Source organism: Cetorhinus maximus, chromosome 19 (genome assembly GCF_964194155.1).
Source record: "Cetorhinus maximus chromosome 19, sCetMax3.hap1.1, whole genome shotgun sequence".
In the NCBI taxonomy this organism is placed as follows: domain Eukaryota; kingdom Metazoa; phylum Chordata; class Chondrichthyes; order Lamniformes; family Cetorhinidae; genus Cetorhinus; species Cetorhinus maximus.
The window spans coordinates 57,819,057-57,940,952 of record NC_135897.1 but is presented as its reverse complement, the minus strand read 5'-3'; the positions used below and the strand labels follow the sequence as shown (position 1 = coordinate 57,940,952).

The window sequence follows — 121,896 nt, the reverse complement described above, 5'->3', positions numbered from 1 at the left end:
TAGTGCCTTACAGGTCGTGGTCTTATTTTGTTTGTCTGTAACCAAATCAATTAGTTCCTGTCTCTCTTTCTATCCTTTTGCATAAGTCTGCCTGTATAACTTCCAGTTTTTGTCTTTTTCGGAGCATGGAGAAAATAATGCCACAAGGCAACCTCCTTTCCATACAGCTCTACTTATAAACAAGTACATTTGACATCTAGATGCTGCATATCAGCATGGCTTGCTAACTATACATAGGCCAGGAATTTTCCCTCGTTGGGCGGTCTCGGCGGGAGTGGTCGGGAAGCCGACAACCGCTCACGATCGGGGCCGGACCGGAATTTCACAATGGCTGGCCAATTAAGGCCCGCCCAGCGTGAAATGCATGCTTCAGCGTTCAGCGCTGTCTGCGTGTGTCGGGGTGGGGGGGGGGAGAGCGCAAGTTCGCACATGCGTGCGAGTTCACACTGGAAAAGCTCCCTGAAGCATAGACCTGTCTTAGGGAGATGAAGAGTTTTGTCAATTAAAAATAAAGATTTTTGAAATGTTAAAAAACATGTCCCCTTATGTGACTCTGTCACATGAGCATGGACATGTTAGAAATTAGGATGAAATTAAAATTTTTTTTTTTTTTAAGGATGGATCAAAACCTCATCCCGGCCGTGGATGACGTTTCGCAAAAGATGCAAAGGCTGCTTGGCCTTTTCACCTGCCCACCAACCATAAGGTTGGTTTGGCAGTGAAACATTTAAATCAATTACATTGTTAAGGGCCTTAAAAGACCTTCTAATTGTCGGCGGGTGCGCTGCCGATTCCTGCGCACCCCCGCCGACCGAAATATCGTGCAAGTGCGCAATGATGTTGGGACGCTCACCCGACATCATCACATGTCATTTTGTGCTCAAGCAAGTCAGGCACATGCCTGCCCGCTCAGCAAAAAATCCTGCCCATAAATTTTGTACTTCACCTTGTAATTGATTATAAGCAAGCTATTGACTTGCATTGTACAATTATTCCACAAGTAACATTTATTATATGTATGAAAATATTAGCTAAAATATGTACAATTAAATACATTATTGAGAAATATTTAGGATAATATATTAATTTAATATAACATAGACAATATTCAACGTTTTCTGAATTTAAGGTCACTTAAAATTACCTAAATCATTTTTTCAGAAAAAGAAATGAACAATTTGGCTAGAGATGGTTAAACATAAAATTTTAAAACTGATTAAATTATAATAACAAAAGACATCAAACCATATTTTTGTTCATTTATTTTTAATTTGTCTCAGTTTTCATATACAATATACTTTCCTCTTTTCGAACATCCTTCAATAATTTCTTTGCCTTGATCTATTTTGAAATAGTCCAATAATTGAAAAGGCACCAGCGGCCGCAGTTACAAAGGAAATGGCAGTGATCGCTCTGCTTGCCTGAGGAAACAAAAGTGTATTTAACAAAACTGGTCAGCAGTTTTGGGAACCTATTGATTAGATCATATGTTGGTTGATGTGAAAAATTGGTAAGTCACAAAGTGTTTGTACTGGCAGTTGATCATGTTTGAATCCCTTTGAAAGATTTCTTAAAATGATGGGTTATTAATAAGTTTTGTAAATCTTTTAAAAATTGAGTTTGTCAAATAAAATACTGGCCCAGTATTTTTGCCATGATGGAAAGCCCCTCCGTCGTAGCGAAAATGGCGGAAGTGGCTGAAAATCATAAGTCCTACTCCTGAACACGGCACTTCCTGTTTTTGTGTGGGCAGAAATGGGGGCAGGGTATGTTTCATGCGTACGTGTTTTATAGAGGCAGCTGGCCATTTAAATTATCAACTCCACTGAAGTGGGATTTTGGCAGGCCAGGAGTGTAAAACCCGAAGGGTGCCAGTTGGACCAGGTCAGAACATGTCTGAATTTTGACGATTCATTTGGAAAGCCAGGCTACCCCTTTGGAGAGGTAAGGTACCCCTTCGGATTTGGTCCCTGGACACCTTTGGGGGAGGTAAGGTGACCTTTGCAATTGTTAAAAGTAGGCATAAATGTGCATTAGAAGTTTATAAATTCGTTACTGTCAAGTTCAATGGAACTAATAACAGACCTGTCAAAACTGTCAGAAGCACCTGCCAAAGGGAGCTATCAAGCTGCTGAGGCATTTAAAAATCCTGCCCTTTAGATCCCTGAAAAATGTCTGGAATGTTAAAATAATAATTATTTGCTATTTACCTCTGTCTGTTGACATATGCCTGAGGGTTTCTATCACTGGATTAGTGCTGCATGACTGATTTTACAACCATCCATTAAGTAGGGTGCCTGCTATTTCACAGTTTGATTGAGAGCTACAAGTGGTTACATAGACTCTTTGGTATGGGACTATGAATTCCAATGCTTGTTGTTATATGGGATTGTGCACTTGAATGGAATGTTTGTTGTTATAAGGCTTTATTTAGTTGAAGGAATATAAATGTAGTAAATGGGTTTTTATGAATTAGAGTGTTTTTTTCAAGATAGTGAAGTCTGCAAAAGACACTTAAAACTTTATTTTATAGAATTTTATTTTATCTCATCTCAGCATGGATCCTGAGGTCTGCCAATGGTGGATACTATGTGGGCTGGCATGGTGGATGTAAGGGCAAAGGGTGGTGGGTACAGGATGGTATGATTTGGCACCTAAATTGGCACAGGGACTATAAAGGGCCATGGGAGTGGGTGGAAGTGCATACGTTGACATAGAGGCTATAAAGGGCCATGGGTGGTGGGTGGGGCATAGGTTGGCATGAGGGGTTATGAGGGTTGGGTGGGGGGGCATGAGGTGGAATGGGTTGGCATGGATGGGGCATGGGGAATGTATGGGGAACGTGGGGTGAGAGATGAGAGCTGGAGGGATGTTTCATGTTTTAATCTTTATTTTTTAACTTTGGAAACAGTGCCAGAGCCCTGAGGAAGGCCTTTTGCCCAGTCCACCTCCGCCTCCGGCATCCTCCTCAGTTCTTCCCATGTCACCCACCCCGACTTCTCATCTAGCCCTCCCCTCTGCACCAAAAATCTGCGTCTGGGCAACCATTTTTAAAGGTGGGGGTTCACGGGGCCGTGAATTCTCTCATCTCTATGCACCTGACCCAGGGACGCAAATCTGGGCCTTAATGTCTCTTTGTGATATATAGTTTTATGGGGATGACTGTAGCCAACTCATGACTTCATTGATGATATGTTATTCACTAAGTGTCATCCTTGGAAACGAAAAAGTAATCATCTTGAATGGCACCTGTCAAAACCTATACATAACTCTGATTAAAAAGTAGATATTAAAGAAATGTTTCAAAATATGGTGATTCTAAAAAAGGTCTATTGATATAAACATATACTTCAAAGCTACTTAGAAATTGATAGGTACCATTTTGCAAAGTGCTTGCTGGTATTTCTCTGCAAATTGAGAAGTATTTTGTTCATACACTTTTCACTGTGATACTCATTCAACAATACTACTATATTGATGTAGTTATCTAAGGCTGTTAACCATTCAGTAATACTATTGCATTGATGTAGTTATCTAAGGATGTGCTTCGATGTCTGAAGAAATCTGAAGGTAGGAGAGTAAGGAACTGTTGTCATACATCACTGAGGAAATCCAAATCTGCAGTGATACTTGCATCAGTCTGAGATCTGCAGCTTACATGTGTCTTCTTACCTGAAATAAATATGTTACGTTGGCCTTGTGCAAAATAATCATGCATGAGACACACTTTTGGGGCAAGCCACGTACCTGATCAGACACACCCTCACCATAACGAAGTAAAGTGACAAAATGTTCACAGTTATTTCCAAGCAAATCATAGGACACTTCCTGACCAATCAGAAACTCCGCTCGCTTAACAATTTCATCCACTGGCAAAGGCGTGTGGTTGTCATCATATTTGTTGTTTATTTTGAAAGTGTCTTGCCCAACAATGTCTTTAAGTAGCTGCATTTTTGCCATTGCTTTCCTGCTGAAAACTGACTTTGCGCTCGTGAATGAAGCAGGTGGCCCTTCCTCTGCTGAATTGAAAAAAAAACCAGATTTAGTGAGAGAGTAAGAATTTTTTTTGGTTCAGGAAGTCTGCCATCTTCTAAGGTTAGCAGTAATCAATTCATTTCTAATAAATTTCAAATATTTAACCATGTCTGTTAAAAGAATAGCCACACTATAAATACGATTTACCAAAACAATGTAAATTCTTCCAATGTCAATGCAGCTATCGGTCTGCTTTAAATACTTGCTTTTTGTCTGTACAAATATCAACTTCTTAAAAATAAGCAGGATTGCTTCAGCTGCACTTAACTCTTTGCTATCATTTTGTGCCCTTTTTATATCAATAAGCTGGTGAGACACAGACGGTGGGATTTTCCACACCCGCCCACCGCCGTGATCTTCTGGTCCCGCCGCAAGTCAATGGACTTCTGGCTGGGGCACCGCCTCACCCACGGCGGGGTTGGAAAATCCTGGCCAGAGTCTTCTTTCGCCTGTTCTGCCATTGAGGACTTCTTGTCTTTCAATTCAGTCGTCTTTGTATCAAAACTAAACTGACCACCATAGACATAGATGACTGCAGTGCTGTTGCCCAGATTTTAAAGCTGTTCTCGAACTCTTCAATTCCACATACAAGAAACTTGGCCTGTCCTTCAATACTGGCAAAGCAAAACCCATATATCAATCCACACCTTGTCCGCCAAATAATTCACCTCCCATATGTGTTGAAGGAGAGACTCTGGAATATGTTGTGCACTTCCCATACCTTGGCAGTCACCTATCTGAAAAAGCTGTGTTTGCTGCCAACGCAATGCATGTACAGTTGTATGGCTTCACTCTGTGACGTCATTGTAAGAGATGGAGATCAGAACTTTACTCATTCTCCCAACCCCAGTGTGATACTTATCCTTTCCATTTAGTTTCTCATTTTGTTTATGATTTTGGAACCAGACGGGGCTATTTTATTCAGAACAAAATACAATACGCATTTTCACCTAGGTAATTTCCTTTAGCATTATCTTTTTCTATGGCATGCACCCATTTCAAACAAGCAAGCATGTACATAGAGCCTGGAGACTTCAAACTCCATATAAAATGCAATAGAGCAAATTTTCATGTTCCTGCTTCTGAAGCTATACCTGGACACAGCCACAAATTGGGAAATGGCTGGCCCCCTTATGGGTATGTGATCCTCCTCACCCGAATTTTCTCGATGCTCTATACCGGGATGCTCCAATATACCCAAGTTAGGAACACAAAAAATCGGTACCAATTTTTTAAAATTTCAATGAGAATACTAAATATCTAGACAATGTTTTATATAACCTCAAATTCTGAGTGGCAATTTAAATTTGTGCATCTGTTTTACATTGTCAGTAAGATTCATCTTTAGGTTTTCTGCACCGGCATGGACAAGTGCGCAGATGGGTGTCGGCGGCCATCTTCCATCTTGCAATGGTGGGAGAAACAGTGGGCAGAATTTTCCCCCCGTCCGGGGTGGGGGGAGTTGATGAGCTGGCGCATGCGGGCGCGCTTCCGATTGGTGCCCCCGATCGGAGGCACGGCGCCATTTTATGCAGGCGGGGGGGGGGGAAATCCCTGTGCGGGCGGGGGGGAATCCCTAAAATCGAGAGTGCGCTCTTTCGCGCATGCGCACGAAAGAGCGCACTCATCTCCCTGAGGCTAAGTGCTGCCTCAGGGTTTTCAGCTCTACTTTCAACAATATTAAAAATAGAAAAAACAAATTCCCTTACATGTCCCCTCATCTGACAATGTCATATGAGTTGGGACATGTTCATAATTTCCATAACAATTTTATTAAAATTCTTAAAACCCAACATGAAACCTCATCCCGCCGGTGGATGAGGTTTCATGTTTTTTCTAGTTGCCGCTGGAGCTCCTGGCCTGCCCACCAACCTTAAGGTTGGACGGGCAGGTCCTTTAATTGTTTAATTGATCCTGTCATTGGCCTTTATTGGCCATTGACAGGTCGGCAGGCCCGCAGTTGATTTTGCTGCGCCCCCGCCTTCCTGAAAATTTAAATGGGGCGGGCTGACGTTGGGAGTTCCACCCAACGTCATCCCGCGTCATCTTACGCGTCGGCGAGCAGGCCCCGTCCCCACTCGCCGACGGTAAAATCCTGCCCAGTGATTTCAAAATGCCATCATTGACGAGTAGATCCATCACTGGATTAGCTGCACCAGCTCAGCCTTCTACAAACTATGCCAGCGCGCACTTGACAACAAAAACCTCTGCAAGCCAACAAAAGTCCTCATGTACAGAGCAGTTGTCATCACCATATTCCTGTACTTACTGCAGTGAGAGCTGGACTGTGTATCAGCAACACTTAAGAGCATGTTATGTACAGGGGAGGAGAAATAAACTGAAACTCCCAATTCCCTTCTCTTACTGTCTCCAATCAGTGGTTTTTGGAAAGGTAGATGTGTGTGTTTCTTAGGCCCCTGGGGGTGTGGTCATTTCAAAAACAGCAGTTGGTTAAAAAAAAAGGACCATTCATTCAAACCCTCACTACGAAAATCTAAATGCTACGTCAGTCACACACCACACACTCAAAAAAGATACAGTTAAAGAAGATGGTCCACTTTTACAAGGGTTAAATCAAAAGAGTATTTAAGACTACAAGCAGTCCCCAGAGCCTAAGTCTTGGGAGTCCAGACCAAGTAGGTTTTGGGGGTCTCAGAGCGGGGTGTGGAGGTGAGCCCCAGGAGATGGGGGTGGGGGGGGTGCAGTGTGGGCAGAGGGGGTTGGGGATCTTGTTGGAGTGGCCGGTGTTCAGTGGGGGGGTTGGTCCTTTTGGGTGTGGGTTGCCCGATGCTGAAAGGAGGCTGCTGATGGAGAAGCCCTGCTGCCGAGACCTGAACAAGGTTACTTGTCAGGCTTCCCCTCCACCCCTGATCTCCTCCTGCCAGCCTGAAAATTGAGACTGGGAGGGAAATGGCCGTTAAGTGATAAAAATTGGCTGCTTAATGGCCTCAAATGGGGCAAGGGCAGGCAAACCGGCCTTGGCCTCACCTGCCCCAGCGTAAAGTTGCAGAGGGGTCAGGGCGGACGGGAGCCCGGTGGAACGGCCATCTGAGAAATTTTACGGCCACTCCTCGCCTCCAAACCTGTCGGTGGGGGGATGCAAAATTCTGCCCATAAATTCTAGGTGTCTATTGATTCATTGTTTTGAGAAAACTTCGAATAATGGCAGGTGTGAAGTGCACAGAAAACATTCATTTTGGCATGTCCATTCCAGGGCGAGGTCTCCCACCCATGGTGATTCAATTAGAAATTTCTGGAAGCTTGACAGTTTGTGTTGAATAAGCGAAAGTGACCTGACCTCTTGGCAGCAATCTTAACAGTTCATCAGCATCCATTTTAAACAAAGAAAAGAAATTCCAGAAGCTTCCCCATAAAATCATGAATATGATGTGCCCTTACTGGGCATGACAGGCGCGAGGGAAATTTCATCAGCGATGCTTCCACCACATCCTATATAGTCAATAAACACATTGAATAAACACTGGTGTCCTTCGTGAAACCAAATCTAGAAGCATTCAGGCAAAACTCTGCAAAGTCAACTTCGATGGACTTTACAATGTGTCCAGATGGTTGAAAGGCATCTCCCTGCCAGGTCTTTCTTTCTCAACTCTCAAATGGCCAGCGTTCCAGAGGAGGACAAAGCGCTTCAAAAATACTCTGAATCTCTCCGTGAAGCATGGCAGTATTGACAGTAATGACTGGGGGCAGCTTGCTACCAATCGTTCAAAATGGCAACAACTTGTCCATCAAGCTGCATCACACTTTGAATCACAGCGTCTTAGTGATGAGGCAGAGCGGTGGCAGAAAAGGAAGCAAAGCCTGTACTCCGAATCCCACTACCTTGTGGCACATCTTGCCCCATGTACTCAAAGGTTTGTGGATAGAGAATTGGCCTGTTCATTCATATGGAAACCCATGGCAGAAACTTGGGTCCCCGACTAGATGTCATCCTTGAACCAAGGGGCAGCTGTTGCCGATGATATCAATGAGCTTGGTACAAGAGAGCATGTGTGCGGTATGTGTGAATGAAATCTAGGTCTTTGACACTTTGAGCACAAATCTATTGAGCTAACTGGCCCTGTGTTTTGGAGGTGCCACAGGCATGAAACTGATACAAAGGCTTAAATGGAGGTTATAGTACAAGCATGGGTGGAAATGGGATATGATGTTGGTCTTTAGATTGAGTGTCTTTATTTATTAGGATTAACACAGAAGATTTAGGATTCAACACAGTAGAGGTTTAAGGGCCATTTTTAACTCAAAATTGGTTGTAAATTTTGAAAATTTAGAGAAAAGACAAAGTTTGTGCAGTGCTACTTTTTTTTTCTTGTTGATTTATCTTACCTAAAGGTGCCACATTTATAACATAGCCATCTCCCAGGTAAAGAGCCCAATGCTGATATGCAGGTCTAAATATTTCAATTAAGTCCCCAGGGTGGGGATCCCCAGAGTATTCCACACTAAAGTGGTCATTAGAAGCCATCTGAAATGGAAAACAAACATTAAAGCATTAAAAAAATATATACTTTTTTAAATACTCTGCATAATTGATCAGAATATTCAAATTTAATGTAATTCCCAATGAGAAGGTATTGGATCACTTTGTATAAACATACAAATCTGACTGAATAACAAAAAAAAAATGCTGAAATTCTGGAACAATGGAAAATCAAACACTTAGCAGATCATTCCCATCTGTTAAGAGAACAAACAAAGTTAGTTCATGGTTCAGGGGTGGACTTGTGGTCAGAACAACTATCTGAACCACCCCTCCATCATTTTCACATGGTTCATCTCTGACACTTCCCTTCCCTTCCTTGACCTCTCTGTCTCAATTTCTGGTGATAGACTGTCCACCAATATCCATTACAAGCCTACCGACTCCCACAGCTACTTCGACTACAGCTCCTCACACTCCGCTTCCTGTAAGGACTCCATCCCATTCTCTCAGTTCCTTCACCTCCATCGCATCTGTTCTGATGATGCCACTTTCAAAAACAGTTCGTCTGACATGTCCTCCTCCTTCCTTAACCGAGGTTTTCCACCCACGGTGGTTGACAGGGCCCTCAAACGTGTCCGGCCCATCTCCCGTGCATCCACCCTCACACCTTCCTCTCCCTCCCAGAACCATGATAGGGTTCCCCTTGTCCTCACTTATCACCCCACCAGCCTCCGCATTCAAATGATCATCCTCCGCCATTTCTGCCAACTCCAGCATGATGCCACCACCAAACACATCTTCCTACACCCCCCCCCTGACGGCATTCCACAGGGTTCATTCCCTCCGGGACACCCTGGTTCACTCCTCCATCACCTCCTACACCTCAACCGCTTCCCACGGCACCTTCCCATGCAACTGCAGAAGGTGCAACACCTGCCCCTTTTCTTCCCCCCTCCTCACCGTCCAAGGGCCCAAATATTCCTTTCAAGTGAAGCAGCATTTCACTTGCACTTCCCTCAATTTAGTCTACTGCATTCGCTGCTCCCAATGCGGTTTCCTCTACATTGGAGAGACCAAACGTAGACTGGGTGACTGCTTTGCGGAACACCTTCGGTCTGTCCGCAAGCATGACCCAGACCTCCCTGTCGCTTGCCATTTCAACACTCCACCCTGCTCTCATGCCCACATGTCCATCCTTGGCCTGCTGCATTGTTCCAGTGAAGCTCAACGCAAACTGGTGGAACAGCACCTCATCTTCGGACTAGGCACTTTACAGCCTTCCAGACTGAATATTGAGTTCAACAACTTTAGATCATGAACTCTCTCCTCCATCCTCACCCCCTTTCCGATCCCCCTTTTTTCCAATAATTTATATAGATTTTTCTTTCCCCACCTATTTCCATTATTTTTAAATGTATTTCCATCCATTGTTTTATCTCTACCTTTTAGCCTATTTCAATCCCTTCCCCTGACCCCCACTAGGGCTATCTGTACCTTGCTCGTCCTGCTTTCTATCCTTAATGTCACCTATTAGCACATTTCTTAGCTAATATCACCACTGTCAACACCTCTTTGTCCTTTTGTCTATGACATCTTTTGGCAATCTCCACCTATCACTGGCCCTCTATCCAGCTCTACCTGTCCCACCCCCCTTAAACCAGCTTATATTTCAACTCTCTTCTATTTTTCCTTAGTTCTGTTGAAGAGTCATACGGACTCGAAACATTAACTGTATTCTTCTCCGCAGATGCTGTCAGACCTGCTGAGTTTTTCCAGGTATTTTTATTTTTGTTTTTGTTTTGTATCTGAACCATTAATTACTCTATTCTGTGCACAGATACTAGCTCATTGGCTGAGTATTTTCATCATTTTCTGACTAAATAGCAGAGAAACAGAGAAAGCTAAATGCTGATGGAGATAGGAAGCTTTATGTTGGTAGTTCTAAAAATATAAACCGATAGAGGGCTAGACACTGACTAACCTGGAGAGCTATACATTGAGAGCTAAACAGTGAGGTGCCTTTACCTAATAAATCTTCAGGGAATCAGAACAGGCCAGGAATGCCTTTTCCTCAGCAAGGGAGACTCACTCAAAAAGGACATCTTCTGCTGTGTTTGTGAACTTTACTTTGAATTTTAATGCCTGATGTGGTTGTTGATCCAGTTAAGTGTTGCACTTGTTAGCTGATAATTGGTTAATTAAATAGTACAAATTTTATTGTAACATTCAGGTACCAATTTTACCCACTGTTACAAGCCACCTGCAGTATTTTTAAAAATTCATTCATGGGATTTGGGTATCACTGGCAAAGCCAGTATTTATTGCCCATCCCTACTTGCCCTTGAGAAGATAAGCCACCTTCTTGACAATGGAATGTCCTGCTGTGGTTTTGATGTCACATGTAGGCCAGGCATGGAAAGGACAAGTGGATCAGATTTTTTAAATGACAATCTGGTAGTCACATGGCCATCATTACTGATACCAGCATTTTATCTGACATTTATGTAATTAACAGAGGGCAGAGATCCTCTGTTTACAACCATGACATCTCTCCCCTTTTCTCCTCATTTCCACCATGTAAATTATTGTTGGTTGAAATATGACATAACATTATTCAATCTTTTGATAATCAGAAATACAAATTTTCTTAACATAAGACAACTTGTAACATGATTTAGCTATAAGAAATCACAAACTCAAATATGTACAAAACATACCAAGTTATCCATGACCAGCACCAGTCTATTTGTATGTCTGTAATAACATTACTCAAGCTGGGCTGTTATCCACAACTATCCATGTTACACTACTGTATTTGTCTACTCAATCACTTAATCTGTCTACATCTTCCTGAAGTCCGCCACATTCTTCCTTACATATTCCTGTGTTCCTTAATTCGATGTAATTAGCAAATTTTGATATTGACCCCTCCATGTCTCCAAATCATTTACAATGAATTATCACATTTAATTAGGCATATTTTACAGAGTGAGTTTCTAAACTTAAGAGTTAAAAGCATCCTAATGTGTTGCCATGCATTGCATTATCTAAATACGTAAGGCAGTCTAACTTTATTTAAGCAACGGAACACAATAATAAACTTGGAACAATGAAAATCTCAAACGTAAGAGCTGCAAATCTCGATGATTTTGGCACTTCTGTTTAAATTGTTTAATAACAAATACTGGTGAGGATTTTTACGCTGCTTTTATAATTCATACTAAGTATTGCCGATGTCAGTACCAACTCTTTCTAATTCCAGATTCCTGTGATAGCTTCTCTCTCTCCAACCGAGCGTGGTATCAAGCCTTTCTCATCTCAGCCTTTCAGCCTGAGAGGTGACATTTAATTTTTTAAAAATCGAAGGATTCCTCAAAATTAAACTCGGAATCATAATCGTTAATATTCCGAATGAATCGACTGAGCTGCTGGCTCACGGACGATACTTGCATCAAAACAAGTTATAAATACTCAGCCGAATGATCCAGGCGTCATTCATTCCGTAGTCGGCTGTCATAAAGTTTAAAAATAGCACCAGATTTAGTCCCACGTGGTCAAATGCTGGTTACATTCGCCGATTTTACTGCCGCAAAGACACATAACTGAGTAAACCGACTTACTGTTGTGATCTGAACATCCCACACAACTATTTAGTGTTCGTCCTGTTAAAGGCTGGTGTTACCGTACAAGCGCAACACTATTCCTGAAGTTTTAAAGCTGCCTGAAACTTGTATGCAGATCGAGCCAAGGGTCACACCAGTCACAATGCTTTGTGCACTGAGGCTCGTCACTCTCAATATTGTCATGGTAATTTTAAATGAACGCGTGAGAAATCGTCAGTTCCACCGAACTGTGTTATTTTCTGGAATTCAATTCATTCACCAACATAACAAACGCTGAGTCTGGGGATTTTCTAGTTCTGTTCACATGTAGGTTAAAATGAGTCAGTTGTGTCACTATAGCCTTCAGCAAAAGTGAGAAACTATTTTTAGCTTTCTTTTCCAAATAAATATGTGGTTCTGTTGTTGGAGCAGCAGGGACTCTCGGTGTTGCTGTACATGGCGCAGGTTTGGCCCATTCCTCACTCCTGCGTGATGGCGATCACCCGAGCCATCTTTCGCTTTATCTGGAGGTCAAAAGTGGATCATGTCCACAGGGACGCGATGTACAAGCTTCTGGATAAGGGGGGGGGGGGGGAAATGTGCCCAACATCGCCCTCATCCTGATGGCCACCTTTGTGTGCGGCTGCATCAAGCTGTGCGTAGACCCTCGGTACGCAAACTCCAAGTGTCACTACGTGCTGAGGTTCTACCTGTCCCCAGTGTTGTGAAGGATGGGTCTGGCCACGCTGCCGCGGAACGCTCCAAGTAGTTGGACCGTGCCGTACCACCTGTCCCTCGTGGAAAAATTTATACAGAGAAACACCTTTGACCACAAGTCTATCAGGCAGTGGTTGGCATGTAACGTCTAAGAGGCCCTGCGGGAACAGGGGAGGGTGGATCCTGTGGGATGATTCCCTGAGCAGACTGTCAAAGTCATTTGGCAGAGTGCCTCATTGCCAGAACTTTCCAACAAGCACGAAGTTGTAGCTTGTCTGGTGGTGAGAAAGGCCCTCCCTGTCAGATCCTTCCAACACCACAGGAGTCTCACCCCCTCTGCACGTTGCCCTCGAGATGGCTGTGGTTGGGACAAGACCGTTGTTCACCGCCTTGTGGATTGTGCCTTTGCAAAGAAGGTCTGGAGAGAGATGCAGTGGTTTTTGTCGAGGTTCATCCCGAGCAGTTCTGTGACACAGGACTCTGTGCTCTATGGGCTGTTCCCAGGGACACACACCGAGACAAACATCAACTGCAGCTGGAGGATCATCAACTCGGTGAAAGACGCTCTTTGGTCTGCCCGAATCTTGGTGGTCTTCCAGTGCAAAGAGTTGTCACCGACCCAGTGTTGCAGACTGGCACATTCCAAGGTCCAGGACTACGTGTTGAGGGATGCACTAAAGCTTCGGGCAGCCGCCGCAAAGGCGCAATGGGGAAAGGTCGCTGTCTAAGACCTTTTTGCCATAGTGCACCGAGGGGCTGGGAAAGGTATAGACCCCTCGGGCTGTACGGCTCACAATGAATATATGCAGTGAATATTAATTGTATTATAATTGTATTGAAGCACCTCAGAGTGCAACATGATGTATGTTGATAACTCCAATACCATTGCACTGTTTGACTGTCTGTAATGACTATATTGAAATGATTGTAATATTCATTGTTTGTATTGAAGCACCTCCTGATCCATGTGTAAAAGTTGAATGTGATTGCACTTTTTGTGATGGCAATTTAGAAATGCTTTGTAGTTCGTCCAGATATTTTATGTATAAGTATTTTCTCAAAAAAAAAGCAGGAACGAGTTTAGATGAATTTATTGGCTAATTTAAACCAATCCTTACATGCCAAACAGATTTACTGGCTTTTTGGGCTTTCCTTCAGCTTTTCATTTTTCACCTCACACATTTTGAAGCTGAAGTAAACTAACTTTAGGGTTGATGCAAATATCAGGGTCAGCAATAACTGTAAACAACTAAAACAGACACAAAGAATTCAAAATGTCCACACACCTTACTTCCCTTTCCTCCTATTCTCCATCCTCTCTTTTTAATCATTTTAACTTTACTTTTCTCTAACACAAAACATTCAATGTGTATAGAGTTTTTTTATCCAAGCATGTTCGTGCTTCCATGAGATGGGTAACAAATGCTGGCCTTGACAGCAACACCTACATCCCATGAAAGAGTAAAAAATATGTATCAACAAAATTACACCAACAACTATAAACTCAAGATATTCTTTTGTGTGCCTGACAGGGCATATTCTATATTTCTTTCACAGTTGATGAAAGTCATTTGTGCGATAGACAATGTAATCCCTTTTCTCTCAGCTGTAACTATTGTTATAAAAAATTAGCTTTTGTACAATATTAGGGCAGGAACCTCGTGGTTTCTGGAATGTGCATCTGTCAGTTAGAACACTGGCTTTCATGAATCTACAATAGAACCATCAGCAGTTATTAACAATACTGTCCTAACCCGGAGAAGAATTACTGAACTGATAGCCCACCATAGTCATATTAATCATGTTGAACTCTTCCTTGGATAAATACTTGCATATAAAAATCAGATTGCTGTTAATGGAATATCTCCTTTACAAAATAAATTGGTTTATTTGATCTTCACTTTTAATCATGCACCCAATGTTGCTCCTCTAGTAGGGGCCTTAAGAATGTTGGCTGCAGCTGAGACCCACAGGTAAGTGTGAGTGTTGAGGGGGAAGGGAAGGTGGTTAGGAGGTAAAAGCAAAAAACTGCGGATGCTGGAAATCCAAAACAAAAATAAAAATACCTGGAAAAACACAGCAGGTCTGACAGCATCTGCGGAGAGGAACACAATTAACGTTTCGAGTCCGTATGACTCTTCAACAGAACTAAGGAACAATAGAAAAGAGGTGAAATATAAGCTGGTTTAAGGGGGCTGGGACCAGTAGAGCTGGATAGAGGGCCAGTGATAGGTGGAGATAGCCAAAAAATGTCATAGACAAAAGGACAAAGAGGTGGTGATATTATCTAAGGAATGTGCTAATAGTTGACATTAAGGGTAGAAAGCAGGAGGAGCAAGGTACAGATAGCCCTAGTGGGGGTGGGGTGGGGGGAAGGGATTGAAATAGGCTAAAAGGTAGAGATAAAACAATGGATGGAAATACATTTAAAAATAATGGAAATAGGTGGGAAAAGAAAAATCTATATAAATTACTGGAAAAAAGGGGGATCGGAAAGGGGGTCGGGATGATTAGGAGGTGAGCTGGTAGTAGCTGCAGTTTTCTTTGGAGATGGAGGAAACAGGCTGCTACTTCTAACTTGGCAATAAACCAAACTACACAAATTTTTGAACCCCTTTCAAGACAACCTCTCACAATTTCTTCATGCATCACTGATGAGGCCGTTCAAGGTGCGCAAACTGACTGGAGCAAAAGAAAAATTGACAGTCTTGATATGAAATGAGCACAGAAGCCTCATTTCAATATTGAAATGGGCCCTATAATTATGATCACCTAAATAAAGGTTTCAACCAATTTAGCATTGGCCTGAACATTGGCTATTGACCTCTGCACTGCTAAGTTGGTTATTGCACTTATTTTATATCCATAAAACAGGCACAATCATGATAAATTTAGACCCAATGTTACCAATTTTATTTGTGTGCAATGAAACAGATGAAGAACATATCAATAATTTACTGATTTATACAAATTCTCAATGACAGTAATTCAATTTATATGTAAGACTGCTTCTCTTCTCTTTTTTTCCCTAACCTTTTGAGCAAATGAGAACTCTGGACACATGATACTCAGCATGATTGCTTTGACTAGCACTTTAAAGGCAATTGATGCTGTAGTTTCCACTTGACAGTTAATAAATTATACAAGAGATGATACAGTGAGCAGATAGTTCCTCAATCAGGTACTACATTAACAATGGAAGGAGCAAATTTTCAAACTGTTTTGTGGAACTGCATACTGCTTCTTGTCTTTTCAGTTCCAAGGCCAATTTCTTTAAATTAAAATATGTGAAATATTTGATGATAGATGATTATTTAACTAAAAAACTAACCATAGTCAAACAAGGCTATTTTAGTCAGTTTAAGAAAAACATATTAGCCCAGATATCGTTTTGTCGAATCGCAGTCTCTCCACTATGACAGGCTAGGTAAAGGTTTGCCTCAGAAAGGGTTTGCCAGCAGCACTCAAGTTGCCGATAATAGTTGAGACTTCTTTATTTCTTTAGCATGTGAGCAATTGTTTGCACACTCTCATGCTTTTAAAAGTTAAATTCCACTCCGCAACCTGCTACCAAAGCAATACTGGGTGCTGGAGATGAACAAGTATTCCCGGCATGCATAGAAATATGTCATTGGATATATTTTCTATCATTTGAATATCCTTTCCAATATGCCTACCCTAAATGGACAGATATGTTGAACGTTATCCATTATTATTGGAAGGAAATTCAATGGGTAGGAGGTGACCATTGGCAGTAGCCACATCCCTATTCCATTTCCCATCTGTGTCTCCCCCAGTTGTACCCTGATACCAATGAGGCAATGGCAGATAAGCCATGTCAATGCTTTCAAATGTACAATTTGGAAACATTATTAACAGCTTTTCAATAGATACCAAAGCTTCAAGACCTAATGAAATGCATTTCCTTCTAACTAATACATCAATGATCTGCCAAATTATGGTACAGGGAGCCAGATTCCAGGGGAGATTTCTAACTGGAGAGCACATTAGGCAATTGTCAGACAGGGTGTATGTTACACCTGCCTGATGGCTCCTTGGTTGGTCATTAAATATTTGGATAAGCTGCTAGTTCTGAGCAAGCCAATTTTGGATCCAACATGTCATTTGCCATTAGATCCCATGACCCCTTACTTTTCTGACCAGCCTGCCATGTGGGACCTCATCAAAAGCCTTGATAAAATCCATGTAAACTAATCAAACAGCGTGTAATCCTCCTTGTTATAACCTCATCATAAAATTCAATCAAGTTAGTCAGACACCACCTTCTTTTAACAAATCCATCCTGATGGTCCTTAATCAATCCATGCCTTTCTAAATGACAATTTATACAGACCTTGAGATTTTTTTACAATAATTTGCCCGTTGCTGGGATTAGGCTGACAGCCTGTAATTACTCAATCTATCCCTTTCCCCTTTTTAAACAACCCTACAATGTTACAGTTCTCTAGTCCTCTTGCAGCACATCTGTAGTTAGAGAGGATTGGAAAATGATGGTCAGAGCCTTCGCCATTTGCTCCCTTACTCCTCTTAGCAGCCATCTGGGCCTGGTGACTAATCCATTTTCAAAGACACTAAACCGTTAATATTTTCACTCCCACTTGTGTATACCATCCAATATTTCACATTTCACCTTTGCTACAACTGTCTGCGTCATACCCCTCTTATGTGAAGACTTACGCAAAGTATTCATTAAGAACCTTGCCAATATCTTCAACTCCTTGCGCATTAACCTTTTGGTCTCTGACAGGCCCTACTGTTTCCATAATTATTCTCTTGCTTTTTATAAAATATCTTTGGGTTTTCCTTGATTTTATTTGCCAATATTTTTCATGCCCTCTCTTTGTTTTCCTGATGTTCCTTTTAATTTCAGTCCTGCACTTTTTATACTCCTCTAGGCATTCTGCAGTAGTGTTGTGGGATCTTGAGTCTCCTTACAAACAGGTTGACAGTGCCTCATTTTAACATCTCATCCATAGGACAACACCTCTGGCAATGCTACACCCTCTCAGTATTGCATTAGAAGGTCAGTCTAATTTTGCATTCTGGGTTTGAACCTGCAACCTTGTGAGTCAGAGGTAAGAGGGCTAGGAATTGAGCCAGCTGACTGTACAATTGTCTCTAGCAGCCACTGTGCTATAATTTATTCTAGTTCATCAGGATTCTCAATCAGGGCTCTCAGTTCAATTGTATGGTTCAGTGAGATCTCAAAGCAACTCACCAATTGCCTGATCTCTTTACAAGCCCACTTAACATAATCCTACAATTGCAACCTTTTTCTCTTTTTAAAATGTTCTTCCTTACCTTTGTCATATATGTAATTTGTATCCCAACATGCCAACCAGGAATTATCTACTTCACAGTTCTGGAAGGCCCCTCCTCCACTCCTGTATACATGTGATGGTTGGGAAATTAGCAGCTTTCTGGGCAGAAACAGGGGAGGGAAATCATGGTGGCCTCACCACCTGCAATGATCCTGCCAGATTTCAGGCAGGAAAGCAGAGTGGCTTCCTGGCCATTCTCTGACAAACTGATTATTAATGTTGAGTGCCATTGTGTAACCAAGTTAACTTAAGAAATACAGTGGGTTTAATGGCAAAGGAAAGAGAAATTTGACAAAAATATTCCATTGTACAATTTACTACATACCTTTATGATTCACCTAAATGAGTTGAGAGAAAAGAACTGTGGGTTTTCAATTTTAAAAAGAAGCATCTGGTATATGGTAGGAGGTTCTTCAGATAAAGTATAATCAACACATGGAATGGACTCCTGGATAGAGCAATGGAGATGAAAACTCTGGAATCATTTAAAAGCTGATTCTGCAACAGAGGCGCATTCAGGATGAATCATGAAGGGCCAAATGACCTTTTTCATCAGTAATTAATCTGACATCCTCATTCTCTCTACTATGCATCTGGAGGGTTATTCCACATATTAACCACTCTTGGTGTGCCGAGTCTGATAGCAGATACTGTTATGATCCCCATAGAGACCAATAACTTGTAAAACGATATTTGAATTTCCAGTGACTGACTGGAAGGATCACACGACAAGATTTCAAGTTGTAAAACTTATACTGTCACAACCAAACCAAAAGACAATTCTAAACACCATTCAGTAGTCAACGTATACGCTAAACTACAGAAAAGTTTCCACCATTTAACTTATAAAACAGCCAAAAATCCACCACGGCTATACTTTACTCCATCCCTTAAGTAGACACCTCATTCTCCAGAACTAGATCAAAGCTATTCTCCACTCCCAATGGCCTATTTCCTTTTCTTTCCCCCAAATGGGTAACTTCCTATCCCCGAGCTAACTTTCATGTTGTGGGTTACCCTGGAGATTCCTCCCTCTAGCCAAAGCTAGGCGGATCTTCCAGTCTCGTTAAATCATCATAAACTTGGTCTCTTCAATCTGAGCACAAACTCCCACCTGCATTCTGTGTAGTGGATAATAGAGTGAGCATTTTCTCTGCTTCAGGTGCAAGACTGGCTGTCTTTATATTTCTGCTCTCTCTCTCCCACTCTCTCTGACTCTCTGTCTCTCAGATTCTTGCAGATTTACCTGTCTGTGAGTTTCAGGGATATCGTAAGAAACCTGCAACCCAATATCACAATGTCCATATATTGACCCTTAATTCCTAAAGCCCATCCCCATGGCAATGTGAATCACATGGGCCTTGTATCCAGGTAGAAATGCTAATCAGTTATCCTGTAGACACCCAACTCCATTGTATCTTGGAATTAAATAGGCAGCTGAAAGTATAACCATTTATAAAGCCTAGCATTTCTAATACCTCCCTATGAGACCTGGAGACTAACAGTTTAGTCCACAAGCAACACAGATGCGCTTGCCATTGTATACAGGTATGAACACCTTCTTCACACCCCCTTAACCTTTAACAACCAAGCCACCGAGCTTGTCGTCGGGCAGAAATCAGAGCAGTTCACAGGACCCACTTAAGTCCTCCGTTTTAACCTAAATTAAAGAGAAAGTCCCAAAACATATAAACTTTGCATTTTTAACAGGATGTAAAATTTACATTTATTAGTTTAAATCTTTGTCTCCAGTTCTAATGCTGCATTTTAATTTAGTGTAACATTCCAGAGTCACTTTTTCTATACCCTTAACATCACACAATCGCGGCCCTTTTAGGGTGAACTGCTCAAGTTTCTCCAGTTTTTTTCATAACTCAGATCCCTGACACTGGAACATCATATATTAACACTTCACTGAATTGATTCCAGTAATTCAATTCCTCTCTTATTGCTTGGTGAACATAACTGGATACAGTATTCAAGGTAAAGTCTGATCAAACAAAGATAAAGGTTGATCATTACTTTTTCTATACTCTTAATACTTTGGCCATGTAGCTCAATATTTTATTGGTTTTGTTGATTGCTGTTCTGCAGAAATTTACATGTTTTATGTCAAATGTACTAAGATTCCTACGTCTTTCCACAACATCCTTGACTATTTGGCAACTTAAGTTTTCTCTGCACTAAACTTCATCTGCCATTGTTCTATCATTTACAGATTTTATCTAGTTCATTCTGCGATTTGTGAGCTGTTTCTTCCAATTCCACTTCACCTCCTACATTGGAAACTAAATTGCAAACTTGACCACTTTCCATTGGGCAGAATTTTGCCCTTGGCGGGGGTGCTTGGCAGGGTGTGGTCGGTAAGGCAACCGCCGCCCGCGATTGGCACCATGCTACGATTTTATGCAGGCAGGCTAATTAAGGCCCGCCCAGCATGATACGCGAGCGGCACGCTCAGGTCTGCCTATGCAGGTGGAGGGAGGAGGGTGAGCGGTCCGAGCATGCGCGTGAAAGATGCTTCAATCTCCCTGAGGCATGGAGCGGCCTCAGGGAGATGAATCGCTGTTTAAAAAAAATAATGAAGAGAATAAAAATGTCATAAAACATGTCCCCTCGTGTAAGTCTGTCACATGAGCAGGGACATGTTTTTAATTCAAGTGTGAAATTTTTATTTTATTTTTATTTGCCCAAAGGCCGCTTGGCGTTATCGCCTGCCGCAAACCATAAGGTTGGATGGGCAGTGTAAATTTGAATGTAATTACCTTTTTAATGGCCTTAACAGGCCTTTAAATTGTTGGCGGGCACGCGCAGGAGTCGGCAGCGCACCCGCCGACAAGTAAACAAAATATTGCAGGACTACGCGCTGACGTCGGGACACTTGCCCGATGTCATTGCGCGTCATTTTACTCTCGGCCGGGTCGGGGGCATGCCCCGCCCACCGAGCTCAATATTCTGCCCATTGAGTTTCTGGAGGCAGGTCATTTATATAAATTAGAAACAGCAGTGGTCACAGCACCGAGTCTTGGGGCACTCCATACAGTATTTCTTCCCACTCCTCATACATATATTCATTTTTACTTACTTGTTACCCAATTGTTTTAATCCAGTCTCAGGGTTTACCCTGAATCCCCAGGGTTTTGAACTTAATGAATTATCTTTTTATTGAAAGCTTTTTGGAAGGTGAGATAAACCATATTAGATAATAAGAGGAAGTTGTTCAGGTAGGATCTTCCCTTTCTGAAGCCGTTCGACTGTGGTTATTGTCACATGGTTAATCCTACAGTCGATTCCATTATTTTATAAGGGATTCTCTTTCACTTTAGTTTCTCTCTATTAAACAGTACCTCTCTAACCTTAACTTTTCAAGTTTTCCTTTTTAATCTAATCCTGCCTGTGTTATTCTATAACAAAATAGTTAGAAAGCAGCAGTGTAACTGGGAGGGGAGAGATTTAATGTTCAAACACCAGCTGAAATATCTTTTTTTCCATTCAACCAGTTTCCTTCAAAATAACATCAGATCTTGATAGAACTTGATAGAACTGAGAAATGGTTTCACAATGTAAATCAAGTATTTGGATTTGTGCTTTCAAATCTTCACTTAGCCTTTACAGGGGACATTGGCAACATTATTTATCGACTGGTATTGCTGAAAAAAGACATTTTGTCAAAGCTTTTCTTCATCTTGCACTCATCAGGACAATCACAAGAATACCAATGTCAGGGGAAGCACAACTTTATACTGTATGAGAAGAGAGTGTTGATTGATTGGCAAGTTCAGTACTACCAAACAACTTTTTAATAATGTTTCTATTTGAAACTTATTGTGAAATTTCTATTTGAAAAATTGACCTTTGTAAGTAGTTTTGTTTGATCAGGCAAACTCATAGCCAAACAGTCCTCACAAAAATAAAGCCTTTGCCACTGTTAATGAGTTACTGGCCTAGAAGTTCCCGTGCATTTGTACCCAGAGGCACACTCAGGGGTTTCCAACCAAATATGTGGCAGAAGGCATTGCAGAAATTTGGGCATAAGTATTTTGCATCCAGGTTTCCTTGCCTGGGGGAAGCATCCACCTCAGGTACATCAGGTCCCAGCTGGTTCTCACCTCATTCCTCCTCACCCATGTAGGCTTTCGTCAAAGTGGAAGTGCCGACAGTTCCCTCACTGTTTACCGCAGTGCAACAGTCACCTGCTGCATTGATTCTCACAGTTCTAATATCACCTGTGTGATGTTGGTGCTAAGCATTATAGCAGAGTTGGAAGCCACAAGAATCTGTGGTAAAGCCCTTTCCATATCCAAAAACATACACTTCTTCAGGCCTGCTGCCATCAGCCCCCATCACCTCAACTGTCCATGACACCTTTTATGGGTCTGTCGGAGAGGTGGCATATTTTCCACCTCCTCAGAATCTCCCCATTTCTCAAACATGAATTGCAGCACTGGAAAGTTAATTTGGCATTGCGGTGATCACTTATCCCAGTCGAATGTGTCTGCACTGGTGCCCAAGAGGCAGATGCGTGGGGAAAGCCTGAAGGTCGAGGTGAAGGTTGGAGTCCAGGCAAGAATTGAGGCGGACACTGTGGCTTTCCACTAACCTTCAATCTAGCAGCTAAATGTAAACAAGCTGATGAAAAAGCCAGAGACTCTAGTCTCCAATTTTTTTTTATTCTTTCATGGGATGAGTGTCTCTGACAAGGTCAGCATTTATTGCCCATCCAATTGCCCTTAAGAATGTGGTGATGAGCTGCCTTCTTGAACCACTGCAGTCTGTGTGCTGTCGGTATACCCACAGTGCTGTAAGGAGTTCCAGGAATTTGACCAAGCAACAGCAAAGGAATGGCGATATAGTTCCAAACCATTGTGGTATGTGACTTGGAGGGGAACTTGCAGGTGGTGGTAATTCCCATGTGTCTGCTTCCCTTGTTCTTCTAGTTGAGTTTGCGGATTTGGAAGATGCTGTTGAAGGAGACTTAGAGAGATGCCGCAGTTCATCTCACACTGCTGCCACTGTTTGCTGGTGGTGGAGGGAGTGAATGTTTAAACCGATGAATCTCCATGAAGGTTGCTGAGCCTGTCTCGCTGCTAGCAATTGTGTGGGCGCGGGGGATACCCATTTGGTCCCAATGTTGGTGTAAAGAAAGCCCGCAGGAAAATCCAGCCCATGAACTCTTGTTTCTTTCTCCACACATGCTGCAGACCTGCCGAGTATTCCCAGCATTTTGTTTTATTTCCGATTTCCAGCACCTTCAGTACTTTGCTTTATATTTGTGTTATTGTAAGTTTGTTTTCTTGCGACTTTCCATTGATGTTTAAGAAACATCGAAAAATAGGCAGACCTAAGAAAAAACTACCAGGCTGTGTTTATATACAGTAAAAAAAAATGCCCTTTCGGAAAGTCTTCTCAAGAGCCAAAGCAATGCCTTGATTAAAGATGGCGGGGCAGCGGCCACATGCTCACACTGCGCTGCTGCCAGTCTGCTGGGAGACACGGCTGGTCTGCCAGTATCCCGGCACGCCTTGCGAAACTGGTCGCTCCTGAACAGGGTGCCTGTTTGGTAGCGGTTGAAATTTGCCTTGTTTCGCGTTTGCTCGAAGTTAACTTCAGTTTTTCTTGCACAAGGATGGCGGGGATTTTATTTGAGGATATTTTTGATGTGAAAGATATTGACCCGGAAGGTATAAAGTTTGATAGAGGTAAGGAAAGAAGGTGAGCGGCCCCCTGCTTGAGCTTCCCCCTGGTACATGGGGCATTTTAGCGAATAGGATCAGGCAGCTCAGCCCCAAACACAGGGAAGCGAACAGCATCTTCATTTTCAGCTTGTCACTAGTATCCCTTACAATCTTCCAGTGCTTCTTTTAATGCTGTGTCTAGTTCAATAATTTTCTCTCATATCCAGCTCCTGTGATATTGCACGTGTTTTCATCTAGTTATGGAAGGTTTTAAAAGTCCCAGTTCGGACCAACTATTCATCCTCTATTCCAGAAAATAATACTGATCATATTTACCATTTACCAGTTCCCGAATTCCTTCCTTCGCATTTTCTACATTCACCCATCCGATCTAATCCTGAATGTTGCTCTCTCCCCAGCCATGAATCCTGGAAGTGAATTCCACAGCCTCACAACTAAAGATTCTCCTGCCCTCAGTTCTAAATGTTTTACATTTAGGTCCCGATTTTATGCGAGGCAGGTAGCGGCCTCAATGCATAATTCACCTTCTGCCACAGAAAACAGACACAGGTACATTGGCCACTAAATTACTGAAAACTGCTTTTATTTACCCTGCCCCACTCTTACATAATTTTAAATTAATATCCTGTTGCCCCATAATCTGTCTTCTATCAAAACAGTGTTCATTTTTAAATACTAAGAAAAAGCAAAATACTGTGGATGTTGGAAATCTGGAATAAAAACAGAAAATGCTGGAAAAGCTCAGCAGGTCTGACATTATCTATGGAGAGTGAAACAGAGTTAACGTTTCAAGATTGTATGAGTCACGTGGACTCAAATCGTTAACTCTGCTTCTCTCTCCACAGATTTTTTAAAAATTCATTCATGGGATATGGGCTTCGCTGACTGGGCCAGCATTTATTCCCCATCCCTAGTTGCCCTTGAGAAAGGGTAGTGAGCTGCCTTCTTGGACTGTTGCAGTCCTTGTGGGGTAGGTACACCCACAGTGCTGTTAGGGAGGGAGTTCCAGAATTTTGACCCAGCGACAGTGAAGGAACAGCGATATATTTCCAAGTCGGGATGGTGAGTGAGGGGGGGAGGGGGGTGAAATTCCAGGTGGTGGTGTTCCCACCTATGTGCTGCCCTTGTCCTTCTAGATGGTAGTGGTTGTGGGTTTGGAAGGTGCTGTCGAAGGAGCCTTGATGAATTCCTGCAGTGCAGATGCTGTCAGACCTGCTGAGTTTTTCCAGCATTTTCTGTTTTTATTTCATTTTTAAATTTTTTTGTACTGTATGCCCTCCTACCAGGCAGTAATGTCTTATTATGCTTTATATAGTTATCATTACCTCTTGCCTTTTATATTCTATACCTTTGTGACAGAACCTGGATTTCCATTAACTTTTTTTTACAGGCATACCAAGCTGTCGTGCTGCTTTTAATGCACTTTAAACTCACACTCCTAAATCTCTCTGCTCTTCCTCAGCAATCAACCTACTTCTATTCTGAATATGGTTACTTTTTTGACCAAAATACATCACCTCACACTTATTCAACACCTCCCTCTGCTCATCTGCTGTTGAAACCCTCATTCAAACCTTTACCTCTAGACTTGACTTTTTAAATGTATTTCTGGCTGGCATCCCATTTCCTATCTTCTGTAAACTTGAGGTCAGTTCTGCTGCTCATGTCCTAAAGTGCACCAAGTCCTTTTTACCCATCATCTTTGTCCTTGCTGACCTACTTTGGCACCCAGTTCAGCAATGCTTCAATTTTAAAATTCTCATTCTTGTTTTCAAATCCCTCCATGGCCCTGCCCCTCCTGATCTCTATAATTCCAACCCTACAGCCCTCTGCAATATTTGCACTCCTGGCCCTGTGAACTTCCCTGATTTTAATCACTCCACCATAGATGTTTGTGCCTTCAGCCACAAAGGCCCTGAGTTCTGGAATTCTCTCACTAAACCACCCCTCCTTCTACCTTCCTTTCATCTTTTAAGACACCCCTTTAAACCTATCTCTTTGACCAAGCTTTTGACCATCCTCCCGAATATTTCCTTATAGGCTCAGCTTCAAATTTTGCTACTTTTCCTGTGAAGAACCTTGGAATATTTTACTACATTAAAAGTTCTATATAAATACAAGTTGTGTTGAATTCCACCTGCTATTTTTTAGTAAATTCCTCAACTTGTCAACATTGCTTAATAGCTTCCTTTGGTCTATTAAAGAATTCATTATACCTCCTATTTTGATAACATCTGCAAATATTCACACTGTTCTCTCTCGGCCTATATTCAATTAATTGTTACATAGAGTGAAGATAAGTGACGCCAGAGTTGTACCCTGAGGGACTCCACTATGCTTTCAACAATTGTACAAAACTGCTCTAACTCCGATTGTTTTCTCCCTTTTAACCAATTTGCTATCTGCCTCCCTCATTCCATGCTCCTTAATGTTCTTTAGCAATCTTCCATTTGGTATTTTATAAAATATTATCTTAAAGTCTATGTACACTACATCCATTTCATTTCCCCCAATTATCATGTCTATTGCTTTTCAAAGAGCCCTATGAGGTACAGTTACATAGAATCAACAGCACAGGAACAAGTCATTTGGCCCTACTGGTCTATGTCGCTATTCTCCTCTGTATAAGCCTCCTTCCACTCTAATTGTAACAATGTTTAAGGATTTTAAAATATAATGATGGAAGTGTGCTCTTGCCTACTGTCATTTTTTAATTTAATTAATTTGGTCTGCTTTGGATTGTTGTATTTTGTGCAATGGAGCAATAAATGGCCAGTTTTTAATGAGGGAGAATATACTATGGTATATTAACAGTTTTAACTGTTAATAAATGTGCTTTCTAATAAGATGTTACTCCTATGAATATTTACCAACATACAAACATATGAATTAGGAGCGGGAGTGGGCCATTTGGCCCTTCAAGCCTGTTCTGCCATTTAATAAGGTCATGGCTGATCTGATTGTGGCCTCAAATCCACATACCCGCCTATCCCCAATACCCTTTGACTCCCTTGTTAGTCAAGAATTTATCTACCTCTGCCTTAATAATATTCAATGGCCCTGCCTCCACTGTTCTCTGGGGAAGAGAGTTCGAAAGACACTCAACCCTCTATGAGAAAAAAAAAAATTCTCCTCATTTCTGTCTTAAATGGGCGACCTCTTATTTTTGAACTGTGTCCCCTAGTTCTAGTCTCTCCCAAGGGGAAACATCCTTTCAGCATTCACCTTGTCAATCCCCCTCAGGATCTTATATGTTTCAATAAGATCACCTCTCATTCTTCTAAACTCCAATGGATAGAGGCCCAGCCTGTCCAACCTTTCTTCATAAGTTAAGCCACCCATCCCAGGTATCAAGTGAACATTCTCTCGAACTGCCTTGAATGCATTTATATCCTTTCTTAAATAAGGAGGCCAAAACTGTACACAGTACTCAGATGTGGCCTCACCAACATCTTATACAACTGTAACAAGCTGATAATACTTTTTGATTGTGCATTAGATATCTGTATTTTAGTGTTAAATGGCAGTACTGGAATCCAGACAAAATGACTAATGAATGCAATATTTAGGTACCTTTGGGGAGATAACAGGACTTTTATGTTGTCTTTACAGTTTCACGCCTACACTGTGAGAGTGAATCCTTTAAAATGGACCTGATACTTGATGTGAACATTCAGATTTACCCTGTTGAACTTGGTAAGAATTTCAATTAACATATATTTCTGAATAATTGTATTTTAGATCTCAAGTTCAATTGCAGTTAAGCTGGATCAATACTGCTACAATGGAATAGTTGAAAAGTCTTTCAGTTTGAAGGCTGTAATACTGTGAAAGTGGTGAGTGTGGGCAACATACAGATACACTGTGTGGTTTTATTCCTTTCTGCAAATGGACACTTACAGTTGTTCACCAGGCTCTCATTACCAGTGAAATTTTTAATGTTAGAAACGATTAAAAGATGGCTTCATTAGCAATTATAGTTATTGCAAAGTCAAAGTTATTTCAGACTACATTGATGTTCATACATCCAATACAAAATGCTGAACTGATATTCAATTTGGTAAAACCCAAATTGATTGCTGCAAAATTACTTTCAATAATTATCTTCTTTGATCTTATGAATTGGGTTCAGTGGCATAATTTGATTTGATCATTAGGTGTGCCAGAATGTAGATATAGGAGGTTTAGAGTATGAAATCCCACTTTCATTACATTGGACTTGTGGAAATGATTAGTTTCTCAGGAGTCAAAAGTCTCCAGTGTAATAATATAAGGACATGTAAAGATGCTTTGTTTGGCTGTGTGTTTTTTTAATTACATCTGAAGGATACTATAATTGTTATGTGACAATTTGTACTTTTTTGTTTTACATAACTAGTGCTGTGTAGATTTGGAGTGGGTTTGAAGTGGAATATCAGTAAACTCATTGATGCAATTACATCATAAAATAATTATAGACACTAGGCAAGGAAAATGTGTTTTGAATTTATTCAAGTTTTGGATGGTGGCACAGAATAGACCAGGGAAGGAGTTGTAAGACCCAACAGTTTTTTTTTCTTTTTCTTACTACCTTTCTTCAGGTGATAAGTTTCGTCTTGTAATAGCGAGTACTTTGTATGAAGATGGAACGCCGGATGATGGAGAATACAACCCCACAGATGACCGGCCATCAAGGTAGCTATACAATCGTAGAACCTTACAGCACAGAAAGAGGCTGCTCCACCGTCTACAAGTCAAGGGCATGATGGAATACTTAACATTCACCTGAATGGGTACAGCCAGACTGCCACTTATATACTAAAAAAGACGTTCAACACCATCCAGGATTGCAATTCATTTGATCGTTGCCACTGGGCACAACATCCACTCCTCCATTACTAACTCCTTGTTGTCGCAGCAGGTACAATTTACAGAATTGCAAGAGCTCATTAAGGTTACTTTCACAGTACCACCTACCCTGTGACATCTACCATGGAGAAGGACAATGTTGTAAGAACATCACCACTTACAAACTCCCTTCTAAGTTACACACCCTTCTGACTTGCATATTTATCGCAATTCTATCATCATCACTGGGCCAATAACCTAGAATTCTCTACCTAACCTCATTAGAATATTTTGCTAAGACAGTCCATTACAAAACAAAAACGCTCTACTGTCTTGTATAAAGACCTTTGTTAAGCCTCACCTAGAATACTTTGATTAGCTTTGGTTTCCTCATTTGATGGGTGATATAAAGGACCCAGAACAAATTCAAAAAACAGCTACTAGTTTAAAGATCTTTTGTTATCATGATAGGCTTAGAGAGCTGGGTATTTTTACTCCAAAAAAGCAGAGAGTTTGAAGACATTTGAACTAATGAAAGAATTAGAATTGTGGATAGGCTGTTCTGTTCTAGATCGCTTGGCATTGAAGGATGGAACTGGAGCATAATCTTTACACTCAAGCTTTTATTTACAGAGAGACACATTCCAAATATGCATCTCCTATTTTCCAATTTCAGTCTGCTCCTATATATATATATATATATATATATGTATGAGCCCAAGTAAATCCTCAGTTAATGCCCACTGCCTGAATACAATTAAGTACTCCATTACTATACAATTAACATAGGCTGTTTGAGTTAGAAATTGTTAGAGAAGATTTGGGCAACTTGTGTAGAAGGTATATAAGCATAGACGCCAGGAGATTTTCTTTTCACTGAGGCTTGTCCACTTGTTGCAGGCTATTACAATGAGCGGACTCTGCAAGTATTCAAAAGCGAACAGTTAGGACGAGTTCATAGTTAACATGACAGCATATTAAAGTAGGTAGGGTATTCAGCAAGGTGTCTCTTGTTACCTGGAATTTGGTTGATTACTTTGGGATAGAGTGGAATTTTCCAGATTTTATTGTATTGGCCTGGGGGTTTTCCTTTCCCAGGAGATTCTGTGTTTGCTGCAGGTGTGGGCTGATAAGGGTCATGGCGTTAAGATATATCATGACAGGACAGGATTAATGAATCAGCCGGCCTTTTCCTACTTGTCATATTGATGTATCAAACCTATGTCATTTTTAAGCTGGGCTGATAAAATACATTATATCTATATTCAACAGGACTTGAAGGAAGAATATTTTTATTTCATGTTCCTGAACAGCTTGTTAGGGTACAATGTTCACTTTGCAAATTGCCGTTCAAATAGTCGTTTGGTAGTACAGAGCTTGAATATTGCTGAAAGAAGAGACATATCGAAGCTTTTCATCTTGTACTCATCAGGATACTTATCAAGATTACTGATATAAGGGGAAAATGACAATTTATACTGTGTGGCTACACTGAGCAGATCATTTCGCTCTGTATATCATGCGAACTCCTGAATGAGCCTCAGGCCATCACTTTCGGCCCTGAAAAGTGTCCAATCTACCTCAGATCACCCTAGAAGGCCAAGGTATCTCAAAAATTTGAGCAACAGGTGAAGCTAGCTGTTTCACGCTGCTACTATGCAGTAGCAATACCAGTGGCATTTGCTGCTAACAGGATGCTGCCATCAAACCAAAAAGACGTTCTGCCTATCACACAAATGAGTAATGTTTAGCACACTGAGGATTATTTAGCAAATGTTGTCAATCGGGGAATCACGTCTAATGTTGGACACTATGTTTTGAGTTTTGCAAGCAGGGACTGGTTGGGGACAGTCTGTACCTTGCCCATATATGAATTTCAGTGCCAGTGTGATAGGTATGTAGGCTGTACATCCCAAAGACTGCCAGATCGTATCAAACAGCATGCCCGAACCACTGTTTGCAATGAGCAGTCCACTTGCCAACCAATCAGCACTCTCCTCTCATACAGTATAAAGTTGTTGCTTCCACTGACATTGGTATTCTTGCGACTGTTCTGATGAGCGCAAGACGAAAAGCTTCGACGTATCTCTTTTTTTCAGCAATACTCAAGTTCCGTTCTTTCTAAGAAAAGCATTTTTATACTTTTATTGTGCATTGTGATGTTGGTAAGCTTTGTGCAAGTGTGGCTGAGTAGGATTTTATTTCTGAGCTGGTCTTCAAAAGGCCTATATGTGGATTAGCACGAGCAACTAGTAAAAAGGTAACTTTACCTTTCCTAAACCTCAATCATCATAGTAGTCTTCTGGCAAAGTTGCACAGCCAATGTTACAACTGGTCCCGGGCAAGGTCCCCCAATTTGCTCACTTCCCAAACGGGACTCCAATTTTTTTATGCTCCCAGTTGACTCCCCTTCTTTATTCAACGCCTTTGGTTGGTCACAGCATGGTTAATTTAAAAGGAATACCTCTCCCCCCCACCCCCTGCTCTGTGGATACTGTTTCCCAGTCCAAATGTGTTTACTTTTTATAAGGAGTCAATTTAACCAGGCTTTCTTGAGTCAAAGAAAGTAAGTTTATTAGTTACTAAAACTCGAGAAAAATAATAAAAATGCATAATAAAACATTCTCACAGATCAGAACTGAGAAGTTAAGAGTCCAAATTAAAGTTTTTTAAAAAAATATACGAATCAGTCTTTGGCTTGTCTGTGAGGTGTAGATGGCAGTATGTTGTGGTATTTAAGTTGGATGATTCAGGTAGGGTTGACGGTAGCTTCGCCGTTAGTTTGGAGACACTGGGTTCTGCAGGGTGGCTAAAAGGCTCTCCTATTTCCTTTAGATTGTAGCTTCTGCTGAGCTTTGCCTCCAGCAACAGAGAGTGTGATCTTTTTGCCTGCAAGCTGCAGGGGGGTGACTAACTTGTTCTTCTGCTTATTGTCACACACGCAGCACACCAGCTTTTTAACCCATTTTTTCCCTGTGTATTCCAGGCAAGGAAATAGTCGTCTTACATTGATATAAAAATTATTTACACATTCTGAGATCTAAATCAACTAGAGATGGATTTTTGGGTGACACTGAGATGTGCAAATCAGTCTTTTGTCTCCGCAAGCATAGGACACTAAAGTTCAGCCTTTTGCATCTTTCCTATCTTCCTTTCATGCTTGTGCTTGAAGAAGGCCATGACACCTTTTCAGGTGCGACATTCCATGTTCTCTCAGGACAAGTCTGTCAGTATAACCTACATAGGAATTTTCCAAAAAGTGGTCACTTTACACTATCAACCATCTTTTGCTCAGTATCCTTGCTTGTATTTCTTTAAAAACACAAGTCTTCCTTAAAAAATTCAATATGTCCGCAAGTAATCTGTGGCTGTTATCGGCTTTTCATGACGCCAATAAAATGAAAGGTAGCAGTAAAGGTTGAACTCATTTGATTTTTTAACTGCTACCTCACTGATTCCTTACTCTTAGTTGGATTTAATGTAAAAGGAGTTGTAGGAAAAACCATATGTGGGCTTGAGTGTTAATTATGCACTTGAAAATCTGCCTTATGCTCTATATATAATGTTTATAGGTTCCAGAATTTCCCCTAAAATGGCTGATTTTGAGGTTTAATATGCTATATAATTACACCATTTAAGACTGGGTTTTGAAGGACACTGGATCACTGTGTTTTGTATTATCCTATGCTCCTTATTGCTTTTTATGAAGCTGTATGGAACTGTTATGGAACTGAAAGGCTGGTGCTGACAGGCTCAGCACCACAACAATTTGGGGACAAGTTTTGAAAAGATAAAATTACAATACTGATTGAAAATTGAGCTGTTAGTATGTTTTTTAACAACGGTATTTTAGCTTGAATAATACTTGAGGATTTTATAGGTTATTGTAGGATCTTATTCTTGAGTATGTGTCTGATTGTTCAACATTTAAACCTCAGTTATTATTTGAATTACCCACTATTCTCTTGCTTGCTTTTCCAAGCAAATCAATGCCAATCTTTTATTTTATGTACACATTGTCTTTTTTCCTTTGCCATTTTCTTTCGTTCTCTCCTAAAGGCTGTGACGTGGTTGCCCAACAGCAAATTACATCCCGGTATCTTGTCAGAATATTCGTTACTCATATGTGAGCTATGGTGGTGAATTTTGACATGTGATTTGACTGCAAAGATTGGCACAGCTCAATCTTGCCCTTGCCCAATATTCACACATATGCACATGTGTTCTCATAAGCTTCTACTCCCAACAGAGGCTGCTGGATTATCATCTAGGGCATGAGCTCTGGCTGATTTTCACTTCCTTAAATCAAGGTTACTGCATTCCAAGGCATGGTTTGTAACAAAATGCAGCTAAAATAGATCAGATGACAGTGTCAAAGTACTTTTGACTTGGCTGCTCAATGTCTTATGTGAAATGAAATTATGCAGTTCAGATATCACAGTAAAAAAAATAATTGGAACACTTGCTTTCTGTAGTAAAGGACTAATCATTGCTGAGTCTAGTAATTAGTAAACATTGTTCTCCGCGGTATTTAGTCTAAGATCATCTGGGTCCAAAAACGTGAGTGTTGTTCAGTTTCCAGGAATTTATTTTCTTTCTTGACTGAAATGTTACTTCTTTTCTGTTTTGCAATAGGGCTGACCAATTTGAGTATGTCATGTATGGAAAAGTTTATAGAATAGAAGGTGATGAGAGCTCGACAGAGGCAGCCACAAGACTGTGAGTATATAAAGATGTGAATGACTGTACTGTTAAAGTTAATTGGTTTCACATTTATTAAATGTTGATTTGTATTACTTAAAAATAGATGCTGCAAATGTTCATGGAGATACTTTGGTAACCCACAATTTTTTTATTGGCTCATGGGATGTAGGCATCACTGGCTAGGCCAGCATTTATTGCCCATCCCTTGAGAAAGTGGTGGTGAGCTGCCTACTTGAACTATTACAGTGCATGTGGTGTAAGTATACCTACAGTGCTGTTAGGGAGGGAGTTCCAGGATTTTGACCCAATGACAGTGAAGAAATGTGATGTAGTTCCAAGTCAGGATGGTGTGTGACTCGGAGGGGAACCTGCAGGTAGTAGTGTTTCAATGCATTTGCTGCCCTTGTTCTTCTAGCTGGTCGAGGCCGTGGGTTTGGAAGGTGCTATCTAAGGAGCGTTGGTGAGTTGCTGCCATGTATCTTGTAGATGGTACACACTGCTGCCACTGTGCTTCAGTGTTGGGGGGAGTGAATGTTGAAGATGGTGGATGGGGTGCCAATCAAGCAGGCTGCTTTGTCCGGGATGGTGTTGAGCTTTTTGAGTGTTGATGGAGCTGCACTCATCCAGGCAATTGGAGAGTATTCTATCACACTCCTGACTTGTACCTTGTTGATGGTGGACAGGCTTTGGGGAGAAAGGAAATGAGTTACCCTCTGCAGAATTCCCAGCCTCTGACCTGCTCTTGTAGCCACAGTAGTTATATGGCCATCCAGTTCAGTTTCTGGTCAATGGTAACCTCCAGGATGTTGATAGTGGGGAATTCAGCCATGGTAATGCCATTGGATGTCAACGGGAGATGGCTAGATTGTATCTTGTTGGAGATGGACATTGCCTGGCACTTGTGTGGCGTGAATGTTACTTGCCACTTGTCAGTCCAGGCCTTGCTGCATATGGACATGGACTGCTTCAATATCTGAGGAGTCACAAATGCTGCTGAACATTGTGCAATCATCAGCAAACATCCCCACATCTGCCCTTATAATGGAGAGAAGCTCAATGATGAAACAGCTAAAATTGGTTGGGCCTAGGACACTACCCTGAGGAACTCCTGCAACAAAGTTCAGGGACTGATATGACTGACCTCCAACATCTACAACCATCTTCTTTTGTGCTAGGTTTGACCAGCCAGTGGAGAGTTTTCCCCCGATTCCCAGTGACATCAGTTTTGCCAGGGCGCCTTGATACCGCACTCGGCCTTGATGTCAAGAGCTGTCACTCTTACTTCACCTCCGGAGTTCTGCTCTTTGTCCATATTTGGACCAAGGCTGTTAGGAGATCAGGAACTGACTGGCCCTGGCAGAACCCAAACTGAGTGCCTGTAAGCAGGTTATTGCTGAGTAAATGCCGCTTAAAAGCACTTTCGATGACACTTTCCATCACTTTGCTGGGGTGGTAATTGACTGGTTGGATTTGTCCGGCTTTTTGTCTACAGGACACACCTGGGCAGTGTTGTAACTGTGCTGGAACAACTTGACTAGGGCTTGGCAAGTTCTGGAGCACGTGCACAGTACCACTACTGGTATGTTGTCAGGGCCCATAGCCTTTGCAGTATCCAGTGCCTTCAGCCATTTCTTGATATCACGTGGATGGAATCGAATTGGCTGAAGTCTGGTATCTGTGATGGTAGGGACCTCAGGCGGAGGCCGAGATGGATCATCCACCTGGCATTTCTGGCTGAAGATGGCTCTAAGTCCTTCAGCCTTGTCTTTTGCACTGATTGCTGGCTTCCCCCACAATTGAGGGCAAGGATATTTGTGGAGCCTTCTCCTCCAGTTAGTTGTTCAATTGTCCCCCACCATTCATGACTGGATGTGGCAAGACTGCAGAGCTCAGATCTGATCCATTGGTTATGGGATCACTTAGCTCTGTCTATCACATGCTGCTTATGCTGTTTGGCACGCGAGTAATCCTGTGTTATAGCTTTGCCAGGTTAACACCTCATTTTTAGGTATGCCTGGTGCTGCTCCTTGCATGCACTCCTGCACTATTCATTGAACCAGCGTTGATCCCCTGGCTTGATGGTAATGGTAGAGTGGGGGATATGCCAGGCCATGAGGTTACAGATTGTGTTCAAGTACAATTCTGCTGCTGCTAATGGCCTGCAGCACCTCATGGTTCCCCAGTCTTGAGTTGCTAGATCTGTTCGAAATCTATCCCATTTAGCATGGTGGTAGTGCCATGCAACACAATGAAGGTTACCCTCAGTATGAAGACGGGATTTCATCTCCACAAGGACTGTGCAGTGGTCACTCCTATCAATGCTGTCATGGACAAATGCGTCTGTGGCAGGTAGATTGGTGAGAATGAGGTCAATTAGGATTTTCCCTTTTGTTGGTTCACTCACCACCTGCCACAGACCCAGTCTAGCAGCTATGTCATTTATGACTCAGCAAGCTCGATCAGTAGTGATGCAACCGAGCCATGCTTGGTGATGGCCTTTGAGGTCCCCCACCCAGAGATCATTCTGTGCCCTTGCCACTCTCAGTGCTTCCTCCAAGTGATGTTTGACTTGGAGGATTACTGATTCATCAGCTGAGGGAGATGGTAGGTGGTAACCAGGACAATTCCTTCCTGACTGTATACCACTGTGCTGCCACCTTTGGTGGGCCTGTCCAGGTAGTGGGACAGGACATACCCAGAGATGGTGATGGTGGTGTCTGGGACATTGTCTATAAGATATGATTCTGTGAGTATGACTATATCAGGGTGTTCACAACTCGTCTGTGGGACAGTTCTCCCAATTGTGGCACAAGCCCCCGGATATTGCAGGGTTGACAGGGTTGTGCTGTTGTCATTTCCAGTACCTAGGTCCATGCCGGGTGGTCCGTCTGGATTGAATTCTTTTAGACTCCATAGTGGTTTGATACAACTGAGTATTTCACAGAGCAGTTAAGAGTCAGCCACATTGCTGCAAGTCTGGAGTCACTTGTAGGCCAGACCAGGGCATTTGTGAACCAGATAGGGTTTTACGACAATTGCACAGTTGGCCACCATTAGACTAGCTTTTAATTCCAGGTTTTATTAATTCAATTTAAATTCCACCAGCTGATATGGTGGGATTTGAACCTGTGTGCCCAGAGCATTTGCCTGGGCCTCTGGATTTCTAGTCCAGTGACATTACTACGATGCCACTGCTTCCACCCAAATCTGGGTTAGTACCAGGACAAAGTAAGTTCTAAAACTAAACATTGTACATTGCTGTTCTGGAGCAAATCTTTATTGATTAATCTTTGATTAATATCAAATTATGTGCTGATTCTGTCAGAATTCTAGAAAAATGGGAATTTTAAAGAGAAATATATTCTAATTAAACCACCATAATGCAAGAGCAGTTGATTTATGATGAAAAGGAAGAATCTGGACAGAAGACGACTTTGGAAATGGACATCTCGGCTTTTGTATTTTATGTGAAGAAATAATTTTTCTAATAGTTGTACATTTAATTATTTCTCATGATGTGGACATCACTGCAACCTGGTGTTTATTGTCCATCGCTTGTTGCCCTTGAGAAGATGGTGATCTTCTTGAACCGCTACAGTCCATGTGCACTGCATTACTGTTGGGGATGGAGTTCCAGGACTTTAGACCCTGTGATGTGATGTGCCCAAGCAAGGATAGTGGGGAACTTGCTGGCTTTGTCCTTCTAGGTCCTAGGTGTTGCATGTTTTGGGGTTGTTGCTGATGAAGCCTTGATGAGTTGCTGCAATGCACCCTGTGGACCATACACACTCCTGGTGATGAAGATGGTGGACATTTTAGGCCTGTGGATAATGTACTGATCAACAGACTGTAGAGAATATCTTGAATTCAAACTATTTCTGATACTAGTACCTCAGCTTGTTAATACATCCTGTATGCTTAGAGATAGTGATGGTAGAGACAAAGTTTTAAATTTAAATTTTCTTGAAAATGCTGCCGAAATACTCATTGTGAATTTTCACTCCTTTCAGATCAGCCTACGTATCCTATGGTGGTCTACTTATGAGGCTTCAAGGGGATGCAAATAATTTACATGGCTTTGAGGTGGATTCCAGAGTGTACCTGCTAATGAAGAAGCTTGCTTTCTAAGATACATGGACAAAGATTATGGCAATCCTAAAGTTTCTTGGCTTATAATGAGATCAAGTTTGTTTGTTGGTATATAGCCAACAAATCATTTATCACACTGAATGTGTAAATGCCCTACATTTCCAATTTCCCTGTTTTAAAGGAGATTATGTAGGAAAGTAACCAGTTAAGGAAAATTATTCGCCTCACTATGTGAACTAAAGAAAGTTTTTTTAAGTTGCTATTAAGTGAAAAGAAAGTGTACTTTCTGTAATAACGAGTGTACAAAATGAACGCATCGGCTATTGAATTCTACAGTGTCCAAATAAAAATATGCTTCTTGATCAATAGTGAAAGGCTGTTTTAATGAATCAGTATGCCATATACAATATATGTACAGTTTTATTTTTAAATAAATTTGATCTGAGAAAAGGGATCAGTTGCATTCATCAACTGTGGGTAGACAATGGACAAACCAGAATTTCTTAGGACCATGAGAGGCGAACTGAAGAACTTGGTATTTGGCAACATGGGCAGCAGAGATATAGAGTAGGATTTTCGTTGTGGGCTTCAGGACCATGCAGTCAGGCTGAAACGGGGTCAGAAGCCTGCACTGCCTAGGAAACACGCACTCATCTGTAATTTTCTTCGAATTGGTCTTTTGGGGCCAGAGGGCAGCTTCGCCACTGAGATAGGGATGGCGGGTGGACTCTCAAAGTTGAAGGGCCATTAGGAGGCTCTCCAGCTTGGAAGCAGCAGCAGGATGCCTTTGCAGGTAAATGAGGGAGAGGACGCCCCAATATGGAATTTCCCTCTCCAACTTTTATAAATTTAAAACAATAAAAAAAGCCCTCAGCAGCTAGGCCACCATTGTAGGAGCAAGCCCTTTCACACGTCAGTTACAGCTGAAGCCAGGCAAGCAGGGAGGAGCTCAGCCAAAGTGCACACCACCCAGTCTGCTGCTGGAAGGTCGCCTCCAGGCACATGCGCTGTTCCTCAACACCTCTGGGGACCTGAAGGCTTGTGGGCAGGTAGACCTGCTGCCCCTCCATCCCACCTCTGTGACAATGGCTTCAGGACGTGATGGAGCCAGGGAACCGGCACGTCATCCAGTGGCGCAAAATTCTGCACCCACCCGTCTTCGTACCTGCTTCCATCAGTGCCTAAAAATTCAGCCCATCATTTAAAAAAAAATTCTTTAATGGGATGTGAGTGTTGATGGCTGTTTATCCCTAATTGCCCTTGAGAAGGTAGTAGTGAGCTGCCCCTAGAACTGCTGCAGTCCATCTGGTGTCAGTACACCCACAGTCCCAGGATTTTGATCCCATGACAGTGAAGGAAAGGTGATTTAGTTCCAAGTCAGAATGGTGTGTGGCTTGGAGAAGAACTTGCAGGTGGTGCTGTTCCCATGCATCTGCTGCCCTTGTCCTTCTAGGTGGTAGAGGTTACGGGTTTGGAAAGTGTTGTTGAAGGAACCTTGGTGAGTTGCTGTCACTACGTCAGTGATGGAAGGAGTGAATGTTTAAGGTGATGGATAGTGCCAGTCAAGTGGGCTGCCTTGCCCTGGATTGTGTCAAGCTTGTTGAGTGTTGTTGGAGCTGCAGTCATCCAGGCAAGTGGAGAGTATCCCATCACACTCCTTGTGCATTATAGATGGTGGACACAATTTGGGGAGTCAGGAGGTCAGTTAGTCACCACAGAATTCCTTGCCTCTGACCTGTCTTATAGCCACAATATTTATATGGCTGGTCCAGTTCAGTTTCTGGTCAATGGTAACCTTTAGGATGTTGACAGTGGAGCTTTCAATGATGGTAATGCTATTGAATGTCAAAGGAAGGTGGTCAGATTCTCTCATTGGGAGATAGTGGTATTTGCACATTGTCTTACTACTTTGAGATGTGGGTTGACTGACTTGATGGAACTCTGCTCTTTGTAACATGTCCATGTACAAATAACTAAAAACTAGTGCACAGAGACAAAAAATAATCAAAATCAATAATTTTATAATGTTACCCTTCATCTCGAGGCTGGAATTCAGAAGTGAGGATGTGATGCATACGTTTTCTTCATTATTACAACACAGAAACAGGCCATTAGGCTCAATTAGTTAATTGCGGTGTTTATTCTTCACTTGAGCTACATCCCCGCTTTCCTCATCTAACTCTCTAAGCATAACCTTTTATTCCTTCTATGGGTCACCATGAAATTTTGGGGTCGCAAGCTCCAAGGTGGCAATGGGTACCTTGGAGCTCAGACTGGTTTCTGACAGCTGCGAGGCTCTTTAAATGCTTGAATTTTTTTGTTGGTGCGTGTGGCCTAATGGACTGCTTCCCAGCTCCTGATCACTATTGAAAAAAAACTGTGAACAAGTGGGTGTTTGTTTTCTTTTGGCGATACCCTGCCTTTTCATCAACTCCCCGCATGCTCAACTCCTGTTCCCCTACTCCCAGCCCCCAGTCATGAACTAAAGCCCCCTTCTTGCTCAACAAGTGAAGCATTCTCCCCCGCACCCCCCCTTCCTGCTCAACAGCCCTCATATCCCCCCAGATTTTCACTCTGGGTTGACATGAAGTCTGAGGCATTAAAATGGGGTCACACTGGGGAAAAATTTGGGAAGAGCTATTCCCTTCTCCCCCATAATATGGGAATGCTGGTATAAGAGTTTTCTTCCATTCTGTTGACATTCTTTACCTTGATGGATACAAAACATAGAGTAAAAAGTTGAAATGATTACTTCTGCATTTGAAAAAAAATAGGCATTGCAGATTGAGCTACTTTCTGATGTCCACGTGCAACTGAAAGAGTACATAGATCCAAATTATGCAATTATGCAAATAGTAAAAATAAAATGAGCAATTCAAACTGAAAGATAATGGAAAGATATTTATTCTCCACATTATCTCCAGTGATCAGCTAAAAACATCAGACAAATACTTTGAGTTCATTGTGGAGCATTCCTTTAACTTGATTTTCAAAAAGTATTCACAAAAGTTATAGTTTACTTTCTGCAAAGCTTGACTCATTTTCCATGGATTTAGCTAGAAATTGTAAAGCCATGGACTGTGTTTTTAATTTTTTTTAACATAAATCATTTAAATATAATCTCACGATCTATTTTTTTCTGAATAAGCATCATCAGAAATTTAAACAAAATCTTTCTTTACTGTATTGACCTGTAAATGTTTTTTTAATGTGTGAATACAATGATTAAAATATATTCCAGTACTTTCACAATATTAAAACAAAGTAGCTAGTTTGATATTTATCATGTCATGACCGTGGATCATGGCCCTGAGTTACTTACATATTGAACTTTTAAGTAAGACATGTTTTTTTTAAAAAAAGGACATCCAAGCAAAAGCTGGCTTGACCATAAAGCAACGACTTCTGGAAAATTCTTATATGGATTACACTTGACCAACCAGTCCAGAGAATGGAATGTTGCACCTAAAAAGGTATCAAGGCCTGCTTTAGACAGAGACAACAATTGTCTCCGAGTTTACGTAGCCTGTGCGAATGTTCACCTGGGCAAAGACGGCAGGTGGGCAGGCCGTAATTTGCAAAAGCTCATTTATGGGCAGGATAAGAAGGGTCAGCAGCATTGTCAATATGAGTTGTGAAGAGTTTTGGACATCATATGCTGCTGGTTGACTTTGTGAACTGGAGAGCTTCATCCCGCCTCAGAGCTTCTTTCTGCGCATTTCTAGGTTTCATTTCAGGGCTCATTGGTGTTTTCCAGGCCCTCGGAGTATTCAGACCATGTGGGCCCTTCCAGGTATCAGACAGCCTTCCATAACCCTGGTAATGGGGATTGTGGTCTCTGCTGGTGGCACCTCCTCTGGGGAGAAAGAGAGGGGCAGAAGGGAGAGGAGGCCAGGTGACCCAAAGCAGATTCCTGGGGACTGACCTGTGGGAGGAGAGACACAGGCACAAAGGGCGCAGGGCCAGCGGGTTGTCCAAGGCAGAAGGGGCTGCAGAAGATGGCACTATCCCGCTGACAGGGTTTACAGGCAGCGACACAGCTACCTCAATGTGTCCGAGGTGCAATGCCGAAGGAGGCTCCGTCTCTCAAGGGAGGCATTGACCTCCATTTGTCAGAGGATTGGGACTGAGATCAGCTTCAACTGTATGGGTAGACACCCCATGCCAGTGGCTCTGAAGGCCACAGTGCCCCTCAACTTCTATGCCTCCGGCTCTTTCCAGGGCTCAGTGGGGGATCCGTGTTGAGTCTCCCAATCAGCTGTCCATATTTGTGTCGAACTAGTGAGAGAAGATCTGTTCAGGCGTGTATTGACCTTCATTCATTACCGTACGGACGAGGCCTGCCAGACCGAGCGAGCCAGAGGATTTGCAGCGCTTGCTGGGTTCCCCCACGTCCAGGGTGCCATCAACTGCAGTCATGTTGCTATCAAGGCACCAGTGGGAGAATCGTGTGCCTTTGTCAACAGGAAGGGATTCCACTCCATGAACGTGCAGAGAAAGTGTGATCACAAAATGCAGATTCTGCAAGTCTGTGCAAGGTACCCTGGCAGATCCCATGACACTTAAATCCTGAGATACTCCCAGGTCCTGAGGCTCTTCCGTGCTCCAGCCCGACTGGATGGATGGCTGCTGGGTGACAAGGGCTATCCCCTCAGAAGGTGGCTCATGACGCCTCTCCACCATCCAAGAATAGAGGCTGATCAGCGTTACAATAGGAGCCACGCCTCCACAAGGGCTGTGGTAGAGAGAACCATCGGTCTTCTCAAGATGCGCTTCCGATGCCTGGACTGTTCAGGGGGCACACCGCACCAGAGCGCGTGTCACTGATAATGGTTACATGCTGCATTCTCTACAATCTACACTGACAAGGGGGGACCCAGTGGAGGAAGAGGATGTTGATGCAGCTGCGCAGGCCACAGATGATGAGTCCAGTAGTGAGTCCAAGGGCGAGCACGGTGAGAACACTGAGGGCATGGATGCAGACCTGGGTAACCTCCAGGGAGGCAGGGACAGCCGGGACGCTTTGATCCAACGCTCCTTCAGCTAGCCTACCAAATAAAAACCACTACCACATGCGAGGACTGCAGGCTGCGTACTTGAATCCAAAGAGGACCATTTCCTTGGCCATCAGCATACACTCTGTGCCTGTGCAATGAAGTTTCAGGAGACACATGTCCATCAGTACATAATGGCTTACCCTGCATCTACAAAACAAATGAAGCATACAGAGGCCAATAGCACAAAATAAAATCTCATTTAATTCTGCATATGAAACATAGCTGAAATGAACATAAATCGGTATTGCTAATCACACCATTAAAAAAGTTAAAGCAAAATGAGGGAACAAAATATCACCCATGATAAGCCCGTCTCGTGCTTAAGGCGCTTTACATTTACATTTGCGGGTGCTACGTCTAGGTGCTCCCCCCTAGCTGGCACCACTTTGGAGACAGCCTGCCGACTCTGCTGTCTTGTTGGCCTTGATGACCTTAGCAGTCGTGCTCTGGCCCGTGGAGCCTGTGCTGACCCCGCCTGGGAGGGAATGGCCAATGCAACGGCTGGCATCTCCCAGCCGCCACAGCCTCATCAGATGCCATGGTCACTGGCAGAGGGGCAGAGGAGCTGCTGCCCTGATATGGAGCGCCCTGAGAGGAGCCCGCAGAGATGACAGGCAGCTCGTGTGCCAACCTGAGGTCGCTTCGGACCTCCTTGCTCACCATTAATGGATAGGCATCTAGTTGGAATACTGGGTGCCCAATCCATCTCCCACACTGACACTGACCGGCTGAGGTCATTGCCGGTGTGTGGGCTTACAGGTTTGAGTGCATCCTGGTACTCACCGCACAACACAGTACTCACCCTTCCTGATCGCAGCAGATCGTTGAAGCACTTCCAGCTCTGCACCCATGTGCGCCTCAAAACATTGTGGCTGCTCACCCTGGATGCTGCCTCCTCCAGGCCTTTTTGATGAGGTGCGGGGGCCTCCTCCTTCCGTCTTTGGGTACAAGGGTTTCCCTCCTGGCTGCCACCTCCTCCGGAAGGGCAGCGAGGCACTCATCGGAGAAGCACGGGACCGACTGCCTCACCAACCTGCCTTCCCACCTGCTGTGTCCAACCGCACTGGAATCCATGGAGACTTCAGCATCCTTCCATGGGCCGCTTTTGAATCGGCCGCCGGGTCGCTATTGGACCAGGTGGACATCATGCCCCTGCTCCCGCCCACCCTTTCTCAGAGCTTCCACAGCCGCCTTTCACGTTGGGCAGGCCTTAATTGGCCCGCCAGCGTGAAATCACGGTGCCGTGTTGATCGCGGGCAGCGCTTAGCTTTCCAACCACCCCCGCCTGCCCCAGCAGAGCCCGCCCGCCAAGGGCAATATTCTGCCCCTAATCATTGACTCCATTATGTTACATGGAATTGAAGTAATTCCAGTGAGATCTACTTTGTTGCCTTTTTTGAAAATAGGTACTGTGTTGGTTTGTTTTCAAACTGCTGACAGCTCCCTAGAGTCTGACGACTTCTTCACAAGTATTATCAGTGCCACACCCCACCTCCTTCCCATCCACTGTTTTGTTTTGGATTTGGAAAAAAGTAAGGACAACCCCTTTAATACGTGGCAATCTAAAGTTCTGGTTCAACGTGCACAGAAATGGAAAAGAACTGTTACAGCAAGGTTTTACTTTTGGGAGAAAAAATTGCATCTGCAGTTAATTAATATTGCCAGAACAACAACAACTTTTATTTATATAATGCCTTTATTGCAATAAAATGCCCTAAGGCGCTTCACAGGAGCATATACAAAATATAGCACTGAGCCACATAAGGTGATGTCAGGACAAAAGCTCAGTCAGGGAGGTAGGTTTTAAGGAGTGTCTTAAAAGAGGAAAGTGAGGTAGAGAGGTAGAGAAATGCAGCGAGGGAATTCCAGAGCTTGGGGCTCAGCAAATGAAGGCATGGCCACCAATGACATAGTGAGGATGCTCTAGAGGGTCAGAATTAGAGGAGCGCAGATATCTTGGAAGATTGTGGGCCTGGAGGAGATTACAAAGATAGGGAGGGGCGAGGCCATGGAGGGATTTGAAACAAGGATGCGAATTTTAAGATCAAGACATTGATTGACATGAAGCCAATGTAGGTCAGTGAGCATAGGGGTGATAGGTGAATGGGACTTAGACCATAAGACCATAAGACATAGGAGCAGAAATTAGGCCATTCGGATCCATTGAGTCTGCTCCGCCATTCAATCATGGCTGATAAGTTTCTCAACCCCATTCTCACGCCTTCTCCCCGTAACCTTTGAACTTGGTGCAAGTGAGGACTCCGCAGCAGCGTTTTGAATGTCCTCTGTTTTATGGAGGGCAGAATTCGGGAGACCTGCCAGAAATGTTTTGGAATAGTCAAGAATAAAGATAACAAAGATACAAATGATGGTTTCAACAGCAGATGAACTGTGGCAGGGAAAAGTCAGGCGATGTTATGGAGATGGGAATAGGTGGTCTTAGTGAATATGTGGTTGGAGGCTCATCTTGGGGTCAAATGTGACACTCAAGTTTAGTCCCAAATACAAAAGCAAAATACTGTAGATGCTGAAAGTCTGAAATAACATGCTGAAAATACTCAGCAGGTGGGTGGCATCTGTGAAAAGAGAGAGTGCTCCTCTTCACAGATACTGTCTGACTTGCTGCATTTTTCTGGCATTTTTCTGTTTTTATTTCTGGTTTACCACAAATACTCAAGTAATGGTTGATCTCAATTTATAAGTTGACTCCCAACTTTCGGCCAAAAATCCAATCTGTTTGAATTTACCATCCTCTCGCTGCTGAAGTCAAACTCATCCTGGTACAGAACTACTCATTGATAGAATCTAAGAATAGCACACCATTGAAGGCAACTGTTCAGCTCCCCATTTCAAGTGCTGTCAAGGCTACCACCTCACTGGTGCGAGGTGCATTCCTGCCAATCCCACCCTCCAAAATGACAACATGGTACCAAGAAGAAACAGCAGATACACAGCCCAGTTCAAACTTAAAGTCATTGAGATTGCAGAGTAGTAATTGTGCAGTAGCTGGAGAATTCAAGATATCAAAGAAGAACATTAGAGATTGGCGGAATCTCTTTACACAGCTTAGCAGATGCCTAAGAATAAATGTGCAAACAGAGAAAAGCCTAGAATGTGGCCACAATTGGAAAATGAAGTTGCAAAATCGCCTGAGTGGACTCTCCATTTCTTGCTAATCTATCTGAATCTTTGCCCTGAAACAAGCAAGAAAATTAGTCATTGCAGTTTTCAAAACCAGGACTGGATAGTGTACCAGGTTTATGAAGAGAAACAATTTTGCACTGCAACGGGAGATCAAAGGATTTCACAGCATCTCCCAGCAGAACATGATGACAGGCTGATAGCATTTCAGCAGTTTATAATCAAACATCAACAAAAGAATGGATCCAGAATGGCCTGTATTGGCAACATGGAGACTCTGATGAATTTTGACATGCCAGCCAGTCAAACAGTGAGCAAAGCTGTTGAGAAAACAGTTAGTGAAGACAATTGGCCATGAAAAAAAACTGAATGAAATCGCATAAGTTTGTATATATGGCTTTTTTTTGATGAATTTAATAAAGTTGATGAATTTAGCGTACACAAATTAATGTTTGTCTGCATGGAGGTTATTATTTATTTATAAATAAAATTTTAATAATAAAATAAAAATATTTGTTCGCTTCTTTCGCGCTACTTTTGGGGCAGGGTTGGCAGGAACAGTCTCTGACCTGGCAATTCTGTGCTAGTCAAACAGTGTGAGCGGGTGGATTACAACCCCTCAAAAATATTACTTGAGTAAAAGTCAACCCCCTACTTTTTGGCTAAAAATTTTATCTTAGAAACTCAACTTTTACAAAAGTAGTCTCAGACTGTTGGAGGGAAGAAGGTTGGAGTCGGTAGCTAGGGAATGGAATTTGACATGGGGACAGAAACAATGGCTCTAATGTTCACAATATTTATTTAGAGGAAATTTCTGCTCATCCAGTACTGAATGTTGGACAAGTAGTCTGATAATTGAACAACAGTAGAGGAGTTGAGGTGGAGGTGAAGTAGAGTTGGGTGTTTATGTCCTAAGGTTAGCATATAGATGAGAAATAGAATGGAGTCAGATAGATCGTCGGGGATACCAGAGGTGATGGTGTGGGAACAGGAGGAGAAGCCATTGCAAGTGATTCTCTGGCACAGGTAAGAATGGATCCAGGTGATAGCAGTCCTACCTAGCTGGATGACAATGGGAATGGATCTCATGGATAAGATGATCTTGGAGAGGGCAGAAGTGAAATAACAAAGTAAGGTTGCAGGGTGGGTCCCAGTGTGTGAACGAGAAAAGTTCCTGGTGTAGATTTAAAGCCAAACAAAAGACTGCTCCACATGGAGAGGTGAGGGACCAGGAGGATGGAGTCAGCATGTGTGGAGCCTACAGGCGGCCAGGGTCAGGATGGGTAGGGTCTGTGGGGGTGTGGTAAGGATGGCTGGGTTTGCAGTGAGTGGTGTCAGGATGGGTGGGTTTGTGGGGGTGGGGTCAAGATGGGTGGGGATTCCTGGGACAGGGTCAGAATGAGGGAGTTAAGGCAGAGAGGGGCTGGCCTACAGGTGGTGGAGTATTGTTTATTCATTCATGGAATGTGAGCATCGCTGGCTAGGCCAACATTCCTAATTGCCCTTGAGAAGGTGGTGGCGAACTATCTTCTTGAACCATTGCAGTCCATGTGGTTCAGGTACACCCACATTCCTGTTAGGGAGGGAGTTCTAGGATTTTGACCCAGCAACAATAAAGGAACGGTGATATGGTTCCAAGTCAGGATGGTAAGTAGCTTGGAAGGGAACTTGCAGGTGGTGGTGTTCCCATCTGTCTGCTGCCCTTGTCCTTCTAGATGATAGCAGTCGCAGGTTTGGACAGTGCTGTCTAAGGCGCCTTGGTTAGTTCCTGCAGTGCATCTTGTAGATAGTACACACTGTTGCCACTGTGTGTTGGCGGTGGAGAGTGAGTGTTTAAGGTGGTGGATGGTGTGCCAAACAAATGGGTTCCTTTGTCCTGGAAGGTGTCAAGCTTCTTGAGTGTTGTGGGAGCTGCACTCATCCAGGCAAGTGGAGGATATTCCATTACATCCCTCTGACATGTGCCTTGTAGATGGTGGACAGGCTTTGGGGAGAGGTGAGTTCTCGCTGTAGGATTCCTAGCCTCTGACCTGCTCTTATAGCCACAGTATTTATATGGCTAGCCCAGTTCAATTTCTGGTCAATGGTAACCCCCCAAGATGTTGATAGTGGGGAATTCAGCAATAGTAATGTCATTGAATGTCAACGGCCGATGGTTTGATTGTCCCTTGTTGAAGATGGTCATTGCCTGGTACTTGTGTGGCACGAATATTACACACCACTTGTCAACCCAAGCCTGGATATTGTCCAGGTCCTGCTGCATTCGATCATGGACTGCTTCAGGACCGGACCGTGTGCGCGCGGAGAGAGGGGAGGGGTGGGGGTGGTGAGGAAACGGGGTGTCAGGACGGGCGGGGCATACAGGGGCGGGGTCAGGCACTGAGGGGCGGAGTCTGAAGGATGGAGTCAGGATGGGCGGGGCATGAAGGAGGCGGGGTCCAGACGGGCGGGGGGAGTCAGGTGGCAAGGGGCGGGGCGGGGGGTCAGGTGGGAAGGGGCGGGGCGGGGCGGGGGGGTCAAGTGGGAAGGGGCGGGGCAGGGGGTCAAGTGGGAAGGGGCGGGGCGGGGCTAAAGCCGGTGGCGCAATCTGATCCCGGATTAACAGGCGAATGGGGCGAGCGGTGCTGGCAGGTGACTCATCGCCGCTTGAGGGACATCGAATAAGCGGCCCGAGCAGGCCGCGGCTGGCAGCTCAAGGTCGCCTCAGCTCAGTCCGGCACCTGGTGGGCTGGGCTGGGCTGAGCGGAGAGCCGGAGCCGGAGCCGCTATCTGTTCGCGGGAGTCGTTGGCTCTTCCAGTCTGCAACAGGCAAGGCGGCATTGCGATGGAGCAGCACACCAAGCGCAGGCTCACCAACATCACCATCGGTCTCCTCTTCCTCTTCAGCGGCATCGAGTACGGTAAGCAAGGAGCAGATCATCTCACCCGCTCCATCCCAGCCGGGCGGACACTGTCCACATTCTGACATGGCGGAGAGTGGTGCTGAGTGAGCACCGAATGGCTGAAGAGGCTGTGAGCAGCCCACATCTGGTTTTTACAAGCCTGCCCAGCGGCTGTTTACTGGGTTTGCAGCCCCAGCGGGGTGAGGGGAGAAAGTAAAATCCCGCTCTGCAGGAAACCAAGTCATGTTTCATTAGTTCGAGATTTCAGTTCCAATAATGTCAACAACCTGTGGGTTCAACGGTCGCTGTGTAACCATCGAGGACTACTTCAGATTTTGCTTTTAGTCATTTAACAAACCTATAGGATCACCTGTAAGATCACAGTTCGCAGGGACTCCGTGCAAAGGTGAGGTTTGAGGCTCCTACATTTTACTGAACAATGATATTAAACGCCACTTGCTTCATCTGGTGTCAGATCAGCTTGCCATCTATTTGCCAATTTATGAAGGCATTTGGATGAGTGAAAGACATGAATACACAGGCAAAAAGCTAATGGCAGATCGGTCTGTAATTCCACACACTGCTATATTTAATCCTTGCATTCTGTTGTTAAACTTTAGGGTCTCTTATTCAGCAGCTAGGTAGTGGAACTGTCACTTGGACATTTTATGTGGTAATGTCATTAACAGCAAGTACAGTTGTGCAACTGATTACACTTGCAGCAAGAAATAAAAATTAAAATAATACTGGGAGAAATGTTTGTTCTTCAGAGTTGCCCTTGGGGAAAGAATGTCACCAGGGAACAAAGTTTTACTATCTCATAAATTGGTGAGGCCACAGCTGGAGTACTGTGTGCAGTTCTGGTCGCCACATTATAGGAAGGATGTGATTGCACCGGAAGTGGTGCAGAGGAGATTCACCAGGATGTTGCCTGGGATGAAACATTTAAGTTATGAAGAGAGGTTGGATAGACTTGGGTTGTTTTTATTGGAGCAGAGAAGACTGAGGGGCAACCTGATCGAGGTGTACAAGATTATGAGGGGCATGGACAGGGTGGAAAGAGAGCAGCTGTTCCCCTTAGTTGAAGGGTCAGTCACGAGGGGACATAAGTTCAAGGTGAGGGGCAGGAGGTTTAGGGGGGGTGTGAGGAAAAATGTTTTTATCCAGAGGGTGGTGACAGTCTGGAACGCGCTGCCTGGGAGGGTGATGGAGGTGGGTTGCCTCACATCCTTTAAAAAGTACCTGGATGAGCACTTGGCATGTCATAACATTCAAGGCTATGGGCCAAGTGTTGGTAAATGGGATTAGGTAGGTCAGGTGTTTCTCACGTGTCGGTGCAGACTCGATGGGCCGAAGGGCCTCTTCTGCACTGTGTGATTTTGTGAAATGAGCTAGACAACAGAATTAAATACAAGAACCTGAGCATGCAGACAGATCATGCATCATTCATGATTGAGAGTCAGGCAGAGGCAACGGGGGGGGGAGATGAACACAATTGTTGAAACTTGCTGCAGAACTTTGAGCATAATTAAGAGAGGGGTTGTGGTCAGGAGCAGTCACTGACCTATGAAATACATTGAAGGGAATTAGTTTGCTGAGTTAAAGATGTGAACATTATTGTTTCGATTTACAAAATTGCGTAGAATTAGGGAAAATGACATGATTTGGACATAGATTTGAAGTCTAGAGACTATTGCAAATTGTAAACCTGTTAGGGAATATCTTACTAAATGAAAATAAAATATTTAATATTTGATATGTATTTATAAAATGTTAAGGAATGTATTGAGATCTGTATATATTTTAGTTTGTATTTATAAATGCAGTGGATCGATTTGGACTAACAGTTACAAGTGTCTCCCGTATAAGGTAAACTCTTGGTACTGGTATATACAGCTTCCTATGAGGGAAGGTAACCTAGGGCCAAAGTGACCAGAGATGAAGAAATGTTTCTTAGCAGCAAACTAATAAAAATATAGAAAATGTACAGCACAGAAGGCCATTTGGCCTATTGTGTCTATGCCAATTGGAAAAAAAAATGTTTTCCACTTAATCTCACTTTTCAGCTTTTGGTCTGTAGTCCTGCAGGTTAGGACACTTCAAGTGTATATCCAAGTATTTTTAAATGAGTTTAGGATTTTTGCCTCTACAAACCTTTCAGTCAGTGAGTTTCAGACCCCACCACCCTCTGAAAAAAAATTCTCCTCAACTCCCCCTAATGCTTCTACCAATTACTTAAAATCTATGCCTCCTGGTTATTGACCTCACTACTAAGGGAAATAGAACCTTCCTATCCAATCTACTGAAGCCCCTCATTATTTTATACACTTCAATTAAACCTCCCTTCAGCCTCCTCTATTCCAAAGGAAATAACACCAGCCTATCCAATGTTTCTTCATAGCTAAAATTCTCCATTCATGGCAACACCCTTGTAAATCTCCTCTGTACCCTCTCCAGTGCAATCACACCCTGTAATGCAGTGACTAGAACTGCATGCAGTACCCTAACTGTGGTCTAACTAGTGTTTTATGCAGCTCTGTCCTAACCTCCCTGCTATATACTCTATTCCTTGGCCAATAAAAGAAAATATCCCATATGCTTTCTCAACCACCACATCTAACTGCCTTGCTACCTTCAAGGATCTGTGGACATGCACTTCAAGGTCCCTCTGTTCCTCTAGACTTCTCAGTATTCTACCATTTACTGACTATTCCCTTGCCTTTTTTTGTCCTCCCAAAATGCATTATCTCACCTATCTCTGGATTGAATTCCATTTGTCATTTTTCTGCCTGCCTGACAGTCTATTTCTATCTTCCTGTAGTGTACAGCTTCCTTCCTCACTTCATTGCGTTCCCTCTATGGCAATAATATCCTTCTTAAGGTAAAGGGACCAAAACTGCACACAATACTCCGTGTGTGGTCTAACCAAGGCTTTGTACAATTGAAGCAAGACGTCGCTACTCCTGTACTCAAATCCTCTTGTGACAAAGGCTAACGTTCCATTATTGCACCTGCATATTAGCTTTCAGACTTATTGACGAGGACACCCAGGTCCCATTGTACGTCTACACTTTCTAATCTCTTGCCATTTAAGACATACTCTGCACATCCGTTTCTCCTACCAAAGTGGATAACCTCACGTTTTTCCACATTTATATTCCATCTGCCATGTCCTTGCCCACTTCTAAGTCTGTCCAAATCTTCTTGAAGCGGCTTTGCACCTTCCTCACAACACACATTCCCGCCTAGCTTTGTGTCATCCATGAACTTGGAACTTGTACTTTTGGTCCCCACATCCAAATCATTGATATATATTGTGAATAGCTGGGGCCCAAGTACTGATCCTTGCGGTATCCCAGTAGTCTCAGCCTGCCAACATGAGAATGACCCGTTTATTCCCACACCCTGTTTTCTGCCTGTTAGCCAATCCTTAACCTATGCCAGTATATTACCTCCTATCCCATGTGTTTTAATTTTGCTAACCAACTTCCTGTGGGGGACTTTATCAAAAGCCTCCTGAAAACCCAAATATACTACATCCATCAACTCTCCTTTGTCAATTCTGTTAGTAACATCCTCATGTTCTTAAACATGCTGCATCTAATGCATATGAGTATTAGTCAAATGGCTTGAAACTTTAATTTTCATACTTAAAGGAAGGAATATATGAGTTTGGTACTTTCTTTAGCCCCAATTGTTAATGCTAAATTACGCTTGTTTACACCTAGTTTTACTTTGCTGCTATGTTAATGAAATTCGCAGGAAATTTAGGTATAAATGGATTTAATTTTGGGTGTAACATCCCATTTACATCCTCACAGAAAATTCCACTGGATGGCAACAGGAAATAAAGTTATGCAAGTGTAGTTATTTGAAACGTAGTGTTTTATGAAAATATTTGAGAAGTGATGTGAAGAAATGTGTGAACTAATGTTTTTGTTCTGTAATTTCATATGCTTCCTAAGATATTTAGAAATCTATATGAGGCAAGTCTGGTAGAGGATTGGTTGGTAATTTCACCCCTTCTGTTGCAAGTTTCCTTATTTGAGCAGATGAACCATGCTGGATTGTAGTTCTGGATTATAGGCAACCTTGCCTGAGTGACCATTCGTCAGATGAGCCTCAACTGTTGTGCTGGTAGGTTACTTCACCGCTGAAAAGGAACCTGTGCTCTACTGGGATCTACATTCATGGAGTTTATCAGATAGGTCACTGGGTCGCCATCATGAATGGAACTTACTTTATTTCGTTTTCCTGTTGATGACAAATACTTCAGCTCAGATCAGGAATTAGATAGACTGGGTATGTATCACTGTACCAGAGTATGAAGCATATTCTGCAACTGAAACATTGATGGAATCTCTGAAAGGTATAATTCTGGTCCACTTTTCTAAGAGAGGAACTGAGTCTGTTGATTAAGGTCAGTGTAATCATATTGGCCCAGATCTTCAGGTCTCCGTATTGTCAGAGACTGGACATATGACCCAAGATGCACATTGGGACCTTGTGGAAGTCCTGACACGCTGACATCTATAGGAATTGCCTGGGACATTTCAACTTCCGAGAGGCAATCCTGCTGCTCTCTGGGACCCTCAGTGAATATCTACAGCTCTGAGCTAGAGCCTGAGACTTTTTTACAGTTTTGACATAACTATTTTTGAAAAAATATATATACTTTATAAAATATCTGGAAGAACATTACAAAACATTTCAAAATCGCCATCACAAAAAGTACAATCAGATTCAACTTTTACACGGATCACGCGGTGCATCAATACAATCAATGAATATTACAATCATTTCAATATGGTCATTACAGACAATCAGACAATGGTATTGGAGTTATCAACATACATCATGTTGCACTCTGAGGTGCTTCAATACAATTATAATACAATTAGTATTCAATGCAGACATTTATTGTGAGCCGTACAGCCCGCGGGATCTATACCTTTCCCTGCCCCTTGGTGTGCTATGGCAGAAAGGCCTTAGACAGCGACCTTTCCCCATTGCGCCTTTGCTGCGGCTGCCCCAAGCTTTAGTGCGTCCCTCAACATGTAGTCCTGGACCTTGGAATGTGCCAGTCTGCAACACTCGGTCGGTGACAACTCTTTGCACTGGAAGACCAACAAGTTTCGGGCAGACCAAAGAGCGTCTTTCACCGAGTTGATGATCCTCCAGCTGCAGTTGATGTTTGTCTCGGTGTGTCCCCCTGGGAACAGCCCGTAGAGCACAGAGTCCTGTGTCACAGAACTGCTCGGGATGAACCTTGACAGAAACCACTGCATCCCTCTCCAGACCTTCTTTGCAAAGGCACAATCCACAAGGAGGTGAACAGCAGTCTCGCCCCCACCACAGCCACCTCGAGGGCAATGTGCCGAGGGGGTGAAACTCCTGGCGTGTTGGAAGGATCTGACGGGGAGGGCCTTTCTCGCCACCAGCCAAGCTACGTCTTGGTGCTTGTTGGAAAGTTCTGGCGATAAGGCATTCTGCCAAATGACTTACACAGTCTGCTCGGGGAATCATCCCACAGGATCCACCCTCCCCTGTTCCTGCAGGGCCTCTAAGACGTTACGTGCCGACCACTGCCTGATGGACTTGTGGTCAAAGGTGTTTCTCTGTATAAATTTTTCCACGAGGGACAGGTGGTATGGCATAGTCCAACTACTTGGAGCATTCCGCGGCAGCGTGGCCAGACCCATCCTTCGCAACACTGGGGACAGGTAGAACCTCAGCACATAGTGACACTTGGTGTTTGCGTACCGAGGGTCTACACACAGCTTGATGCAGCCGCACACAAAGGTGGTCATCAGTATGAGGGCGATGTTGGGCACGTTTTTTCCCCCCTTATCTAGAGGCTTGTATATCGTGTCCCTGCGGACACAATCCATTTCCGACCTCTGGATAAAGCGAAAGATGGCTTGGGTGATCGCCATCGCGCAGGAGTGAGGAATGGGCCAGACCTGCGCCACGTACAGCAACAGCGAGAGTGCCCCACACCTGATGAACAGGTTCTTACCCGCAATGGAGAGGGAGCGTTGCTCCCACATGCCTAGTTTTCTCTCCACCATAGACACTCGCTCCGTCCAGTTTCTAACGCATGACGCGGTCCCTCCGAATAATATCCCCAGCACCTTCAGGCCGTCAGCCCTGACGGTGAAGGGGACACAGTATCGGTCAGCCCAGTTCCCAAAGAACATGGCCTCGCTCTTCCCACGATTTACCTTGGCTCCCGAGGCCAGTTCAAACTGGTCGCAGATGTGGATCAGTCTGCGCACTGACAGCGGATCCGAGCAGAAGACGGCGATATCGTCCATGTACAGGGAGGCTTTGACCTGAGTGCCTCCACTGCCTGGGATCGTCACTCCTCTTATGCCTGGATCCTTCCTGATGGACTCAGCAAAGGGTTCTATGCAACACACAAGCAGGACAGGGGAGAGAGGGCAGCCCTGCCTGACTCCAGATTTAATAGGAAAGCTCTCTGATTCCCACCCATTGATTGAGAGTGTGCTACTGATGTTAGTGTAGAGCAGTTGGATCCAATTGCGAATTCCGTCCCCAAACCCCATTTTGGAGAGCACATCCACCATGTAGGTGTGCGATATTCTGTCAAAGGCCTTCTCCTGATCCAGGCTGCTGAGGCAGGTGTCCACACCCCTGTCCTGCATATAGGCAATCGTATCCCTGAGTAGCACGAGGACATACTCATCTAAATAGTTACCCAAAAAATGTTAGACAGATTAAAACATAGTCTAACTCCTGGGTTATTCCAGAACTGACCTCCTAATCACTCACACTGAATACACCCTGACCCCCTCCAACTTCCGACCATACTACCCCTCCCGACCTTCTGACTACCTCCCCCAACCTCGCGACCACTCCCTCGACCAGACCTGACCATCCTCCACCACCCAATAACCCCGCCTGACTCAATCTGACTAGCTCCTGTCCAGACTGCCCCTGACAGACCAACCCACTCCCTCACCTCACCAACCTGCAACCTCGTCCACCTGCCACCCTGTCCTCGCCTAACCCACACTCTCCACCCACCCACTTACCTCACCCACCGACCCACCCTATCACCCCACCTATTCACTCATTTATCCACTCACTTATTCACCCATTCACCAACATTCATCCATTCACCCATTCATTAACATTCACACTGGACCTTTAACCTTATCATACGGCAGCTGGTGCCATAAAAAGTGTGTGTACCCTGTCTCCCCCTGACTCTGCTGCGATCCAACAGAGCTCTCCAAGGGACACTGCGTCCTGCATTTCTGGGAAAGCTAGGTCCAGAAGACCTGGCAAGAAATGCAGAGCAGCATCTAAGCGGGGCAAAGTTGAGTGGAGTGGTAATCCATTGCTGATTGTTGCTCCTCGGAAGATCCGAGCTGTTAATTCACTAGATCCAAATGGAAACCAACGCCACCAGTGTAAGTGCTGCTGAAAGAAATCATCTGTCGAATGCCAAGTGAAGAAGCTGCTGAGGTTAGAAGCCCTTTTTAGTCGGTGTTTTTTTGAGAACAGATATGGCTTAGAAGTTGCTTCAAGCACCTGATCAACATAAAATAGACCCTCCTTCAAGAGAATGTATCTGGGTGTTTCTCCAACTAGAAACACAAATTACACTTGCACGTTTCAAGTGGTGTTTCATTATCATTTTGAGCTTAATTTTCAATTCTGGGTCAGGAACTCAACGCCCAGATAATTCCTGGGTGCCGACCCTGAAACACGTCTGTGTCACTGACGAATGCAGTTGTCAAATATAAATGCCCTAATTGGGCTGGAGTTGAGCTCAGCACCCAATTAGTAGCACCGAGCGTTATCAGGAGGTGGGAGCTGTCAGCAGTGGACAAGAGGCAGAGGCAGAGGCAGACAGCAGCCATGTTGGGGCCTGTTACTGTCTTGTTGAAGGGCTTATTGCAGGGCTAGCAGCTACACATATTAGAGAGCTAACAGCTAGAGGAACGGTGACCTGAAAGGTACTGCACCCGATCCTGGAGCAAGATCCCCCAGTCAAAAATTTTTAGCTTGGGGGGGAAAAAACCCTCAATTTCTGCCTGCATTGAACTCCACAGTTGTGGACTAACATACATCAGACTGTTTGGTTTGGCAATTTACAAATTGAAAACCGCCTTCTTGTCCTCCCGTATCCATTACGAAGGTCCTCAAGGACCTTAACAGGCTATTAATTGAAGACGAGCAGATTACTGACCCTTCCCTTGCCCTCACTTTGAAAATTTCATCACATCCCGAAGATGTTGGGACACTGACATGCCAAACGGGAATGCTGTTTTCAAAGTATGCCAGTTCCTGTCCCAGTCCTCTCGGGCAATTGAAATCCTGGCTTTTATTTTAAGCTTATTGATTTGAGGGGAAGGAAAATGATAATGTTGAGGTTAAAGTACAATAAGTAATATTACTGTGTACATGTTGAAAAAGGCAGAAGGCCTTTGTAAGATAGTCAGACTGAGGGCATCTTCAATCTAAAAGTTTATTTGGTTGCCCAGTGTTATTGTAAAACTGTTGTAGAAATTTAAGTCAGAAAACAATATTTTGGGTACAGTACTGTACAAATGCACCCACATTACAGCATTCTTGTAATTTTCTCTGGCTAGAGGACAGCACAAGAAACTCCTTTGAAAATAAGGACAAACCAGTGGAATACAAAACAGAGGATGTTGGTTTTGGTTTGCAAAAGTCTAGGTCAGTGCCTGACCTGACTCCAAAGTGGAGTGAGATTCCCCAAAGAAGGGAGTCTCATTCTGCCTTATTCTGTTTGGGCCCTGAGTCCAGATTAGTACTACTTTAATAATTCTGATTGTTTAGCTCACCTCATCATTTTATTTGTTAAAGAAAAGCTCCAAGCTCTAAACATCCACAATATTAAATAAACATTTCTCCAGTATTTAATTCTGAGCAAATACTGCATTCAGCATACCTAGTGCGAATGCATCATTGGCTGTACTTCTGTGTTATAAGATCATGATGTTCCTGATATTCCAGCGTTGAGTAAAGTTACATGGAAAAATAGGAGTTGTGTTACAGCAGAAAGTGTTAAATTCCCAATGAGTTTTAATGGTTTCTGTTTTCTCTCCAGTGTTATTAATTGGAATTGAAGTGTTGAATTTAAAAATATATAATTGTTTCTCTGATTATGATGGTGGCTAATTGCCAGATAAATCAATATGAAGTGCATGCTGGGAATCACACCCATGTTGTTTTGTTCAAATGTTGAAACATCTCTAAGAAGCTTTGAAGGCTCCTGTTTCTTTCATTCATTCACGGGATGTGGACTTCGCTGGCTGGGCCAGCATTTATTACTCATCCCAGTTGCCCTTGAGAAGGTGGTGGTGAGCTGCTTTCTTGAACTGCTGCAGTCCATGTGGTGTAGGTACACCCACAGTGCTGTTAGGAAGGGAGATCCAGGATTTTGACTCAGCGACACTGAAGGAACGGCAATATATTTCCAAGTCAGGTTGGTGAGTGACTTGGAGGGGAACTTCCAGGTGGTGGTGTTCCCATCTATCTGCTGCCCTTGCCCTTCTAGATGGTAGCGGTCATGGGTTTGGAAGGTGCTGTTTAAGGAGCTTTGGTGAATTCCTGCAGTGCATCTTGTAGGTGGTACACACTGCTGCTACTGTGTGTTGTTGGTGGAGGGAGTGAATGTTTGTGGGTGTGGTGCCAATCAAGCGGGCTGCTTTGTCCTGGATGGTGTCAAGTTTCTTGAGTGTTGTGGGAGCTGTACTCATCCAGGCAAGTGGGGAGTATTCCATCACACTCCTGTAACACATAATGGTGTTACAGGCCAATGTTAACTGATTGCACCTTTGAAGCAATTTGAGACAGTTTTCTGTTAAAGGTGGTATACAATGCACACCGGTGTGTCAAATGTGCAAGTGATTTTGCACAACTGGGACTCAAGCCAGTCTAAAAACATCACATAGTGTAATGAACAGTTCTGAATTCTGGTACCTTTAGCTGCATCACCCCATAGATTTTATTTATTAGGCACAATTGTTTTGCACTGTATATGGCACCCTTGAGTTTAGGAGGAAGATGGAAGATGAGTCTTGTGTGGTGGAGTGGCTTATGGTACCCAAAATTACTGTTCTCTTGTTTAAACTTTTGTCACAATGTTAAAATGTGACCACATAACTTAAATAATAGTTATTGTACTTTTTACTCATGCAGTGTTCTTGGAAGCCACATCCAAGTATGTATATTATGGGCCCTAAGGAGAGTTTGGAATATGAGCACTGAAGCTGGAAGTCAATTATTAGCGATAATAGGAACATTAACTTAATTGTTGGTTAAGCCTGTTAAGTAAACCATTTGCTCTAGACCTGGTAATATGGGAAAATACTTGATTTGGTTAGTAAAGCTGAAGGAGTAAATTAGCAGATGAAATCCAGTCATGCTATGGATTAATATTTTATGATGTGGTGCTTTAAATTGAGATTTTTTTTTGCTGTTCTGTTAATCCGTTCTTTACAAACCTAATCGAAAACAGCAAATCCATCAACTCTGATAAAGGATGCATCAGGTTAAGGGCCAATATAAAAACAACCATATCCTCAGACACGCTTCAATGTATAAGATATTGCAGTAATGAAAGAAAAAAATCACTCTCTAAATGAGGAATACTATTGCATGGAGTTGTTTCTGAGCCTTTATATTCTTCATGGTGCCCATACTTCATTTCAGAAAAGTGGGAGAATAGTGTACATATTGTGACTTCCTGACCTGAGATATTCAAGTTGGATTTTTGGAGATAAACCTGTAACTTCCACAAATACTGTATTTCCCCTTCCTCACTCCCTCATTGCTTTCCAGGTTAGTTGCTGGTGTGGATAGTAGCAAATAGTAATCACATAATTGGCTTATTAATTCCTCCAATTACATCACTGTTTATCTTTGACTTGGTACTGATTAAGATGTTATAAACTGGAGAGGTGATGGCATAGTGGTATTTTCACTGGACTAGTATTCCAGAGACCCAGGGTAATGCTCTGGGGACCAGGGTTCGAATTCTGCCAAGGCAGAAGGTGAAATTTGAATTCAGTAAAAAATCTGTTACTAAAAGTCTAATGATGATCATAAAGCCATTGCTGATTGTCACAATGCCCACTTGACAATGGAATTACAAATGGTTTTTTCCCAACTTCAGTTTTGTTATATAGCAGACTTATGCACAAATGCTGGAGGCCTAATTAAGGCTATTTCACACACACCTATTAGATCTTACGTGTCCTTCTGACATACAGCCTTTTATTCTCCTTTATATATGTTTCTCTCTTTTTAATACGTAAACTCTATTTTTGTATATGTCTTTGAAACTGTATCTTTATCATAATAAAACTTTAATGTTGCCACTATATATTGTCAGTAACCTTTGGGAAAAATAAACACATTCCTTAGCCTTGCTTGCATGGCTAGTTGTAAACAGACAATGATCCTTTTGAAATCCAAATGTCCCTTAATTTATCTAAAGATGCAAATTCCATTCACACCTTACGTGCTAAGCGAGCATCCAAGTTTACTTATTAGCATGTCAAGCACCTAGCTTCATTTGATTATTTCAAACTTGCAGTCTACTTGACTCCAAATGTGATTAAATCACACACAGACAGACCCAACTATACTTACCCCCATAAACCTACTTCACAATAAACCAGAAAAATATTATGAAAAGTATTTTACTTTCGTCACATCATAAATTGGTTTTATTTAGCAAAATCTGATGTAAATAGCATTCTGTAACTTGATTTGGAACCAACTAAATTTCTGAATAACTGACACTGCTGGAGTTATTGAGGAAAAGCATTACTTTGGGATAAAACTTTAAGATTAATGGTGTTTCTACCTCGAAGGAATCCTTGAGGGTAGATTTTTTACTAACTTGTTCTAGGAACCTCATTGAAATCTTAAACATTAATTAAGTAATAAAATGTGTTTTGGTAACCAGGCATGTTCTGATGTTTCCTCACTGATATTTTTATATGAATACTTATTGAGCATGTGTAGTAAGCGTGAATTGCCAGCAGTAATGACAATATTTTCTTTTCAAAAGATCAAATTGATTCATGTTGTCATTTCGTGAGCAAAGCTTAATGTTAGGGTCTTATTAGTCTACATTACAATGGACTAATTGATGATGTTGTAGGCATATGTGACACATCAGCTTTTTGTGATTTTGAAATTTAAATAAGTATTTTGCACTGTTTTAAAATTTCAATGTGTAAGTAATTTTTTGCTGCATTCAATCTTTTTAAACATGTTTTGAATGTGAATTGGCGTTGTAATACCTTGTACAAAATGGAGTCAAAACCAGCAAAGTACATTACAAGGCTAAGCAAACCTAATATTCTGCAGTCACTCTGGTGTTTAGTAAGAGTGGTGTAGCAGCAGGCTGCTCTGTAAATATTCACTAAAATGGATAGAAAACGTTAACTGAACTATTGAACCTTAGGGAGGAAGAATAACTACCACGTGACATTGAGCTTAAACTGGGCCTTTGCCGAGAGTACACTCGACAAATGCCGTAATTTTTCCAGAGCAACAGCTGGATTTTCCAGCTCATGCCATTTGTATATTTGAAATCCATCCCAATGAGCTTGCAGAAGCCACATTACTAATATGTGATAAAAATGATCCAACAAGCAGCATTTTAACCAGCAAAATAGCTGCAATCATTTTAAAGCTTCTGAAGGCGAAAAACTGATTCCGAGGGTATTGCAATAATCATTAACTACTACTTTGCTACTTTGACATAATAAAGTAACACTTTTGTAACTGTTGTTGAATGGTTTACTCCAGTTAGTGTAAATATCTATAGCTGATCTCAAAATCGATTGTTAATTTTTAAATGCAGATATTTTTGGGGCCTACAAGGTGGAATTTAATTCTCTAATTTTTCACAGCCCAACGTTTGTGTACTTGATACAATTTCTGGTCTATGAATTTTGGAGAAATGCAATCAAATAATTAACTTAAGTTCACTGCCTCACATTTGTTTTAAAACTTTTTTAAAACTTGGAACTTAAAAGCGTGTGGTCTCCCATGTCTGCACTGATGTTGATACCAACTCTTTATTTTTGCAGAAATGACATAAAGTTATATTATAAACATCATCTGGATGCTTTAATCAGTACGTTGAGGGGCTTACACAAATTCATTCTTAAAGCCTTTTTGTATAGCTATCATTCTTAGTTTACAAATTGTTTTGGTATAGAACCCACAATGCACTACACTGTATTTGTGAAGCTTATATATTTCAATAAACTTGTAAAACATTTAATGTGGTAATTTAATTAACTAGATGCTTGTTTTAGTTAATGGGCTAAAATGTGAAATTGTTCTTGCGCTCTTATTGCGATTATAAACAAAATACCATTGCTGCCTGGCTCTGTTTGCCTCAGATTATTTTTTGTGTCTCGTGCTTTTCCTTTGCATGCGACTAAGAGCCCACGCGTGCCAATCATTCCCTTGAACCCTGCTTGTGCGAGCTCCTGTCCACTTCACCCTTTTTCTTTTCTCTCTGGTCCATTTGCTGTTTCTTGTGTTTGCTTTCTCTGAAGCATCCACTCTTGCTTTTGCTCACTCACTGTCTGTCTATCTGTCTCTCTTGCTCACTCACCCCTTTCCCCACCCCGGGCTTGCCTGCTTCTGTCCATCCCTCCCTCTGCCTCCCTGCGCCCCTCTCCCTCCCTCTGCCTGTCTGCCTGCGCCCCTCTCCCTCCCCCTCTGCCTCCCTGCGCCCCTCTCCCTCCCCCTCTGCCACCCTGCGCCCCTCTCCCTCCCCCTCTGCCTCCCTGCGCCCCTCTCCCTCCCCCTCTGCCTCCCTGCGCCCCTCTCCCTCCCCCTCTGCCTCCCTGCGCCCCTCTCCCTCCCCCTCTGCCTCCCTGCGCCCCTCTCCCTCCCCCTCTGCCTCCCTGCGCCCCTCTCCCTCCCCCTCTGCCTCCCTGCGCCCCTCTCCCTCCCCCTCTGCCTCCCTGCGCCCCTCTCCCTCCCCCTCTGCCTCCCTGCGCCCCTCTCCCTCCCCCTCTGCCTCCCTGCGACCCTCTCCCTCCCCCTCTGCCTCCCTGCGACCCTCTCCCTCCCCCTCTGCCTCCCTGCGACCCTCTCCCTCCCCCTCTGCCTCCCTGCGACCCTCTCCCTCCCCCTCTGCCTCCCTGCGACCCTCTCCCTCCCCCTCTGCCTCCCTGCGACCCTCTCCCTCCCCCTCTGCCTCCCTGCGACCCTCTCCCCCTCCCCCTCTGCCTCCCTGCGACCCTCTCCCTCCCCCTCTGCCTCCCTGCGACCCTCTCCCCCTCCCCCTCTGCCTCCCTGCGACCCTCTCCCCCTCTCTCTGCCTCCCTGCGACCCTCTCCCTCCCTCTCTGCCTCCCTGCGCCCCTCTCCCTCCCTCTCTGCCTTGCTGGTCTCGCACTCACTCTTGCTCCTTCCCTAACCTGCCCACTTCTTGCAAAAGTGAACGTCACTCTCACTCATGCTCTCCTTCACCCATTTGTTCTTTTTCTCTCTTTTGCCCACCTGCTTTTTCTCCTTTGGGCTCTCCCTTTCTGCTCGTGCACGCATGTGCTATCTCTCTGTTCTGCTCTTCACTCTCCCACCTGTCTGCTTTTTATTATTCTTTCTCTGTCTCACCAGCCCCTGTTCTTTCTCATGCTCTCTCCCTAACCCACATGCCTGCTCTCACCAATTCTTTCTTGCTGTCCCTCGCCTGCCCCTGTGCTGTCTCGCTCGCTCGCTCGCTCTCCCTCCCTCCCCCTCTCTCTCTCACGCGCACACTCTCTCTGCCTTGCACTCTCTTGCCCTCGCCTCTGTCTGTGCGTGTTCTGTCTGTAGTCCCTGACTGAATTTAGAAACTAACCTTAGATTTAAAAGAAAAATGCTCTGAACTGCATTCTAAAGGACAATTTATCTTTGAGTTCAACCAGTGTTTACTTGGAAGCAATTAGACTTTGGACTCAAAGGGACATAACTTCACCTTAGCAACAGAGTAATACACTCACCCAAATGATGAGACTTAACATGAGCAACGTCACTGGAGGTGCATTGGTATTTCTAAATTTAAATGACTGTAGTGAAAATAAAGCAGGTTCAATCGAAGCATTCAAAAGAGAATTAGACTGCTATCTGAAAAGGAAGAATGTGCAAGGTTACGGGGAGAAGATGGAGGAATGGCATAAAGGGAATAGCTCATTCATAGAGTCAGCACCGGCACGTCGGGCTGAATGGCTACCTCCTGTGCTGTTACAATTCTGTGATTCTGTAATTCAGTTGTATGCAGGCATAATTTAAGGTATTATCTAAAATGTTTTTTTTAATCTTTGTTGTTTCAGCTGTAATACTTCCAACAATCTGGGCATATCTTCAGACTCTTCATGCTGAACCTTATTTTCTGGGCCTGGGGCTATCTGCATTCAGTTTTAGTGGGCTGATTGCAAGCCCCATCTTTGGATGTGTGTCAGACAGAACATGGAATACAAAAGCCATCATATTATTTGCTAATTTATTTGAGATCGCAGGTAAGTTAACTCTACCCCACCTTTTTTGTCCATTGACGGATATAATAATAATTACAGTGGTAGCTGTTCAGGAGTGGAGAATTGTGGGTGGAATCATGGGTGGAGGAGGGAGACAAAAGTTGCATTATTTGCATTAAGGTAGTGGAAGTTTGGACAGTATTTCACCAGATATTTTAAATATATTGCTTCTTATCCCATCTCTACCCAGTTTGCAAAGCAGTAACTTGTAGAACAGGCATTTCATGCTCAATCAGTTGTAATGTTCAAAAAGTATACAAAAATGTAAAGATGTGGAATTGCTGGAGAAGAGGGGAAATCAGATCAAGTGGAGTGGGCTGATTTTTAGCACGCACAAAAGGGTGGGAGGGTTCAGGTTAGATGCGAATATTTAAAAAATCGGAATCCTGACTCTAATCTGCTTGCTTCCAAATTTTCCAAGGCGGGAATTTGAATATTTTAATGAGGCTTGCAGCCTCTTATTTTAATCTGTTTTGGAGGTTTTACAGTGGGTGACCGGGTTTCCCAGGTCTCAGGAAACCTGACAGCAGAAGTGAGGTGGGGACAGCTTCGGGGAGGAGTACGTCTTTTTATAGCATTGTTTGTGGAGCAGGGGGAATAGATGCACTTCCCTCCCTGGACCCCCAAGCTCCTTTCCATCCATCAGACTCCTGCCTCCCACTGGACAGGCCCCTTTGGTCAGGGATCAACCCCCGTAATTGTGGACTCATTGGTCCTGTGGCCTGTGTCGGAGTGCTCACTGCCTGACTGAATCAAGATGATATCCAGACAGGGAAACCTGTTGGAGTCAAATGAGGCACAGGTATATGGGGACATTGGACCTTTGAAACTCCTTATTCTGTCCATGTAACCTGCTCTTTGAATCCAGGCTTTTTGATTCTGGTGAAAGATCATCAACCTGAATTGTTCACTCAGTTTCTGTCTCCATGGGAGGTGCCAGACATGTTGAGTATTTCCAGGATTTTGTTTTTATTTATGCCAAAAAATACATATGGTCAATTAATTCACAACTGAAAGAGAATGACTGGTGAACAATTTTGGATGATATCAGAGTAGACATGGTGCAGGACTGACCCGATGGGCGGGATTTTCTGCACCTGCCTGCCGCAAGTCAATGGTCTTCTAGCTGGGGTGCCTCACCCATGGTGGGTGCCGCCTGCGATGGGGCTGGAAAATCCCGGCCGATGTTGCCAATTCTGAAATGATCCCGCTCAAAAAACTTTCTGCCCTTCTTCCAAAGCTAACTTACCTTGTCTGTACCTCTTCTTAGCTTTTTGTGAACAGCATTTTGATGAGTTGTAATAAAGGTTAAAATATTAATTTTTTGGGATTAAAATAATTAATTTTGTTTTTAGGCAACTTTATGTACTTCATGGGATATTCAAAATGGTTACTACTTGGTAGTCGGCTTGTAGCAGGTAAGCTGAATGATCAACAGCTGTGTTATTGTCAAGGAAAACTTTCCTTCATCTTCCTTTACTACCTTGATTTGCTTTATACATAAGAGCACTATTATGAAAAGGTAAAATAATTGGTTAGTTTTAATGCCATTGGGTAAAATTTGGAATTCTTGATACAGATACATATTCCGTTTCATTTGAAATAAGTTGGTGATATGTGTCTTCATCTCTCCCCTTTTTTCTAAAGGAAAGCACTAATGAAGTATATTATTTCAATATCATCGATTTGGTAGGAAATCAATAATATGACAATGTCATATTTAGATAAGTAGGCAGAATATGCACAGATCACAGGACCCACTGTGTATAACATCATTAATTTGGCAGTGTTTATAATGTTGACTCTTTACAACTGGTGAACTTAAACTATGACTGTATTCAGTTATACTATGTTCAGTTATACTGTATACAATTATAGTAACTGTATTCAGTTACACTATAACTATATTCAGAGGATGGGGATAACTGATAAACTATAACCTGCAGACAGTTCCGCTAGCAATACTGTATTATTTGCTGCCACTTTTTTTTACTACAAAACTGCTTCAAGAAGAAATTCTGCATAATTTACCTGGGGAAGGTACTTTACAAGCTAACAGTCAAGCAACTGCATCTCAGTAATGTCTATATTGTCATTGGGGATGTCTTTTGGAGGCATCTCCTGGATTTTTTTTGGAGACTGTACTGACCGATACTAAGCTGTTGTGAAAAGTTTTTTTTATTCGTTCATGGGATGTGGGCGTCGCTGGTGAGGCCAGCATTCATTGCCCATCCCTAATTGCCCTTGAGGTGGTGGTGGTGGTGAGCTGGCCTCTTGAACCACTTGCAGTCCATGTGGTGTAGGTACACCCACAGTGCTGTTATGGATGGAGTTCCAGGATTTTGACCCAGCGACAGTGAAGGAATGGGGATATATTTCCAAGTCAGGATCGTGAATGGCTTGGAGGGGAACTTCCAGGTGGTGGTGTTCCCTTGTGTCTGCTGCCCTTGTCCTTCTAGATGGTAGTGGTCATTGGCTTGGAAGGTGCTGTCTAAGGAAACTAAGTCAGTTCTGCATCTTGTAGATGGCACACACTGATGCCACTGTGTGTTGGTGGTGGAGGGTCTGGATGGGGTGTCAATCAAGCAGGCGGCTTTGCCTTGGATGATGTCAAGCTTCTTGAGTATTGTTGGAGCTGCACTTATCCAGGCAAGTGGAGGGTATTCCATTACACTCCTGACTTGTGCCTTGTAGATGGTGGACAGGCTTTGGGAAGTCAGGAGGTGCATTAGTCTCCACAGGATCCCTAGCCTCTGACCTGCTCTTGTAGCCACAGTATTTATATGACCAGTCCAGTTCAATTTCTGGTCAATGGTAACCCCCAGGATGTTGATAGTGGGGGATTCAGCAATGGTAATGCCTTTGAATGTCATGGGGCAATAATTAAATTCTCTCTTGTTGGAGATGGTCATTGCCTGCCATTTGTGTGGCGCGAATGTTACTTGCCACTTGTCAGCCCAAGCCTGGATATTGTCCAGGCCCCGCTGCATTTGGACATGGACTGCCTCAGTATCTGAGGAGTCGCAAATGGTGCTGAACATTGTGCAATCATTAGTGAACATCCCCATTTCTGACCTTATGATGGAAGGAAGGTCATTGATAAAGCAGCTGAAGGTGGCTGGGCCTAGGACACTACCCTGAGGAAGTCCTGCAGTGATATCCTGGAGCTGATATGATCGACCTCCAACAACCACAGCATCTTCCTTTGTGCTAGGTATGACTCCAACCAGTGGAGAGTTTTCCCCCCGATTCTCATTGACTCCAGTTCTGCTAGGGCATCTTGATGCCACACATGGTCAAATGCTGCTTTGATGTCAAGGGCAGTCACTCACCTCACCTCTGGAGTTCAGCTCTTTTGTCCATGTTTGAACCAAGACTGTAATGAGGTCAGGAGCTGAGTGGCCCTGGTGGAACCCAAACTGAGCGTCAGTGAGCAGGTTATTGCTAAGCAAGTGCCGATTGATGGCACTGTTGATGACCCCTTCCATTTCTTTACTGATGATGGAGAGCAGACTGATGGGGCAGTAATTTGCCTTGCTTTTTCTGTAAAGGCATACCTGGACAATTTTCAACATTGCTGGGTAAGATGCCTGTGTTGTAGCTGTATTGGAGCAGCTTGGCCACGGGCATGGCAAGTTCTTGAGTACAAGTCTTCAATACTATTTCCAGAATGTTGTCAGAGTCCATAGCTTTTGCAGTGTCCAGTGCCTTCAGCTGTTCCTTGATATCACATAAAGTGAATTGAATTGGCTGAAGACTGGCACCTGTGATTCTGGGGACCTCCATAGGATCATCCACTCTGCACTTATGGCTGAAGATTGTTATGAATGCTTCAAGCTTACCTTTTTCACTGATGTGCTGGGCTCCCCCATCATTGAGGATGGGGGTATTTGTGGAGCTGCCTCCTCCAGTAAGTTGTTTACTTGTCCACCACTATTCGCAACTGGATGTGGCAGGCCTGCAGAGATTGTGATCGAGTACAATGCTGCTGCTAATGGCCCACAGCTCTTCATGTTTGCCCAGTCTTGAGTTGCTAGATCTGTTCGAAATCTATCCCACTTAGCATGCTTGTAGTGCCACACAATACGATGGAGGGCATCCTTAATGTGAAGACAGGACTTGGTCCCCACAAGGACTGTGCAGTGGTCACCCTTACCGATACTGTCATGGACAGATGCTTCTGCGGCAGGCAGGTTGGTGAGGATGAGGTCACATATTTTCCTTGTTGGTTCCCTCGCCACCTGCCACAGATCCAGCCTAGCAGCTATGTTTTTTGGGACTTGGCCAGCTCGGTCTGCAGTGGTGCTGCTGAGCCACTCTTGGTGACAAACATTGAAGTCCCTCACCCAGAGTACATTCTGCACCCTTGCCAATCTCAGTGTTTCTTCCAAGTGGTGTTTTAACATGGAGGAGCACTGATTCATCAGCTGGTTGGGGGGGTGGTGGTGGTGGTATGTACCACTGTGCCGTCACCTCTGCTGGGTCTGTCCTGCCAGTGGGAGAGGATATAGGGATGGTAATGGAGGTCTCTGGGACATACTCAAGGAAACATACCTTACAGAGAATGTCAGATTGTTGCTTGATTAGTCAGTGAGACAGCAATTTTGGCACTAGCCCCCAGATGTTAGTAAGGAAGACTTTGCAGGGTCGACAGGGCCGAGTTTGCCATTGTCGTTTCTGGTGACTAGGTAGATGCCGGGTGATCTGAATGGTTCCATTCCTTTTAGACTTTATAGCAGATTGATACAAGTGAGTGGCTTGCTAAGTCACTTTGGAGGGCATTTAAGAGTCTTGCTGTGGGTCTAGAGCCACATGTAGGCCAGACCAGGTAAGGATGGCAGATTTCCTTCCTTAAAGGATATTAGTAAACCAGATGAGTTTTTACGACAATTGACGTGGTTTCATGGTCAGCATTTGGCTTTTAATTACAGATTTTTATTGAATTCAAATTTCACCATCTGCTGAACATTCAAATGAAGAGCCAGAGTAGGCCACTCAGCCCCTTGAGCCTGTTACGCCATTCAATAAGATCATGGCTGATCTGATTATAACCTCAACTCCACATTCCCACCTACCCCCGATAACCTTTCACCGCCCCTTGCTTATCAAAAATCTATCTAGCACTACCTTGAAAATATTCAAAGACACTGTTTCAGGAAGAGAGTTCCAAAGATGCTCAACCCTCTGAGAGAAAAAACTTCTCCTCGACTGTCTTAAATGGGCAACCACTTACTTTTGAACAGTTACTCCTAGTTCTAGATTCTCCCACAAGAGGAAACATCCTTTCCACATCCACCCTGTCAAGACCCTGCAGAATCTTATAAGTTTCAATTAAGTCGTCTCTTACTCTGCTAAACTAGACTAGAAGCCTACTCTGTCCAACCAGTCCTCGTAAGACACTCCAGGTATTAGTCAAGTAAACCTGCTCTGAACTGCTTCCAATGCATTTACATCCTTCCTTTAAATAAGGAGACCAATACTCTACACAGCACTCCAGATGTGGTTTCATCAATTCCCTGTATAACTGAAGCATTACCTCTCTACTTTTGTATTCAATTCCCCTCGCAATACACGATAGCATTCTGTTAGCTTTCCTAATTACTTGTTGTACATGCAGACCAACCTTTAGCGATTCATGCATTAGGACACACAGATCCCAATGCATCTCCGAGCTCTGCAATCTCTCACCATATAGATAATATGCTTCTGTTTTATTCTTCCTGCCAAAATGAACAATTTCATATTTTCCCACATTATATTCCATTTGCCAGATCTTTGTCCACTCACTTACCAAAGAGAAATGCTGTTAATGTCAAACTCCTGTGCAAAAGACTGATTATTGCTGTCTGCCACAAGTAATTTTGTTCTCTATGTGGCAAGACTCATACATTATTAAAGATTGATTTCAGTAAATGGTGCTTTAAGTATCTTGCTCAACTCCCCTGAAAAGGCATATACCTATTACTTTACACTGAAAAGGCATATACTTACTTTACAGGCATAGGTACAGGTGCTGGTGCATGCATTTTTGGATACCTTACTCGTTCTACCACAACAGAGGAACGGGCTACAGTATTTGCTGTTGTCATGGCTGCACGACAGGCTGGGCTGCTGATTGGTAAGTAAGTGTTAATGTAAATGGTAATGCAAAGATATGAAATACCAACTACAATTTCAATGGAGAAATTGAGCTGCTGTAATCAGAACCACAAAGTTATGAGTGAACTGCTTCAGTGGTCTTGTTACATACTTATCCAGGTCTTGGATGCGGACTCTTCTTCAATGGAATTTATTTGGATTGAATTCCTTGTATGAACTGTAGTTATAACACTTTTGTCAGAGTTGATTATGCTCCACAGACTAAATGGCTAAAAATGTATTTTCAAAAATTATTTTCTGAACTACCAAGTCAATTGTGCAACTCGTGATTCAGTGTTGTTCTTGACCGAACTTTTACTATGGCAGAAATGAGCAGTATTTGAATTAAATGAGTACCAGGAGGGATTTAAATAAAAACACCTGCTATACGTTGTAATGCATGACATATTTGAGTATAGTGGGACTATGGTGGGGCAGCATCTAAGATCAAGTCGCTGTCCATTAACTGATTCACGTGACTTATTTGACATCTCAGTGCAGTATCTTAGAATGACTACCAGATGGCACTATACTTCTATTACTCGAGCACAGCCAAAATTGTAAAGAATAAGTAACTAATACTAATTAAAGGATAGAATGTTCTTTCTAACAGAAGAAAAATCAAAGAATCTCACAATATTAATGAAATGATAGCAGTAATCTTCAAACTCCCAAATTGAATGGAACTCGTGACTCTTCTGGATCGCTGTCTGTCCCTTGAGCTGAAGCATAACCTGACAGACGCTAGGAGCAGCACACTCCAGATCAGTACAAACAGGAGTGCAGAAAAGTTTGAAATTGATTTTGAATTAACAGAGCCAGATGAACGTCCACAAACAGAATCCACTGATCATTGACAATGAAGCAAGATAGTCTGCATATAGCTGACATGAGAAATTGGCAATATGATCCACTGTAGCTGTTAGTGAACTGTTCAGTGCTGTATGGGTCTTTGCAGCTGAGGAATTCATTCACATTAACTGGTTTGAAAAAAAATCACTCTATCTCCCCAACAAGCCCATGAGTATTATGGTATTTCTTTTACTCCTTCCCACTCCACCTTCTGCTCACCCTGACCTAGCGTAGCTCTTTCTCAACATCAAGGCAACATTTCATGAAGTGTGGCACCAAGAAAGCATAATAAAACTGAAGTCAATGAGGATCAGTAGGAAGAACCTCCAGTAGCTGGTGTTGTATCTGACACACATAATAATGGTAATGGTTGTTGGATTCCACTCATTGCAGTCCTAGGATATCACTGCAGGAGTTCATCAGGGAAGCTTCATTTTATGCAAATTCTTAAGCTGGTTCATTGTTCACTGATTCCACTGTTGACTTAGCTCTATACTTCGTTACCCATGTAGCTTTCAGCAGGAATTGGATAATATGCGGGTTTGGGCAGCAAGTAACACGTGCCACTAGTGCCAGGTAATGACCACCTTGAACAAGAGAAAGTTCAGCTAGTTTCCCATGATATTTAATGGCACCATTGTTAGCAAGTCTGTTACCATCGATGCCTTAAAGTGCAGAGCAGAAGCTGGTACTCTGACATGGCTCAACTGATATTTCAAAGCTTATCAACCACCATCTACAAAGCTCAAGTCAGGATTGTGCTGAAATACTCACCATTCGTCTGCATGGGTGCAACCAACACTGTTAAAGAAGCTAGATGTGATCCAGGGCAGAACAGTTCATTAGATTGTCTCCCCATATAATCACGTTCAGTTTCCACCTGACCATTACCTGCGTACAATGGTTTCAGTATGTGTAATCTACCAGATGCATTAAAGTATCATTCCAAAATTGCACCACCCTTTACCAAAGACAAGGACAAGAGCACTAATGATGTAGGAACACAACGACTTTCAGGCCGCACACCATCCTGATATAGACTTGTCTGCTGTTCCTTTAATGTTGCTATTATTAACATCCTGTAATTCTAAAACTGATCACTGCTGTGGAGCACTTTCACCACAAAAACTGCAAAGATTCAAGGTAAAGGCACACTGCCCTCCTAAGGCAACAAGGGATGGGCAATAAGTGTGGCCTTGTCAATATTGTGAACCAGCCTGAGCAAATTTAAAAAGTGAGCTTCAGTTCACCCCCATTACAGAGCTGAAAAAAAAAATGAACCCTTCCCCTCGCACAACCACTGCTGAGTATGTTTCAAATAATAAGTAACAGCTGCTCACTTGCTGTGTAAAGAAAAAGTTTTCCTCCTGTCCCCATTGCTTTTGCCAGTCACCTTAAATTAGAGGCTCTCGACACTTCCACCAATGGGAACAGTTTCTCCCTAACCGCTTTGTGCAGATCCTTCATGATTTTGCACACATTTGTCAAATATTCTCCAAGGAGAACAGCTCTACTTTCTCCAATCTGTTTGCGTAACTGAAGTCCTTCATCCCTGGTACCATACTCGCAAATCTTTTCTGCGCCGCCTCTAATGTCTTCACATCCTTCCTTAAAGTGTGGTACCCAGAATTGGACACACTACTTCAGTTGAGGCTGAACCAGTATTTTTAAGGTTAAAGATAATTTCATTCCTTTTGTACTCTATGCCCTTATTTATGAAGTTCAGGAGCCCATATGCTTTATTAATCGCTTTCTCAACCTACCCTGTCACCTTCACAAATTTGTGCACACATCCTGCACCGTTTAAAATTATATTGTTTATTATGAATTTCATCTCCTCATTCTTCCTATGAAAATGCATCACTTCACATTTCTCTTCATTAAATTTCACCTGCTATCTGTCCGTCCATTTCACCAGCCTGCCTTTGTCCACTTAAAGTCTAACACTAACCTCCTCACAGTACAGAATGTTTCTAAATTTTGTGTCATCTGCAAATTTTGACACTGCCCTGCATTCTTGAGTCTAGGTCATTAATATAGATCAAGAAAAGCACTAGTTGTAATACTGACCCCTGTGAAACTCCACTATATACATTCCTTAAGTCTGCAAAACAACTGTTGGCCACTGTTCTCTTTTTTTTTGTCACTCGGCCAATTTACTATCCATACTGCCACTTTTTATTCTATGGGCTTTAACTTCACTGACAAGCCTGTTATGGGGCACTTTATCAAACACCTTTTGAATGTCCGTCTACACCACAACAACTCTATTACTCTCATCAATCTTCTCTTTTACCTCATCAAAAACTCAAGCAGGTTAGTGAAACATGATTTGCCCTAAACAAATTTGTGTTGGCTTTCCTTTAATTAATCCACATTTGTCCAAGTAACTGTTAATTTTGTCTGGGATTATCTTTTCTAAAAACTTTTCTACCGCTGATGTTAAGCTGACTGCCCTATAGCTGCTGGGCATATCCTTGCACTGCTTTTTAAACCAGGGTATAACCTTTTCATTTCTCCAGTCTTTTGGTACCACCTCTGTATCTAAGGACGATTGGAAGATTATGGCCAGTGCCTCTGCAGTTTCCACCTTTACTTCCCTCAGTATCTTTGGATACATCTCATCTGTTCCTGGTGACTTATCAAATTTGGTACAGCCAGCCAATCTAATGCCTCTTTATCAATGTTTAGCCCATTCAGTGCCTAAATTAGCCCCTCTTCCACTATGACTTGGGCAATATCTTCTTCCATGGTGAAGACAGATGCAAAGTTTACTCAATTAGTACCTCAGCAGTGCCCTCTGCCTCCATTCATAAATCTGCTCTATGGCCCTTAATCAGCTCCACTCCTTTTACCACCCTTTTACTTTTATATACCTATAGAAGATTATTGGATTTCTTTTTATGTTAGCTGCCAGTCTCTTCTCATGTTCTCGCTTTGCTTCTCTTCTTTCTTTTTTCACTTCCCCTCTGAACTTTCTATATTCAACCTGGTTCTCACTTCTGTTATCAACTTGACATCTGTCCTATGCATCCTTTTTTTGGTTCATCTCACTCTCTGTCTCTTTCATTACCCAGGGAGCTCTGGCTTCGGTTTCCTCATGGGAATACACCTTGGCTGTACCTGAGCTTTCTCCTCTTTAAAGGCACCCCATTGTTCTGTTTTGCCAGCCAATCTTTGATGCAAATTTACCTGGGCCAGATCTGTTCTCGCCCAATTGAAGTTGGGTGTACAATTAATTATTTTGAACTCTTTTCCGTAGCTAATCTAAACATATGATTACTATCCCCTAAATGTTCCCCTACTGAAACTTGATCCATCTCATTCCCCACAACCAGATCCAGTAATGTTGCCTTACTTGTCCGGTGAGAGACATACTGATCTAGAAAATTCACCCGAGTGCACTTCCCTTTCTCTGCCCTTTACGATTACTATCCAAGTCTATATTAAGATAATTGAAGACCTCCTTTATAACTAGTCTATAATTCTTGCATCTATCTAGAATTTCATTGCAAATTTGTTCCTTTTTATCTTTCCTTCTAGTTAGTAGCTGATAGAATATACCAATAGATAAATGGTTCCTCTATTGTTTCCTAGCTCTAACCAAATAGATTTGGTCCTTGAACTCTCTAGGACATCCTTTCTGTCCAGCACTGTAACGTTTTCCTTAATCAATATTACAACTCCTCTTCCTTCGTTTCCTGAACACATTGTAGCCAATAACAATTAATAACCACTTCTGCCCTTTTTTTTTGAGCCGTTCCTGTTATCTCCATGACATTATAGCATGATGTTTCAAACTCAGACCAGCATTTCTCCATCTTCCAAATCTGATCACCTATAAAGTGAGAAGTATTACTTCCATTGTGATCAATCCTTCTGCAGTTTGCTTTTCTCTTCTACCCCCAATGTGTTTCCTGGTTGCATACATTCACTATTGGACTTGTCCTTGAACTCGCTTTGCTCTGTCTCGTTCTTTTTTGTTCATGGTCATGCCTAGGCTGTCTTTTTCTTACAATCATGAATCTAGTACAGGAAGAGGCCTTGTAATTTTTCACATATCTAGAAGACTTGGATTGCTTGGTGCTGACAGTGGATAACACAAATTGGGAAAAGTGATACAATTCTAAAATTACATCCGTCACCTTTCAGAGCTAAACTTGAGTTTAATAATTTGCATATCTTGTAAAATTATTTATTTTTCCTTGGTTGACTTTGTTTAAAAATGGGTAGTTACATTGACAGTTTAATAATTCCTTAAGAAAATTCAACTTATTAATTGAAATTAACTGCTTCAGTATGAGCTTCATGGGAATATAAGAAATAGGACCAGTAGACCATTCGACCCCTAATGCCTGCTCTGCAATTCAGTATGATTATGGGCGATCTTCTGCCTCAACTCTATTTTACTGCTTGCTCCGCATATCGCTTGATCCTCTGAGAGACCAAAAATCTGTTTATCATAGCCTTGAATATACTCAACGATGGAAAATGCGCAACCCTCTCAGGTACACCATAAGACGTAGGAGCTGAAGTAGTCCATTCAGACCATCAAGTCTGCTGCACCATTCAATGAGATCATGGCTGATCTGATAATCCTCAGCTCCACTTTCCTGCCTTTTCCCCATAACCCTTGGTTCCCTTACTGATTAAAAATCTGTCGATCTCAGCCTTGAATATACTTAACAAGCCTCTACAGCCCTCTGTGGTAAAGAATTCCACAGATTAACAACCCTCTAAGAGAAGAAATTCCTTCTCATCTGTGTCTTAAATGGACTACCCCTCACTCTGAGATTGTGCCCTCTGGCCCTAGGCTCTCCCACAAGGGGAGACAATCTCTCAGCACCTACCCTGTCAAGCCCCCTAAGAATCTTGTTTCAAAAAAATTGCCTCTCATTCTTCTAAACTCCAATGAGTGCAGGCCCAACCTACTCAACCTCTCCTCATAAGAAAATTCCTGCATACCCAGGATCAACCTAGTGATAAAGATTGGCCCTCAACCGTGTCTGGCCCATCTCCCGCGCATCCGCCCTCACGCCTTCTCCTCCCTCCCAGAAACATGATAAAGTCCCCCTTGTCCTCACTTATCACCCCACCAGCCTCCGCATTCAAAGGATCATCCTCCTCCATTTCCGCCAACTCCAGCATGATGACACCACCAAACACATCTTCCCTTCACCCCCCCGGCGGCATTCCGTAGGGATCGTTCCCTCCGGGACACCCTGGTCCACTCCTCCATCACCCCCTACTCCTCCACCCCCACCTATGGCACCTCCCCATGCCCACGCAGAAGATGCAACACCTGCCCCTTCACTTCCTCTCTCCTCACCGTCCAAGGGCCCAAACACTCCTTTCAAGTGAAGCAGCATTTCACTTGCATTTCCCCTAACTTAGTCTACTGCATTCGTTGCTCCCAATGCGGTCTCCTCTACATTGGAGAGACCAAACTGGGCGACCGCTTTGCAGAACACCTGCGGTCTGTCCGCAAGAAAGACCCAAACCTCCTTGTCGCTTGTCATTTTAACACTCCACCCTGCTCTCTTGCCCACATGTCCTTGGCTTGCTGCATTGTTCCAGTGAAGCCCAACGCAAACTGGAGGAACAGCACCTCATCTTCTGACTAGGCACTTTACAGCCTTCTGGACTGAATATTGAATTCAACAACTTTAGATCTTGAACTCCCTCCTCCATCCCCACCCCCTTTCCGTTTCTTCCCCCTCCCTTTTGTTTTTTCCAATAATTTATATAGATTTTTCTTTTCCCACCTATTTCCATTATTTTTAAATCTATACCTGTAATGCCCTGTCAGTCTTTCCACCCCACCCCCACTAGAGCTGTACCTTGAGTGTCCTGCCATCCATTCTTAATTAGCATATTCTCTTAGATAATATCACCACTTTCAACACCTCTTTGTTCCTTTATCTGTGACATCTTTTGATTATCTGTTCCTATCACTGCTTGCTTGTCCCTACAACCAACCCCCCCCCACCCCCAACTTCTCTTCCCCCCCCCCCACCCCAAACCTTAAACCAGCTTATATTTCACCCCTCTCCTATTTTCACTTACTTCTGTTGAAGGGTCATGAGGACTCGAAACGTCAACTCTTTTCTTCTCCGCCGATGCTGCCAGACCTGCTGAGTTTTTCCAGGTAATTCTGTTTTTGTTATCAACCTAGTGAACCTTCTGGACTGCCTCCAATGCCGGTACATCTTTCCTTAGATAAGGGGACCAAAACTTCACAGTATTCTAGGTGTGGTCTAACTAGTGCCTTGTACAGTTTTAGCAAGACTTCCTTATTTTTATACTCCATTCCCTTTGCAATAAAGGCCAATGTTCCATTTGTCATACCTATTACTTGCTGAACTTGTATGCTAGCTTTCATGCATGAGGACCCCCAAATCCCTCTGTGCTGCAGCTTTCTTCAGTCTTTCTCCATTTAAGTATTATTCAGCTCCTTTATTCTTCCTGCCAAAGTGCATAACCTCACATTTTCCCACATTATATTCCATCTGCCACGTTTTTGCCCGCTCACTTAACCTGTCTATATCCCTTTGTAGACTCTTTGGGCAGAATTTTCTGCCTGTCGGGCGGGCGGGCCCGACCCTATCTCCAGTGGGTGGGGAGCCAATCCCCGCCGGAGAAGCGGGCCCCGCTGCCATTTTACGTGGGTGGGCCAATTAAGGCCCGCCCAGCGTCACGCGGGAAGCGCTATGCGCTTCCTGTGCGGGTGGGGGGGGATTCCCCAAAAGCAAGAGTGCGCTCTTTCGCGCATGCGCATGAAAGAGCGCACATCTCCCTGAGGCTAAGTGCTGCCTCAGGGAGATCGCTGACACTTTAAAAAAAATATTAAAAATAGAGAAAAAAAATTCCTTAACATGTCCCCCTCATGTGACAATGTCACATGAGATGGGACATGTTCATAATTTACATAATAACTTTATTAAACTTTTTTAAACCCTACGTGAAACCTCATCCCGCAGGTGGGTGAGGTTTCATGTTTTTTCTATTGCCTGCCAGGACTCCTGGCCTGCCCGCCAACCTTAAGGTTGGACGGGCAGGTCCTTTGACTATATAAGTGATCCTGTCAGTGACCTCAATTGGCTATTGACAAATTGGTGGGCGCACAGCTGCTTTTGCTGCATCCCCGCCTTCCTAAAAATTTAAATGGGCCAGGATGACGTCAGGGGTCATTTTACGCGTTGGCGAGCGGGCCCTGCCCCCTGCTCGCCGACGGAAAAATTCTGCCCTTTGTGTATCCTCACCACCTACCTTCCCACCTATTTTTGTGTCATCCGCAAACTTGGCAATAGTGCATCATTTCCCTCATCCAAGTCATTAATACATATTGTAAATAATTGTGGCCCCAGCACTGATCCATGTGGCACTCCACTAGTAACAGGTTGTCATCCTGAAAATGCCCCCCGCACCCCAACTCCCTGTCTTCAATAGTTAGCCAGTCCTCTATCCATACTAATATACTACCCCCAACACCATGGGCTCTTATCTTATTTAGTAACCTTATGTGTGGTACCTTATCAAACGCCCTTTGGAAATCCAAATATATTACATCTACTGGTTTCCTTTTATCTATCCTGCTTGTTATCTCCTCAAAGAACTCTAATAAATTTGTCAGACATGATTTCCCCTTCATGAAGCCATGATGACTCTGCTTGATTATATTATGCATTTCTTAATGCCCTGCTGTTAACATCCTTTATATTAGACTCTAACATTTTCCCAATGACGGATGTTAAGCTAATTGGCCTACAGTTACCTGTTCTTTGTCTCCCTCCCTTTTTGAATAAGGGTATTACATTAGCAGTTTTCCAATCCTCTGGGACTTTTTCAGAATCTAAGGATTCTTGGAAGATTACTACCATTGCATTCACTATCTGTGCAGCTATTTCCTTTAATATCCTAGGATGCAACCCATCAGGTCTAGGTGACTTATTGGCCTTTAGCCCCATTAGTTTCCCTAGTACTTTTTCTCTAGTGATAATTATTGTATTTATTTCCTACCCCATGATTGTTTAGTATTTTTGGTATGCTATTAGAATCTTCTACCGTGAAGACTGATGCAAAGTATTTATTCAACTCCTCTGCCAGTTCCTGGTTCCTCATTATTATTTTCCCAGCCTTATTCTCTGAGGGTCCGTTATTGACTTTGGCCCCTCTTTTTTTTATATATTTAAAGAAGCTCTTACTGTCCACTTTTATATTACTTGCTAGTTTATCCTCAAAGTTTATTTTCTTCCTCTTTTTATTATTTTTTTGGTCATCTTCTGTTGGTTTTTAAATCTTTCCCAGTTCTCTGACTTACCACTAATCTTTGCCATATTATGATTTTTCTTATACTTTAAAGTATCCTTGACTTCCTTGGTTAACCATGCTTGGTTTATCCCCTTCCTACAATCATTCCTCCTTTGTTGTGAATCATGAACTGTTTTCTTAAATGTCTGCCATTTTTCATCAAAGCTTCTTTCCCAGTCCACTCCAGCCAACTCTGCCCTCACACTCCTTTGTAATTACCCTTATTTATTTTGCACAGTTGTTTCCGAACTAAGTTTCTCACTCTCAAACTGAATGCTAAATTCCACCATGCTATGGTCACTGTTTCCTAGGGGATCTTTTACTCTGGGATCATATTAAACCTGCCTCATTACACATTACCAGATCCAAAATAGCCTGATCCCTGGTTGGATCCACAACATATTGTTACAGAATTCCAAAGATCCACAGTCCACTGACTGCAGAACTTTCTGATCTCCTTTATAGGTTGAGCTCAGTAACTATTCTTCTGCCTCTGGTGAAGTCATTTTTAAATCTTCAGCACTGTTAATAGCTATTACGCTAATTTTTTAAACATTGACCCTAATTGTTTTTTATGCGTTTCCTTTAGGACCAGGATTTAATTTATTCCTAAGACTTTGTAACTTCAACCTGGGACCGTTTGAAGTGAATAAATACACGTCACCTGGGGTAAGAATTACCCTGTTCATCTTTTAAATTTTAGCTTTGTGAATTCAAGTAGAATTAAGAGAAATGATAAATCAGTAGTATATTCATAATATATTTGGCTAGAGAGGTTACATAACATATACAAATAGAGATTACGATAATAACTACCCAAATATCAGTTTACATAATCAGGATTTTCACAGGTGTTTCTCTTCAGTGCCAACATTATTAATAATAGGTTAAATGAAAAGCTGGTGTTAGTTTCAGATATCTGGAAACCAGTCATACTAGATTGATTGGAATCAACATAAAGAAGCTGAGTGAAAGTCCATTAATAAAGTGTTGATACAACCTGCCGTACTTTCAAAAGATTTATTTTGGTTATTAATGGTACTTAGGCAACAAGATGGTGTTTATTTTTCAAAAATATGTATGCTATTTCATTTGAACTCATCTAATACCTTAAGCATTTTAAACCCAAACATATATTGTATTAAGAAATCCAAAAGTATTTAATTTGAGTAAGTTTTTAGAAAAAAACTGAATTGTCCTTGTGCAGATGTATTTCTAGATGCAAAGTGCTATATGCTTTACAATAAGGAGGAAAGTATTTTATTTTAATTAAGACGGTAGGCTCTTAGTTGATGATGGTGCAGAGGGAGCAAGGAAATGTCAGTTTTAGAGGACCGTAGGATATGTAAAAGGGCATAAGATAGAAGAAGATCATTAAGGTTGGGGGTAAGCTGAGGGCGTGGGCCATTTTAAATATTTTTTTCATTCATTCATGGGATGTGGGTGTCATTGACTAGGGCAGCATTTATTGCCCATCCCTAATTGCTGTTGAGAAAGTGGAGGTGAGTTGCCTTCTTGAACTGCTGCGGTCCATGTAGTGTAAGTACACCCATGGTCTGTTAGGGAGGGAGTTCCAGGATTTTAACCCAGCGACATTGAAAGAACGGTGATATATTTCCAAGTCGGGATGTTGAGTGGTGCTCCCATACATCTGCTGCCCTTGTCCTTCTAGGTGGTACCAGTCGTGGGTTTGGAAGGTGCTCGCTAAGGAGCATTGGTTAGTTCCAGCAAGCTGGGGAATGTGAAGCCAGCTGAGTTTGCAGAGGAAGAGTTTGATGAAATTTATTGAAGGTTAATGTGGGTGAGGATGTGGACTTTAGCATTTTCGATAAGTTGTAGCTTATATGATATTAATTCAGAGTGTTGGAGGTGAAAGCAAAGAGAAACAACTAAGAAAAATTTAGTGATGACCTGGCTGCTAGAGGATAAGTGAAACAAAGCAAGGGCACTCCCACTAAAATTCCAGCATAGGATAGACTTTGGTATAAGGAGAGGCAGTGGCATAGTGGTATTGTAACTAGACCAGTAATCCAGAAACCCAGGGTAATGCTCTGGGGACCTGGAATTCAGTAAACATCTGGAATTAAAAGTCTGATGATGACCATGAAACCATTGTCGATTGCGTAAAAACTCATCTGGCTCAGTAATGTCCTTTTGGGATGGAAATCCACCATCCTTACCTGGTCTGGTCTACATGTGACTCTAGACCCACAGCAATGCTGTTAACTCTTAAATGCCCTCTGAAATGGACTTGCAAGCCACTCAATTGCATCAAAACTGCTAAAAGGTCTAAAAGGAACGGAACCGGTTGGACCACACGGCATCGACCTAGGTACCAGAAACGACAATGGCAAACTCTGTCCTGTTGACCTTGCAATGCCTTCCTTAGTAACATCTGTGGCTATTGCCAAAATTGGAAGAGTTGTCTTACAGTCTCGTCAAGCAACAGCCTGACATGGTAATACTCACAGAATCATACAGGTAATGTCTCCAACACCATCCTTAGCTATGTCCTGATTCACTGCCAGCAGAGGTGGCAGCGCAGTGGTATACATTCGGGAAAGAGTTGCCTTGAGAGTCCTCAACATCAACTCCAGACCCCATGAAGTCCTATGGCATCAGATCACACATGGGCAAGGAAACCTCTTATTGCCACGTACCAGCTGCCCATCCCTCTCCCCCCACCCCAGCTGATGAATCAGTGCTCCTCCATATTGAACACCACTTGGAGGAAACACTGAGGGTGGCAAGGGTGGAGAATGTTCTCAGGGTGGGGATTTCAGTGTCCATCACCAAGAATGGCTTGGTAGCACCACTACAGACTGGGCTGGCCAAGTCCTAAAGAACATAGCTGCTAGACTGGGCCTGCGGCAGGTAGTGAGGGAACCAACAAGATGAAAAAACATACATGACCTCATCCTAACCAACCTTCCTGCCGCAGATGCATCAATCCATGACGGTATTGGTAGGAGTGACCACCGGACAGTCCTTGTGGAGACATCTTCACATTGAGGATACCCTCCATTGTGTTGTGTGGCACTACCACCCTGCTAAATGGGATAGATTTCGAACAGATCTAGCAACTCAAGAATGCGCATAATGAGGCGCTGTGGGCCATCAGCAGCAGCAGAATTGTACTCCACCACAACCTGTAACCTCATGGCACAGCACATCTCCCACTCTGCCATTACCACCAGGCCAGGGGATCAACCCTGGTCGAATGAAAAGTACAGGAGAGCATGCCAGGAGCAGCACCAGGCATACCTAAAAATGAGGCGTCAACCTGGTGAAGCTATAAAACAGGACTGCTTGTGTGCCAAACAGCATAAGCAGCAAGTGATAGACAGAGCTAAGTGATTCTACAACCAACAGATCAGTTCCAAGCTCTACAGTCCTGTCACATCCAGTCGTGAATGGTGGTGGACAATTAAACAACTCACTGGAAGAGGAGGCTCCACAAATACCCCCATCCTCAATGATGGGGGAGCCTTGAACATCAGTGCAAAAGATAAGGCTGAAGCATTTGCTACAATCTTCAGCCATAAGTGCCAAGTAGATGATACATCTCTGTCTTTTCTGGATGTCCCCAGCATCACAGAGGTTGGCCTTCAGCCAATTTGATTCACTCCGCATGTGCAATAATGTGGAATTCAATTCGATTCCAATGTGGAAAATTGCCCAGGTATATCCTGTACACACAAAACGGGACAAATCGAGCCCAGCCAGTTACTGCCCCATCAGTCTACTCTCGATCATCAGCAGTGAAGGAAGGGGTCATCAACAATGCTATGAAGTGGCACTTGTTTAGAAATAACCTGCTCACTGATGCTCAGTTTGGGTTCCGCCAGGGTCACTCAGCTTCTGACCTCATTACAGCCTTGTTTCAAACAAAGGGCAAAAGAACTGTACTGCAAAAGTGAGGTGAGAGTGACTGCCCTGGATATCAAGGCAGCTTTTGACCAAGTGTGGCATCAAGGAGCGCTAGCAAAACTGTGGTCAATGGGAATCGGGGAAAATTCTCCACTGGCTGGAGTCATACCTAGCACAAAGGAAGATGGTTGTGGTTGTTGGAGCTCAGTCATCTCATCTTTAGGGTATCACTGCAGGAGTCCCACAGGGTAGTGTCTTAGGCCCAACCTTCTTCAGCTGCTTCATCAATGACCTTCCTTCCATCATAAGGTCAGAAGTGGGGTTGCACACTGATGATTGCACAATGTTCAGCACCATTCACGACTCCTCAGATGCTGAAGCAGTTTGTGTCTAATTGCAGCAAGACCGGGACAATATCCAGGCTTGGGCTGTTTTACTAGGGCTCCTTGGGCTGATAAGTGGCAAGTAACATTCCTGCCACACAAGCGCTAGGCAATAATCATCTCCAACAAGAGAATCTAACCATTGCCCGTTGACATTCAATGCCATTACAATTACTGAATCCCCAACTATCAACATCTTGAGGGTTACCATTGACCAGAAACTGAATTGAATAAATACAAGAGCAGATCAGAGGCCAGGAATCCTGCAACGAGTAACTAATTTCCTGACTCCACAAAGACTGCCTACCGTCCACAATACAGTAGGAGTGCGGTGGAATACTCTCCAGTTGCCTGGATGAGTGCAGCTCCAAGAACACTCAAGAAGGTTGACACCTTTGAGGACAATGCAACCCGCTTGATTGGCAACCCATCCACAAACGTTCACTCTCTCCACCACTGACACACAGTGGCAGCAGTGTGTACCACCTGAAAGATGCACTGCAGGAACTCCCCAAGGCTCCTAAGACAGCACCTTCCAAACCCACGACCCACTACTATCCAGAAGGACAGCAGACAGTTGGGAACACCACTGCCTGGAAGTTCCCCTCCAAGCCACTCACTATCCTGACTTGGAAATATATCGCTGTTCCTTCACTGTCGCTGGGTCAAAATTGTGGAACTTCCTTCCTAACAGCACTGAGTGTACCTACACCACATGGACTGCAGCAGTTCAAGAAGGCAGCTCACCACCACCTTCTCAAGGGCAATTAGGGCTGAGCAATAAATGCAGGCCTAGCCAGCGACACATCCCATGAATGAATAATAATTAAAAAAATAGCTCTGCTAAAGAATGCAGAGAGGGATGGGATAATGCATCATGATCAGAGTTACAGAGGATGCAATTTGTGAATTTGTTTAGGAAATGAATTACAGATGTAAAGAAAATAAAATTTGCAAGATTGCATAAATATGTAACAATTAACAGTATCTAGAAGTCTGAATTTGTTGAGGTACCAATTTTATCTGCAAGTTTTCAGCCTACTATATTAGGATGACGTAAGTCGCAAGAAAGCTTTTGCATAGGTATTTTTGCCTTGTTATTGTGCCAAAATTTCAAAAATATTCAGTCTTAACTATGCACAGAAGTCTCTTGCACTCCCTCATGTGTTTTTGTTCATTTTGTTGCAGCTGTTCATGTGTCTTATGTGGATCATTCTTCAAGTGATAATAATTTTTATGTATTATGACCTTCCGTTGGTTCCCAAACACAATTCTCAAAGAACACTTGTATCAGCTAAGGAGGAAGAAGAACCTTTGGTTCATGATGATGATGACGTGAACTATGCAGCTGCAGGGAACAATCGGTATGGTAGCATTAATGAAAATGAAAAATTATGTGTTCCATCAACTAATGAAATGGATGGTGAAAATAGCACAGTAGATGAGTATCATAATATCCCTAATGGACACATTGAAGAAGATTACGAAACGAATGATAATCCATTCCACAATTTTAGTGCCACTAAAGGTGGGTATTAGCAAATTATTAGCTGTAACCCATTTATAAACTTCCGCCCCGCCCATCTCATTTGTGAAATTGTTTATCCTTTTGTACATGAGAATCAATTTGTTGCAATATCTCATAAAACTTAAGCATCCTTTGCTTGTTGAATATGGTTTGTTTCAAAGGGCGTTGTGCTGTGGCTCATCCATGTATTTTGCTTATAGGTAGTTTGTGTATTTCTATTCTTTCAGCAAAAAGAAAAGTATGCATTAGATTTTAATCAAATTTCAAACATAGGTCAGACTTTTCCTAGCCCCAGTGTGGCAGGAAAATAGTGAGGAACTGTGTCAGGATGGCTACCTAATGCATTCCTGCCACTAGGGAAGTTTCCTGGGAGCAGGCCATCATGTGGATCAGCTGCCTGCTCAATGGAGATGGGCAGCCAACGTGTATATTTAAGGCCCCAGTTTGGGGCTATTGAGCCCGCTCACCAACATTATGTTGGCAGTGGAGTGGCTTTTTAGAAGGCTCAACTCTAAATGTTGCAGCAATATATGGAGTGTAGTAAGTGAGAATAGAATACTATTTAGCAGAGTAGGCATCATTAAAGTTTTCTTTTTCACTCTCTTTCTTTTCTGTTTCTGCTTTCCATTTCAGTTGGATTTGTCCTCTCTTGTCCTTTAAGTCCAACTCTCATTCTCTCATCCTCTATACAATTTCATTTAAAAACTGTTGGTTGCCCAACTGGGTTATGGTATTTAAAAATTAATTGATTTGGTTCTCAACGCATGTAATTTGGTGATTAGTTTCTTGTGTTCGGAGTTCTTTGCTGGGCCTACACATATATGTCTATATGGTATGAAGAACAGAACTTCCTGAAGGTGCTGTGGCTGTTAGGGGCAGCAAAGGGGTCAATAAGTGATCTTAGCCTTAACTAACCTTTAAGGAGAAATGAATCAACTGTGTATTTGTTTTTATTTACCTAGGTGAATTACTTTAGCTATTTACAAATGTGTATGCCTTTCTACAAATGAAAGCTTAATACTAAAAGCGAGAAATCTGAGATTTTTTTCACTTTTGTATAGCTTCATAGCTGGTTGTAGCTAGAGACTTCAAAAAGAGAAATATACTTCAATTGTCCCTGTTTGTTGAGAGTACAGAAAAAAAAATGTACTCCAGAAAACCGTTAGACTTAATAGTGCTTAACTGCATGTCAGTTTTGTTCTGTGTTTTTATTGATCATTGTCCATTGTCCTTGAGGATCCTGTTTTTTTGGCAGTCTCAATGTGCCACCTTGTGGACAAAAGATTCTTTCACTTGTATGATGTGAAATCTTCCCATAATTAATAAATAAATAAATGGTGAACATTTGTAGAAAATTTATTTTTAATTTTTATAATTTTCCACAAAATAAAACTGCCAGACATTTTGGTCTTCACATTGTCTATTTTAAAGAAAAAGTATGTTATAATTTTAAGCCAATTCTCAGGATATTTTCTTTGAAATCGTGTCTTTTCAAATGGATATAATAAGATTTCGGTCTTTAGGCCAGATGAAGTAACAGATGTGATTCAGAATTAGCTTATTAATTCTGTCCCTATAAAATGAAGCGCCATGACATTGATGTTGAATTATGTAGCTGCAGATTTATAAAAGCAGTTTTATGACAGTCTGGTGAAAATGAAAATTTACTCCATTGCCTCTTATTGAAACTTCCAATCATTTTAAATTCAGTGTATAATCATATGGTGTTATTTTCCCATTTCAGAGTACCTACGAGAGGAAGTTGTGGTTGTCCTTACTGCACAATTCATTACACTATTCAATCAGACTGCTTTAGAGGTATGTAGGTAGATTTAACCTGAACATTTAATTTTGAATTGGATGCAACCTAATTGTTAAATTTAAGGCGACATTTACCATCTAAAACTCTACTTAGCAGTTTAAGGGTTACTCTGGGTTGGTTGCTTTAGTAAAGTTGACGTAGCTCAATGACGGATAGTAGAGCTGCTGTTGAACTGGCATTTAATTCTCTACACCTGTATTTATTAGCTGCCTGTGATCAATCATTTTTACTTTTTCTTTAGAAATGATCAATTTTAGTTCCATACAGCAAGTTGGTGTGTGAGTGGATGACGCATTTTTAAAAAAAATTTAGTCAGTTCTGTTTTGTTGCTATTCATGTTACCTTTTTTAAAGGAGTTTTACTCTTGGGAAGGCAGTGTGTCCTTCTGATCTAAGACACTTGCCCTGTCCCAAAAGTCATTTTAAGCCCCTAGTATGCATTGTAAAAATAAAGTTTAGCTAGGTTCTGGGGAAGATCATGCATTTGGTGCATACATGAAAATGTTATCACTATATTGTAGATTAACAGTGTTGCAGGCGCTGTTCCAATCCTGCATCATATAAAACCCATTATGTTAGTTAAATGATGTTCTCTGCTCCTTGTGGTATTATGGTAACCAATATGAAGTTGATATTTTCTTGGAAGCAGGAGTCTTAAGTTCTTAAGTCAGTTCAACAACAGTCTTACCTTGCTCAATAGATGAGAAAAATCTTACCTTTGCCTTGTTTTGAGATTGTTATATTTGAGCCAACCCAAATTAATAATGTAAAATATAGTTCTCATAGGAAAGCCAAATCTTCACATGGTCATATTATTATAACTATATCAGCACCACACACCACTGCCCCCCCTCCTTCCTCCCCACCACCATCAGCACCTTGGTTTAAACTTTGAGATTATTGCTTTATCACTCCAGTTAGAATGTTGCTGCTTACTTTTTCATCATGTAGTGTTTAATAAGCTTTGCTGTGCTATTGTGCCACCATTTGCTCCCAATATAGTTAGCGACCACCATTATGTGATGATATCGATACTAAATGGCTAATTATTCAATGCAAAGTTATCCAAAACATTTTTAATGTAATTACTACAGTAGCAGTTGAAATGACATGCTTCTGATTTCTGTGTACAATTATTTGAAATTTTTTGGTACAGCTGTTTGAAGTTTTGAGTGTTGTTTGTCTCACCTTTTAAAATAAAACATGTTAAATGTATTTAAGTTAATATGCTGAGTTTTCATTTCAGACAATGGTTACTCCTATTACACAAAACTATTTTAACTTTGGGGAATTGGAGAACAGTTTGATGTACTGTATATGTGGTGTAGAGGTAAGTAAAAATTGTAATTCAAAGTCATGATGAAGTACTGTAGATTTTGTCTTTGTCAATCAATCATCTATAGCGATTCCAATAGAGTAGATTTTAGTTGACCTGGTTCTCGAGAGAAGTGAAATGTTTCCGTGGAAGAGATGGTCTTATACCACGTAACTACAACACTCTGTCAAATAGAACATTTATTAGTCCTGCCAATAACTGACTTAAATATGTGGTGAGAATGCTATCACCCAAGATTCTTAAATCAGTAGTTGCACTATAAATCAGTCCTGGATGTAATCAAACCCTTCATTCCTTGGAGCTTTATTTAACTGCGTGATGCTCTACACCAGGCAGTCTTATCTGCAAGAACTCAAGGACTGAAAACTTGTAATGAGCAATAATACTGTCATTTTTTAATCTTAAAAAAGAATGTATCCAATAATTCAAATTAAGCAACACAGCTAAAACAGCAAAATGAGACTTGAGTGTTGAAACAATATTTGGGTTATATAATCTTTGAATTAAGCAACTTTGAATTAAGATTGGACCATTCTATAAAGTTTGGTAGTAGCAGGTATGTATGTCAAAAATTGAGGATCGCATCTGAATTTGGGCTAAATTACTATTTTTACCTACTTGTTGATTGGAATTCTACTCTACAAGATGCTTGACTTAAATGGTGGGAAAAAGGAAATTAAATTACTATATAAATACAGATATTGTCTGTTTGTGTCATTTAACATTAGACTTGATAAGCATTTTAGAATTATTTTCGGTGTTAACATTTTATTTTCCTGTTTTATAGGTAATAGTTGGATTCTTTCTTGTGAGATGGCTAAGTACTAAGTTTACAGATCGAGTAATCCTGGCAGTGGGTCTTGTCATATGCAATATTTCTTGCATTTGGTGTTTAATCTTCCTGGCAAATCCAAAAGGTAAGAATTCTGTTGCATTTGTGTCTTTTTGTTTCCTGCCCACTGTTAGGTTTACTAGAATGAAACGTTTCTTCTACAAAGTATAATTTCTGGTATAGAAAGAAGTAATTACTCTAAGATGCCCATTGCTTCCTCCAAGTAGGTTAAAAGTTTAATTCTTGGGTGATTAACATTTAGAGACTATAGTATTTACATATGAATCAATTAATTTTGCATAGCCCTTACAATTGAAGTGAACTCAACAAGATGAAATTAATGCTTCTGTGCTATGTGATGTTGAACAGGTAGGTTGCAGAATAAGCCGCAATAATGTATCTGATGATTTTGCATGTATAATCATTTGAATTAATGAGAAATGTCTAACCATTTTTGCCCTATTGTTTTGATTTAAAACATCCCTGGTGAGTGTATATAGGTGCTATTTCTCAGTTTTACTGCCATAAAAACAGTTTCACAATTATATATTATAGCTGTATTTAAAGTTACATGTCTCCTGATGTGAATGGCAAGGCACTGCTCCAGATTTCCAGTGCCCTGTAGCTCTATTATGTAAATTAATCCATCTCTTGGAATAGGGACAGGGTCATCGGGACAGTGATCCCTGCCTGCTGCACTTATGGCAGTGCAGCTCCCAGACCAATCCTTTTACTCGCAGATCAGGTAGCCACAACTCCAGCTTCTCCCTTAGTGTTTACAAGATATTCCAAACTCTAATAAATTGCAACTTTGTGTCCAATTATGCATTAATTTATTTTCACTTAAGTGGTTTTTAGAAGTGTGAACCTCTTGTCTTTTTTATTGCAGGGAGCTTTGCCATCTTGCTATCAGAGTTTGTGGTAGGTGTGTTTCTCCAAATTCTGGGGTTGCCATTTGTTGCTGTTTCTCAAGTATCTTTGTTTTCAAAAGTTACAGCAGAGAAAACACAAGGTCAGTTGGGCGTGGTTTCTCTCCCCCATACCCCATTTCTTGTGATACAAGTGTGTATATTGAAAGTAGTTTTAGTGTGTCCCATTTACTATGCAGCTTTACATAGCATTTTTAACATAACTAATTAGCTGCAGCAAGGAAGTCTGGGAATTATGGGCAGAATTGTGCCATTGGCGGGGGTGGTCAGGAAGCCAACCATCGCCCGTGATCGGCACCGGATCGCGAGTTAGCCTGCAAACGTGGTGGATGAGTGGCAGCGTTGAGTGCTGCCTGTTTTTGGGGGGGGGGGGGGGGGGGGGGGTGGCACGGGCAAGCCGAGCGCGAACTTCACACATGCGCGTGAGTGAGCACTTTATAATCTCCCTGAGGCACATGGCTGCCTCAGGGAGATGAAGAGATATAAAAAAAATGTTTTAAATGTAGTGAAACATGTCCCATCATGTGACTCTGTCACATGAGCAGGAACATGTTATGAATGAAAAATTAAAGTTTTTTATTTTTATTTGCTTTTGGAAACCACCTCCCACCCGTGGGTGAGGTTTCCAAAAAAGCGCAAAGGCCACTTGGCCTTTTCACCTGCCTGCCAACCGTTAGGTTGGATGGGCAGGGAAAATTTTAATTTAATTGATTACTTAATGGCCTCAACAGGCCTTTTAATTGTCGGCAGGTGAGCTGCCGGCTCTGGCATGCGCCTGCTGACTGAACTATCACACGACTGCATGCTGATATCATCACGGCCGATGTCAACGCGTGTCATTTCACACTTGAGTGGATCTGGCGCTGCCTGTCTGACGAGCGAAAATTTCTGCCGTGTTATCAATTTTGCATAATTTTTATTAAGTGATTATTTCAAAAATCCTTTTGAAAACGATGTCAAATACCCATGTTTAAAGGTAGTGCAATAAAACAATATAATTAGAATTTGTAAGCTACACAGTCGTTTCACTAATTAGACGAGGGAAAGGTATATACGCCAGGCCTGACATAAAGAAAGGCCATCAGAAGTAGGGCTGTTCACTGATGTTTCCAGTGTGATCATCTCCATTCCCAACTCCTCTGCTAATGAAGTAGCCCATGCCAGTTGACAGGACCTGAAAAATATCCAGTCTTCGCCTGGCATCGCAAGTAATATTTCTGGCACCTATAATGAAATTCTCAAATAAAACAGAGCCTAGTGACACCCCATAACATTCAGTGACATTACCATCATTAAGTTGCTGACCTTCTACATCTTGGTGATGCCCATTGAACAGAAGCTTAACCATACCAACTATATCAAAACCATGGCTATAAGAGCAGAATAGAAGCTGGGTAATCTGTGACAAAGTGGTTCACTGCTTTCCCCTCAAAGCCTATCTTTTTGTTCATATTCCGTCATGGGATGTGGGTGTCGCTGGCTAGGTCAGCATTATCATTCAGCCCTAATTGCCCTTGAGAAGGTGGTGGTGGTGTGCTTCCTTCTTGAAGCGCTGCAGTCCATGTGTTGTAGGAGCACCTACAGTGCTGTTAGGAAGGGAGTTCCAGGATTTTGATCCAGCAACAGTGAAGGAATGGTGATACAGTTCCAAGTCAGGCTGGTGTGTCACTTGGAGGGGAACTTGCAAGTGGTGTTGTTCCCATGAATCTGCTGCCCTTGTCCTTCTAGTTTCTAGAGGTTGCAGGTCTAAACATCTGTAAAGCTCAAGTCAAGAGTGTAATTGTGATTGAAAACACATTACTTGCCTGGTTGGATACAATCGTAACAATCTAATGAATCTCAACAACATCCAGGATAGAGTAATTCACTTGGCGCCCAAGTTACCAAACTCAATGATAAAAGCAAAAAACTGCGGATGCTGGAAATCCAAAACAAAAATAAAAATACCTGGAAAAACTCAGCAGGTCTGACAGCATCAGCGGAGAGGAACACAGTTAATGTTTCGAGTCCATATGACCCTTCAACAGAAGAGTCATATGGACTCGAAACATTAACTGTGTTCCTCTCCGCAGATGCTGCCAGACCTGCTGAGTTTTTCCAGGTATTTTTATTTTTGTTTTACCAAACTCAATGTCCACCCACTTCATTACCTAGTGTACTGTGACTGCAGCATGATTGGATTTAGGCTTTGAATGTCTGCTTGTTTTACCTGAAACATAGGCTTTAACTGAAGCAATTAGAAAAATATTTTCTCAGCCTTGCAACTAAAAAAGGATTCTGGATGTTGTCTTCCAACGGTTTGAGGCAGGAAAGCCTTTTGCTTCATATCTTTCTTTCATATGGCCCCTGCAATGGAGTGCCATATCAATATTGTGCATGTGTCTTTATAATAGAGGTGGACCAGAAGCAGGAGGAAGAGAAAATCTTAGAAAGTTTATAGCACAGAAAGAGGCCACTTGGCCCATTGTGTCTGCGCCGGCCAAAAAACAAGCTGCCACAGCCTAATCCCACTTTCCAGCATTTGGTCCTTAGCCCTGCAGGTTCCGGCACTTGAGGTGCATATCCAGACGCCTTTTAAATGAGTTGAGCGGTTTCTGCCTCTACTACTCTCTTCAGGCAGTGAGTTCCAGACCCCCACAACCCTCTGGGTGAAAAAACTTTTTCCTCATCTCCTTTCTAATCCTTCTACCAATCACTAATCTACCAATCTATCCCCCCCGAGTCACTGACCTTTCTGCTAAAGTAAATAGGCCCTTTCCATCCACTCTACTCAGAGCCTTCACAATTTTGTACATCTCGGTCAAATCTGCTCTCAGCCTCCTCTGTTCCAAGGAGAACAATCCCAGCCTATCCAATCCTTCCTCATAGCTGCAATTTTCTAGCCCTGGCAACATTTTTCTTAATTCTCTCTCTGTACTCTCTCTTAAGCAATAACACCCTTTCTGTGATGAGGTGACCAGAACTGCACACTTCAAGTTGTGGCCTAACTAATGTTTTATATAGTTCCAGCATAACCTCGGCTAATGATGAAAGGATTCCATATTCCTTCATAACCACCTTACGAACTGTCCTGCTACCTACTGTGGACATTCACTCCAATGTCTCTCACTTCCTCTGTACCTCTCAGTATTCTCCCATTTATTGTGTGATCCTTTGCTTTGTTTGACCTCCCCAAATGCATCACCTCACACTTCTTTGGGTTGAATTCCATTGGCCACTATTCTGCCCACCTGACCAGTCCATTGATATCTTCCTGCAGTCTACATCAATCCTCCTCACTATCCATCACCTGGCCAATTTTTGTGTCGCCTGCATACTTTATATCATTCCCCCTACATTTATGTCCAAATCATTAGTACTTAGTCTTGCAGAAGCCCACTGGAAGCAGCCTTCCAGTCACAAAAACATCAATCAACAGTTACCTTGTTCCTTCCCACTCAACCAATCTTGTATCCAGTTTGCTACATTGCCCTGGATCCCATAGGCTTTTATTTTCTTTAACCAGTCTGACGAGGTACACAGGGTAACATTGCACCAGAGCCTAGAACCTCAAAAAAAGTCAGCTTAAGGAAGCAATAGTTTGTTAAGGAGTTATGGAAGGAACTCTGTACCTTGTTGCAAACTGACTTCCAAGTGTTCTTGCAAACTCAAAAAAAGAGCAGATTTCTCACAATAAAACCACTGTCATATGAAGTTTAATGTTATGTAAATCATGGGTATATACAGCAAATGCATTTATTACCACTGAGCCCACTCCTGGTACCTGTCAACTGTTCTTAAACCTATCCTGGTCCTGCAACGGGATGTTGCCTGAGGTCCTCCATAATTTGAATCTGAAGGCCCAACAAATAACAACTGACCTGCATAGCTGTATTTCCCCACTAGTGGGTTTCACTTTGACTTTATGCATCATTTTCAGCTAACTCCTCTGGTATCACGAGGGTAATGAATGAAGGAGTATCATACATATGAAGAAACTGGAAGGGGAAATATGTGACCATTCTTGGTGAGGTTGTTAAATTTCCCACAATATAAGAGTTCAAGGAGCTGCCATATCAACTTTCTTCTACAAACCTGTACCTAACTCTTGCGCCCAACCCAAACAAGACCCCTATCTCTGTTACAAGCACATAAAGATTCAGTCCCTGGTTTGTCACTTGTTTTTTTGCCAAATTGGGTACCATCTTTGTGGCCCATTTGCCTGCTTGTTCCAGTGCTGCTATTGTTCCTTCAAGGAACAGTCAATTTTATACTTCCTCCTCCAGGTATTTTCTCTCCCTGTTCTCTTTGTGGCCATTTTGAGGAATCACTGTCGCCTCAAGGTACCTGAGGGTTATAGGCTATATTTGCATAGTCCACATGCCTCTGCCAATGTAAATTAACAGAGGTGCTACCACACAGTGTTCTGTAGGGCCCATAGCCTTTAACTATTCTAACCCTCTTTCAGGACTACTTTTAGTATAGTCACTTTTTGTGTTTGAAGGTAGAGCCTGAAAGGGTCTTGTCAGTGAATTGTAAATAGACCATGCTTTACCATATTTTAACAACACAGGTTTAAATTCTTAATTTTAATAGTACATGCAAGTGATGATATGCAAACTTTGTCTGAAAATATGGTATAGATTACTTTCATATATGGATGTCTAGCTCTGAATGCTTCCTTTTCCTTTGCAGGATTCAGTCAAGGATTCCGTCGGTCAATTGGTGGACTTGCCACTATATTGGGCCCCATGTGGGCAGGAGGATTAACTAATAATCTTTATATAATGTTAGGAGTCATGATGGGTCTACTGACATTTCTGACTGTAAGTAAACTAAAATTAATGAATCTTAGGAATAAGAATTACAGTGCAATTTCTAATACTTGGTGTAATTTGCGACTTATAAATTGGAAATTCAGTTGCCAAATTATACATTCTACAGGTTCCTTAGATTGACTATTTCATCAGTCTTGATTGTAAAACAATGAATGATAGGAAAAGACTCTCCCTGGTTCATCCAACCTATGCCTTGTGCATCACAATATATAGACACCGTATCCTACCTCAAATCCATTACATTGCCTTGCAATTTGACTGAAGTATCAGAGTCAAACTCAGTTCTGCCGTCGTACAATTTCTCTGTGCTCGATGGATAGCAGCTGGGAGCTTGAAGCCTTGGCTGATGATTTTGTAACATCCTCCTCTTGTCCGGTGTCACGAGTCCAATTTTAGAATTCCTACTGCACTCTTAGTACAAAATAATAAAACTTGGGACCTTCCTGGTTCAATATAGATCAGCTACTTGCCTAACCATTGGAGATTCCAGTTGGTAAATTACTATCCATAAAAGTACAGACTGATTAATAATTTTAAAAGGACCTGTGTTATTTTGTCAAAGGATAAATAGGATAATTTTTTCATATGTATCATTGTGTCATTTTTTCTGTTTTTAATAAAGGATTGAAGGGTGGATAAACTAGCTCACTAACACCTGGGGGCTTGTATTAAAATTGGGAAAGCTGTCTCAGACTAGTCGAGAAACAGCCTGACATAGTCATGCTCACAAAAATCATACTTTCCAGCCAAAGCCCCAGACTCCTCTACCAACTATTCCTAGGTATGTCCTGTTCCAATGGCAGGACAGACCCACCAAAATGGTGGCACATTTGGGAGGAAGTGTCCCTGAAAGATCTCAATAACTCAGGACTGCATGAAGTCTCATGGCATCAGGTCAAACATGCGCAAGGAAACCTTCTACACTTCCATTCTGTGCCCCCAACCCACCCCACCAGGATGGCCTGAAACCTTTTTGCTTCTTCCTTGAACAGAGACCCAACCAGTTCTCTTCCACCACTTCACTTTTTTTTTGGTTACCTAGTTGAACTTGTTCTTACGTTGAACAACTGCTCCTTTTGACTCTACTCACTTCCTCCAAGTAAAAGGTGCTGCCACAGAAACTTACTTGGGTCCTAGCTAGACCTGAAAGTATTTTTTTAAGCTATTCCTACTTTTTCATGAGATGCGTGGAACATTCTTTGTTCCAGTCCTACTCACATCCCCTCCATCGTCACTATTTCTGGCATACTGATGACTGTATTGATACAATTTCCTGCTCTCACCCTGAACTGGAAAATTTCATTAACTTTGCTTCCAATTTCCACCATTCCCTTGTCTTCACGTGATCCATTTCTGACTCTTCACTTCCCTTCCCTTCCTTGAATTCTCTATTTCTATTTCTGGGGATAGGATCTCAACTGGCATCCACTATGAGCCAACAGACTGCCATAGCTACCTTGACCACACTTCTCCTACCCTGCTTCTGAGAAGGACTCTAATTCATTCTCAGTTTTCTCCATTTCTGTTGCATCTGTTCTGATGATGCTACCTTCCATACCAGTGCCTCCGAAATGTCTTCATTTCTCCTCAACCAAGGATTTCCCTCCACCACGTTTGACTGGACACTTGATAATGCCTGTTCCATTTCCCACACTTCGCTCACCCCTTCCACTCCTTTGCAGAAGCACAATAGGGTTCCCCCTGTCCTCATCTTCCACCCAAGCAGCTTCCACATTCATTGGATCATCCTCCAAGACTTCCAGTGTAATTTCACCACAAAACATATCTTTCCCTTTCCTCCCCTTTCAGCATTCGGAAGGAACTGTTCTCTCCACAACACCCTGGTTTACTCCTAAATCAAACCCAATATCTCTCGCCTTTTCCATGGTACCAAGTGCAGGAGGTGCAACACCTGTCTGTTTTACCTCCCTCCTTTCCACCTTCCAGGGCCGCAACCACTCCTTCCAGTTGAAATAGTAATTTACTTTCAATTTAATGTATTATACGCTGTGCATGACAGGGGAGTCTCTCTTACCCTTTACAGAATGTGTCTCTTCAGTCTGTGAGCATGGACCCAGAGTTTCTGGCCACCTGCCATTTTAATTCTCCAGCCCACTCTGGCTCTGACCCCTCTGTTCTTGGCCTCCTACATTGTTTCAATGAAGCTCAGTGTGGTCTCGAGGAACAGCACCTTATCTTTCAAATAGGCACTTTACAACTGTCTGGATTCAATATTGTGCTCAACAATTTCAGACCATAACTTCTGCCCTAATTTTTTCAGATAGGAAGTGTTGATGGTTCTGCTATTCCCATTTATACCTCGACTAGACACAATTTTTTGTTTTATTTTACTTGCCCCGTTTTGTTTTGAACTTACTTTCATTTTGTCATTTAAACATTCCTGCCTTTCATCCTAACATAGACCTTCCTTTTTTGTTTCTTTTTCCCTTCTCCCATCCTTTTTCCTGCCTCTGTACTTGCTTAAAACCTATTACACTTCTAACTTTTTCCCAGTTCTGGTGAATGGTCAGCAACATAAAATGATGGCCCAAATCTTCCGATGCGGGAGAGGCGTCCAGCTCAACTTATGTTCCCTGAGGAAGTCCTGATCTATGCACATCTGTGATACTTAAGTAGGAAGTTTAACATTCTAATTGCTGGTTTTACCCTGCCCAGATTGCTTCGTGATTCCAACAATAGTGCGACCAGATGGCTAGAACCGCGGAGACTTGGGCTGTTTGTGCTTTACTTACCCTGGTTTTTACATGGATTTACGTAGAGTTTCTCATCGGTATAAAACCAGTATAACTCTAAGTAAATAGTAAATCAGCTGGAGTGTCAAAGTGTGTGCAGATGTTCACCCTGTTCAACCCATGGATAGTGCTCACCTTCCGGAATCCCTGACTCCTGTCCAACTGATGTCAGAAGAGTCAGCATTGTTGGGAGGGGGCAGTTATGGATTTTCATGGGGTGGGTGGGGGGTGTGGTTGAACACTGTTGAGAATATGGAACGTAAAGAAGGAAATTTAAAACTGGGTAGCTTGAAGCAACACTGGAGCCCATCTTGGCTTGGACCGATTGACCACATGGGGCAAGCTGACCTGGTTTAGAGAAAAGTTGGGTGAAGTCTTATCGAAGCATGGTGTTGCACCCAGCACAGTGTAGTAATACGGGCAAAAGTTAGTAATAAATGACAACCTGTCCAGGAAGGGTTGCACATAATCATTTACAGCTCCTTCAATATCCCAGCAAACATCGTGGAATTCTGAATCGGGATTCCACAAACTGAAGGTGATTTCATATCCAAGGCTGGATTTAAAAGCTGTCATACCGTCTGTGAAAGTATCAGTGCCAAACATTCCTGAGGGAACACAACTGGACAATGTCGTGACCGCCATGTTATCAGTGAAGGGATTATTTGCAGGATCTCTTCCACATTATTGTCAATGTGCTGAAGCATATCCTCCACACTATGCAGAGTAAGGGGGATGAACACTGTCAGGGGTTGAAAGGATGGGGGGTGGTTGAGCATTGTTGGAGGATGAGGGAGGATTAGCACTGCCTGTGGGGTGTGGCTGTGCAGTTTGAGGCTGATAGGTCCATTTAAAAACAGCGCAAGTTAATGAGCTGAAGTCAGACTTTAAGAGGTATGTCTTCAGTTCATGATGTGAAAAGGGGGCATGGCTGCACTGGAATTACACTAGCCTATTTGCCTCCCAACTCTGTACATCCCTACATCTCTGCTGGAGCCGGCATCAGGAGGTGCAAAGGCTCCAGCAAAATATGATAAGTGAGCAGATTAAATCGCAGTCAGCGTGAGATGCACCGTCTCTGATGCTAATTGGAAGATCTGGGCAGTTAACGCTGTTTCTCCACAGATGCTTTCTGACTTACTGATGTTTGACTTACTCAGCATTTTCTGTTTTTATTTATGGGAATGGAAATCTCTTGATTGTCACTTACTGCCCAGCTGAAAATCAGTACTCAAAGAGCACAGTATATATTCTGGTTGGGGGCCTTCATGTCCATCATCAACAGTAGCACCACAACTGAACAAGATGGTTGAGTCCTGAAAAACATAGCTGTCAGACCGGGCCTGCAGATAGTGAACAAACCAACATGAAAAACCTCCTTGACCCTGTCCTCATCAATCTGCCTGTCACAGAGGCAACTATCGATGACATCATTAGAAGGAGTTCTTAGTCCTTATGGGGGTAAAGAACTATCTTTGCATTGAGAGCACTCTTCATTGTGGATTGTGGTTTGTGGTACTATGGCTGTGCTAAGTTGCATATATCCAGAACAGAACTGGCAACTCAAACCTGGACATCCATTTGGCACTGTGGACAATCGGCAGTAGAATTGTATTCCACCACAATCTGTAAACTCATGGCCTGGCATAACCTTCATTTAGCCATTACCATCAAGCCAGGTGACCAACCTTGGTTCAATGAGGTGTGTAGAAGTGCATGCCAGGAACAGTACCAGGCAAACTACAAATGAGGTGCCAACCTAGATGAAGCTACAGTGCAGTGCTTACATGTATGCTAAACCACAGAAGCAGCATGCTACAAAGGAGATGAACAATCTCACTAATCACATCAAAGCTCTGCAGTACTGCCACATCCATTTGTGAATGGCGGTAGGCAATGAAACAAACTAATAGGAGGAGTCTCTGTGAAGATCCCCATCTTCAATAATGCCCAGCACGTAAGTGCAAAGGACAAGGCTGAAGCATTTTCAGGTATCTTCAGCCAGAAGTGTTGAGTGGACAATCTATTTCAACCTTCCCTTGAGGTCGTCTTCATCGCAGATGTTAGTCTTCAGCCAATTCACTCCACCTGATATCAAGAAATAGCTGAATATACTGGATGCAACAAAGGCTCTGGACCTCAACAGCATTCAAGTGGTAGTGCTGAAGACTTGTGCTACAGAACTGGCTATGCTTCTAGCAAAGCTGTTCAATACAGCTACAATACTAGCATCTAGCTGACAAAGTGGAAGATTGTCTATATATGTCATGACCACGAAAAGGACAAATTGAATCTGGCCAATTACCGCCCCATCATCATCAGCAAAGTGATGGACAAAGTTGCCAATGCTTCTATCCAGTGGCACTTACTCATCAATAGCGTATTCATGGATGCTGAATTTGAGTTCTGTTAGGGCCACTAAACTTTTTTTCCCTCATTCATTCACGGGATGTGGCTTCGCTGGCTGGGCCAGCATTTATTGCCCATCCCTAACTCCAGGCCTCATTATAGCCTTACTCCAAACATGTGCAGAAGAACTGAATCAATAGGTGAGGGTGACTGTCTTTTGCAGCAAGATAGCATCTGACAGTATGGCATCATGGAATCCTATTAAAATTGAAGGCAATGAGAATTAGGTGGAAATCTGTCTCGAGTCATACCTAGCACAGAGGAAAATGGTTGTGGTTATTGGAGGCCTATCATCTCAGCCTCAGAACATTGCTGCAGAAGTCCCTCATGCAGTGACCTAGGTCCAACAATATTCCGCTGCTTCATCGATGACCTTCCCTCCAACATAAGGTGATAAATGGGACTGTTCAGTGATGAATGCACAGTGTTCAGTACCATTCACAATTCTTCAGATAATGAAGCGGTTCATACCTGCATGCAGGAGGATCTGGACCAAATTCGGGCTTAGGCTGATAATGGTGGTCACCATTGACCAGAAACTTAACTAGATCAACCCATAAGAGCAGGTCAGAGGCTGGATATTTTATGGTAAACGACTCACCTCCTGACTCCTCAAAGCAATATTACCACGTAAGCGATACAGAGTGCGATTAAGTCCTCTCCATTTGCCTGGATGAATCCAGCTCTACCACCATTCAGGAAGCGGAACCACATCCAGGACAAAGCAGCCTGTTGGATTGGCACCCCACCCATTACCTTAACCATTCACCTCTCCCACCACTGGTGCACCATCTACAAGATACACTGCAACATCTCACCTAGTCTTTTTTCACAGCACCTTCCTAACCTGTGACTTCTACCATTTTGAAAGTCAAGGGCAGCAAGCTCATGGCAAAACCACCACGCTTTAATTCCCCTCCCAGTCACACACCATCTTGACTTGGAAATATATTGTCATTCCTTCACTGTTGCTGCTTCGAAATTCTGGAAGTCCCTACGTAACAACACTGTGAGCATACCTTCACCGTACAAACTGCAGCAGTTCAATAAGGCATCTCCCCACCACCACCTCAAGGGCAATAAATGCTGCCCTTATCAAAAACTCCCACAATGTATGAATGAATTTTTTTTAAATGCCAAGTTTACCTACAGTCAATCCTAATTATCTTTATGCATATGATGTGCTTAAGAGATACGTGATAATGAACTGACTGAATTCATCTGACCGTGTTTTCTACTGTAGATAATGATGATATTATCATACAGCTATTTGATTGAACCTCCCCCAACCCTGATTTCAACTGTGACCAGAAATGTGGATGATGATTGCTGAAAGTGGATATGAATCCAGCAGAAAATTACAAGGTAGAGTGACAAGAAGAAATAATTGTTTATGCGTAAAGATTAAATTTAATCCTGCTCCAAAGCTAACTTGAGAAGATAGGAATGTATAGGACCAGAAAAGTTATTTTGGCCCATCTGGCAAGCCTGAGTTCAAAAACAGAATCTACAGTTCATTACCTATGTCTCATAGGCATTTGGCCAGATAAAAAGCAGCTATCTATTTCTAATGTAAGCCTAAATCATCCTTGTTTGTGTGAAAGCTATAAAGCTATATCTGATCTATTGAATCACCTTTCCTCTTCTGAGCTGCCTCCCATACCTCCTGATTCTGGTTCTTGGGGGAGAATTTTCTCCCCGTCGAGGAGGTTGGGCGGGCGCGGGCGAGCATGCAGCCGATTGCCGCCTGCGATCAGCTGGGCTCCGCTATTTAATGTGGGCGGGCCAATTAAGGCCTGCCAAGTGTGACGTGCACCTGGAAGCGCTGAGCGCTCCCTGTGCGGGTGGGGGGAGGAGGCTGAGTCGGGGCCTGCGTATGTGCGCGAAAGAACGCAGAAATCTCCTTGATGCACTGGGCTGTTTCGATTAGTTTGACCTTTTAAAATTTTAATAAAGAAAAAATTTTTAAGACATGTCCCCTCATGTGACAATGCCACATGAGCTGTGACATGTCAATGAACTTCAATAAAACCTTTCATTCAGTTTATAAACACTTCATGAAACCTTATCCCGCCCCCAGATGAGGTTTCATGATAAATGCGAAGGCCGCCTGGGCTCTTTGCCTGCCCGCTAACCTTAAGATTGGATGGGCAGCTCCGTTAATTAGCTTAATTTATATTTAAATGGCCTTAATAGGCCTTTGACAGTTTGGCAGGCGCGCAGCTGACTTCAGTGCGTGCCTGCCGAACTGAAGATCTGAATAACGCGCGGTGACGTCGGGATGCATGCCCGACGTCACCACGCGCCATTTTACCTGTCGGTGAGTGGGCCCCACCCCCGCTCGCCGACCCAAAGATTCTGGCCTTGGAGAAGTCACCCTCATCCTTTCTTGTTTTCTCTTGACAATATAACTGAGGTGATGCCTTAATCTAATTGACTGAAATAAAGCTAGGAGGCCAAAATCGTTTTGAGATTTCACCAGGTGAACTATGTAGACTCCAGCAAAGCCACATCTTAAAAATGTGCAGACATTCCACCTGACCACCAAAGAACTTTCCAATGTATCAATAATAATTAAATAATGTTCCCATCCAATTCTTAGGTATTAAAAACAAAAGCAGAGCTTCTGTATGTGCATCCTAACATAAATCCTTCATGTTCCTTATCAGTGACTTCAGCGTGACCCACAATGCATAGTTATAACTTGGGTCTGCCATTTGGGTGTGTGTCCATTAACTGCAATGTAAATGTATCCTTGAATGTTAAAACAATGCATTATCAAAGGAAAGGGAATCAATTGCGTTGTGATTATTGATCATTCTCTGTGGAAGTATCCAGTAAATGTGTGGAATTGTCTTTTATTTATTTAAAATGGACACTCAAGAAGTGTTAAGGTGGTGGTCAGATGACCGTTGCTTATTCAACACAGACTATCAAGCTCCCAGATAGTTCCAAATTGATTAACTATGAGTGGGGCCCTCTCCTTTGAATGACATACCAAGATGAATGTTACCTGTGGAATTCACATCTGCCATTGTTCAAAGCTTACTCAGAACACAGTGAATGGACTCTGTCACAAAAACAGAAAATGCTAGAAAAACTCAGCAGATCTAAAAGCATCTGTGGAGTTACACAGATGCTGTTGGACCTGCTGAGTTTTTCCACTATTTTCTGCTTTTGTTTCAGATTTCCAGCATCTGCAGTATTTTGCTTTTATGAATGGACTCTGTCTCCTGGTTTGCAATTAAACAAAGGAAAACTGGCAGGACCAGTTATCCACAAGTTAATAAGTTGGAAAACCAGCATGTATCTCATTGTATATCAATGTCCTTTTAGCTTTAAGCCATTCTCGGTGGAAAATGACTGCTGATCATGTGACCGAAACAGGCTTCTGATACTGAGATCCTCCATTATCCCAAGACCCAGAAGAAACCTGGTCAGACTGCAGAAGAACACCGGCAAGACAACAGCTGCAGAGAAAGGCTGTGCCATCTTTGCCTTTTAAAAACTACCAGTAGTCAGTTTCAGAGTCTCATTCTCAGACTGGCTAACTGAAAGCCATCAAGCAGCCAAAGTACTTGACCTAGAGCCAACCTCCTAGATATTCAACTATAAGAAACATCAACTTTCTTTGAACTCTTTAGTTTACAAGACCGTCACTTCAAGTTTAAATCATTGAATCCATTCAGGATTTGTGGGAACGTGGGAAACCATAAACCATGATTCAGAGACTGAATTAACCTAATCTGTAAAAGTGCACTATCTTTATCTGTATCCAGTCTTTGTGTGAGTGCATGAGACCGAGTATGTTATGCTGCGTTAATTCAAAGTAAGTTTTTGAGAATAAATAACCTTATTTACTTTAAACTTGAAAGCTTGCTGTTGAATTATCTAATTGGAATATATACTCCAAGGATAAGAAAAGACACACCACTTTGCATACAAAACATACTGATTACAGGCAGTAAGAGAGCAAATACATTCTGCCTGTGACAGAATTGGGGGCTGCATCCAGGATGTAACTCCATTGGATCAAATGAGCTAAATCTGACTTTAAAGGAAAATTGGAAGTAGAAGGAAAAAGTGACATAGCCTTCACTGTTGCTGGGTCAAAATCCTGGAACTCCCTCCCTAACAGCACTGTGGGTGTACCTACACCAAATGGACTGCAGTGGTTCAAGAAGGCAGCTCATCAACACCTTCTCCAGGGCAATTAGGGATGGACAATAAATGGCCTAACCAGCGACGTCTCAACCCATGAATGAATAAATGAAAAAATCGTTGAAACAAAACGGATTATAGCAGTAAGCATTGTGAATGTTCACAATAGAAATTAAGATGGCTGACTTCAACATAAAAGCATTCATGTAACAGGAGAGTTAACTTGGGTTAAATTAGCATCATTAACCATAAAACAGCTAAAAGCCAAAGCTAAACAAGTAGAACTTAATATATGTCATAAAGCACAGAAGCCCGGGGTATTAAAGATGCTGGCTGAGCATCTTGGCCTCACCCCAGACTTGGAACAGGCAGAATATATAGAACCTGAAGCAGACAGGTTTACCTGAGGCAAAATTCGCCAAGAATGCTGGAGGCTAAAGTTAAAGTTTCAGGAAAGGGCGAAAGAGAGAGAGCGAGAAAATTCGAGCTGGAGAAATAATTACAAGCACAAAAGGATAGGGAACTAAGGCAGATTGAAGCAGCTAGGGAGAATTTGACTTTATCTAGTGGAGACGCCCCTGGTAATTTAACTGTCCCTAGCTCAGATGCAGGTATTCTTGGCTAGTGCCCCTGTTTGTAGAAGAGGATGCAGAAACCTCCTTTACAGCATTTGAGAAGCTGGCAAATCAGTTAAAGTGGCAGAGTCTTGGACTCTCCTAAAGCAAAGTCAGCTGGGGTATGGAAAGCCTGCGAGGTCAACTCTATGCTGCCTGCAAATAGCTCTGTAAGGTATGAACAGATGAAAAGTGCTTCCTTGAATGCTTATGAATTAGTGCCAGAAGCATAGGGCAAAATTTTAGCATTGGGCAGATGCAGCATGTGGGCCTGGGAGCGGTTGCAAAGCCGACCGCCACCCATGATCGGGCCCCGACCGCTATTTCATGCTGGCTGGCCAATTAATGGCCGGCCAGCATGAAACTCACACAGCAGCGTTCGGCACTGCCGGGGCAGGGGCAGGAGGAGGGCGAGCGCTGAAGTTCGCGCATGCACACGGGTGCGCGCAGTAAGAGCTCCTTGATGCACAGAGCTGCCCCAAGGAGCTGCAGATTTTTGACAAAAATAAAGATATTTAAAATAATGAAAACATGTCCCCTCATGCGACTCTGTTACATGAGCAGGGACATGTTAAATAGGAGTGTTAAAAGTTTTTTTAAAAATTATTGGTCGAAACCTCATCCCGCCCCTGGATGAGGTTTCGCCAAAATGCAAAGGCCGCTTGTCCTTCTCGCACGCCCGCCAACCGAACAGTTGGATGGGCAGCGAAAAATTCAAATCAATTAATTAAGGGCCTTAATAGGCCACTTAATTGTCAGTGAGCACGCTGCCAACTCTCGCGCGTGCCCGCCAACCGCAATAAAACACGAATATGTGATGACGTCGGGATGCCAGCCCGAAGATGCCGTGCTCGTTCGGGTCGGGTGCACGCCTGCCTGAAGAAGGAAAAATTCTGCCCGTGCTGCCAGAGGTTTCAGAATTCGCTCAAAAAAAACACTCAAACCTTCCTTGAATTCGAAAGAATTAAACAGCTCACATTTTTGACCAATGGGTGTGTGTCCAAAATTGACCATACGTAAAAAGGATTAAGGGAAATAATCCTATTAGAGGAGTTCAAAAACTGCCTCTTGTACAACCTTAAAAGCTATGTAGACGAACAAAAGGTTTCCAAAGCCAGAGACACAGCTATCATAGACAACGATCAATTGACCAACAAACCTCTAGCTCCAAATATACCTGGGTTTAGTAACTCCTACAAACTAGGGAGAGATAGAGTAAAGGTAGATGAAGCAGAACAAGCTCCAGAGAGTAGGTAAGGAAAAGCAGATCAGTCTCCCATTTTCAACGAAAGAACCTGCATGATAAGCTCGCAGGAGCCCGTCCTGTGTATTTTCAATGTGAGAAACCTGGGCAATTAAAGAAAATTGTTGGCATGCCAAGAAACCAACAGGGGACACTGCAGTCAGGACAGTATCTGTAACCATGAGGGTAATGAACTTGATCTCAACAGTAACCAGGGAAGATCAGGACACCTACCAGAGTTTTTCACACAAAGAAAAAATGATTCTTATTGAACCCAGGTCCTGAGAAAAAAGAGAACTATCCTCATGGACATTGGCTGTCTTCAAACCCTACTTGTAGCAAAGGTTGCAAAGATGCCAACTGAAAACAGAACAAATACCATAGTGTTGATAAAAGGTTTTACTGACAAATGCTTGAAGGTTCCCTTAGTTAAAACTTACCTGCAGAGTAAGTTGGTTACCGGAGTAGTGACGGTTGGGGTCATTCCAAGCTTGCCAGTGCGGGTGGTAGACCTATTGTTGGGCAATGACTTACCTGGAAGTGAGTCTTGTGTCCAGTTGGTTGAGAACAGTCTGTGAAGATTGAGGAAAATGATGGGAACAAGCGAAATGCTGCTCAGCTACAGAGGGGTGAGGAAACCCTGAAAATCCAACAAGGGGCAATAGAACCAGCAAGGACTAAAAGCTAAAGAAAAGCCAACAGAACTTACAGGGGCTATGTTAGAGTGTATAAAATTTAAAGCAGACAAATTTGCAGAGGCCAGAGTAGAGCCTGTATCATTTAAAAGGGCTAAAATAGTGCAAGAGAAAAGCAAAAGTGTTGGAACAGAAGTAGCAGAGGACAAAGGGAATGCACCCAAGGTGTGGTTAGCAGAAACCTTCATCCTGGATTTAAATAGGGACTAAAAAAGTTCCCAAATAAATGAGCAGAAAGTGAGGGAGAAGCCTCGTCCAGCTGAAGTTTCTCAGGATAATGCTCAGGGCAATGATGTCCCAGAGGTCATGGGGCAGATTGGGGAAAAATCCATGCCCAAGGTAAATGGAAAAGGGAAGACGATATACCCTAAGACAAATAGCACTTGAAATCCACAATGGAAATACAAATGAAGTCTATGCAGAATTGCCCACTAAAATATCGCAGGGTCAAGTTTCAATTTCAAATCTCACTAAACCCCGCAATGCAACTTTAGATCCTACTGAAGACAAGGTGCAAGGGGTGAATCTGGACATCTTACAGGGTCTAAAAGTAGCTCACCACCCACAGTCACCTTAGAAATAAGATGTTTCAAGTTACCAGAAACAGAATGATTTAACCCATGGGTTATAGAAATGGTGATTGACTGGTTAAGGCATGTACAAGCAGGACAACTATGCAGTAACAGAATTTTGCATAATACAAACATTGTCCTTCAGCTTGCGAAACCCAATTCTTTCCAGGACTGCAGAATTAAACTGGACACTTGACTAACCCCACAGCTCTGCTCACTGGTGGTTATATATCTGCTGATGGTAAAGTTTCCAAAGCACTACAACCCAATGTTAATAAAAAATCCTAGCCTGCTAGATAAGACATAACTGAGAATTCCATAAAGGAAAAAGGGGGATAGAAGGCACTAAAGCCTTGAATACAAGTCTTCTTAAAGCCAGCCCCAATAACCAAAGAACTTCAATTTCACTTGAGCGTCATCTCGAGGAATGATGCGGAACCTAAGCTTGAAAAGAAAACTGTTACAGACAATTGCAGCATATCCATGTGTGGATTGTAGAATGAGTGCAGAGTATATGATCCTATTTCTCTTGCTTTACCAGGAAAACAATGTTAAAAAAAGGAATCAAAATTCCACTAATTTCCCATGTGGCAGAGACATGTTATGTCCAGTATAGATGTGTCATATTCATAGTTTTACACGTGGACTGAGCTTGTATGGAAGCTTCTGGAACTGCCTTTTATTTATTTAAAATGGACACTGAAGAACTGTTAAGATGGTTGCCAATGGGTCAGCTGACCATTGCTTATACAGCATAGACTATCAAGCTTCTGGAACGTTCTGAATTGAATAACTATGGATGTCCACATCTCTCTTCCCCCCCACCCCCGTTGGAATGGACATACCAAGATAAATGTTACCTGTGGAACTCACACCAGCCATTCTCCAAATGCAGCAAGACCTGGACAATATCCAGGCTTGGGCTGACAAGTGGCAAGCAATAGTCGCACCACGCAAGTGCCAGGCAATGACCATCTCCAACAAGAGAGAATCTAACCATCAACCCTTGACATTCAATAGCATTACCATCACTGAATCCCCCACTGTCAACATCCTGGGGGTTACCATTTACCAGAAACTGAACTGACTAGCAATATAAATACTGTGGCTACAAGAGCAGGTCAGAGGTTAGGAATCATGTGATGAGTAAATCACCTGACTCCCCAAGGGCTGTCCACCATCTACAAGGCACAAGTCAGGAATGTGATGGAATAATCCCCACTTGCCTGGATGAGTGCAGCTCCCACAATATTCAAGAAGCTTGACACTGTCCAGGGCAAAGCAGCCCGCTTGATTGGCATCACATTCACAAACATTTACTCCTCTCACCACCGACGCACAGTAGCAACAGTGTGTACCATGCACTGCAGGAATTCACCAAGGCTCCTTAAACAGCATCTGCCAAACCCATGACGACTACCATCTAGAAGGGCTGCAGATAGATGGGAATGCCACTACCAGGAAGTTTCCCTCCAGGTCACTCACCATCCTAACTTGAAAATGTATCGCTATTCCTTCAGTGTCACTGGATCAAAATCCTAAAACACCCTTCCTAACAGCACTGTGAGTGTACCTACACCACATGGACTGCAATGGTTCAAGGAGGCAGCTCAACACCAACTTCTCAAGGGCAACTAGGGACGGGCAATAAATGCTGGCCCAGTCAGCGAAGCCCAAATCCCGTGAATGAATGGAAAAAAAAAACGACACAATGGACTCGTACACTCTGTCTCTAGATTTGCAATTCAACAAAAGAAAACTGATGATACCAGTTATCCACAAGTTAGTTGTGGAAGACCAGCATCAATTTCCTATTGTATATCAATGGCCTTTTAGCTGTAAGCCATTTTGCTTTGATAATGACTATTGACCATCTGGCCAAAACTGGCTTCCGACACTCAAATCCTTTGTTACCCCAAGACCCAGAAGAAACCTGGCCAGATTGCAGTAGAGCGCCAAGAAGATAACAGATGTAGAGAAAGGCTGTGCCTTTGCCTTTTAAGAACCATCAGTAGTCAGCCAGTCTGAGAACCAGCCTCTGAAACTAACTGCAAGTCATCAAGTAGCCTGTTTCAGTTTCAAAGTTCATCTGAGAACAAACCCCCTGGATATTCAACTACAACAAAACATGCAACCTACTGTGAACTCTTTGATTTACCAGACCCTTAGTCCAACTTTAAATCATCAAATCCATTCAGGAAACCACAGACCTGCCGCATAGGAGACTGGAAATCATGTATCAGATACTGAATTAACTGTAATCTGTATAAGTGCACTATCTTTATCTGTACCCAAGTTTTGCATGTGTGCATGAGTCCGAGTGTGTTATGTTCTGTTAATTTGCATTGTGTGAGAATAAATAACCTTCTTTGTTTTAAACTTGCTGCTGAATTGTTTGATTGGAATACACACTCCAAGGATAAGAAAAGGCACACCATTTACCACACAAAACATACTGATTATGGGCAGATACTTCCTGCCTGTGACACACACACAATTCAAGACGCAGCTCCAAGGCATTTCATTATAAGTCAAAAAATGTGTTAATCCTGTGTAATTTATCAGGCCACTTCTGGAACATTGCATGCCATTTTTTCCCTATCAGAAAAAACATTTCTCAATTGAAAATAGATTAGTGTAGCAAAACTTAAGACGGACTTATCAGGACAGACTGAAATAATTGAACTCGTTTTCATTGGACAGCAAAAAATGAGATTACATTTATAGGAAGTGTTTCATTGCAATAAAAATGGAATAAATATGTTTTAACTGAATCTTTAACCTTCTTTATCAGATTATCTTGGATTAATATTTGTGCACACTACCTGTAGCTAGATATCAATCTTTGTGTAAGAAATAGCTTCTGCAACTCAAGACTTTTTGAGCAACCTATTATTTTATTCTGTCAACAAGCGTGAATATTAAATCCATTACACATGCAATGAATTTGTTTCTATTCACAAAGCATTACTGTACTTATAATATACACACAGGGTTATTTTCTAATCCATGCAAATTGAGTATTTGTGATAAAACTGTTAACAATCTAAAGGTTAATAAACAAAATCCCTATCTCATCCAATATTATTCTAAATTCGTTCCTACTATTAGCCTGGAGTCTCAAAAGCATGAATCTGGAGTTCTCAGAAAAGATCATTTGCACTATTGTTTCAACCTATTCCACATCTCAATAAAATTTATAGTTCAAAATTGAAAGTGCTAAATTAAAACAATAAATAACAACTGACATTTTTATGGGATATTTCCAGGAATTTTGTAGGAAACCAGCCTTGGTTAAGGAAGTTGGATTTATTTTCTTTAGAAAAGAGGTTTCAGAATCACCAACAGATTTTTTCATACTTATGAAGCTCATTGATAAACTAGATGCTGGCAATTGTTCACTGCTAAAGGGCCCAAATACCAAGGAAAGAACAGTTTTTTAAAAAAAAATAGAAAATTGCGAATATGAAGGTAAGTCGAGTCGAACTTTTATACCAGAAAGTATAGAGTTACGAAGTTCCAATAAGAAAGAAAATATAAAGTAGGTTTGAGACATTGTGATGTGTTTCAAGAGATGCAGTCTGGAGTGATTGAGAGGGTATCGTAAGAAGGTAGATAAATGTGCTTATCTGTAAAAAGGGTTAGGTTTGATTGGGCAATGATGCTTCTCTGTTTCTAGTGTTATTTCAGTCTATGGTCTTCCACGTAAATGGGGCTTAGTTCCACATATGAATTGTTTTTTACTAAGAATAGTTTCCCAGGAGAATAATGAAGTATATTTCAAAAGAATTTTGTGGCATATACACTATCTTTCAAATTGGGGAATGTTTTATTTATCATTGCAACTCTTCTAATTAGTCTGTATGAAGTAAAATAATCTTCTTTGCATGTATATTCCAGGACTTGTTTCCTGAAACTTAGTAGCTCAAACATTGTATTTATTCTTGACAAATCTTATCCCCACTATCATCTGCATGCAGTTCCATGTCAGCATTCGTTGACTTCATTGGGCAAGCTCCTCATTGTTACTGAAAATGCTTTCAGGTGCTGCATATTTTAAGGAAGAATTTTAGCATGAACAATACTTCCTGCCTACAGTCTGCAATATATAGAATCCTTTCCATTAGCAGCAGGAAGGGGGAAATGGATAGAGAATAGGGGAGAAACTGGAAGGGGTGCTTTGAGGTGGGGACGGAAGCATGAAGTTTGGAGGCTGGTAGAAGAAGAATATTGGGTGGAACTTGCTTGGAGAGGAGATGGCTGAGAGTTTGAATGGGGAAAAGGAGTAGAAGAATTAGTTGAAAGGGGAAAGAGAAAAGAATGATATCATGAACTCAAAGAGTGCCTGTGAAATAATTGGATAGAGGAGTGGGTAGAGTGATGGATGTCGGAGAGTGATGGGGTAATTTTTAGGGAAGTGATGGAACTGTTTGATCTGTTAAAAATCTAACTAACTTTGATTTCCTATTTTTTTTCATTGAAGATCTATTAATTCTGCAGTCTGAATGTACTTGGGAATTACTCAGCATGCATAATTTTTAATGTAAGGATTTGGGTTTTCCGGGGCTGCATGCCTATGATTCCATTCGAAGTATATAGGTTTTGTGCCATCAACATTTGGATTTCCTCCTTCAGATTTTCTTGTACTTCTAAGGTTCTATCCTCCAATATAACTAAAGAAATGGGGGCCCGAGTTATAAAGTCCAAGTATAGAGGTGACTTCCACAATTGCCAAACACCCCATTTATAAGGCATTTGGCAACTGAAAATTGTCTAGGCTCCACTGCCCTCCCCACCACACCCCCCCACATATGCACACCTTTCCCCTGGCATACCCAAAGCCTGTCTGCAGGAGGCTGCTTACAGCAACTTTGTTCCAGTTGTAAGTACAAATGCATGGTATGCACTTTGCCATTTGCACAAGAGACTGCTAAAGGCCATCCAAAATTAGCTTGGAGCAGTTATAATTTTGGAAGTGCTTCGCATCATATATACAATCTTGAGCAAAGTATATTTAATGTCCATTTAAGAAAATTTTCAATATTCCCATAATCCAATAAATGAATAGTAAATATTTTTGTGTGCTGTTGGCTAAGGGGTGAATGTTGACCAGAACAGAAGGAACACAGCCTGTTCTTTGAATAGTGCCATGGAATCTCTAATGTTCCTGTGAACCATCAACAGTTCAACAACTCCATTAGATAATGAAACCTCTGACAATACAACATTCCATCAGTACTGAAGTAGTATTGGACTACATTATACTGTTGAAAATGTAACCACCTTCTTCAGTCCATAAGCAATGTTTGAGATCGCTTTTATTTAACATGTTGTATATGACATTACGCATCACTAGTCATTATAAAACCATTAATCTCTGATTGCCATTAATCAATGTTGCAGGAGATCCTCTAATACATAGGTTTCTTCCAGTCACTCCAGTAATATGTCAAGGGAAAAAATTAACTTCTAACAAAGCTTACAATTTCTACTACTGAAAAAAATATAAGGGTGAAAGGGCTTGAGTCACTGGAATCCAATTCAACAGCGTGAATGAGAATGGATTTCCCCCCCATAGGAAGAGAATGACATTTAACCCATTGGGATTTCAGTGAGGAGTTTTCTGGGGTCAAGTGTTGGCTTCTGTCTCCCTAACAGAGCTATATCCCCTCAATACCAGAACTCCTCAGCAGTAACTCCCAGTGAGAAATACTTCATGGGCAGGATTTTCCCCCCCCCGTTGGGGGGTGGGGGGGGAGTTGAAGGCGCCTCCGATCCGCCGCCATTTTACGTGGGTGGGTCAATTAAGGCTATGCGCTCCCTGTGCGGGCGGGGGGGGAGTCCCTAAACCCGAGAATGTGCTCTTGCACGTATGTGCACGAAAGAGCGCACTCATCTTCCTGAGGCTAAGTGCCTCGGCTCTACAATAAAAACTGTTATAAGTAGAAAAAAAGTCCCTGACGTCCCCTCACCTGACACTGTCCATAACTTTTTTAAAAAAACTTTAATTAAATTTTTAAAAACCTACATGAAACCTCATCTCACCCATGGATGAGATTTCATGCTTTTTCTGAAGCCCGCCAGGGCTCCTGGCCTGCTCGCCAACCTTAAGGTTGGATGGGTAGGTCCATTAATTAGTTCAATGACTCTGTCAATGGCCTCAGTTGGCCATTTTACGTGTCAGCGAGCGCCCCCCCCCCCCCTGCTGATGGGAAAATCCTGCCCCATGTTTCAACATCACATGTTGGTGACCTTCAAGTTGCTACACTGATATATTTCTCAGACAGCCAGCAGCAGCACAACGCCTCCACTGTCCACAAAAAATATGCACATTACTGAAAAACATAATCTGCATTTTTCAGAACATTGGATATTGAGATAGATGGGTTTCAGATATCATAAACCATTCAGCTTTTGTCTCTAGTTCATCATCTGAAACACTTAATTAAATTACCTCCTTGTAGCTTGCTCTCCAGTCATGACCATTCTTTGTTGCCTAGCCATGTTTTATTTCCAATGCAGGGTTGATTCTTCTTTATAATGAAATTCTTTTAAACTATTTATTTGCACAAAAATGGTACTTTTTTTCTTTACAGATCTCCAGTCAATGTTGCTATTGTGAGTCTTCAAGCATCATCTGACATGTACACTTACCATATTTAATGTGAACACTTCTGTTCAGTATATTTTTTGTATATTTTGGCAACTGTAAAAATCAAATGACTTTCTTTACTGTAATAAAGAGATCAGGTAGCCAATAGAAAAATAAGATAAAATGTGAACAAATGAATGCAATGTATTCCTGTTTGCTCCAGGTCCTAATGAATTATATATAAATATTTAACGTACACATCCTAAAAATTATATTTTAAATTACAGACCATATAGTGTGTACATTTGCTAATAAATCACTTAAATAAACCAAGTTTTTAAGATAAAAACACATTTTCTGTATTGTCAGACTCGGACCTATAAATCAATAATTAATGTTACAAAACCAAAGAAAACATGATTGTGATGAATGTTGTCACAATGTGAAACTATATACTTTTCATAATTTATTTAATGATGTATGTTTTGTATTGAAGCTTGGCATAGCTGTGTTAAAGCCAGTAATAAATGATGAAGTAATTTATTTCTGTTTGCATTTTTTTGAAAATAAAACTAACAATTAAGTTCTACCTAATAACAGCTTTAAACATTGTAAGAAGCATCAGAGATCTCAATTTTACCTTCTTTGCCTGTCAGAAACTTGGCTGGGGTGAGGGACAGTTGGTATGTGTGGGGGATATATCTAACCCTTTCCTGCCCTGATCAGGGCCAGTCAAATTTTAAATTGTAGCTTGGAAGGACACCCACCACCTCATGCCACTGGGGGTGTCTTTCAATGTATTGATTAGGCTCCAATGACTTAATAGAGGCCCAGTACATGATTTAAGCCCAAGTAGGGGAGCAGTGGTTGCTTTCTTCCCACTTCAGGCAATACCTGCCAAGATCTAAGATGAGGGCTAGAAAGTACCCAGAAAGTTTTTTTTCCCTATACAGCCTGGAGCAGCAGGATTGCTGTTCCAGATCCCCACATGGAAACCTTTGACCTCCCTTGTTCCAGGCTTCCCCCTCCCCAGTTGGAATTCTTCCCTCCTACAGTCTTGTTTGAATGCTCGGGGCTGTAACCATGGACTGGATCTTCCATTTTGGGAGAGGTCCCCAACTTGATCCTAACCCTGAAGCATGTGGGAAATAATTTTTGCAGGATTGGCCAATTAATGGCTAGAGAGGCGCTTGCTGTCCAATCAAGGGCAGCAGGCGGGCTGCTGCGACTGGAGGGTTGATATGAGACTATCCTGTGGTGACACATTGGCAGCCCCACCAGCCGTGGTGGGAGATGACGTTTCCTACATAGAGAGAGAGGGGCACCTCAAGATGGAGGAGGCCTCTGAAGACCAGTAATAAAATTTAAATATAAAAGATGTCCACAGCTGACTGGCTGTGGCCCGATGACCATGACAGGTGCATGGGTTTTCTAAGGGGATGAAGGGGACCCCTAAGAGGACCTCTCCCACCAGGATACTGCCTGTTTCGGCCATGTTTTGGCTGCACTGTGGAGCCTGCCTTCCAATTGAAAATGTTCAGTCAGTGCAGGAAAGGGGCCTTAATAGGGTCCCATCAGCCTTGGGTTCTGCACTCATGGGTCTCGAAAATCCTGCCCCATGAGTCCCTGGCAGCTGTTTCCTATCACCCAAATTCCCACTGCCATCTGCCGGACAGGCAGTGATTCCTGCTGGGATTGAGTGGGAATTGGTTCCTGATTATGGAAATAAGTCCCAGGAGAAAAATCTCACTGGGCCTTGACATTTGAATTTGTCACTGACACTGGCTTCCCGTACACGCTGATGTGATCAGACTTAAAATTGAAGCCAATGTTCTAGGTCATTTTGGATGTCCACATTCAGTCTAGCAGTCCGCTTTTGAAATATGTAATTTCATAAGGCTAGAAGGGAAATAGAAGTAGACTTCTGAGTTTTCAATATTTTTACTATTTTCTAATGTATGTTACGATATTTTTCTTAGTTACTCCATTTTAATTTTTTTGTTCCTTCATGATTTGATGTCACAAGACAGATGGGCTGTGTTCTCCTTATCACGGTTTCTGAGCAGTAAATATACTGCCAACATTCCGGCAATAGATTTTTCATGTAGTGTAGGTCATCTGAATATCATAAAAATATCCAAAATGCCATGTGATGGGGACAACCTTAAAATTAGTGCTAGGGTTTTCTGGGGTGTTGTCAGGAAATGCTTCACAAGGGTAGGGATGATCTGGAAATCTCTCCAGCAAAAAGCTGGTTAGGTCAATTGAAAATTTCGGAACTGAAATTGATATATTTCTATTGGGTAAGGGTTTTAAAAGATATTGAACTGACGTGAAAAAATGTAATTAAGATTTAGATCAATCACGATCAAGTTGATGAAGCAGGCTCGAGAGGCTGAATGGCCTTCTGTTCATACGTTTCTGTCTCTGTTTGATTTCCAGTAGGCTAATGGTTAATTGGGCAACCGTGATTTGAGCAGAACAGTATGATGTTTAATCCCAAATAGACTAAAATAGCAGCAACAATGTATTTTTTCAACAACTTGAGATGTAAATTTGAAGTTGTTTCTCAACCCCCCATTTTGGTCTCTAGCATAAGCATTTAGAGCGGTGATGCAATTGATGTGGAATCCCGTAGAGAAAGCATTTTTAGAATCAGGCTTTCTAATGTGGTCTGAAGTTTTTAATGCAAACTATAAGCTTCAGGTTGATGAATTTGGCCTGACTTAAGAACATTCCGCAAATCATTTGTGAAGCATTATGAATGCTCAGCAGCGTTGCAAGATCAGGGAATGGGAACAATTAAACACAAGGGGATATTTTTTGCTGCTCATGGGTATCAGCTTACTATTGCACAAATTACATGGTGCCTGTACTTGGCATCAAATGCTCTTTTGCAAGCTTCTAGTGAGACAGAGAATCCCCTCAACAGGGTTGCTGTTCAGCTAGTTTTGTGCTTTAAATATTCACCACTGGATAGCTGTGTAGAGGAATACCGGATGCAATTGAAGAATAATTAAGTCACAATTTGGTGTTTTGCAAACTAATAAATTGTAGGTGTTTTCCCTTTTCCTAGAATGTAAAATCCTATGTTTAACCAATAATGCTTACTTCTGGCATTTAAGATGTAGGCATAATTATGCTCTGAGAAAATTAAAATTCTTTTGAGGTGAAGAAAAGTGAATGTATTACTCCTACTACATCATATCTAATTAGTTAGGAATATCCATTGCAATAGATTTCCTTGAGGTCAAGCTGTCAACTTTTAGTCATTATTAGATGGAGGTGCCAGGAATTTCTACAGATGGTCCAGTAGTTCCAATCAGTTGCATAACTTTGGTGATAGATTGGCAGTAGCCTAATTTAGTTTCCACCAAACCGAACCAGTCAGTTGAGGATATTTCCAGCAATGGTGTGACTGGCTTTGTGCCATGCAGCTGAAAAATGCACAATTTTGTATGTATTTATAATTTAATATAGGTTCATCTCTCTCTCACTTCATTTAAAAACAAAATATTTAGACAATATGGTGTTCAGGTTAAGAGGCAAAATCTTCCGTTTTACCAATTTAAATTCCACATATTTAATAGTGGCAGTCAATTTTTATTTTTTTTTAGTTGCCATCAAGCTATAATTATTCAACTTGAAAGCTACAATATTTTCCTTGGCTGAATCACTATCTACTGTTTTACAGTATTTGAAATAAATGATTTTTGGCCTTAAATTTAACTGATTTGAGCTTTCTTATTCATAAAACTTATTTCCCAGGTACAAATGTGAGGAAAAGAAGTAAGAACTTGTGGTTTCCACTCATGTTATGTTGCCCAGAGATTTCTATTTTTATAAAACAAGAAAATGCTGAAAATACTTAGCAGGTCAGAAAGCGGCTGTGAAGGTAAACAGAGTTAATATTTCAGGTCAATGACCTTTCATCAGACCCCTCAGTGGTGTTGCTGGGACTTTGCCACCAGCTAAGGCAGGGCTCCTAAGAGAAGGGCAGTAGTCCTGCCCCCAACCAATTAACACTGCTGCCAACATTAAATGGCAGCAGGGTAACCGTCGGTATTGTGGGCTGGCTCCCCTCGGACCTTTTAGCCAGGGGGTGTAGTGGGGGCTATGGCACCCTGTTAAATTCATCCCAGTGCATCTTCACTTACAGCTCTCTATTCCTTCATCCAAGTCCTTGGTGTGTACAGTGAAAAGTTGAGCCCTCAGTATAGATCTCTGGGGAAATGCCACTTGCCATAAATTAAATTACAAAATCTCACCTCCCAAACCTGCAACCTCCACCACTTAGGATGGAGGCAGTAGATACATGGGGACATTATCAGCTCCTAGTTCCTCTCCAAGTCACATATCACCCTGACTTGGACATATGTTACTTTACAGTCACTGGGTCAAATAACTGGAATTCCCTACCTAAAACCTGGGGGAGCACCTTCACTAAACACTTCAGTGGTTCAAGAAGGAGACTCGCCACCATCTCAGGGCAACTAGGGATGGGCAATGAATGCCTAGTCAATGACAGTAGCCAGAAGATTGGGAAAAAATCCTGCCCTATGTTTCAAGAAGAAGGAACTTAAAACAATCACTATCACTAGGTTAGGAGCCTACAACACATGGATTGCAGAGGTTCAAGAAGGCAGCTCACCACCACCTTTTCAAGGGCACTTAGGAATGGACAATAGATGCTGGCCTAGCCAGTGACTCCCACATCCTGTGAAAGAATAAAAAAAAGCTAGAGAAAAAGTACTTGGTAAACTAATGGGATTAAGGGCTGACAAATCCCCTGGACCTGATGGCCTGCATCCTAGGATAATAAAATAAGTGGCTTCATAGATAGTGGATGCATTGGTTGTAATCTTCCAAAATTCCCTGGATTCTAGAAAGGCCCCAGCGGACTGGAAAATCACAAATGTAACACCTCTATTCGAGAAAGGGTGGAGACAAGGCAGGAAATTAAAGGCCAGTTAGCCTAACATTTGCTTCTAGGAGAATGTTGGAATCCATTAATAAGGAAATAGTAGCAGGGCATCTAGAAAATCAATACAATCAAGCAGAGCCAACATGGTTTTATAAAGGAAAACAGTGTTTGACAAATGTATTAGAGCTCTTTGAGCAGGATGGATGAAGGGCAACCAGTAGTTATAGTGTATCTGGATTTCCAAAAGCCATTCGATAAGATGCCATATAAACGGTTACTACATAAGAGCTCATGATATTGAGGGTAACATATTAGCATTGATAGAGGATTGGCTAAGTGACAGGCAACATAGAGTCAGGATAAATGGATCATTTTGAGGTTAGAAAACTGTAACTAGTGGGGTGCCACAGGGGTCAGTGCTGAGGCCTCAACTATTTACAATCCATATTAATGATTTGAAGGGACTGAGTGTATTGTAGCCAAATCTGCTGACTATACATAAATAGGAAAGCAAGTTAGGAGGAGGACGCAGACTCTACAGAGGCATATCAATAGGTGAAGTGAGTGGGAAAGAATTTGGCCATTTGAGTATAATGTGGGAGAATGTGAGGTTGTCCTCTTTGGCATGAAAAATAGAAAAGCAGAATATTATTTAAATGGGGAGAAAGACTGCAGAATTCTGTGGTACAAGAGGAATCTGGATTTCCTTGTACATGAATCACCAGAAGTTAGAATGCAAGTAAAGCAAGTAATTAGGGCAAAATGGAATGCTGGCCTTTATTGCAAGAGGGGATGGAGAATAAAAGTAGAGAAGTCTTGTTACAATTGTGGGACATTGGTGAGACCACACCTGAACTACTGAGTACAGTTTTGGTCACCTTATTTAAGGAGGGATATACTTGCATTGAAGGCAGTTCAGAAAAGGTCCACAGGGATGATTCTTGGAATGAAGGAGTTATCTTATGAGGAAAGGTTGAGCAGGTTGGGTCTGTACTCTTTGGAGTATAGAAGAATGAGAGGTGATCTTATTGAAACATACACTGTGTCTACGTGTGTAAAAGTCAAATTTTTGAGACCAGTTGTTTAGGCCAAAAGTCATAGGGCAGAATTTTTCATATGGCGGGAGTGGGAGGGGGCGGTCGCAGAGCCGATCGTCGCCCGTGATCAGCTCTGGGCCGCCATTTTACACGAGCAGGCCAATTAAGGCCTGCCCAGCGTGATACGCGGCCGGTAGCGCTCAGAATTACCTGTGCGGATGGGGGGGGGAGGAGGGAGAGTCGGGGCCAGCACCCTTGCGCACAAGCGCGCGAAATAGCGCTTTAATCTCCCTGAGGCACTGAGCTGCCTCAGGGAGATTGAATCAATATTAAAATGATTAATAAAAGGTTTATAAATTTATTTAAACATGTAGCCTCATGTGACTGTGCCTCATGAGATGGGACATGTTTTTATATTTATGAGAAAAGTTTTAGTTATTGAATAAAAGCTTTAGGAAACCTCATCCCGCTTGTGGATGAGGTTTCCTAAAAAATGTAAATGCCATTGGCCTTTTCGCGTGCCTGCCAACTGTAAGGTTGGACGGGCAGCGTTAACAAGTACTTCAATTAATTTCTTAATGGCCTTAATAGGCCATTTACTTATTGGCGGGTGCGCAGCCGACTCCGGCACGCACCCACTGACCAAAATATCGCGGGACTGCAGGATGACGAAGGGATGCGCGCCCAATGTCATCATGCGTCATTTTACGCATTGGCGTGTCGGGCCCGGCTCCCCGCCGACTGAAAAATTCTGCCCATGGGGTCGAATTTTACATGGATGGTGTTCTCAAGGGGTTGACATATGTGCTTGATTTGGACCACATTGAATGGACAAGGTGACCTCTAGTGGCTAGGAAAGTGAGATATTGCATCAGGACCCCATGCAAATCCTGATGCACAGGCGTGCACTGAAATCGCATGGCAAATTTAAACTTCTGATGGGTTCATTTCCATTGCTCGGGTCCCTCCGTGGATGTCTCCGACCCTGAGCCAGATACATGGAGCTTAGCTGCATACTTAACCAGGAAATGTTAGACAGTTTATTTAATACCTGGTCTAGTTGAGTGGTTAGCAAGTGTAACTCAACTGAACTACACCATCGATTCCTCCCCCCACTCCCAGTCACCTTCCCAACCCCTGACTATCCCTGAATCACCCAAGTACCCCCCCTGACCACTCAAGTACCCTCCCTGACCACCTGAGTACCCTATGACCCGACTAACCGCTGACCGCCTGATTACCCACTTGCCCACCTCACTCATGTACCCACTCGCCTATTCACTAATTCACTCACTTACTGAAAGACTTGGACCATTACTGTCGTGAAAAGGGGGTGTGATGTCCCTTTCTCCATCTCTTCTTGCATCCGAAGGTCTTAACCTGGAGGGACTGCACTGGCCTTTCAACCAGGCTTGGAAGATATGGCTGAAAATACAATTTTCAAACTTTCAACTGACTGGAAATTCTGCAATTTGAAATGAGACAGAATGATGTAATTGCACTGGAGAGGGTGCAGATGAGATTTACTAGGATGCTGCCTGCGCTGGAGGGTCTGAGCTATGAGGAAAGATTGGATAGGCTGAGGTTGTTTTCCTTGGAGCAGCGAAGGTTGAGAGGGGACCTGATAGAGGTGTATAAGATTATGAAGGGCATAGATAGGGTGGATAGGAAGGCACTTTTTCCATTAGTAGAGGGGTCAGTGGGCATAGATTGAAGGTAAGAGGTAGAAGGCTGAGGGGAGTTGAGAAACCTTTTCACCCAGAGGGTAGTGGGAGTCTGAATCTCACTGCTTGAAAGGGTAGTTGAGTCAGAAACTCTCATAACATTTAAGAAGTATTTAGGTATTCACTTGCATTGCCATAGCCTCCAGGGCTATGGGCCAAGTGCTGGAAAATGGGATTAGTGTAGTCAGTTCTTTGTTCACCTGCGCAGACACGATGGGCCGAATGGCCTCCTTCTGTGCTGCAAACATCTTTGAGTCTATGTATCTT

General features: G+C 42.5%; 3 protein-coding genes across 7 annotated transcripts; 2 read left to right on the top strand and 1 right to left on the bottom strand.

Annotated features, from left to right (window-relative positions):
* Nucleotides 1–1,112: 1,112 nt before the first annotated feature.
* Nucleotides 1,113–12,240, bottom strand: plaat1 (phospholipase A and acyltransferase 1). Of its 4 annotated transcripts, none has more exons than XM_078564559.1 (4): nt 12,097–12,240; nt 8,380–8,518; nt 3,748–4,016; nt 1,113–1,421 (listed from the first exon to the last, which is right to left on the bottom strand). In XM_078564559.1, the coding sequence occupies exons 2-4, from the start codon at nt 8,516–8,518 to the stop codon at nt 1,320–1,322; spliced, it is 510 nt and encodes a 169-aa protein (XP_078420685.1). In that variant the 5' UTR covers nt 12,097–12,240; the 3' UTR covers nt 1,113–1,319. The 4 variants fall into 4 exon arrangements, with proteins under 4 accessions (XP_078420685.1, XP_078420683.1, XP_078420684.1 ...); XM_078564557.1 differs by lacking the exon at nt 12,097–12,240 and adding an exon at nt 11,720–11,939 and having other exon boundaries at nt 3,748–4,019; XM_078564558.1 differs by lacking the exon at nt 12,097–12,240 and adding an exon at nt 11,724–11,732 and having other exon boundaries at nt 3,748–4,019.
* Nucleotides 12,241–23,651: 11,411 nt separating this feature from the next.
* polr2h (RNA polymerase II, I and III subunit H) lies at nt 23,652–37,821 on the top strand. Its single transcript, XM_078563869.1, has 5 exons — nt 23,652–23,836; nt 27,446–27,529; nt 28,414–28,507; nt 33,296–33,379; nt 37,375–37,821. The coding sequence occupies exons 1-5, from the start codon at nt 23,764–23,766 to the stop codon at nt 37,490–37,492; spliced, it is 453 nt and encodes a 150-aa protein (XP_078419995.1). The 5' UTR covers nt 23,652–23,763; the 3' UTR covers nt 37,493–37,821.
* Nucleotides 37,822–48,235: 10,414 nt separating this feature from the next.
* Nucleotides 48,236–114,487, top strand: mfsd8l1 (major facilitator superfamily domain containing 8-like 1). Of its 2 annotated transcripts, none has more exons than XM_078563867.1 (13): nt 48,236–48,551; nt 63,886–64,071; nt 65,445–65,507; nt 70,088–70,207; nt 79,979–80,058; nt 84,831–85,170; nt 86,915–86,988; nt 88,238–88,321; nt 89,115–89,244; nt 90,049–90,171; nt 94,763–94,893; nt 101,311–101,432; nt 113,949–114,487. In XM_078563867.1, the coding sequence occupies exons 1-12, from the start codon at nt 48,476–48,478 to the stop codon at nt 101,398–101,400; spliced, it is 1,497 nt and encodes a 498-aa protein (XP_078419993.1). In that variant the 5' UTR covers nt 48,236–48,475; the 3' UTR covers nt 101,401–101,432; nt 113,949–114,487. The 2 variants fall into 2 exon arrangements, with proteins under 2 accessions (XP_078419993.1, XP_078419994.1); XM_078563868.1 differs by lacking the exon at nt 113,949–114,487 and adding an exon at nt 103,404–103,941.
* The last annotated feature ends 7,409 nt before the right edge of the window (nt 114,488–121,896 follow it).

Excerpts from the sequence above, each read along its gene's own strand:
- plaat1 (XM_078564556.1), bottom strand. The coding sequence starts at position 8,518 with ATGGCTTCTAATGACCACTTTAGTGTGGAATACTCTGGGGATCCCCAC. Across the intron at positions 4,020-8,379 it reads TATAAATGTGGCACCTTTAG|CAGAGGAAGGGCCACCTGCT; the intron begins GTAAGATAAATC and ends TTTTCAATTCAG. Across the intron at positions 1,422-3,747 it reads GTGAGGGTGTGTCTGATCAG|GCAAGCAGAGCGATCACTGC; the intron begins GTACGTGGCTTG and ends TTGTTTCCTCAG.
- polr2h (XM_078563869.1), top strand. The coding sequence starts at position 23,764 with ATGGCGGGGATTTTATTTGAGGATATTTTTGATGTGAAAGATATTGAC. Across the intron at positions 28,508-33,295 it reads ACAGATGACCGGCCATCAAG|GGCTGACCAATTTGAGTATG; the intron begins GTAGCTATACAA and ends GTTTTGCAATAG. Across the intron at positions 33,380-37,374 it reads ACAGAGGCAGCCACAAGACT|ATCAGCCTACGTATCCTATG; the intron begins GTGAGTATATAA and ends CACTCCTTTCAG.
- mfsd8l1 (XM_078563867.1), top strand. The coding sequence starts at position 48,476 with ATGGAGCAGCACACCAAGCGCAGGCTCACCAACATCACCATCGGTCTC. Across the intron at positions 65,508-70,087 it reads TGGTAGTCGGCTTGTAGCAG|GCATAGGTACAGGTGCTGGT; the intron begins GTAAGCTGAATG and ends CTTACTTTACAG. Across the intron at positions 70,208-79,978 it reads ACAGGCTGGGCTGCTGATTG|GACCAGGATTTAATTTATTC; the intron begins GTAAGTAAGTGT and ends CGTTTCCTTTAG.